This window comes from Convolutriloba macropyga, chromosome 9 (assembly GCF_964194025.1).
Source record: "Convolutriloba macropyga chromosome 9, txConMacr16.3, whole genome shotgun sequence".
Taxonomy (NCBI): domain Eukaryota; kingdom Metazoa; phylum Xenacoelomorpha; order Acoela; family Convolutidae; genus Convolutriloba; species Convolutriloba macropyga.
In genome coordinates, this window is record NC_134476.1 from 35,150,553 (window position 1) to 35,276,319 (window position 125,767).

The 125,767-nt window shown below is 35.3% G+C and overlaps 1 protein-coding gene across 2 annotated transcripts; it reads right to left on the bottom strand.

Annotated features, from left to right (window-relative positions):
• Positions 1–43,911: 43,911 nt before the first annotated feature.
• On the bottom strand, positions 43,912–116,747 carry LOC142345362 (uncharacterized). Of its 2 annotated transcripts, XM_075397393.1 has the most exons (12): positions 115,961–116,747; positions 83,414–83,503; positions 82,939–83,059; positions 78,599–78,762; positions 77,812–77,922; positions 70,278–70,401; positions 66,283–66,413; positions 65,772–65,964; positions 53,363–53,511; positions 52,634–52,883; positions 49,376–49,535; positions 44,659–45,103 (listed from the first exon to the last, which is right to left on the bottom strand). In XM_075397393.1, the coding sequence occupies exons 1-12, from the start codon at positions 116,019–116,021 to the stop codon at positions 44,795–44,797; spliced, it is 1,863 nt and encodes a 620-aa protein (XP_075253508.1). In that variant the 5' UTR covers positions 116,022–116,747; the 3' UTR covers positions 44,659–44,794. The 2 variants fall into 2 exon arrangements, with proteins under 2 accessions (XP_075253507.1, XP_075253508.1); XM_075397392.1 differs by lacking the exon at positions 49,376–49,535 and having other exon boundaries at positions 43,912–45,103; positions 115,961–116,746.
• Between the last annotated feature and the right edge of the window lie 9,020 nt (positions 116,748–125,767).

Consider the following 125,767-nt stretch of genomic DNA (forward strand, 5'->3'; position numbering starts at 1 on the left):
TATTATTATTATTATTATTATTATTATTATTATTATTATTATTATTATTATTATTATTATTATTATTATTATTATTATTACTATTATTAATATTATTATTATTATTATTATTATTATTATTATTATTATTTTAATTATTATTATTATTATTATTATTATTATTATTATTATTATTATTATTATTATTATTATTATTATTATCATTATTATTATTATTATTATTATTAGTATTATTATTATTATTATTATTATTATTATTATTATTATTATTATTATTATTATTATTATTATTATTATTATTATTATTATTATTATTATTATTATTATTATTATTATTATTATTATTATGATTATAATATTATTATTAAATTGAAACTGCTGAGATCCGGTTTTAAAGTAAGTTTTCTCTTAAAACCGGGGAGTACGACAGTTGTTTCTGACGCACTGATTGTTTTCATGTACCTTCTGCTGTGATGAGATGCATCCCTAGCTAATAAAAAATTTGTGTATTGTTATTAGGGCTAAAGGAGGCATTAAGCTTCCAATATTTGTTATTTTTATCTCCGGCAAGTACAATCCCCAGCGATTCTGGACTTTTTATCGCGTTGGACTTGATAAGATGCGGATCAAAAATCTTTATAATATTAGATCTTATCTCGGTTTACACAATAAAATCTCTGTCCTACGTGAACTTTAATCGCGTAAGATCTGTTCAGATCTTAAAAGATAATATTTAATTTTGCTGAATTGTTATATTATAAGATCTGATAGGTATTTTATCAGATCTCACGCGACAAAAGTCCACGTAGGGCAGAACTTTAGAACGTGTAAGATCTGATAAGACATGTTTTAATGGTTTCAATATTGCCGTATTACGTAGTCAACTTCCTATGATCGTAGTCAAGTAAAAAATAATCGGTCAACAAAACAATTATGAAACAAAAAAAATATTTGTTGATTCTATTTTGCGGAAGTTTTTTTCTGAGTCTCAACTAGGTACTATGACACAATATAGCAGACCAAAATGGTTTTGGTTTTTTAAAAAAATTCGAGTATAGTTTGATGATCACCACTTTAAAAAAACCCCTGATACTCGAATAAGTTTTTTCACTATATCTTATAAGTCTCAATAGATAATATAAGATAACTTATTATTTGTTGCGCTGACTCAAGTGTTGCATGTTGTAGTTTTTTAGCTACTGCTTGAAAGCGACGCTGAAATGTCTTCATTTTGAATAGCCTGCATTTTTATCGTATGGGATCTGATGAAAACCTTATCAAAATTATCAGTCATAGCATTTCGAATGTTTGTCTTGCAAGAACTTATAAGATTCTTATAAGATCTTACACGATAAATATATTTTGTTTCAGGCAGAAATCTTATCGTGTAAGATCTTATAAGGCAGAACAGAACTTTTATTGAGTAAGGTCTGATCAGATCTGATGAAACTTTTTTATCGTGTAAGACCTGATAAATTGTCTTACAAAGTCTTAGTCAGGCGACGCATAAACTTATAAGTACTTATAAGGCAATTTTTATAGAAATATGCGCACCTAATTAATCAGCTTCAAGACTGGCTGTTGCATTTTAGATTTGTAAGAAACCACTTATCAAGGAAATTGTTGCTGGACTTTCAGAACCATTTTTTTTGATGCACGACGCCATTAAAAGTACGTTTCTTTGCTTAGAATAGAGCTAAACCAAAAATCAAATTTGTTGAAGAAAAAATCCAAACGACATCAAAGGAGCATTTTGATTCCAAAAATTTCGATTCCAAAAAAGCCATTTCTACGTACTATAGATAACCATAAGACATTTATAAAAAAACAAGAAAACAATGCTCAAACAGTAAAAGATATGATAAGACCAGGGTCGACTCGTAAAATGAGTTTCACTCAATCCAACAAGCACGTCGGGTAAAAAGGCTAGTTAAAAGAATCAGAAACACAAAAAACTGCCCTCTCCAACACTAATCAGACTATGACTAAACTTTGGAAATCTTTGTTTTTTTTTATTACTTCCGATTTCAGACCAAAAACGCATACGATTTCTTTTATTGTTTAAATATTCATTAGAACTGCTTCTGGAGAAAAGTGTTTTATCTTTCATATGGTCACAACTAGGATTTTGAAGTGTTTAATAAATCAAAAAGTTTTCAGCATATCAATAACCTACAAATATAAGAAAATCAATTGAATCAAAAACTCACGGCATGATAGGTTGATATTGACAGAGAAAAAACAGAACATTTCCGTCACTTACATATGCATTTTTCCTCTTCATAGGAGAACATTAGCTGGCAGTCGTTTTCACATATGAGATTTGGTATATACCGACGGTCAGCATCTGTCACTAGAACAAAAGAATACCAATAAAAAGTTCTAACTCTTGATATGCAATTTTTCGGATGGAAAAGAGTGAATATAAGACTCCTGATTTTCGACAAATCGAGTTAAGTTTGATTAAAAAGAGACCGCAGACCGAACGAAAGCATTGATAAAGAGTGTCGAAAGCAGTAGTCTAATAAGCTTAAACTAAAATTGTGTGTGTTAATATAGCCGTTAAACGAACAGAATTGATCATTGATACTGAAGGTTGTCCAGCTGACTGATACTGGTATTTATTAATGGAATGTTTAGGTATTAGCTGGACATTCGAAGTCACAGGCAACCGCATTGGTAGAATTTTGACGTAAAATTCAAGGTATATGACCAATTTTGCTCGTAGTGTTATTGCATAAACGGTAACAAAATCAGGCTTATCTGTAAAATATGATTTATGGCAGTTATTAATTGTAGTTCCTGCTTAATAGCAGCGGAACAATATTACCTGTTCTCAGCTGCCCTTTTTTCTTATTATTCAACGCATTTCAGACTGATCTTTTTATGAGCAGCTTTGCTCTTTTTTGATGACTATAGCCATTTTATTGCGTCCGGATCCTTCAGGTAGTACCATCATTGTAGCCAATATTGGTGAGGCTATGGTTTAAACTGAAGCTATGGTTAGGTAAGCGCTCATCCTCACACAGTCAGCTTCAAAGAGGCAGGGGAATGAACTCTCAATCTTTGGCGTCTGAGCCACACTTTCCTCTCGGCTAACAAGCCACGGCTGTAAATCAACTTTAAATGGTATAAACCAGCTGTCATTCGAAAACGAAGAACTTCAAATAAAAAAATCTAAAAAAAATTGATTAAAAAAGCTGAAATGATGCCTCAACTTTTGGTTATGGAGTCTAAGTCGATGGAGTGAAAATTATGAAGCGGTAAGGAAACAGTCAAACAACTGTTTTCACAAACATTTCAATTTTAGTTCGCTAATCTTGGATCCTTTGCTTTCCATTTTTTATAAGTGGTCAATAACCAACAAATAAATTCCGTGAACAAAACTGAACAATTAGAGAGTCAGATTTCTTTGTTTACTAAGAAAAGCTAATGTAATGCTTGCAGTTGCGTAGGAGGGGAGCATGCGTAGGTGGGGGAAAACATCAGCATAAAACTGAGATAGAAAACTTGATTGTATTATTTGTTCCTTTAGTCCATTTCTGTTGTCATAGCAACTGTTTGGTCATAGATATAGTCCGGGTTTTTTTATAGTTACAAGTACAGTAATAGTTACGTGATATGAGGAAAACGTGTCTTGTATCTACATTTTAATTAGGCTGCAACTCAACAGTTACAAACCCTAGATTCTGATATTTCAACTAGTTAGTAGAAACATCAAAACTAACATAAGGTGTATATAATTTTGCATAAACATGTCTTATATCCTTGTTTTCGAATTGCTTCTATATTGGCTTGAACTGGTAAACATAGAGAGATCCCGTATTTTGTGATCTGCACTAAACACTATCCAATTTGATACTGAAAAGCTATATCTAGCGATTGGCTATGAACTGATTTTGTAATGCAACAGTAAGCACAAATGGATATACATTTACAAAAGCGAACTACAAAAGCAAATGATCAAGACCGATTTTGAATCCTTGGAACAAATTGGGTTGCGTAAAGCTTTCCTCGTTGCAACTGATCGGGAGAGCAGCCGTTACTTCTAATCCGTCAACCCGGACATTGGAAAATACAAACTGCTGCCCAAACCGTTTACCGGAGTGTCAGAGGGACATCTATACATCAATCGAGCAAAGCAGCAAAAAAACTGAGGACTGCGATAGAAAGATGCAATTCAGACAGAGGATTGAAGCGAAAAAAATCACTCAAACAAACAAGTAGCAATAACTGGATCGGTTGTCGTTATACAAGAATGACAAGAACATGAAAACCTTGGAACATGAGAAACTCGAATACAAAAAAATTAAAGATTCAGATCAGCCAAGTAAACGAATAAGTGTTTACAAACAAACTATTCACCTCGTAGAGAAATAACTGTCCAAGCAATTACTGCGTCGTGCGAAAGTCAAATGGTATTCAAAATCTTTGATACAAATGGGAAGTGATCGGCAGCAGCGATCAGAGAACTATAGAGTAAGATTCGCTTGATCACATAAACAAGAAAACGCAATCAAAAATGATTAAGGAATCAGTCAACGCAAATCAGAAAGCGGAGAAAAAGGAGAATTACGCAACTGAAAAATCATTCTCACAAACTCATCGATAAAAGGCAATAAAGAAAGATCGAGATACCAAGAAATCCTCTAAGGCTTCTTCAGCAGAGCAAAGAAGAGATAAAAATGGACCAATTTGACTTAGATTCCAAAACAAATTTGCTACTTGGGCGACCACAATTAAACCGGAAAAGTAAGAACTGAGGGTAAAGATCAGGAGTGTGGAACGCCACAACATCTTTTCCAATAAGAACGTAATTTTCAGAGCCAGTAAAAAAAGGCTCTAAGGAACGATTAGCTGTGTTCTCAACCGACAATTTTGCTTGAGATTATAGCTCTCAACTGGCACGCAAAAACGAATTGTGTGCGACTGAATGGAGAAAATGGCAACACTGTTACCTCATTAAGAGCAAAGTGCATTATTGAAGGCAGCCCAGAAGTGAATCATTGAGAAATTGCCTCCGGATACAATTTGAGGCAAACCAGCAGCACTCAACTCCCAACATTGAACTTGAAACGCTTCGATGGAGATTAATTGGATCGGCCAGAGTGGTCTAGCATGTTTATCGCAACACTGGATAAAAGCATGATTCCTGATTGAGAGAATGTGAGCCGTTTAAGTCGCTAAATCTTCGATCTCGAGAATGAGGTATTCTGGAAACTATTACAATGTTGCTTTTAGCCTTCCAGAAAAAAATTGAAGACTGCAATAAGTTGTAGATGCGCTTTTCAATGGTCGGCGAAAATCAAATCATTTGAAAGCTCATGAGTCAGCAGCTTGACTCAGTTTCCTGTTAATGAATCTAATTTTGTGAACATACTCAAAAGGTACATCAAATTGGTATACAGCAATCAAGTGTAAATCTTAAAATGGCACTTGACATGTTACCACATAAACTCGAGGAGAAATGGTGGCTCAGAATTGATGACAAGGACCAAAACTGGCCAGTAATTGGATATCTAACGAATATGGAAATTGGCTAAAAGGATTGGTTTTCGTACATGAACGACTCACAACGTTCATGGTAATTTTCAGGAGCAAGACAAGCGCTGTACAGAAGAAGAAAATCAATTCTTGAAGATATCAATTCTCGATGTAAATTCCAACATAAAGCAAACAAAGACAACGCTATATGATCAGTGTCCTCTAGTTGATGGTACCCATCAAGTTTGGAATTGCCCATTGTTTAAAAAAAAAAAATTTATTGATAGATATGTAGCAAGCAGACGCACAGTCTGTCTGAAAAGAAGACATGCAATCAAACACTGGAGAGTAATTGCGGTATAGCTGTACATAACAAAAGCACAAGCGGTTGCTAAACTCAGAACAGACAACAAAAAGGACGAGGGCAATCACGCAGTTAGCGTATGCGCAGCAACACTAAATCAAAGAGTGGAAGTTAGTAGTTTTCTTCGGAGAGTTCCAATCACCTCACAGCGCTGTTGCAATAGACTTAATGCACATGAGCCTAAAAACATCTTAATGGTGAGTCAACGGTGTCACTTATTGATTACAGTACTCATGAGCAGTTGCAAACCCATGCACCGATATTCCGCTAAACATAACCGGAGTACATGGGACGAAGGATCTGCAAAAATGAAGGGTCTGAAAACGTTCCTTGAAAAAAAGAGCCAACATTCAATTGCGCATTCTTTGGATTCATTTAAACAGCCATCAGTTTCATTAAGCAGAAAAAATTTTGGCAAAAACAATTTGAAACAGATTTTCAACTTTTGACTGTACCTGTAATTAGAAATTTCCTTTTGATGGAAGTTCGCATCATTCTAGGTCCAGATGCTAAAAAAACTATTGGATTACAATATAGGAAAGAGTCGCTGCCGAAAAGAAATTAGGACGGATAGTCCGTGGATTTATGAAACGCAAGAGAAAAAAATGCCTGTCATTTTGAGTGCGCAACAAACGTAAAAGTGACGAAAAATATTCAATCATGATGGGACACAGAAACCTATACATCTAAAGTGAACGTCGTCAAGCTCTCAAAGAAGGAACTGCAGGCACAAAAGAGGCTAACAAAAATGGCAACACTTTTACAGCCTGCTGTTTGAAGTAGGAATGCTGTGGAGTTAACCAAAGCCTAATCTAACAACCAAATGCAGCTCAGCCTTGGCTGATCTCTACTAATTATGACGATGATTCCAAAGAGACCCAAAAAAATAAAAAAATTTATCAGCAGTCAATAGATACAAACAATGACAAAAAGATTCGAGAAATTATTGAAGGAACTGTAATCAAAAGGCACTTTTAGACAAGAGTGGTATTTGCCACACCACCAAGTGCTAAACCTGGCAAAATCCGACGTTTTTGCACAGATGATTCAAAAAAAACAATCGAAGTGCTGAATCAACTTAAATTTCTACATGGATTAGAATTAAAGAAATGGAGAAACAACAACAAATATGTGAACGCAACGGTATTGAACAGCATAAAACAGATTGCTAAATCAAGCCACATAATGAAATATCATCTGTAATTTGGCTCTAACGAAAAAACACTAACGATAACTTTCGGTTCTGCAGGCGTACTAAAAAAGAAGCTGAGGCTCCCATAACCCATTGGAAGATCTTGCCTGTAGTGTCCTCCACATTTTACCTGAAACAATTGTTTGTTCCATTAAGCCTTCTCCTGAGACGACTCCCGAAAAACATTTGGACAGAAAATGGGCAACATTGGGAAAACGAATTTGAACCCATTGGAGAAGCAGAATTCCTAAAATTGAGCAAACAACTTTCTACTGTTATTGAAACCATTATTGATAGAAGATACAGGATAACAGGGAAGAGCAAAATTGAACTCCGGTTGTTTGTTGACGCATCTGAATACACGATTGGCCGATCTGCGTTCTCAACCGAAAGAATTTTCAGCGATTTAGCATTTCTGACTGAAAAAAACTTTCTGACTGAGTGGCACCAATAACACGTTGAGACATTTAAAATAGCCGGGTTGCATGCAGCATTCATGCCAATGAGATTAAAATATCAGATTGCAGGAACACGAGATGAAGATACACAGTTGCAGTTTATGCTCGAAATCAACTATCGCACTGCAATGAAAAATAAATCCCTCCGTAAACAACAAGTGTTTGTGGCTATTCAACTGGCTGATACACAGGAAACAATTGCTTTTTCACAATGGAATCATGTGAACGTTAATCACAACTCAGCAGATGTGGACACCAGAGCCATTAATCTTGAAGAACTCAAAAAATCGAGTGGCTCACTGGTCCGGCTTGGCTGAGGCAACCAGAAAGCAAATTGCATGAGCAAGTAAACCTGGTTTCAGACAATAAAAACATTCCCGCAACTCAGAATGTAAGACAGTAAATTTCAAAGAGATGAGGGCAAAACCACTACTTTTAATGTAAATTGTTTTCGGAAACTCTCGCTCCATGCATGGCAAAAGACAAACTTTTCTGAGAGATCTTCCACAAAACACGGAGTGCCAATCACGAAATGGATTTTAAATATAGAAACAAAGCCACACAATCAAGAATCTTAATACTCAGTAGTCTTTTAATACTCAGAAATTTCTAATACTTACCACTTTTTTTTTATTTGTTCCACATTTTAGGTTAAATATAAATGATAGTTTTTATTTTCTCTCTTTTTCTCTATTGTTTGAAATAGTAGGTCGCTGTAGCAAATACATGAGGTAAACTATCAAAATTTAAAAGGTTTCTCACTAAGTTTCTTTACGCTCAATTTGAGACTCCCTCTTCTAGAATTCACAAAAATCAAAGCAATTTTCACTTGAAAGCTGCCATCAACGAATTTCGAGTCTTGATCAATACTTCTCCAAGGAAATACACGTCTTCAATTGACAAATCAGTACTGATTACGCCCTCTCTCAAGTCTTAAGACTTGTGAAGACTTGTCAAGACTTGCTCAAGATTTGTCATGTCTACGCCTTGTCTGGGCCAAGACATTGCAAGACTTGACCAAACCTTAAAACTTTAGATAAATCCGCAGTCAGGCAAAGTGGAGTATTAACAAAAAAATACTAATGATTAAGACATTTCGAAATAAGGAACAATTGTTTTGAAAAATTTGCTAATCTGACCAAGCTATTTCTGAATTGAGCATATACCAACTTCAAATGTCCCATATATGCACCTAAAAATTAATTTTTTTCAATGGGCAGAAAAATTTGACCTTGACTGTTATCTTTGTGTGGTATCAGAATTTCTTTATTCTCTATCAAGTAAAGTTTGTATAAGTGCTCGTGTTGTCTTGTGCTTCTTTTCTCACTTCGGAGAGTTTTTGAGGTAGGCCGCTGTAAGTGGCGGCCTTCTTCTTACGTTGCCGAAAGAAAACAAACCAACAATAAAAACTGTGCTCAATGCTTGACCTAAGACCTGTCAAGTCTCGGCCAAGACTTGCTCACACTTGTCAAATCGTGGTCAAGGCTTTACCCAAGATTTGCCAAGACTTAAGAATTGATATAAGACGTGCCCTATCTTAAAAGTGACATGAACAGAGCTCTGATTTAGTACTGATCCAAGACTTGCCATTTCACTGAATAAGTACTGATGAAGACTTGATGTTCAGTCCAGTTATAAACTAACTTGCCCGGACTGAAGATTTTGATTGGTTTTTAGAAGGTAGTCTTCAGAGAGTAGTCTCCTCTCGAATATCCGTAAGGCTGGTACAAGAGTACTCATGTGTCTGCCTTAGCTCTAGCTCTATTTCGAAATGTTGATGTTTGACTTTAACCGTTGACTATCGTTGATTGATCCCTTTTTGTAAACTTACTACATAGCAATTAACAAAGCCTTAACAATTACATTCTTTTTTGTTGTGAATCTGAGCAAAAAATGAAATTATCATCCAACTTGTTTTTCAGATAATTTGCAAAAACGACAAGCAACTTATTCTGTTAATTACAACAGGGGATTAGTAATGTGTGCCCATGGATAAAATTTGGACCCCTGTATTTCAATAGTTATTGATATATTAAAAATTACTTGAAATTAGACAACAGTTAAAATTGACTCAATACTCATTAACGGCTTCTCATTTAACATATTATCAACAAACTCAATAAGCGAACTTTTGGTTTTTCAAATTTGCAAATTAGGCCTAAACATAATTAAATTATCAACAAAAGTTTGGCACCAATTTATCCTGTTTTGATTTCAAAAGTTTCTATTGTTTTCATTTGAATGGTGAACAGGGAATACAATTTCATCATAAACAGCTTAGACGAAAAACCGACGTGCCTTATTGTCGTAAAACATTTTATTGCCACATGACACTTCTTTTTTAGTTTTTTGTTGCGGCGCCCATCATTTGAAATTGATATTCGAAAATATATAGACAAAAAATTTGTAATGCAGAAAAAAATTGGGAGCATTTTTTTTAATATTTGAAACTTTTTTCATAATGTTCAATGTAGAGGTTTGAGCTCCGACTAACGAAAAAATTGTTAATATACTTAGTGCAGAACAAAGGTTATTAATGAGCAAGCCTCCTTTCAGAGCTTCTATGAGCAGAGATGATAACTGTTATTCTATTTTCTTGTATTTTACTACAAACCAGAACCTTGGTCTTTTAACTTATTTTTGTTAACAGCTTTCAGGATATCAGACCTGCACTGTTTTGCAATAAATGTTTGAAAACTTTCTTCAATCTAGAAAAGTATTACGTTGGAGACTATCAATTACACATGTTGATCGTGGCTCTTTGAAGTCCAGCAGAGTCAGAAAATGCAGGAAATATGGAGGAACAAGTGCCGCCCAGTTGTTGTCATACATTTAATTAGAGTTTAAGTGGCATAGAATCAAGATACTGTTGTTTTTCTTTTTTAAGTGCCTGTTGTGTTTTTCCTTTTAGCTCAATTTTGAAAACCCTTTTATTTAGAAAACGTCACCGTAAAAAATTTTTTTATATCATTTTCATTTGAATTCTTTATATGCTTAGAATTATGAATACTATTCAGTTTTCCTTATGTAGTAAAATTGCAGTATAATGAAGTAAAATTGCAGTAAATTTAGACAATTTGATAGAGAGAAAGAGGAAAAGTAAATTAAATTGAAATCTTTAGACTTAGTTTTTTTTTACATTAAAATATGTAATTAACTCTTCAACAATCAAGTTTTTCAATTTCATGACCTTTTTAGTGATTCTTTATTTATATATCTCCGCAAAAGATATCAATCGCCAAAAATTGCTTCAACAAAAAGACGTAGAGCTATCGTACACTTCCCATTTATCCGGAGCCTTAGGTATTTACTCATCAGACCTTTAGAGGAATGAATTCCCATCCATGAAGACTAGAGCATTAGTGCGAAGACTATCTGGGTTGTAGTTCTTTGAGGTGTAGAGTCCCGTGAGCCTCAAGTCTCCTTTAAATCATCTTTTGGGACATCGCAGAAAGACATAGAGGACAAGCGGAAAGTTTCTGACACCTATTACACTTTGGGTTGGAACAGTATAACCCTTTGATTCGGACATCATGAAATCCACACAAAACTAGAATTGATTTCAATTTAAAAAAATGAATCGATTTGCATGCTTTCTGAATGGATTATTAATTGATTCTATTGTCTCCCTACATATACCTCTATCGACTTGGACGATTTTTTGTGCATGGCATCACATACAAGTTATAAAGATAAGAGAAATTTTGCCCTCATTATTTTTTTTCTACCGATTTTTTCTTACTTCTCTACATCTCCATATCCCACTCCGCCGCCATTTCAAAAAAAGAACGTTATGCTTGCCTTTCACTTATTTCAAGACGTTTGACTTACAAATCATGTTTTTGGAAAACCAAGACGTGAGGCAGCCACGATTTTTGCCGAATCTAATCACACACGCATTATATCGGGCATTTTATTCGGGTTAACATTGTCCAGTAATTGAAAATGAATCAAACAATTTTTAGACAGTTATACTTACCAGGTTCCCGCTCCTCCTCCTTTGATTCAGATTGAGGAAAGCTCACTGAATTGTCCACGCTTACTAAACAAAAATTTACATTGCAGGAATGGCACAACAAAGGTACCCACATATATTAGATCCAGCAACTTTTGGTATTGGTCGGCCTTCCTAACAAAGGGCTTTCTTGACTAGACCATCAGCCGCGCAGACTTATGACAGAAGCTTAGCCAGGTCAAACGCTCTCATAAAGTTTTAATTCATGTTTAATTTTTCCATATGTCAGAGGAAAAATTGTAAAAAACTGTACTGAGAGGTGATACATTTGTTTTGTTTTTAACAACAAAACCACAAGTTATTATTGTGAAATGATGCAAGTTTCTACCCTCGTCAAACCAGTTCTATCTTGGAAAGATTGGAGTTTTTCCAAAAAACCACCTAGTTCATAGCACGCCAAGCAAATAGTTCAAGAATAATGAAAGAGCAGAATGCGTTATATGAAAAATGTAGTACATTGTTCACCAAAACAAACAGAGATGACCTTCAAACTGTATTAAATGAAATTTAGGGTTTATTTCAAAATTTCGATCACCAGCGACAATATTATCAAAATTATTGATCCATAAACCATTTGGAATGTTTCCGAACTGTTGTGCACAATCAAGAAATTCGTAAAGTAAATCCATCGCTGTACTGTGTCACTCTTGGTTTACCTATTAGGGCTATAAGTCTCAATTTAATAATTTATTTGGTTAAATAGTTTTATTGTTTCACCAGTTTACCTATTGAATTAAAAACCCGTTAACCAATTTAATAATATTTAGGATATAAAATTATAAATTTAATCATCAGCAAAAGGCTCTTCGTTCTTAAACAGCGAGGATAGCAGTAACTAATGAACTGTACAAAACTGTACTTCCGAGTACAGTTTCAGGACTGGGAAGTTTGAAGAATTCAAAGTTAAGTTTGAAGAAATCAAAGCTTAGCTTTAAAGCTAGTTATATGTGCAAAGCTATGTGAAATAATATTTAGCTTAGCTGAGATATTTCAAAATTTTCTGATTTCATTGAATAGTTTTGCCATCTCTTTTTTGGGATTTTCTGATGGCTCTGTTAGTTCCATTTAGAGTTATTTCTCTCTCACTCTCTCCAAATCGCTTCGAGAAAGAACCATCTGTAACAGGTCAGACGGGTTTGGGTTGATTAATTTTTATTACTGATTTTTGTTCATAACAAAAGTAACATTTATGACCTTATCTGACGAAAGCAGCGTGAAAATATTCATCATTGAAATTAATGTACCAAGGTGTTTCGTCATTTTTTCAACAATTTTACTTAGGTAACAGCAGCTGGTTCAAGTATCCGCTTTTTGTGTTTGCTGTTAAAAATTACCATGTGGCACAAAAAACATTGAGCCACGGTTTTCATCTGTGACACAATTTTAGCTCACCTTTTAGTGACCTTGAATTACTTAAAGGCGTTTCTACGACTATAAAATGTTCTTTTTCACTATTCTTTTCATATAAAAAATGTAATAGTTGTTAAATTTTTTCTATTATATCGCACTTATACGAATATCGAAAAGACAAAAAACAAGCTATCGTTTTTCGGACAGTTCAGTCTCAAAAGAAACAGGTGAACCAAGTAATGAACCTAGTTTCACTCTAAATATTTACTGTACTATTCAATACTCACTCTAATCATTTTGTTCTTTTGTTGGAGTTGTACATAAATCAGTAAATTCCGACTAATTGAAGCCAGCTGCTTTTAAACGGATATTTTTGGGACAAAAACGTCCAAAGTTTTCAATCAGTTTCAATCAGGACTGGGAAGTTTGAAGAATTCAAAGTTAAGTTTGAAGAAATCAGAGCTTAGCTTTAAAGCCAGTTATATGTTCAAAGCTATGTGAAATAATGTTTAGCTTAGCTGAGATATTTCAAAATTTTTTGATTTCATTGAATAGTTTGGCCATCTCTTTTTTGGAATTTTCTGATGGCTCTGTTAGTTCGATTTAGAGTTATTTCATTCTCACTCTCTCCAAATCGCTTCGAGAAAGAACCATCTGTAACAGGTCAGACGGGTTTGGGTTGATTAATTTTTATTAGTGATTTTTGTTCATAACAAAAGTAACATTTATGACCTTATCTGACGAAAGCAGCGTGAAAATATTCAACAAGGAAATTATTTTACTAAGGTGTTTCGTTATTTTTTCAACAATTTTAATTAGGTAACAGCAGCTGGTTCAAGTAGCCTCTTTTTGTGCTTGCTGTTAAAAATTACCATGTGGCACAAAAAACATTGAGCCACGGTTTTCATCTGAGACACAATTTTAGCTAACCTTTTAGTGACCTTGAATTACTTAAAGGCGTTTCTACGATTATAAAATATTCTTTTTCACTATTTTTTTCATGTAAAAAAATGTAATAGTTGTTAAATTTTTTCTATGTTATCGCACTTTTACGAATATCGAAAAAACAAAAAACAAGCTTTCGTTTTTCGAACAGTTCAGTCTCAAAAGAAACAGGTGAACCAAGTAATGAACCTAGTTTCACTTTAAATATTTACTGTACTATTCAATACTCACTCTAATCATTTTGTTCTTTTGTTGGAGTTGTACATAAATCAGTAAACTCCGACTAATTGAAGCCAGCTGCTTTTAAACGGATATTTTTGGGACAAAAACGTCAAAAGTTTTCAATCACTTTTGTTCAATCGAATGTATATCTTAAAAATGGCCCGTACCTTAGTCGCAGTGAGTTTCAGCGTTTACCATTGACTTTCATTTGTAAACAGTACTGTACAAGACAAATAGCAGTATAAAAACTTTTGCCAGTCTGCGCAGACTTGATTAGGAAACGTCCCAGTCTGTCCTTCATCTTCGCAGCCTCAATTACATTATTGGTCAACACTGCACAGAATGTTTCACATCACACCGTACTTACAAAGAACTAACAGACTGTACACAGCAAATTGAGAATTTCGAATAACTCGATCACATGCATGATTATTTCAACCTGACAATACCCTCACGATCCATTCTAGCTATACTTTTACTAACTACACCACAATTAACTCGCACATCGACCCCCATTGACCTCCGCCGACCTCCACCGCCCTCCGCCGACCTCCGACGACCTCCGCCGACCTCCACTGCCTCCGCCGACCTCCGACGACCTCCACCACCGACCTCCACCGACCTTTGACCACCTCCACCGTTTCCACCTGAAAGATGTGAATGCACCAATGTATATATAAGCAGTACAAGCTTCGAACTTTCGCCCGTGGGGTGTCAATCCAAATCGAAATTAGTCTATTTATGTTTATCTTTTCTAGTGTTCGAATATTAGACTCAATGATCTTCATATGTTGCGTATTTCAGATTTGATTGAAACTTGTTTTTGTTCGGCTTTGTTCCGAGACTTCGTTCACTTGATTGAATTTGTTTACTGAAATGGAAAGTATACTGGTGAGTTCCATCAATCCATCATTGAGTGCGCGAAAGTATACTGGTGAGTTCCATCAATCAATCATTGAGTGCGAGAAAGAATTGCTTTTTATTGTTGCTGATCCGAAGTATAAAACATGCCATGGCATTGTGACGTTTTGAAAAGAATTTGACATTGATAATGAAAGGGGCGATCTAATGATGAAGATGGGGGTTCATAGAGAGTGTACCAGATGGCCCAGAAAACAAATTGATCCATATAAACTGAGAAATATCAAACATTTCGGCAGAGATTGAATATCAAACAGAATCAAACCGGGATCAAACACAGAACTGTGATACCAAACTGAGAACTAATACCATTAATAATTCACTTTTTTCACTTAATAATTTATTCACTTTATCCGAGCATGTTTATAATAATTCACTTTTTTCGATTGCATGTTTTTCACTATTGTGAGCATCATTAAATTAGGACGCAAATGCACAGAAAGGGGATCAATTATATGACTAAGCAAACAATCGATGTTCGAGTGAGACCAGTTATACGCAGATGAAGGCAAGTCGATTTTTGTTCATGCAACGAATAAGTTCAGCCGCGCTTTATTGATGCCAAGAACAAAGTCAGCAGCGCTTAATTAATGCTAATTGTAAATTCAACTGCGAATTGTTCACGCCAAGAACCAACTAAGGCGTAATTATTTATGTTCCGAATAAAATCATGCTAACAAAATCATGCCCGGTTGACTCATCTTAAAAACCAGTCTAATATTTTTATTAGCTGACATGAACATAAGTAGGGTCAGACGAAAAAAGAGGATGTATTTTTTAATGATTCAGTGCTGATGGGCCAGGAAGGTACTAGGGCTGAGGTACGGGGGGTTCCATTTCCTGGCCCATCAAATATAACTGTTTACGCTATCGTCAAAAACATTGTTTAGTCCGCTAACTCAGTATGGGATTTTCCAAAACTTTCACCTTTTCAACGAAAAATTTAAAATATCCAGAACTCACTTGCTAAAAATTAGGAATGCGAATTTATTCACAGCCAGCAGGGAACCTTGAATGTCACAAAGCGAATGCAAAGCGATTCTACATTAAAAGTATCTGCCAATAACGATTTTTTGTTACTGGTTTTCTCATTTTTTGAAACTGGTTTCCATTTTTTGTCGAATAACCTGTGAAATTGGGTTGTACCTACTATTCCTAGTTCTTTCAGTTCCTCTGTAAGTCGGATCCAATTTACTTTTAGGTGAGTTTATTTCGGTACCGTCAGACTTTTGTATCTAAAAAGATGTAACGAGTTTGGCGTTTTTGCTCAGATAAAATATATAGAGATGTCATTGGTTTTCGTCGCTTTTATTTCACCAGAACCGATCAAGGTTTATTCTTCAGTTTTGTAGGCTTCGGTCGTTTTTAAACAACTGCCAGTGAAAAATAACAATGTTTGAACCGGACTACTGAAAATTCTTTGGGAAGAAATTTCCATAATATATACTCACTTGAGGCGATGAACCATATAAGAAAAAGTTTTGTTTTCGGCATCAAGATTATCTGCATTATTTTTAATCTTCTGAGTGTGAGATAACTTTTTCTTGGAACATTATTTTCCTACTAAAGCAAAAAATTCCTTTCTTCTCAGCAATCTGTGCCATTATCACGGGTCTCAGACATTGTACACGTGGTGCTCTTTTCATGTTCAGACGGGGCCTCTTTTAATCAGCCGCGACATGCAAACTAGTTGTTCATGTGCGGAGCGTCTCGCTTTTTGATGAAAGAATCAATACTATGCCGCTATTCTTTTTCGCTACTCATGCTTAAAAAAATCCATAAATCTACTAATGAAAAAGAAAAACTGACTAATTGACGAAACCTCCGGAAAACGTATTGAACAAATTCAATCAACGCCCCCTCATGATTTTGCACAAGAAAAGCAGATACAAACATTTTGTGCCTTCAAAAATGGGGTGTGTCATTTTTGAACTGTCAAACTTTGGTGAGATACCCTAGTCAAATTCAGACCATATAGCAAGATCTGGCAATCGTCTTACGAAAACTGGTTTTCTTGGAAGAAATCTTCAGATCTTGCATAAATCTTGCAAGCAATGTGCAAAATTCTTCAGTCCGCACAAATCTTACTATAAATTTTTGCAGGATGTTACAAGATCAAATTATTTTATATGTCAGCAGCAGCGATGCATTAAGCCGCAAAAGGTTTCATCAAAAATAGTTGGTGATTGGAGGAATTATTCGCATTGAACCTTTAATGTATAAATATGACACCTGTCTTAGATTTATACATTAAATGTCCAATGCGTATTTCCCACTTAGGTATATTAATCACCAACTATTTTTGATAAAGCATTTTGCAAATACCATCCCCAAATGAAGACCAAAAGTTACTACTATAGGATTTTGCGATACATCTCTACATCTCTGTACAATGAAATAATCTTGACTTTAACGCTGCCGTCACGGCTATTCATAGAACACAAGGATACAATAAATCAGTTGGAAGACAACCTCAAATGTTAACATCAAGTAGGAATTGCTAGCTACAAAAGACGCCCACTTATAACAGGTCTCATTGAACCCCATTTTTTTAAAAGTGCGCAATACTAATGCGAGGAATATTATTTGACAAAAAGTTGATACCGCCTATACTGCTATACTGTCTGCCCAGGGCGGGGAGGTGTTTGATTCTAAATTAGGCACTAAGTTAATAGTTTTCCTTACCGATATACTCTTTAAAACCGACTAGGCTACTAAATGTATAATTCAATTGTTAGCGTCCTAAGTATTGCCGAGAACTTTCACAAAAAAAAGAAAAAATCTGTTAAAATCTCTTTATGAAACTTCTCAAAATAAAAAAAAACTATTTGACGACACTTTTTAGAACAAAGAAATTTTTTACTGGAGGATTGTAGTACTCTTCTGATTTCCAATCCTAGTTTTCAACAGTTTCAATGGTAGCTTGTGTGGGAGCAAATGTTTCAGTTCCACACTAACGCTGCAAAATAAACTTAGGGAAGGAGGAAGTGAGTTTAGAAAAAAAGTTAACTTCAAAACTTTTTGTTGTCCAGCTATTTATGACTTAGAGTGCTCTTTTTTGCTCCGGGCACTAGAAAACCTTGATTATGGAAAATTTTAAGTGGAAAATAGTGAAGAACGTTAGCGTGAATGAGATGATGCAGTGTGAAACAAAATTGAGCACTGTCAAAAATTCTAACTCCAAAAACAAGAAACTCGAAAAAAAATCAATCAAATATCTCATTTATCAGTCTTATTAGCGTAACAGAGTTAATGGAAACTGAGACTTTCTCTCTCTCTTTCTGTGTGTGTGTGTGTGTGTGTGTGTGTGTGTGTGTGTGTGTGTGTGTTCGTGTTAATAAGCCCCTTCACTCAAAAGTCGAAATCAAAGCAGAAAAGAAGCTAATCGAGTAAAAAAATTGTTTCTTTTTTTTCTTTTCCGTACTTTAAACTGTTCATTTTTCAATTCTACTTTTGATTTTTTTTACTATGAGTTGAAATCCTAAAACTTCAAATTCGGTTCAATGATATCTTGATAGATTGTTTTGCGAGTCCATAAGGTCTAATGTTTTTACGAGTTAAAAAAATTAGACAATCTTAACTAATATAACTTCATATTTTAATTCTTGGTTATGAAGTATGTGACAGTTTACATAACTTTGAAAAAAATGCACTAAACTTCATGGAGTGTTTTATCTAACATAGTTTACTGTTAAATCAATTTTTGAGCCCGGAATGAAAAAACATTCATATTACTGTGGAAACGTCAATTTCAGGAAACAACAAACTTTTTAACGAAATTTTTAGCCGCAAAAATTGAAGAAACAAAAACTTAGAGCATTTTTATAGTTACGTTAAAAAATTGTTCAAAATGAAATTGCTTTCAAATTGATCTGCAAAATTTAGCTCAAGAAATTTAGCGTAAATTAAAAAATGGAAAATATTTCAATTCCTGTTTTCTACACCCATCCAGTAGAATTTTTTTGAATAAGAGGTGTCAGCTAAGCTGAAAATTGCAATTGAAAAACTTTTATTTTTTTGTCATCAAATTGTAGAGAATGGACAAATCAAGGTCATTTGATTCTCGAGACTCGCAAAAAAACAACCATGCCCCATTTAGTTTACAATTGAGTTGAGATTTAAAAAATACATATGTACCAGAACCTCACTAAGTTCATGCTATAATTATGATTATCACTAAAATGCTCCCGTCAAAATAACCCAGTGATCAAGAAAATGTACGTATCAAATTAAATAAGAACTTGATGATAAATCAATAAAAAGTCAACTTTGAATTCAGCTTCAAGGACAACTTCTATTTATTTCCGAAAATGGTTAATTGCAAGCTACAAAAGACAAGAGATAAAAACTGCCCTTTTAATAATTCTGTTCTTAGAAAACGCAAAAAATTTTAATGTGAGGTTTATTGGAAAAACAAAAAACAGCCTGGGAAAATACAGCTTGCGGGAGGATTGGGAAATGCCTGATTTCAATCAAAACAGGCTCACCTTGCCTTTTGTTATCCTAAATTTCACTTTGTTAAGACATATTTAGACACAAAGGTATTGCAGGCATAAGTATTGCCGATATCTGTTTTCAAAAACGAAGAAAAATGATGAAGTTTTTATTGTTTCTTTCTAGAAATGAAACTTTCCAATTTTTGAAAATAAATTAAAACCTCTCGAGGAATATTAAGAAACTTCTCTTTTACTTAGCCATCGTAGAACTTGTCTAATTCCCTGTTAAACTTTTTTCAATCATTGCCTATATGGGTGCAAATGCTTCAGTTTCACATCAACAGCAGAAAAAAAACTACAGCTGGTAAAATACTTGGAAAAGAACGCTAAAAAGTTCTATGTAAAACTGCATTTTAAGGTTTAGACTGCTCTTTTCATTACTGCTCGTATTCAAATCATATTGGTTGCAGAAAAACTTTTTAAGTCTCATTTAGTAACGAATTTTTACATGAAAGCGCTGAAGAGTTAAGAGAAAAAATGAGCACTGAAAAAATTTCAAGTTCCAATATGATTTTTGGCATCTGTCCATGGTAAAAGTCTAATTAACGCAACAACCTAACAAAGTGTTAAGTTGCCATGTGCTAACGCTACTCAGATTTTAAAATCAAATTAGGAATGAAGCGAAACAAGTCCTATTTTTCGATATTTTCATTATTTTAAGCTGTTCATTTTTCAACTTTTAACTTTTCAGAGTTTCTTTTTTTAAAAAAATCAATTGACGAGCCAATTTTAAGCAATCAGTTTTGATCAAATTATGCTAGAACAATTTCTGACAAAATGTGTTGTGAGTCCACAGTTTTCACTTGATAATTATTCTAAGGTCATTTATGTTCTCGGTTATGAAGTTAACAAAAATTAAATGACAAAGTAAACAAGTGAACAAGGTAAACAAACGGTATAGTAAAAAATTTAATGCAATTCATTTTATCTCCTACTGTCTACTGGTAAAATGTTGGAGCCCAAAGTGAATACAAAATCAAACAAAGCTTTGAAACGTAAAGAGTGAACTTTTTTAATTTTGACAACAAACTGCATCAGGAACTGAAAGTTTTTATTTAATTATTTTGACTTCTAAAAAGGGTTATGTGAAAACTATCTAATGACTATTCTACGATAAATTTAGCAAAAAAAGTTTAGCAATCTTTACGATAAATTTAGCAATCTTCTCGGCAGATAACTTAGGGTAACGGAAAAGATTTTGTCTAATATTGCGCATCATGGGAACTAAAAGTTACAATAATAAGTACAACAAATAAAACGTATTATTATTTCTGTAGAATTGAATTGGTTCTACATAAATAAAGTTGACAAAGTGATACATTTAAAAAAATCATCAATCATAGAGTAACAATTTTTCTGACAAATAGATCATTTTTATGCGGCAACTTTCTTAGTTGAGACACATGAATGGGTCCTTGACGTCAAACATATAGATCAAAAAAGTTGTTATAACTTTAGTTTTTCAATTTCATTTGTAACAAAAAGCTGTATAAACGAGTTCAGAAATAACAATAGGTAATATTATATCATTTTGTAATCAAAACAACATAACTACGTAGTCTAATGAAATTGAAATAAAAATATATGAAGCAAAATTTAGCAAGCACATTTTTGGCTAAATAAAAAATTTATGTGGATTAAAGTTAAAAAACATATTTAATCGCAAACAAAATACTGAGTTAATCACATTAAAGTTTCTGATTGCTTAAAGTTTTGCAAAAATAAGATAAAGATTGTAAACTGTTGTAAATTAATTTGTAAAATGGTTATCAAAAACAACAGTTGAATCTTGTAGTTATATTCTAAACCCCAAATCACGCAAACTGTGGCTGTCATTAGGATTAATTGTCAATGGGTTGATATTTTACCAGTGAGCAATATTATAGTAATCGAATATTTGATGTCATTGAAAGTTTTCATTGAAATTAAGTTTTCAAAAATTTTTGTGAATGATAATTGACAATTAATTCTGAAAAGATGTCAGATAGAAAATGAAAACCTGTAACAGAACCAACTAACAACGTTTCGTTAAATAAAGAGAAACAATCTAAATAATGAACAAAAAATTAGTCTATGCCTTGAAACTAACCCTTTAAAATCTGGAGTTTACAAGCATGGTCATGACTTGAGTCATTTCTTGGTCTTGTCTTGAGGAATTTCTTGGTCATAATCTGAAAATTATTGAGCAAGTCTTGAGTCAAGTTTTGACCACAATTTTTAGCGTTGGCTTTCTTTTGTTTCGCATAGAAAGAAAAAATTTCCATATACTATGGAACCTTACCCTTCAAATTGAACTAATTCCAATTTGTAGCCCTCCAAATTCAAACAAGAAGTAAAACCAAACCGAGCACTTCCACAAAGATCACTTCACAGAGAAGCGAAAGTTTCTCGATTTTGCCCAAATATAGCAATGATGGCCAGTCTTTTCTGCACACCGAAAAAAAATTGGTTTTTTCTGTGATATACAAATTTTAAGTCGATGAATGCTCAAAAAATTGTTTTCTCAGATTCACAAATATCTTGCAAAATTCTAAAGAAATTTAGCTAATTTTGAAATGCTTTAATTAAAAGAATGTCTTTTCAAAACACTACTTCGCTTATCGACTGCGCAATAATCAAGACTTTTCAAGTCTTGGTCACGACTTAACTAAAGACTTATCAAGTCTTGGCCATGACTTGACTCATGACTGGACAAGTCTTGGCCATGATTTTACTCAAGACTTATCAAATCTTGGCAAGTCTTAAGACTTGAGAGAGGACATGGTCAGTCCTGATTTGACAATCTAAGTGGTGTATGTAACTTGAGTATAACTGAGCAAGAACCTCGTTACAGAATGTCAGAAAAAATACAAATAAAAAAATTGAGCTAAATCTTATTTGTGTAAAATAGGATGCAAAACTAGTGTTCCATATAATGAAATAAGATTTTTGTGAGGTTCTGCACATCTTTAAGATTTCAAGACAAAAAATTTGCAGATTGAATGTCCAAGTCAACAGTGGGCAAAAAATAACGTTAATTTTTGAAAAGCAAAAATCCAATTTTTGCAATTCTAGATTTTAAATTTTTATTGACACACCGTGAAAATTTTGACGGCTGATAATCACCTTCAAAAATAATGGAATTGATTAACCCATATAAGAGGTTGCTTATTATATACATTTAGTTAATGAAGAATTCCCCAATAGTGGAATTCTATTAATTTTTACCCAGTTTACTCGTTATGTTAGTTCTTTTAATTGAAATAATTTTAGTATTCTAATACAATCTGGGTTGCCAAAAACTCTGATAGTCTTCTTTCTTGACTTGAAAAGCTTTTAGCTTTAAATTGCTTTAATTAGCTATGTATGTTGAGTTCAACTCGTTTTGTTACTGTCAGCTACTTATCAAAGCCTGTGTGCACAACTGTTTGCGTGACCCAACTTTTAAAAACTGATTGCGCAGCAAGAAAACTCATTAATTTTCATTGGTTTCATGACATATTAAAAATAAAAATCAAAAATTAGAAATAAGTTTAGGCTCGTACCACGGCATGATGCGGTAATGGTCAGAGGTCAGACAGACATCAAGCCAGATTTTTTATTTTGAAAAAGTTCGAGTAAGCAAAATGCTTAAGAGACAACTTGATTTCTTGTTACCTGTTGTGTGAGCTGTAGTTCGTTGTTGCCTTATGAGTCAAATGTGGCGCTGTCATGAAAACAGCTCCAAAGTTCGCCGATCAAATTACACAGCGTATAACCGAATTTGTTAAGATTGACGCTCCGTTGTGGTATAAATTTAGTTTAAATAATTTAATTTCTCTAGAGAAGAAAAAAAGTGATACGCAAAACTAGGTGTCTATAATTTAGTTTTTGTTGTAGCTCTTTTGACTCTTGATTTTCACTTCTAACGCATTGCAATTTGGTAACAAATATATAGTTCAGAATTTCACCAAAAAAATCATTCTCTTTATACTTGTCACGTGAAACTTTTTTTTAATTTGCTAATGGTATTCATTCTCTTAATTACAGCTCGAACAATCGCATAATCTTTCCTCGTTTAACTCAACTAACGCTGGACTTCACAAGCAGGCTCTGTAATGTGCGTACGCACATAATGTTCCCAACCCGCTCATCCACATTCTTGACTTAATTCGCTACCAAAAGACGAAGAGATAGAAAACTTTTAAAAACATACATATCGTTCGACAAAAAACCAATGAAATGCAGTAATTCCATGCTAGAGGGCCGATAAAAATTGTTCATAATAAGACTACTAGGAAGGACCATAAAAAATCAAACAACAAACATTATTTGCGATTAATAATTGATGTCTATAATAAAAAAAAATATAACAAAATGAATCTCGCATCAGATAAAAACCAGAACAAAACATTTTGACCCACTCTTCATTAGAAAAGATGTGGGACTTGTCCTCAGTGCGACTGGTCAACAAGTCGACAAAAAACAAACATATTTTCCAATTTTGAAAACATTTAATTTCACTAGATTTATTAATGTCATTAGATATCAACTGAAATTACTAAAATGTTCATTTATATCTACAAAGTAAGCAATTGAGACTTTTCATTATCCTATGTTTGATCGCACAAAATTCCAGAGCCAATTGGATCAACGATTATTGTTATAATTAAAAACAAACGAAAAATACTTTGAAATGTACAAATATATAAAAATCTCACATTTTACGAAGTCTCGTAGTAACAGTAGGAGCAAAGCCGAGAAACAAATGTTTGAAGACAAAACCATTCACAAAAAAAATTATAGCTCACTGGAAACGGGCTGGGACCTGTCTTTAGGAGACTGAGATACAATTCAACCGAAACAAAATTTTAAAAAGACGAAGTTCAGAAACCCATAATTTATTTTTGAAAACAAATATTTTCAAAAGTCAGAACTGATTTAGACAACAAAAAGCGATGGATTAAATTTGAACACCTCAAGAAGCCAGTTGGGTCTGTTAAAAATGAGATTAAGTCACGAGCCAACAAAAAACAAGTACATAAAGAATCCAAAACTTCAAACAATTTTACGACATGACAATGTTCAAGGCACTATAATTAAAAGATGCTACCTGCAGGAAAAACTCAATTAATTTGAAAGTCATTAAAACAAACAACTATAAACTCAAATCTTTAACTAGGTTGAGTTTTAAGTCTTGGGAAAGCAATAAAACAATATCTATCGTTATCGGGTATATGGCGTACAACAACGAAACGAAAGGCAAACATAAGCAAAAAATCCCACAAAGTTTTGCGAGATAAATGTGTCTCAGCCCGAAAACCATAAAATATTCAACAAAAACAATTAATATATTCAGATAGGTCTTCTCCAACGTTGTGTATTTTCTCTACAATGCATTCTTTCAATTGGACTAATCAATAATGTGATAATTCGACGAGGAAACAAAATGAACTCATAAAGTAGGCAATTATGATCAAAAACAAAAGAAAAATTAAAAACGCCTAGTAGCAAAATAGTGGAACAAATAGTGGAATTTAAAAACGTAACCCACATCAAAAAATAACCCACAGGAAGTCAGTTTCCGCCTGTTTTTTCTGAGACTGCGCCCAAATTTGCGAGGAATAAAATAAAATATTGACAAAGTTTAAATAATCAGGAATATTTTCTCAAAACAAATATATTCAAAGCATAACAGATATTAGATAACAACTGAGAAAAAATGTCTAGTTTTTTATGCCATCTAAAAACTAACTGGATCTCTGACTAGGGACACTAAGTCATTTGGCTACAAAAAGAATAACAAAGGAAAGCAAAGTTCAAGATGTCCTTAAAAATTTCACAAAAAAAATTGGTCAGAGCATAAAAAAACCATGAGCTTAACTCTGAAACCAAATTATAATCTCGTTGGGTCTCGTTTATTGTAAAGTGTATCTGCCATTAATTGAGCCCGGATTTGAGATTCTTTGGTCAACAAGTCGACAAAAAACAAACATATTTTCCAATTTTGAAAACATTTAATTTCACTAGATTTATTAATGTCATTCGATATCAACTGAAATTACTAAAATGTTCATTTATATCTACAAAGTAAGCAATTGAGACTTTTCATTATCCAATGTTTGATCGCGCAAAATTCCAGAGCCAATTGGATCAACGATTATTGTTATAATTAAAAACAAACGAAAAATACTTTGAAATGTACAAATATATAAAAATCTCACATTTTACGAAGTCTCGTAGTAACAGTAGGAGCAAAGCCGAGAAACAAATGTTTGAAGACAAAACCATTCACAAAATAAATTATAGCTCACTGGAAACGGGCTGTGACCTGTCTTTAGGAGAATGAGATACAATTCAATCGAAACAAAATTTTAAAAAGACGAAGTTCAGAAACCCATAATTTATTTTTGAAAACAAATATTTTCAAAAGTCAGAACTGATTTAGACAACAAAAAGCAATGGATTAAATTTGAACACCTCAAGAAGCCAGTTGGGTCTGTTAAAAATGAGATTAAGTCACGAGCCAACAAAAAACAAATACATAAAGAATCCAAAACTTCAAACAATTTTACGACATGACAATGTTCAGGGCACTATAATTAAAAGATGCTACCTGCAGGAAAACTCAATTTGATAGTCATTAAAACAAACAACTATAAATTCAAATCTTTAACTAGGTTGAGTTTTAAGTCTTGGGAAAGCAATAAATCAATATCTATCGTTATCGGGTATATGGCGTACAACAACGAAACGAAAGGCAAACATAAGCAAAAAATCCCACAAAGTTTTGCGAGATAAATGTGTCTCAGCCCGAAAACCATAAAATATTCAACAAAAACAATTAATATATTCAGATAGGTCTTCTCCAACGTTGTGTATTTTCTCTACAATGCATTCTTTCAATTGGAGTAATCAATAATGTGATAATTCGACGAGGAAACAAAATGAACTCATAACGTAGGCAATTATGATCAAAAACAAAAGAAAAATTAAAAACGCCTATTAGCAAAATAGTGGAACAAATAGTGGAATTTAAAAACGTAACCCACATCAAAAAATAACCCACAGGAAGTCAGTTTCCACCTGTTTTTTCTGAGACTGCGCCCGAATTTGCGAGGAATAAAATAAAATATTGGCAAAGTTTAAATAATCAGGAATATTTTCTCAAAACAAATATATTCAAAGCATAACAGATATTAGATAACAACTGAGAAAAAATGTCTAGTTTTTTATGCCATCTAAAAACTAACTGGATCTCTGACTAGGGACACTAAGTCATTTGGCTACAAAAAGAATAACAAAGGAAAGCAAAGTTCAAGATGTCCTTAAAAATTTCACAAAAAAAAATTGGTCAGAGCATAAAAAAACCATGAGCTTAACTCTGAAACCAAAATATAATCTCGTTGGGTCTCGTTTATTGTAAAGTGTATCTGCCATTAATTGAGCCCGGATTTGAGATTCTTTGTCCGTAATTTACATAAAAAACCTTTACATAGCGGAAATATTCTGAAAAAGAGTTCGCGCCCCATTAAAATCTAAACAATTTTTATCATAAGGACCCATGGTAGGATCAACATCAGTCCAGATAATTCTGCGCTTTTAAAAAAACTCAATGGTTGAAACGGATGCGAAATAGATCTTTTCTCTACAAAGTTTTTGAATTTATCAAAATTAAATAATGCATTTTGTGTATTTATAGATATTAAATTTGCAAAAAAATTGGCCAGATTATAATCACAGAAGATTCTTAAAGCCAGCAGGAGTACAACTAGCCCTCTTTCGAGCTTAGGAGGGACATGGCTGCCGTTTTAAGGTGTCTACTTCCAGCAATCTTAAAGCAAGTGGGCCGAAAAAGCCAGTTTTTTCAACGAAAAAAGTCTGAATTTTGAAAGACTTAGCATAAATTTTAACCAAAAAACTCGCATCGAACAGTTCAGCAATCCTCCTCTGTCTTTAGAGATAAAATAAAACACACCTTCAGTAACAATTTTATATATTTCAGCGAAAAATTGACAAAAATTTGGTCAAAAAATGAATAAAACAGCTGAATTACGTCTAAGGTTCACAAATATTTTAACCTCGATAACTCCCTATGAAAAGCGAAAACTGAAAAAATCTTTTTAATTCCATATTCTACGCTGGACGGGCTGCCTAATGATACCACTCACAACTCTCTATGATTATTATATCGATCGGCCAAAATTGTCTGAACAAAAAAAACCCATTTGAGTATAAAATTCCTTTCCCCTCAAGAGGGGTCGGAACAATAAAATGAAGCTCTGGTTGAGTTCACTCGCACTATCCTTCGTAACGCAATTCGAGCCAAGACTTCAATTTCTCAATTATCATTTTATTTATAAAGACATCTCCACAATAGAGCGTGAATCTTGACAATTTCTGTAATGCGCTGTGCAATTTATTCAGCGAACTTTGGGCCTGTTTTCATGACAGATCCACGTTTCACGCATAATGCACCAATGAACCAAATTTAAGACTATCAAAAACTTAAAATGCATGCTTGCTACTTGTCATCGCTGATAATTTGATGAAGCTTTTAATCTAATTTTTTCAATCAATTGTCACTACTTTGCTCGCTGGCAAATTCCGCCTCAAGAGTTTTAGAAGTCAGGATCCTAGGAGTTTAGAGAAAACTATGCTTGCGTCTGATAAGCGACCGTTGGCTAAATTTGCCTTTAACGACTAGAATAGAGTTCAAACTGTGTGGGCTGGGGTTTGAGCTGCAATGTCTTAATTATATTCTTTGACAACTTCAGACTGGCCGGACTTCAGTTTTCCTTTTTATAAATTTTCCTTCGCTTTTGGCGAGACTGGGTTAGTTTCAACCGTGGGAGGATGGTTGGAGCTCCGGTGATTGCATCGTTTAATGCCTCGGATTCTGTTATTGGAGGTGGAAATCAATAGGGTTTACTCTGTCGAGATGATCTCTTAGTTCTGGGGACCTTCCTGTTTGGCTTATGTCGAGGAAAGGGATGTCTTGCGATGCTGAAGATGTAGATTTTTTCTCACTGCGATTTTGCAGTACGATTGCTTGCAAATTTTCGGTTGTCAATGCAGGGGTGCCAAAACCTCATAAAATCCACTCAAACTTTTCTTTGCTCTGCAATTTTTAAAAATTTTTGAGGCAAGCTTGATTGAAGTGAAACTTTTGTACTAGATGTAGGTAATTCAAGGTCGTAATGAAGCATTACTTGAAAACCGACCTGCCAATTGATGTTTTGTTAGTTTTTGACATCCTTCATTTCTTGTTGCCAGTTCTCATCAAAAACTGCACCACTTCACGATTGCTACTCCCATTTGTCCTCTCGTATCAATTGAGCCTACCGTAACGTGTCCAATTCTAAATATTTATTCATAATATGTTTTACGTCGAATCTTTTCTTCTTGGCTGGGTACATGTACATGTGTTCTAATAAGATTCTGAATACAATTTTGAAACGCGTTCAAAGAAGCCTAAGAAGTAAAAATTCTTCATCTTTTTCATTATCAATAGATCCACAACAATAGATAACAACCATCTGTTTTTCCTCATTCAAGCAGGTTCGAATCCAGAACTGGTCCATTTTCACAGTAGTTGCACCTGCTTAGACCCCCTTACAGGTACTACACAAAGTTTTAATGCTGGTTGCCGTTTATTTGAGGGAATGATAAGTTTAAGATTTTTTTACCCATTCTTTGTACAGATGTTACACTTTGCTGTCTGTGCGGGGATATTTCTGCTCATTCATGGCCACCAGACATGAATGGCCATGTCCGTCTTCTCTAAACTACCTTGACGAGTAATAAGAAAGGCCTGTACGCATCCAAAAATGGGAACGATATCCGGTCATCTAAACATCAGAACTGCAGCTTCCGCCAGTAGAGTTGTTTACAAGGCGATATCGGATTGCATAGCTCCTTGTTGTCATTTAAGATGCTGTCACAAATCTCTTCAAGTTAAGTACTACATCTTTGGCACTTAAAGTGCGAAAAAAAATTCAATGAATTTTTCGGAAAACGCAAAATAAAAAAGCATCGTTGTATAGATCATCAGAAATGTTTGATATTGTTTCTGGAGCCAATGTTTTGTCCATTATTGGAGAATTGGTATCACAATGTTTGAATGAGATTGTGCCATTTTGCATTGAAAGCGTACTCTGGAATATGTCTTGTGTTTCATTTGTTGAAGTGTTTCTTCAGCGGAGCTTCAAATTGTAAAATATTCACCAATCGCAATCCAGTTTAAATTTTCATTAATATGAGCAAAGGATAAAAATTTTTTCAGCTCTTCTATTATTTTTACGGAAAAGCTTTCTCCGGGCTCAAATTTTCGGTTTGAAAAATTGTTATTTGAAGATATCGGGCAAAACATACTAACGAGTAAAAAGTGCAATAATAAATACAAAAACTGGTAATCATTTCAATACCATTGTATTTTGTGTATCAATAGTTCATTCCGCAGATATAATTTTTCTTGCAGTTAGTTAATTAGTAGCAGATTATTAAACAGTATCAGCAAAACCTCATTTACCAATGGACAATTGAGTCGAAAATTAATTTGGTTAATTCGGGCTTTAGCAAGCTACCTTTGATCTCGTGCAATTGTATAGAGTGTAGCCAATTCTGCAGCTGCTCTGATCAATAAGCCTACAACACAACAAAAGTAAAAGGAAGTGGTAAAAAGTTAAATCAATTTGTTTTTTTTTTAATGATTCATACATCACGATCAATAGTTCCGGTTTAACGGGAAAAACAACAGCCAGAAAGTTAATTTCGAGCGCAGTCAAGATTAAATATTAACTGCTTATCATAGACTAAAACAGCGCACGAGTCTCGGATTTAAAAAAAAAACAGAAAACAAAACTGAGAAAGTCTTCTGAGCAATTGTTGACAATTGATGAGCGTCAATTAAAAAGAACTGTCACGAATTGAAGTTTACACGAATATATAGATGAAAAGTCTATAGATGAAAGTATCAGGCTGCTATTTTAATACTTGTTACTCTACACGTAAAACCTCCTTTTGTTTTTGTTGATAACAATCTGTTTGTTTCATTTTATTACTCTATGAGAAATAGGTATAAAAAGATTGTAGAATCTTCAAGGGGGTTATTGATGAATTATTCTAAACTACAGATTCCGTTCATCAGAAGAGCGCACTTTCGGCAATGTTCTCATTTTCTGAGGAATTGAGAATGCTGATTTAACCAAAACTCAATTGCACGTTTCAGAGAACACATTATGGTCTTAACAAACTAGAAACCAATAACTGCAAAATGTCAAAATCTTTTTATTTTTGTCAACCAAAACTTTCAAAATCATTGGCAAAGAATAATTTAGTTATTCCTGGCCCTTTTAATGTAATCTCAAAATATTATTTCAATAAATTTCTTTTGCCTTAATTTTTGCATAAATTTTTATTGAAAATATTCCCGATTTCTATTGAATATCCAACACTTTGAAAAACGTATTAGTGTAGCCAAATAATTTACCTAAAATAGTTAAAATGTCTCTAAATTTTGATGCTCTAAATTTATCAGCCAGTTGACTTCTCAAAATAATTCAGTACTGAATCATGATATGTCAATTATAGTATTTTGATTGACTAGATTACTGATTTTGGCATTATATACACTGTTAATCATGATATTTTCATTTCTGATAAACTGAACATGCTGTCTTTTTATCATTCTCAACTTCTGATTATCATGAGCTAAAAGCTGCCTTTATTATGCACCGGATGATTAATTTACCAAAGCATGAGGTTTGCGAAATGAAGGAAGTACGAATAAAGCTATAGATTCTTTGCTTGCTTTTGCTAGTAATAATATTACCCGGCGTCATTTGCTATAAAGTTGTTACTAACTGTACCGACCCCTCTTGAGGGGGAAGGAACTATATACTCAAACGGGTTTTTTTGTTCAGTCAATTTTGGCCGATCGATATATTCATTGTAGAGAGTTGAGACTGGTATCATTAGAAAGCTTGTCCAGCGTAGAATTTGGAATTAAAAAGATTTTTTTCATTTTCGTTTTTTACAGGGAGTTATCGAGGTTTAAATTTTGAGAAAATATTGTGAATTCCGGCGAGATTTTATTCACATTTTCCGAAATTTTTGAATAAAACTTCGCCAATTTTGCCAAAATTTGTTAATTTTTTTTGAAAGTTTGATAATTTTTATTTGTAAAAACAAAAAAAAATCACAAGAATATTGTAGGCTGTTTTTATTTTTCTTTGTCAAAAATTCCAGCTAAATATTTCAAAATTAATACTTTTTCTTCAAAAACAGCATGAAATAGGTTTCTTTAGTCAATTTTGATTAAATTTAGAGGAAGTACATACCCAAACACCACTAAAACAAATTTTGTAGACTCAAAAGGGGGCTTTTTTCTTTCAAATTCCGTTGAGAGTGCTCTGTAATTAAAACTTCGCCCTTTTTTGCTAAATTTATTCGTTGATTATCAAACACGCAGCATCTATTTTTGATTTTTTAACTAACAAAAAGTCAATATCTATAATATTCGAATTTGGTTACTAATTAGCTCCACATTTTTGTATCTAGTTGATTACTTGAAAAGCTTATGGTCGTTTTGACTTTTAAAAGTATTTGATTTTCAAATAAATAATGACCTATTGAACATTTGCCTCTGTTTTTCCCTTTCTTTGGTCAACTTGTAGCTCATTGTCCGCATTGAAAGAATGCTTCTTCTTTCTATTGAAATCAAATTCAATTTTTATTGCGGTTTTCCGACTTAAGTTATGGCTACTGGCATTGATACAACTAGATTTCAAATTTTATTAATTTTCAGGTATTTGCCCATTTTTCAAGTTTTCTAGATTTGTCACATTATCACGTTATTGACAGTTCATATATCACATTAATGATTTCCAAAATAAAGCACAATTGATATTATTAAAATGCTTGAACATATAGACTATGATTTTAACGGCTTCGACACTACTTTCTCGAAAAATTTTAAATTTTAAGATTTTTTTAAATTGTCTTTTACTGCCGTTTTTACTTTGTCTTTTAAGTCGTATTAAATTTTACTGTACCATGACCCAGTTTTTTTGCTTTTTCATGGAAGAATAATTGAGACAGTATTCTGATTTTAGTAGATAGCTGATAGCTTTCGTGACTCTGAAAACATTTGTTTTCCAAATTAAAAACAAACACTTTTCAACTTCGCAATTTTGTTCCTTTTATTGTCTGGTTGTTATCTAGTCTCGTTAATTACAGGCCAATTATGACATTATTGTTGTCAAAGGAAGGTTTCAAAAGGGGATTAGTGGCACACAATCTAAACTTTTTAAGGAATTCGTTGACTTTACTGGCTTCGACACGAAAAAAAAGTAAACTTAATTTTGGTTTTTGTCATGTTTGACGTTCTTTTTGTAGACATAAGACATATTCTGGATAACTGCAATTCTCATTGACTTCTTTTGGAAGAATATACGAACCTTATTTTTTTTTATTCTGTAATTAATGGCATTCATGTCTTTGGAAATATTTTTTTTCGAAAATAATTAAAGTGTTACTTATTTTTGCATTTTGTTTTCCATTATTGTCTACTTGTTACAAAATTTCAATAATAAGAGGTCACATAATACAAAATCCGTGGTTGCCGAAAATGCAGTTGAACACATTTTGATGGCCATAGTATGGCTTTACGGTTTCGAAAGCGTTTTCTGCCGAGTTTTATTTGATTCTTTGTTTGTTGTCTAGATGTTCTTTTTGTAACCGCGTAAAAATTTCAAAACCAGCAGCTCTTAATTCCTTCTATAGAAGCATTGGTAATTGTACACCTATGGGATTTTTTATTTGATTTCTAATGGTTTTCATAATTTTGAAATTAGTTGTTTAAAAAAAAATAAGCGAAATTTTCAACTTTACTGTTTGTGTTCTTTATTGTCTAATTGTTACCAAGCCTTTTTGTTGACTACTCCCTTATCTTTGCTGGTGAATTAAAAGTTATTTTGTTTAATATCAGTTTTATCTGACGGTATTTTGACTTTAGTATTAGGTTTTCTTTTTTATAACGGACATGAAGTTTTTAATGTAATTAGTTTTTGTTGTTGCTGTTGTTTGATTTTGCTGTTCGTCTTGACTCGCTTTCTTAATACTTGCACATCTCATCAATCTAATATGCCATTTTTACTCCACCACAGTTTTTTGCTTTGGAGACTTTCTTTTCGTTCATACACCAAATTTTTTTTTTAAAAAACTTGAATTTTTGCGTTTTTCTATGTTCCTCATTTGGTAGACAATCAAGCCAAAATTGTGGATGAGTGGGGTCGGAACCTTATGTGCGATCGCACATTACCGAGTCGCCTTGTTTTAATTAAATTTACAGCAATACTTTGGTGAAACTATATTAGACACCTTTATTTAAGGGTGAAGATCTCATGTAGGCACCAAAGTTGACGTCTTCGACCATTTCGTCATCATAGCGACCAATTCTGAAGTGTCTGCGAGCCGTTTCAGGGAACCAAATAGCCGGAGGTCCATCTCTGTTGGAACTGCCACAGAGATGAACGGAAACCAACAAGATGAATTTAAGTTCTAACAAGTTCCTAGGAAAAATCTAACAAGTTCCCATTGTTCTTTCAGCTGTTAAAACAATACTTTGGTAAAAGCTATATTAGACGCAACCTGCTTAATATAAACGAGTCGTTTAAATTAATGAAGTGGTGTCGAAGTCCTTTAAATAAGGCAGCAAGTGATGCGCAGCAAATCAAAAATGCGAAAGCGCAGCAAAAAAAGAAAAAGGTTCTAAAACCATACAGAATTAATTCAATATAAAAATTCGGCTTATCTGTAAAACATATCTGCTACTCTGTGCATCATTTTTTATTGAAGATACTTGAAGTTGTCCATGTGGAAGCTACCATATAACACAAATGTTGAAGAATGGGTTTGGAATGTGCGGGAGGTGAAAGCCGATTAGACATAAGCACGAAGTATCTATAAGGGCAAAAAGACCACTATATATTAAAATTGCTCCAAAAAAAAACAATTTTTGCTGATTACAAAAAATTGCAAAAGTCGGACAACTTCTTGACGTTATATGCTTTGCTGGACACATTTTAAAAATCTAGGTTGACTATAACAAAAAATCCGCAAAAAAGCCGTTTCAACAAATAACTCAGTTTTTCAGGGCTAAAAACAATTTCAAAAAGTTTCAATCTAACTTTGTTGAAATGTTGAACCTAAATCTCTTAACAACCTCTGTCACAAGTAAGCAAGATTCAGATTTGAAAAATTTTTTACAGAAAAAGTTCAATCGACTATTTTTTCAAAAAAACTAGATCGTATAATACTAAGAGGAACGTTTAAAAATTTGCTGATTTGGCTTTAAATTATCTAATATTTCATAAAGTCAGTGCAAGAAAAGGTAGCACAAGTCTTAGAAAAAACTAGAAAAAAAAACCAAGAAAAACATTAAGAATTCGCTGTTTCGGCAGCTGAACAATTGAAGGTTACAAGCCAAGCAGAGAAATAATTTTCTGTGCAAAATTTGAAAAGAAACTGACAAACAAGCGCATTTAAATTGTACTTAACTTCGGTGGAATAGCACTAAATACCAAAGTTTCAGATTAAAAATTGGCTATATCAGGAACACGAAATTTTGCATCTGAGAGAAATTTCGCTTGAATTATAAGATACAAGCAGAGGCAGCAAACACAACAGAATGACTACAAAAGTTGAATTTAGCAAAATGCAACTAATAACTAACAGATCTAAGCGTCCATGTTACCAGAATCATCATTTTAAATCTAAAGGCAAAATTAGCAAAATTTTCAAGCCAAAAACTTATTATTATTCATAAGAGTCTAAATTACCGTTAAAGTCCACTGCTTGAAAACTAAAGCCGACGTTCTAAAACAAAAATCAATATTTGATAGGAAACAAATCAAAGTTCAAGTAAAAAAATAAGTAGCTCAAGCTAAAGAAAACTCAGAAGCGGAGTAATCTGGAAAGGAACCCGACGTTCTTCTTACAATTAAAACTCGATGCCTCTAAACTGAAACAGACCTCTAAATTTTAAAAACAAAAACTAAATTAAATAAATCTTGAATTACACCTTGAGATGAATGAAACGGAGAGGTGGTAGGATACTGCGAATTTCAGTCCTCAGGTAGGTGTGGGATGAGAACTAGTTTTGACGGGGGGAAGTGTGATTTTAACGAATTGTAACGGGCCACTTTTTCTAATTATTCACATTCGCCTTTTTACTATTAATAATACTGGTCTTGTGTCCTCAATATGAAATTTTATTTTTCGAATGAAGTAAGTCAAAAATCAGTTTGCTTAGTAAAAAGTGAAACGTCTGAACAAGTTCAATTCTTAAAAAACAATAAAAACGATAGAAAAAAATTACTTCCCTTTGGTTAGTAAAGCCTGTAGATTACCACCAATTCTCTTTGTTTTGCAAAAAAACATAGCGCCTCTATTTTCTAATTTTTTCTATTTTAATAGAGTCAGAAGAAGAGTTCAGCAAACCTGGCCGTTGACAAAATTAAGTTTAAATAAGTTTTGGATAAAACTTGGCAAAAGGAAGACAAAATTATTTTTGAACTGATTACTTGACTTCTTGACTCAAACACACTTTGTGAAGCCCTCTAATTTTTCCTATTATGCTCGTTACAACTTTTCTTGAGAAGCATATGGTGCTAAAACGAAAAACTAAAACGAAAAACGAAATATGGTGATAAAAACAAAAAACAATTTTCAGCTTATGTGTGTCCCCCAATTGAGTGGGGTATAGGGACGAGAAGTCTTAACTTGTGTGACAGTATACCCGATGCCATTATATCCAATTTGTTCCCCTTGATTTTTTCGTTCAATAATCCACTTACAAATTTGTACTCTGTATTTCATAAACGTTCTCTCACAATTGAGGTAATAATTTTATAGGTAGGATCGATAGGATTGCTCATCAGCAGCTATATAAACGTAAATAAAGGTTTATAGATTAGATGTCGAGTTTCATCGGAGGCGGGCACTTCACCAGAAAATCTTTTCTGTAAAATGCTTAAAAAAATTTTAAATTCTTTTTCAAAAGTACGATTGTTCTATCATTGTTCAAATAATCGTTCCAACAAAATTTTGAAAACAGTAGTTCCGAATAACAGTTTGTGTTTTTTGCCACAATTTCGTGCGAGTACACGAGAAGTACACTTTACTGGAAACTTTCAATGATGACGAAGCCATTGGTAAGTATTAATACGAGTTAACAAGCATAATTGTTACGAGTTGCTCATTAATCTTCAGTAATAAAAACCGCGATCATTTTCAAAGCCGAGAAGAAAAAATGTCTCATAGCATCATGTATAGTAAAATTGGCAAAGTTTAGTTAAAGTTTTTGATAACTGCATAACCTTTTTTATTGCGTTTAGCCATGCCTCTCGGGCCATAACTGTGCCTAACCGGCCCGTGGGACTTACTATGAAACTATCACAACCAAACAAATTATTTTAGGTGCCATTTGGGCTCATTTCCTAGACCGTTTTGTGATTCTTTGAGTGTTGTTGCCCAAAACTTATTAAATAGCTCTAAATGGACAAGATACAACATTGAGAATAAAAACTTGAAAAGCTTCCTGCTGACTATCTGCTATGTTTTCTGAGACTATTATAAGTTTTCAGCTTCTTCACCTCTTTTCGTTCACCCACTTATCGCTTCAACTCCGATTATTTCATACCTCTATCGCTTAACACCAATTTTCAATTAATCAAAATCCACTGTACGTTCAAGATTCAAAACAACATTTAGGAAAAAAAATTTGGGGGTTAATACTCAAAGTAAGAGTTTGAAAATGGATTTTGGAACGAAAAGTTTGCAATCTGAAGTGATATTCTGGTGAAAATATATGAGATTAAAAATTGGAGAGGGAATTAAATTGGGGTGAATAGTAGCAGAACCTATTGGAATAATCCATATTTAAGCTATCGATTCATGCTTCTTGGAATGGTCAACATTAAATGCCTCTAGACAACAGATTGCTACTCAGGTAAACTCACATTTCGGAACATCGACGAACATGAGATTCTTTAATTTAAACAAGGAGGCTCGGTAATGTGCGATTGCACATAAGGTTCTGACCCCGTTCATCCACAATTTTGGCAAAATTGTCTACCAAATGAAGAACTGATAGAAAAACACAATAATTCAAGTATTTCTAGAAAAAAAATTGGTGTATGAATGGAAAGATAGCCCCCAAAGCAAACAACACAGTGGCGTAAAATAGGATGCATTAGGTTGATGAGATATGCCAATATTAAGGAAGCGAGTCAAGACGAACAGCAAAGTCAAACAACAACAACAAACATTAATTACATCAAAAACTTTATGTCCGTTTTCAAAAACAAAACTTCATAACGAAGTCAGAAAAGCTTCAGATAAAATTGAAACTAAACAAAACCGCTTGTAACTCACTAGAAAAGATATGGAACCAGTCCATAATGAGGCTTTGTAACAATTAGACAATAAAGAAGAAAAACAGTAAAGTTGAAAATCTTGCTTATTTTCTTTAAAAAAACAATTACTTTCAAAGCAATAAGAAACATTAGAAAACAACTACATATCCCATAGCTTTACGATTAACAACACTTCTATTGAAGGGAACTAAGAACTGTCGGAAATCATTTTTTATGAGGTTACCGATGAACAACAAAGAGACAAAGAACGAAAAATCAATTAGAACGCTTTCAAAGCAGTAAAGCCATACTTTGGCTCTCAAATATCACCTTTACTGAACACTGATAATATATTCTGGGACCTCTCATTATTGAAACTGGGTTAAAATTAGACAAAAAGAAAAAGGCAAAATTAAGTAAAATTTGTTTTTTTTTCGAAAAAAAATTTATTTCTAAAGTCATTAAAGCCATTAATTACAAATCAAAAAATAATTAAATACTTTGGTTTATTCTTCTAAAGGAAGCGCTTGAGACTTGCGTTTATCCGGAATATGTCTTACGCCTACAAAGGTTGTCAAATATGAGAAAAAAATCAAAAAAAAAATTGTGAAAAACCCATGTCGAAGCCAGTAAAGTCATAACGAATCCTTTAAAATCATTAGATTTTTTGACATCAATTTTTTTATCACTTCTCCTGACACCAATTATGTCATATATGGCCTGTAATTAACGAGACTAGGTATCAAACAGACAATAATATGAACAAAATTGCGAAATTAGAACGTTTTTTTTTGTTTTGCAAAACAATTGTTTTCAATTTCTTGAAAGCCATCAGCTATCTACTAATATCAGAACATTGGCTCATATTTTTTCAATTAAAAATCACTGAAACACGGTCTTGGTACAGGAAGCTTCAAATGACTAAAAAGACAAATTTAAAACGAAAGTTAAAGACAGAATTTAAAAAATTCAATTAAATTCTTCGAGAAAGTAGTGTCGAAGCGGTGAAAACCTTAATCTTTATCTTTAAAAATTTCAATATTATCAATTTTGCTCTATGTTGGAACACCAATAATTGAATATATGAACTGTCAATAACATGATAATGTGACAAAATTAGAAAACGCGAAAAATGGGCCATTAACTAATTAAATGTGAAATCTAGTAGTATCAAAGCCAGAAAACAATTACTTAAGGCATAAAACCGCGATTGGTAATAAACCCTAAATCAGTAGAAAGAATTATTTTGTCTGTGCTGACACTAAGATACAAGTTGACAAAATTATGAAAGAAATAGGCGAAATTTAATAAACCATTATTCATTTAAAGTCAATTATTTTTAAAAGTCAAAACGACCGTAAGCTTTAAAGTTAAAAACTAGATGCATTAAATTTGAGCTAATTAGGATGGCAATTGGACCTATCGCTAATGAGAAGTGATTTGAAAGCTCTGTTCTTTACTTAATATAAGAAAGATCGACTAATTTATTTTTAAAAAAAAGACGACTGATTACAATCCTAATTATTTTTGGAATTTAACACTCCACGATTGGTCCAAATCTAGCCCTGCAAATATTGTTCGTCCATTAGGAACGCCCTTTTGGAAACGTTATAGATATAGAAAATTTGTTAGTTAAAAATTCAAAAACAGACGCTGCGTTTTTGATAATCAACGAGTAAAGTTATCAAAAAAAGGTAAAGTTTTAATTACAGAGCACTTGCAACGGAAGTTAAAGTAGAAATAACCTCCTTTTGAGTCTACAAAGATTGTGTTTGTGGTGTTTGGGTGTGTAAATTCAATCAAAGTGGATTCAAGAAATTTAATTCATGCTGTTTTTGATGAGAAAGTCTGAATTTTGGAATATTTAGCCGGAATTTTTGACAAAAAAAAATAAAAGATTGAGAATATTTTTGTGTTTAAAAATAAAAAAAACAACACTTTCTTACAAAAATTTTATCAAAATTGGAGAAATTTTAGTCAGAAATTCCGGAAAAAAAATAAACAACACTTTCTTACAACAAGTTTTAGCAAAATTGAGGAAATTTTACTCAAAAATTCCAGAAAAAGTGAATAAAATCAACCGAATTCACTCTTTTTTCTCAAAAGCTTAAACCTTGATAATTCCCTGTATAAAATGAAATTAAAAAAAATCTTTTTATTTCCATATTCAACGCTGGACGAGCTTTCTAATGATACCAGTCTCAACTCTCTACAATGAATATATCGATCGGTCAAAATTGTCTGAACAAAAAATACATTTGAGTATATAGTTCCTCCCCCCTCAAGAGGGGTCGGAACAAAAAAATGGTCAAATATCGGTAATAAAAGTCACAGTCGACAGCTGAGCATTGCCTGGTTCTCAAAAAACTATTGATGTATTTATACACATTGGTTCTATATGAATTAGCTTGGCACGCATTTTTAGAAAAAGAAAAATCAAAGAAAACAAAACAGAATTATCCAACAATCAATGAGCAATGCTAATTACTTAATCCCTTTAAAGCAATCTGGACATACTTCTAACAGATATTCGGAGTGATCAGCTTCGTGATAGATTTTATTATTGCTTTGGTAGAATGGGATACATAACAATGTTGTATTGAAAACCACAAGATCTATAGAATACCTCTAGACTGACGAAAAATGGCTATTTTTATGAAGGCAGTGCGACAAACTGATGGTTCGATCTTTACTATAACTTAAGAGCAATTTTAAGTCAAAAGACGTTGAAAATCAGGAAATAGATGTGATTTCTCTGTTCTTTTATCATTGTTCCTCCAATTCAAAAAAAAAACATTTTGTTTTTTGTCATTTTTCTCGAAAAAAATATGGAATAAACCCAAATCTACTAAAATTCGAAGTTCTAAAGAGAGATTCGCGAAATTATTCGAACTCTCAATTTAAACTATGATTTTCCTTTAAAACTGATGTTTTTTGATGTTTTTCTGTCTTCAATTTACTTAACACTCGCAATCTTGTCTCTCTTCCCTTGTTGCACATCTCTTGTTTTTCTAGGGGGATTAAAAATTCTTAGACTCATTTTCACTTAGTCCGTTGATTAACAATACCTATTAATAGTTCCACTGCTGAGTAATTACAGCATCACTAAGAACTCAAAAGCACTTTCCGAAAAAAAAGTATTTGTGCTTTAAATTTCCTTTTAAATGTACTTTTGCTGCTGGCCCCAGTCGACAAAGAATGGTTATCTTGCAAGATCTTGCAAGATTCTGGCAAAATCTTGCAAGACGATACATCGTCTTCAAGATTTTCTTCCAAAATCTTGCAAGATCTTGCAAGATAACCCTTTGTCTTGTAAGAATCTTTCAAGATAACCATTCATCTTGCAAATATGCAAATAAATGGAACCTGATCGAACAATATCAGAATGAGAGGCGAACATTGCTTCCCATCAATTTTTTTTACATTGTGATAGATAATTACAACCAAAATAGCATCAACTTTGTTTTCTTCCGCTCAAACTAAAAATTGAATCAATTCAGAAAAAGAAAGTAAATTGTTTTCCATAGTTGCAAAACAGGAAATTTTAAGCACGAATTAATGTAAATAAATGAGAGTAACCAGTGTTAAAAACCAACGGCTGTAATAAAATACAGATATCTGGTATAAATGTTGTTTCAAATGATCTCTGAAAACTCATTCCACTATATTTTGGTAACAGTTTGCGCTAAATGAAAGATAATGCGTCTAAAGCAGCCAATAATAGCAGAGCTCGACCGAAACGAACCTGCAAGAATCTTGCAAAATAACCATTCTTCTTGCAAGATCTTGCAAGATAGCCATCGTCATGCAAGATCTTGCAAGAAAACCATTTTCTTGCAAGATCGTGCAAGATAAACATTTTTTGCAAGAATCTTGGAAGATCTTGCAAGATAACCATCTGGTCTTGACTAGGGGGTATACGAGGAAGAGGCTACGCGGGAAATAACAACATTGTGGGCAAAAGAACTATTTAATAAATATCAAAAATTGCGCATCGAATTATTTATAGAGCTTCATTAGACATTTGTAACCATGGTTTTCAATTTTCAAGATTGCTCGAAAATCAGTTGGCAACAAGGTTGTACCGCGGGTACATACACGGTTGCCTATTTACCCAGGTTGAAGTCCAGAATAAAATAGTCTCTGACCAGACAAAAATGATCTCTGATCAGAACTACCCAGACAAAACCCTGCGCTTGAAAACCTGCGTGTGCTCGGAATGCGCTCGAAAGCCTCCCTGGATTAGAGATTCCTGTGGTCGAAAATCACGTCTGATCAGACTGATGTGCGTGCGAACTTACGTGGTCGAAAGTCACGTCTGATCAGACTGATGCGCGCTCGAATCCGACTAGTCTGCTCTCGGTTTTACCTCTGATTAGACTCAAGTGCCCTCGAAGTTGCCTCTGATCAGACTCAAGTCCATCGAAAATAGGCTACAAGCAATTTTGAACACAAAAGACGCTTCAATCATTGTCCCACGATTATTAAATCAATCATTGTCCCACGAAATCAATCATTGTCCCACGAAATTAACCACGATCTATTGAAGTTCTTTCAAAATTCTTTCACGCTTGAAGTTCTTTCACGCTATCAATCATTGTCCCACGAAATTAACCACGATCTATTGAAGTTCTTTCAAAATTCACAAACAAAGAAATCGCAATTAACCGTTGATTTTCCTTTTAAAATACTGAATTTTAACATTTTCTTGGCAGTGGAATTTAAGAGGTTATCCCCGAGGTTATCTTTCGAGCTATCACCTTTAATTATTTTTTCCTAAATTTAACTAATATGCCAATACCACACTTAGACTATGAATTTTATTTGAGGTAAATTTTAATTTCAGAAATATGCCACAGCTCTATATTGATATCATTTTTGATTGACATATTTTTGATTTTAGATATATCCCCTTAGCTCCATAAAACTGAGAGGATAACTTTTAAACAAAACTCTGATAAAACAATATTTACTCCTCTGTCGTAAAATTATTAGGTTTTAGAGAAGCATTCCTTATAGCCCTAGAGCACTTGTTTCACTGTGTTATTCAAAAATAAAGCAACCTCCAATACCATTTTTACATACCCGAAGTTGCGGAATTGGTTTATGTGTATCAGTGAACAAGAGTTGCAAAATGTAATCGCTTTTGTAAGACGTATGTAATTTATTTCAGTCATTTTATAAGATTTGGGTGATTAGATTCCATCGAGGAAAATTGTTGAGAAAAATTGAAAATGACAAAATATCTCTCATTTCCATAAAACGCAAAACTTTTACAATTTTGCCTTTCCGGGCATTGGTCACATAATGTAAGAAAAAAATTATCTGCAAAAAAGCGACAGAAAATTGAATTTTATAAGCAACTCTTGTAATTGAAAAATTTAATACTAGCAATTTTTGGAAAAATTTCATTTGTAAAAAAAACAGAAATTCATACAAAATGCAGGTGCAACAAAACATAACACAGCAAACGAGCCGCAAAATTTATTCTTCCATATGTTAGTATTTTCCAAAAACTTATTTCAAAATAAAATTTTTGGGCTTTTTAGGTGAAGATTGTCGGGTTCAACGGTGCTCCATGCTTTTTAAACTGTGACCAGAAGCAATCATATGAAAACAAAATAATGGTATTGTGTATGATTCCAGAAACATGGAGGTCCAACCCGGTGTGAAAATCCTATAACGAAACATTTTGCGATCTGATAATATAAGGTATTGGGGGATGGATATTGTAAGGGGTTTCGTATGTACGCTTGAATATATTCAATTTTTGGTAAGCTGGTTGGGGGTCCTAATCCTATACCCAATGTAGCATTGGATGGTACACTGAAGGGGGGATGGATTTGAATGCTATTTATAGTTCCTGGTGTTAGGTGCAATACTTTGAACTGCTACATATTCCCTATCTGATGATATTCTGTGCTCCGCACAGAGTTCTATACTGAGCTGTGGAAACTGACTGATTATGAACATAAGTTAAGATTCTATTGGTTTCCGGTGTTTGTTCATTTGCCACGTGCCAATTATCTCATTTCTGAACACCCGGGGACGAATGATATTTTTCATTCAATTGTTGGTCAGTTGAATCAACAGTTGATAAATCACCTGTAATCAGTAAAAGAAGCATGTTCTCGAGAGAGGTTTTGGGACTGGATGTAAATCTCGCAAGATTCGTGCAAAAGGATGTTAAGCGTCCAACATTTGCATTATAAACATAAGGTAATTTTTGAGGCTAATGTTTGGTGCTAGTTAAGCGACAACCACAAAACTGCCAGGCTTAAAAGATTTGAAGACAATAGATGTATTTGGATGCATCAATGTTCAAATATCAAAGATCGGCTCTGTTTCTTCTCCACGTAAACAAATTTTACATCTCAAAGCCTGTAAGAGATTTTGAACACAATTGATGGCAAATAGCATAAGAAATGTAACTAGTCATTACAATTTCACTTGAACCTTTATAATCGTGTATAGATTCTAATATATGAACGGTGGAAAGAAAACAGCTCCCTATATGATCGAAACCAAAATTAACATATCAAGTATAGTAGCAAAATTAAAAAGACAAAATAAACAAAACTTGAACAAACTTATTGCTATACATCCGAATCATTAAATAACAAACACTACACAGAGTCTAAATGGTCTGGATTTGTTCATACAAACATTTAGGACACAATAAAACATCAGAAAGAATTTTTCAAAGCTCGCCAGTATAATCAAATTCGATTGAGTAATAACATGTTTCCAGAGAACTAAGTTTAACTGCAGATGAGTTATAACCGCTGTAGTTATAACAGCTGGTTATTATATCACGCCACTTCTCGTGCTCTGTGGACTCCTGGCATGGACGGGAAGGGTGGCACTTCTGTTCATCGTCGACACAATCGAACCCCCTGATTCAAAGCCCCCCAGGTGTCCCAAGGGGTTAACGTGTTGTTGGGGGGAGAGGGGGCGTTGGTGATTGTGGCTATGGGACTGCAAGATAAGAGGCATATCCATGGGCACGATTCCGGGCGGAGCCGGGGGCGGAGGGGGTGGGGGAGGAGGGGGAGGGTTGGTGGTGACTAAATGGCTCGTACCCCCCGATAAGGGTTGCGCTATCAAGGGGGTTGTCGAATGGCTGTGGGGGATGGCGCTGATGGGGGCGTTGTTGTTGAAGCCCCCCAAAGTCTGATGTTGATGTTGTGGTAGTGGTTGTTGTTGTTGGGAATACATGTTGTTGTGGATTGGGTTGTTTGTAATGGTCGGAATTGCAGCCACGCTCCCAGATAAATTCCTAGACGAAAAAAAAAAACAATAATAGTTTTGAAGCACAACTATTGCATCCATAATAAGGAATGGCATATTTCAGTTAAAATTGTTTAATAACTTAGCTTAGCGGTCATGGTGATGCTTGATTTTATCAACACTATAATGCGACAAAATGGTGATCGTTTGCAAGTTTTTCTAGGTCTAAAAAAGTTCTAAAAAGGTTCCTGTTAGCAAAACGGGCTCGGAATCGACAACTAAATTAATCCCTGGGTATAATACGTACCCTAGCATCAAGGCTGCACCTTTGAAAATTCTGAACTCATAATTCTTCACAAAGAACAATGCCAATGAGAAACTTCGGAGAAGGAGGAAGAAGGAAAAACTAACATCATACTAAAATACAACCAAAAAATGGACTATTCAACTTAAAAATTAAGAGCTTAAAACAAACAACTAACCACGAATTGCTCTACAAGCTATCCCCAAGAGTTTGAGCTCAAGTGACCTAAAGTTATTTGGGTCTGACTAGAGGTTTCAAGTCTAAAGCGCTAAATTATTCTATTAGTTCGATTTTCAGGTGAACCTGATTTTTGTTTCCTTAACGTATATCATACGGATATGATCGCTGAAATTATCTTGTATGTTTAGTGGGTTTCGTTTCCACGTCAATTTGACCTGCTGGTAATTGAAATTTGACTTCAAATCGTTGTTTGGTCACTTACATAAAAAATAACAAAAAAAAAGACAAAAGTATTTTAAAAAATATACAACGCATCATTACAACCCGAATAATATTTGAATTATAATATTCTTGATGCTCCAGCTCCTGACGCTCGCTCATTAAAATAAAAAACTCTCCAATTGTTACAAAAATAGAAAAGTTGACCAAAAACTCAATTAATCAAAAATAAATGTTGAATTTTGCCTATTTATCGAGTTTTAAAATTAAAAAACCCTTATTTATCAACTGGAAGAATTGGATAGCTTAGCCGTATCACAATCAAAAGGAACATCAAATGCCGACAAAACTCAAGAGCTCATTAAAATTTACAAAAACAATTTGTCGATTCATAAAACCATGAGCTTTACTCAAAAAACACAATATTTCAATCATTGGCCCAAATGTTAACACATGTGGGCTACTTAAACCAAATTTTAAATTGAAAATAGACAGGCCTGTAATTGGGATCAAAAAATTTTATAAAGGACAGACCCAAAATACAAACCGAATCCTTTTCAATGCAAAAATCAACTATGAGACCAAAAATGACCTTGCTGTCGCTGTGAGGTTGCTTCAATTCTGACAACAATTCTTTCAAAAAAAAATGTTATATCTATTTTGGCTAGCAAAAATTTTTTTATATCAAAAATAAATTAATTATTTATGAAGTTCGGTTCATTTTAACGAAAGACTGCAAAATAATGTTTCCAGAAAACTTTCTTACAAACCGGAGGTATAATTAGCGCATATATGAATTGAAAAATTGATGTCAGTAGTTTTGCATTACGTCGGCCAAAAGTGCCAAAGTGAGCAGAAAAGTCATACTTAACGCCATTTTTAGTGGAATAAAATTCTGATTTTTCAAAAATATAGCTGAAAATTGGGGCAAAACAGTTGGTTCAAACTATACGACATTTTTTTGTCTTTAATCTTGAAACACATAAAACCATAGTTCACAATTTTTGTCATTTTTGAAGCAACAATTGATCAAAAGTCAAGCAAAATTTTTTTCAAAATTTAAGCAAAAAAATTTAAAAAATTCACAAAAAAAACAAACGGAAGTCAGGCTATCGTTCAAAACACTTTAGACCTTTTTAACTCCCAGGAAAAAACGGAATTCCAAAAAAAATTTGAAATTCTACGCTTCAGAAGTTTGCTAACGATACTTCTCTCAACCATGTACAATGATTATATCGATCGGCAAAAATTGACTGAACAAAAAAACTAGTTGAGCCTATAGTTCCCACATCACTAAATTTGGGCGGAAAATAAGATCTCAAATTTCAAAAGCTGCCAAAATTTTATTATCCATTAGTATATACAAGGCTCAGGTAGACATTCCAAGAAGCTTTATGTTTATTGGCTTTTGTATCCATGCAAGTTTTACCTATTAGAAAGGGAAAATTAAATTGAAATCTTTGTTTGGTCACTTACTTAAAAACAACAAAAGTCAAATTTATTTCAGAAAAATTAAATGCGCACAATTGCAATCCGAATAATATTTGAATAATGCACCAGCTCTTGATGCTCGTTCATTAAAACGAAAAATGTTCCAATTCTTAACGAAATAGCAAATTTGACCAAAAGACAATTTATCAATAAATGATGTATTTGAGATACTTAACGAGTAATTTTACCATAAAGTCATTATGTATCAACTGAAGCCATTAGGTATTTTCTTCATCAACTCGCTAGATATGGAATTAGACATCTGAATAATTAGACTCAGCCCTAATGCCACAAAAAGAAGCATCAAATGCTAACAAAACTCAAAAATTCATTGAAACGCTTAAAAAAACAATTTTGTAAAACCCTGAGCTTTACCCAAAAAAACAAAAGTTTTTCATTGGTCCTTAATTGAACGTAAACTTTCATCAATTAAATTTCAAATGAAAATAGTCTTGTCTTTTATTGGGATGAAAAAATTGCAAAAAAATGTCTTAGAAAGGGCTGACTCAAAATACAATCCGAGTCTTTTTTCTTTGCAAAAATCAACTATGAGCCAAAACTGATCTTGCTGTCGCTGCGCGGCTACTTAAAAAAAACGATTCCCTTAAAAATTGCGTTTTCTATATTTCGGCCAACAGAAACTTTTTTCTTATCAGCAAATAACAAATAAATTTTTATTTATTTATAAAGTTCGGTTTAAATTAGCGAAATACCGCAAAATTTTATTTCCGGAAAACTTTCATAGGAACCGGAGGTACAATTAGCCCATATCGGAGTAAACGAAGACTGTTTCAGTAGTTTCTAAGTCCACACTACCGGTCAAACTGGACAAGGTGGGCAAAGTAGCCATATTTGATGCTATTTGTAGCGAAAAAAAAGAAAAAAAATCTGAATTTTCAAAAGATTTTGCTGAAAATTTAGCCAAAACAATTGGTTCAAACTATTTGCCAACTCGTTTTTGTTTTTAAACATAAAACCAATGGAACCGTGGTTAACAATTTTAACATATTTCTAACAAAAAATGATCGAAATTCAAGCAAAAAGTACTGAAATATAAGAACAAGACAACGGAAGTTAGGTCAACGTTCACAAAATTTTAAACCCTTAACTCCTCAGAAAATCCGAAATTCCAAAAAAAATCTCTGTAATTTGAAAATTTACGCTTGACAAACTTTACAATGATACCACTATCAACCCTGAACAATGAATATATCGATCGGCGAAAATTGACCGAAAAAAAACCAGTCGAGCATATAGTTCCTGCCTCACTAAACTGAGTCGGAACAAAAATCAACCAAAAATGAAAATTTCAGCAGTCTGTCTTTACTTACTGCTCGCGGAACTTGAAATCATAAGTTCTTTGCTACGAGAATTAATTATTCCAATGACTAATAAGTCACTAACTCGGAAACCATTTTGAGAACAACAATTTCTCTCAAATTCGAGATTTTGAAAAACTGTGAAATAATTAGTTTGATTGTTTTGCATTCTTAATTATGTTGCATTATTCGAAATAAATTTTTACGTTGCAGGTAGAAATAACCATTATGGGGTAATAATATTTTTTAGCCATAAAATGATAGTTTTCTTCATCATTTACCAAATTTTGATATGTGATCTTCAATAGTTAATTTAAGCGAAGCACAAGGGTAAATAGCAATGCAAATATAAGTTTTCGTCAGTACATTCCACTACATTAATTATTTTAAGAAACTATTTTTGAAGCTAACGAACATGTACCCATAACCAAAAGCCGAGAAAACAATTGGTTTAGTTCACAAACAAAACCTTTCACTGGCCATAGAAAAACTGAAAACTGATTATTACAGAACCCAAACCCGATATTTCGCACAAAAACCGTACCACCGCTATTTTTTGATCCAACGACAACCACTTGACTTGTCTGAGAAAATTGACGTTTAAAATGGCATGACGTAACAGGGCAAATCGGTGATGACGTATGACGTAATGTAAGGTGACGCAACATGGTGATATAATTGGTTAGATGATGTAATAATCGTCAGTAACACGACACAGGGTTATGATTGTTAAAGCTTTGTGCTGTCATGACTTCTCGGACTGGAAAGTTTCCGGGTTTTTGGAGCCTGTGATGACTCATGACTCTACCTGAAGGTTTGGGTTGTTCACGTGTTTGGAGAGAGTGGTGGGTAGGGTGTTACTATTATTAATAGCGGAGGAGTGTTGATAGTTTGGCTTGTAATGTCGATTGTGCGTGGCTGCTTTGCGTGAGCCTCCGGACGATGAGAGATTTGGCGAATGTGAAGAGCTGTACATTAATATACGCACATTTGAAACTACAAAAGTGTGAAACTACAAAAATAGGAAAATTTTGAGTCAAGTTCAACTTTTTTGCATTCATCGCGATCCCTGTCTCTTTGAAAACTGATTTAAAAGCAAGCTGAAAATTGAATTGTAACATATAAGAGCAATGTTTTTCATATTAGCTATTCCGGTTGCCACAAGGAAAAAACTTGGACAAAAATTGCAATTTTAGCAACCGTAGCAATTTCTGATCGTATCGACTCATTAAATATTTTGAACTGCTTTTGGTCTATACCGAACCTCGCAATATTAAGATCGGTTCATTGACATAAGACGAAAAGGCACCAACAGAATTAAAAATTGCATATGCGAAAAAAGGAAAGAAAAAATTTAACTGTATTGATTCAAAGGCATATACGAACCGATCTTCGTTTTCACATTAAAAAATGTAGATAAAAAACACACCTTGCAAAACTAATTTTTGGACGGTTAATAAAGAATGACCTAACTAAACACACACATGTGAGTATCAGAGAACACCATGAAATGCAACACAATGCAATGCTCAAAGTGAGGTCAAAAGCCAGGAGGGAAAAAATAGACATTAACAGAAAGGTGAGAAAAAATGAATTATTTGGCCAAAATAGTGAATTAATTCTAACAGGGTGTCATTAGCTTCAAAGTCATCCATAATCTTAAATATTTTATTTGAAAAAAGAATGAACTTTCCCCAAAACAACACATTTCTTCAGATCACATATTTCAATTGCATGATTATTCTCTTATAAGTAGTCTCACTTGAAAACAATGGGTGGTTGCGCTCCAAAATCCCACCAGGTCAAAATTTTTGAAGCTACCATTTAAATGCATGAGAAAAACAACCTCCATCCAATGCAAACAAAAGTTCAAATCTGACGATGAAAACAACAATCAAAACAATTTAAACTTATGAGGGAGAAGGCTATAACCAAAACAATAGTTGAGATAGTTTCATGGACGTTTAGACTCAAGATACCAATAAAAAGAAAGAAACCGAAAAAAAATAGTTTTTCAAATAATTGCTTTGATGGTTTAATTGATTGAAACTTTAATAGGGAAGGCTGCTTGCAAATAACCATCAAACAGATTACTATATCCTCAGTTGAGCTCAATTACTCGAGTTAAAGAAAACAAAAGTCATTAACAGAAAAAATTCTCCAAATCACAGGTGACTAAAAATAATTTTCACGCAAATGAACAAAAACAAAGAAATTGGTGCAATAAAACGAAAATACCAGCGCAATCCAACCAAAACACTGCAAGAATTAATGCACAAAACCCATACTTGAAGTCATCGTGACGTCATATGATCATAACACAAAATCTTGAAGATAAAATAAAAAAACAAAGACAAGGCCAATAATAGCTCCGCACAGCTATAAAAATTTGATAGTCGAAAGACAAAAGATTTCAATTGAGTGTGCAAAATATTGCAACCAACACGGGCTTGGAATTTCAACAAAACAGGGCAAAGAAAAAGATGATACAAAGTTAAAACCTGAATGAATGAAAAATATTGAAAAAAAACTGTTCTCTCCAAAGTTTGGCACAAATGTAAAAAGCTTCTGATAACATCCAAAAAACTGTATGAGTTAATTCAAATTATTCTTTCTGCATTGAAAACAGCAAAGAAAACTAAAAAGTTACTCTGACACAAGAGCGAAGGAATCTGATTCAAATCATGCTTCTTGAAGTTTAAAAACGAACTAACAAAAAAAATTTAACCATCAGCGCTTAGTGAATTATACACATAACTTTTCTGAAGGTTCCTACAAAACTACATATTGTAAAAAATTAAAACTAAATAAACACTAAAGTTGCATTTAATTTTCTCCAAAGATTGTCGCGTATCTGCTGAACTCAAGAAAATACCGAATTTTTAAGTAGCATTTAAGTCAAGTGGGATAAGAATCAACAAATTTGGTTAATCAAAAACTACCCCGCTATTTTCGCGGAAACAAGAAAGGGTCATTTTTTCGAGAACAAGAAAAGTAATTTCTTAAATTAATTCACATTAATTACCAACAAAATGGTAAAGTATTCGTAATTATAATGCATATACATAAGCAATAACTGTCTGCTCCATTCCTAATTAATGCAAACATAGTCAGCAGATTGCCGTAAAGTAGCCGCCATTGATTGCAATGCACATGATTGGAATTTTCAAAAAAACTAGAAAAAAATAATGTTTTACAAAAAAATATATCAAAAGTTCATGTTATTTTGTTTGGCATTTGTATTCATGCTGTTTCTCAATGACAGGGAATAAGATCACTTTTAATAAACATTAGATCTGGTAAGTCGTTAGATTGATATTTTAATAAACAGCATCAGAAGCTGAGCTTTGCGTTTTCGTCGCGTTCCTGTTGTTGATTTCGTTTTCGATATTAACACTTTTTGGCTCTCTAGACTGCTTTGCAGAATAACCACTGCTTTAAAAAATTTTTTTGAGCAGAATGAATAAAAAGTGAAACTAGCCTAGAGAAGTTTTACGCAAAATGTCTGATAAATAGCAAACAAAGCTAAAACGAAACAAATTTGTTCAGAGTAGTACATAAAGGCAGGACGTCTAATAGCTGAAACTTTTAAGCAAAAAAAACATAAATCCAAACCATTCACTTCTTAAAAAAGTTAAATGATAACAAAACTTTGGTTCACTTAGAAATTTTATCCACACCATTATTTTTCGTTCTCTCAAGAAAACTGTAGTTAATTAGCTGTCCATAAATACGTATAAGCTTGAAAGAAAATTGATTACCTTCAATAATTAAATATAATTGATTTTAATTCTTAACCTCGAGAGAAACGAAAAGGATCTATTCAATTTTAAAAAATGATGACGTAAAGCCGTTATTATATTAAGTTAATATGCTAAACCTACTGGACATCGTGATTAAGTTTTCATTTTTTCATTTTATCAATAAAATGGAGTCTGAAAAGAATAAATTTTGCTGCCAAAAAATTTAAGTATTTTTCAATAACCTAAAACCCAAACACAGAGGATTAGCTTGTCAATAATTTTTAGATGAACCAACAGCTATTAGATTTGAGGAAAGTACTTACATGACTCGATTTCGAATAGTTCCTCCCGTGTTCACATCCAATCCTCCTCCTGCACCAACTCCATTATTTCCAGCAGCGCCGTCCAGGTGCATGTGGGATGTGGTCCTGCTCTGTTGATGGTTATGATGGTGGTGATGGTGATGGTCGTGACCCTTCTTAGAGTAGACTTTCTCTGCCCCGAATATGAGGGTGAAAATGAGCACCATCTGAGTTATGATCACACCCAGGGGAAAGAAGGCCGAGTATTTGTCTGAAAAACACAGATTATTAATAGTTATAACTAATACAAAATTCGCTCTTCAACAAAAACTCATATTCTCGTCTGTAAGCTTTATTCAATTTTTTCTCCTGGAAACCATTTTGTAAATATTCGAATCCATTTTGAAACTTTCTCTGGTCGCCCTAATCTGCTTGTTTCCTACAAACTTTTCCGATCACTTTTGGAATAAGCAAAAAAAGTCATATAATCTCAAGGGTTTAAAACTTATTCAAAAATTCTTTCAGAAAACGCTTAAGCATAATCTAAGAAAAGGTTTCTTAAAATATAAATCAAACCTTCTTATTTTTTTCTGTGCCTTTGGTGCATACAAAAACTCTATTTAAACAACTTATACACTCGTTGTGTATCTACATCATTTAATACCTCACAGAGTTACGTGAATTCAATTTGAGGCACGTAATTTGAAAATATCGGCAAAATAATGCTGAGTTTGTTCTAAGACAACTGACCTTTGACCTTGAGGAGAGTGGACCATGATGCACGGATGCCGAAAGCAGTGACATTGCAGACATACTCATCCCTGTCCTGGTACTGGAGATTGCTCATCCTCAATATCGTCGGCATCTTATTGTCATCAAGCATCAATTTGTAGTAGTACCTATCAAAGAACTTGTTCTCATCATTAAAGAACTTGTTCATACCAACATCCACGCACTTTGATAAGACTAGCAAGCGCATACAAGTCTTCTGCTTTTGGATGCTTCCATTTTAGTATATTTATTGATGAAAGAGCATCTTATACAAAATTCCAGCGTTTTCGGGTTTTATCGTCAGCTTTCCAAAGAAGCCAGAAAATGGCATATTGGTCAATTTCTAAAACTCTTCAAAAAATATTCCAATACTTGATAAATGTCTCTTGCATAAAAAAATTCTGCGGTTGCAGAAATTCAGTTCGGCTATCAATTTAATGGGATAGACTAAAGACTTTAACGACTGTTCACGAGATCAAAAATGATGATTGTTCTTTCTTATGTAACTCAAAAAACTAACATGGGGCGAATTGCTCTCAAACGTCTGGAGAATGGTTGGCTACGTCAGTAGCTTGCTACGGTTTTGAGGAGGCTAGCTTTAGCTTAGCGTCAGGGTCGTGAGTTCAGCGGGAAGGGGCACGGGGGGATGGGGCGCTCGGTTACGGGTGGAGCAATGAGCCAGGGAAGTGGTCTGAGGAGCAAATGTGTTGGAGGTGAGAAATGCGAGGGGACGTCAAGTGGAAGGGGGAGATGAAATGGGGTGTGGAGGTCAAACTCCAAGAACCGCTCACCACACCTTGATTTTATCTGTCCAAAACAATTTTGGTGAATCTGAATCGCATACGAAAAGTCTATTAAGATGAGAGGCTCTAAGAGAAATGCATGTTCTCCACGAGTTACCTGTTTATCCTGTTTTTGAGGACAGAAAATTAAAAGTGTGAGACGAAAAATCAGTCAGGCCAAAAAAATACCGTAGGACAAAAAGACCGCAAGACTAATATAAATTGCTTCAAACGTCCTTCAGACGTTTTCTTACCCAAAAAAAACCATGATTACCGAAAATCACCAATTCTAATATAAGCTGAAGTGCATTGAAATAAAATACTTCGAGCTCTCAAAACGTGGCAATCACAAATCTATTTATAAAAAAAATTTAATCAATTGAAGTATTCACTTATAACAGTCACAATCTCATGTAAATAAAAAAAAAGATCTTATGGAAGCCAACATTTTTGCGCATTCAATTTTTGTTCAATTCTGACAAAAATATTTATAGGCAGAAAACGTTAAAATTATCATTCAAGAATTTTCACAGATTAAAGTTTAATAGCAAATCGTTTTCTTCAAAACTTTCCTCAAAATGGGTATGAAAATTTTCTACCGAGGAATTCGTTTTGATATATAAATTTTACAGATGCTCATAGATATTAACAGCTCCTAGGTAAGGCACACAGTTTTTAAAACACAACAAACTATCAGTCATTTTAGATTGGACTCTTAACTTTAAAACGAATTGTAAAGTCAACAAGCAACTAAGTACTCGCAAACTATTCGGAGGGTTCAAATTGGTCCTAAAGAAATCAAACGATTCATGGCTATATGAGTCCTCTAATACGTGATTACAAAAAGTTACTTGTCGTAAAACTAATACGAGAAGCAGCTTTGGATGACTAAATTTATGTGAAAAACATTTTTTTTTTAGAAAACAAAAAATTGTGGCAACAGTCTGGCAGATTAAGTCACAAACTTTGCTGGATTTTGGATATTTTACGCACAGTTGTGTTCAAATAGCTGCTACTGATATTAATCCCCGTGATTCTAAACATTCACTTACGTTCAAAATACTAGTTCAACAATAGCTTCTCTGAGATTAGGCGGTATAGTATTTTTTCAGTACTCTCGACCGAGAAAAATTAAACAGAACCACTTATTGGGTAGAAATTTATGTTTACTTTTATTAACTCAGTAAAAAATATATAACTGAAGTTCGGAAAGTTTCAATTCAGCAACGTATAAGTATTGGTCTATACAAAGCAACGTATTAAGCATTAATGTGATCAAGACAACGTATTAGTATTCGTAACGTTCATAGCAACAAGTGAAAGCTTAGACGGCAAGGTTTTTTCGATGCTCTTTTACTGGTTTTTTGTCTGATGTCATTGACGTCAAAATCAGTTCGTATTCAATCGGCAATTGTCTAGAAAACCTAAAAATATTAAGCCGAAAACCAGCTTAATCGATACATATCATGGTTATATTTACTTAAAATTAGGTTAAATGAACTTTTTCGGAACTTTCTATGTATATTAGAACGTTTTACACGCATTTAAATTCAAATCTAAATACTCAATTCTGATTGGTTAATATTCTTTCATTTACTACGTAACATCCTCCGGCCCGGAAGAAGATGTTGGGAAAACTGGTACAAGTTTTACAAGCGGACGGACGAGTGAACCGGTCGACGTACGTAAAACGGCAGAGCGCGCGACGCTATCGGAGCCGTAACGGAGTTCCACAATCCGAGCGGTTGGGTAGTAACCCCTAGGGTTGGTTTCCTCAACTATCCAAACCAAGTCACCGGTCTTAAGGTGTTGCTCGGCAGGCGTCTGCCACTTAGAGCGTCGGTTCAGCGTCGGTACGTACTCTCTGATCCAACGGGACCAGAGCGCATTAGCGTACGACTGCGCACGGGCGTAACGTTTACGATGGTCGAACTCATTGTTGCCGACAACAGACGGAATACCGGTAGAGTGTTCTCCTAAAAGAAAATGGTTGGGCATTAAAGCGTTCAAATCGCACGAATCGGCGCTTACGGGTGTTAAAGGACGCGAATTGAGAGCATTCTCCACGAGACAAAAGGTAGTATGCAGTACCTCATCCGTGAGGCGACGCGTGCCAAGAATAGTATACAACACGCGTTTGAAGCTGCGTACCAACCTCTCCCAGATACCACCTTGATGTGGTGCGCTGGGTGGATTGAACCTCCACTTTATACCTTTGTGAGCGAGCTCAGCTGCAATGTTGACAACCTTCCACTTTTCAATACTTTCTCGGAGTTCTTTCTCCGCTCCAATAAAGTTAGTGCCATTGTCCGACCAAATCATGGCAGGTGTACCCCTGCGTGACACAAACCGCTCAACTCCCATAACACAAGAACTGGTGTCCATGGATGTAACTATCTCGACATGGACAGCGCGAGTAGTGAGACAGGTGAAGAGGAAGCCCCACCTTTTCTCGGTAGTACGGCGGACAGTAACATAGAATGGCCCAAAGTAGTCAACGCCAGTGTTCGTGAAGGGAGGAGACTGGTAAGCAAGTCTCTCCTTAGGTAAGTCAGACATGATTGGTTGCATAGTTACAGCTTGGAATTCTCGGCATCTCAGGCAGTGTGCTTTGATGGAACGCAAGGATGATCTTAGTTTCAGTACTGTGTAGTGTTCCTGAACAATTGATCTTAGGTATTCAACGCCCTGATGATAATGCTTTACGTGCGTGTGTTCAAGGAACAGTTTTACGAACGGATGACGTGCATCTAAGATGATTGGGTACTTTACGTTAAACCCAACTTCAATTAACCGCTTGATGCGGCCCGAGGAACGAATTAGCCCATTTGGACTAATAAACGGTGAATGTGGAGCAATTCGGCTACTCCGTTTAACGAATTTAATGTCAAGAAGATCTTTTCTTTCGGCTTCAAAAGACTCTCCTTGCACCAAATACTGTAGATGACGCTCGGCTTCGTCAAGCTCAGTAGGGTCGGTAATGCTACCATCGGGGTTACGGTAGCCGGCATGTTTCGGCAAAAGCCGGAGAACGTATGCGGCAATGCGCAAGTACTTTTGATAAGATCTAAATTTATCAAATGGGAATAACGACGGAACGGGAGTTGTCTGTTTTTTAACAGATGTAGCGAGAGAGACAGTGTCTTCTATGATGGCTGCTTGGTTGACGCCAAGTTTGATGTTATTAATGACGTCTTTGTTCGGTACGAAAGGAAAACTTGAGTTAGATAAGAAATGTGGACCATTGACCCAACTGCTTAGTTGCAAAACCTCAGCGGACATTCCACGCGTGCCAGCGTCAGCTGGATTATCCTTAGTTGCGACGTGGTTCCATTGGTCAACGCTGGTATACTCCAAAATTTCACAAACGCGGTTTGCAACGAAGATTGGTTGCTTTTCATTAGAGTTTATCCACTGAAGAACGGTCGTGCTGTCTGTCCACATGAATACTTGGTTAACAGTTACAGTAAGTGCCTGAATAATTTCGTTCTTCAGCCGAGCGGCAAGTAGAGCTGCTTGCAATTCCAGTTTAGGGACAGTCAATACTTTCATTGGCGCCACGCGCGCTTTCCCCAAAACAAACGCAAGCTCTGTTTTTATCTTGCCCGTAGGGGTTGTTACTCGGGCTCGAAGAAATGCAACGGCACTAAAAATATCCTGAGAACTGTCACCGAACATATGCAACTCTGTATTATCAAAGGGTCCACTAAAGTAACTTCGAGGAATTTTGATGTTTTCAAGCTTTGGTAAGTCCGCACTCCAGACCAAAAATCTTTGAACGATGTCTTGTGGGAGCTCGTCATCCCATTGTTGTCCTGTGACACGCCAGATGTCTTTTAAGAGCAGTCGCGCACCGACGGTAAACGGTGCGACAAGACCAATGGGGTCAAAGACTTTCGAGACAAGACTTAAGACCAAGCGTTGCGTGAGGGACTTGGTGATAGCGCAGCTTGTACCCCGACTCACAACTAAAGTGTCATTAGTGTGATCCCACTTTAACCCTAGCACATGCGATGAATCCTCCTGACATGAAACAATAACCTTGGGCTCAGTAGATTGAGGGGAACCATCAATTTGGTCAGCCAGATTTGGTACATTGCTTACGAATTTTGTAAGCTTGAACCCACCGAGATGGAGAAGATGTACCAATTCCTTCGATCTATTGATGGCTTTCTCGGGAGACTCCACTGAGTCAAGGTAATCGTCCATGTAGAAGTTTTCAAGGACGGCTTTTGCAGCTTCGGGGTAAAACTTGGCATTGTCTCTCGCAGTGCGTTGTAATGCATAGTTGGCGCATGTGGGCGAGTCTTTAGCCCCGAATATATGGCGCGTATATTGATACACTACAACGTTAGTTGTGGGGTCCTCCCGCCACAGAAAGCGAAGAGATGGTTGATCTGATGGTAATACACCAACCTGTAGAAACATTCCCTCGATGTCGGCAGAGACGGCATATCGATGTTGTCGGAAGCGAAGAAGTACATAAATAAGGTTTTGGAGCAGATCAGGGCCAGTTAGCAACGATTTATTCAGTGAGGCGCCATGAAATTTTGCTGCTCCATTGAGCACCCTACGCACCTTACCTGGTTTGTTCGGGTTTAAAACCGGATGGTGGGGTAGGTACCACTCTTTATCAGACCGGCTCTCAACCTTGTGAGCGTCCGGAACCTCAATTACATACCCCTTATTTAGGTCTTCCTTGATGGTACTAGTATACTTCTCTCTGAGGTCTTCATCCTTGGCCAAACGTTTTTCGAGAGATTTCAGCCGCACAAGGGAGGAGAAGTAATTATTTGGGAGCTTGGTGTTATCTGCTGCCCACAGCATTCCGACATCGTATCTCAGGCCATTGTGTATGGTGGTACTCTCAAGGATCTCGTGAGCCCTTGCGTCTGCTGCAGATCTGGAGTCGACCTGCTTGTTTGCCCCGAATGATTCAATGTCGTACCATGACTTTACTTGACTTGCTAACTCATTGTCATGTTCGATATTCACTTTAAAGCACGTTGAGGTTAAACAAGAACTTGATGGTAACGGACCGCTTAAGACCCAACCTATGGGTAAGCGTACGGCAACGGGTGAACGCTTCTCATCGGCAGAGAAGTATTCTAACGGGCGGATGGCATGGTAGACATCTTGTCCGAGTATCATCTCAATGTCTTTATAGGAATATGTCACGGGATCAAGGACTGCTAAGTGTGGGTAAGTCTCTTGCAGGGCCTGTACATTAATTATATCTGAGCCGACGTTCAGACTCTCCTTAACGAAAGGGTTGACGGTGAATGGTTCGAAATCTTGTTGTTCTCTTGGTTTCACAGTGACTTCAACAACCCTAGTATCAACTACTTCTTCGGTATTAATACCCTTGACAGTTAGCTTTAGTGCTTTACCGTGCAAACCGAGTCTATCTGCGAGACTACCGGCCACCCAAGAGTTACTGCAGGCGGTATCACACAAAACTAAAGCCTTGGTATCTAAACCGGACGAATTGACCAACTGCAATTCAGTCACCTGAAGGAGCCCCTTAACATCAGTAACAGATGACATTGTTGTAGTCTTATTAGGCTGGAGTTGACTAGAAGTTGCTTTACTTTGACCTGTGTTGCCTGAAGACTGGATAGTATTGGGATTTGTTGACTGTTTCGTTGGGAAAACCCTATCTGCTCCATGCAATAGTGAGTTATGCGAACTATTACACCCTTCTGCTCGGCACTTTCTTGGTTGAGGACACTGGCGGAATGTGTGCTTATCACGTAAGCACGAAAAGCAAAGTTTATTATCGGCCACCAACTTAGCTCTCTGGGTTGGGGTCTTTTCTTTGAAAACTCGACACTCCCATAGCCGGTGGTTACCTTTGCATACAATGCACCGAGAGTAATTGTTTGTGAAAGAAGGTGGCATTTGCTTCTTTGTTTCCCTTTGTTGCGAATTTGATGCAAACACTTTTGAGGCTGTTTTGGTCTTTGTTACTGAAGTGATGTTCTCTTCAGGTTTGGCCTTGGTTGCGCTTTGTTTCATAAGATCATGGGCCTCAGCCTTTTCTTTAAGCCAATCGTTAAAGTCAAGGAGGGTAGGCTTAACCCAGTGCTTCTTAACCGTAAAGAGTGACCATGACTCTTTCATGTTTGGTGGTAACTTCTGTACCGCTTGGTTAAGTAGGGAAGCGCTCTTCAAATCAGCATCATATGATAGTGACTTGAAAACCCCAACGAGGCTGGATATTGCTGCAGAATAGTTAATGATGTTATCACTATTGTGCATTTTGAGAGGCGGAAAATTGCTTAGTTTATCCAAGTGTGCACTTACGACTGCCTGTGGCTGGCCAAATTTACGTTCTAAAGTCCTTAGTGCATCCTTGTACATTAAACCACAGTAAGCAAACTCGTTGATTGCAATCTTTGCTTTACCGGTGACGAGGGTTTTGAGGTATGTCAATTTAACGTCATCAGTTAGCGATTGCGAGTCAATCGCGCTTTTGAATTGACCATACCACTCGTGCCATTGTAATGGATCGCCATTATACTGAGCAAGTTTCCGTTCTGGCAAGGGGTCATTTTTCTTGCTGGTTATTGCATCAGCTAATTCCCTAATCAATGACGCGTTGTCCGGTATCGGAGGGGCAGGTGCAGACACCTGCGGACCACTCCAACTCAACGGAGTGGGCCCAACATAAGGGTATGTTGGCTGAAAGACCGGAGTGGCCAGACCAGGTACAATATTTTTTGTAGTTGCAATCAGGTTTTCCTGATGTGTGCCGGATGGTGATTGCATATCAATCAAAAGGGGTGAATTTGAACATATTTGTTGTGGAAAAGTAGTAATTGATGGTGCAATGTGTGCCTGTACATTTGGAGCAACATTATTTACGGTAGTAATGTCTTGGTTGACTAATGACGGTCTGTGCTGCGGAAAACGCCAATGACTCATATTTGGCACAAAACTTTGGCCGAGAGGGATATTGGGCATATTTGGGAAAGGAGGAGCAACAGAACGTACAACTTTGTGTACTCGGTTATTACTATTCTGAAAATTTTTGTTGACGAGAGGCTGGTTAATCAAAGGGGCGTGTGGGATGGGAGCGGTGAGGTTAGGTGCGAAGATTGGGTTCGGAATGGGAAGGACGTTAGGATGAGCGGGTTCGGAGTTGTGCTGTTGAATATTTGGACTTGGTGGGGCGCTTGGGTGCAGGGGAACGTTTATTGCGGGGGCTGGATGATTTGTTGTCGGAAAAGGAGGAAGAGTGGCGTTTGGTGCTCGGGGGACAAAATTAATTTGTTGTCGGGAGCATATTTGCTGGGCCAAATTATTCTTCGGCAGACTTGATGTTTCAGGTCCCCTGGATTGTGCGTGTGGAAAAAACTCGGATGCATTATTTTGATTTTCTTGTGGTGCGAACGTCTGTGGTGGAATGGGCTGTTGAATGGGCGGTGAAGAAGCCCCTGGGCCGTGTACAGAAGGCGGCTGACTATCCACGGTTCCTTGGTTAGTTATGCTTGGGAGCGCCGTGCCTTGCTGGCCTGTTTGATTCATTTGCGCCCTCAGGTGCGCCTGGTACAACGCCTGTGTGTTAGCAGCAGCCAAAAAATTTTCAGGTGGAGTATAATAGGGGTCGAGTTGCTGCAAGGTCTCATTGCTTAAAATGTAATTGCCTCGACAATTTTTTGGAATGGAATGCCTTGAAATTTCAGTGTTCTGATCTTCCACTGTTTTGCCGTTGTTGTGGCTAGGACATTCTGGAGGGTCAATCATAACCTGTGGTTCGCGAGTTTTCTCCTCATTGTGAAAACTTAAAGCAAGTGAGGTGTTGATCCAATCTTGGACAGCCTTTTCACTTCTCATTGAGCTCCTGGCACTTGCAGTTGTTTCAGATTGGCTACCTTTAGAAACGGCGTCCAGCAATTCAAATTCTTGCAGAGTTGCCTCTGCCAAACGTTTCCTGTTGTTTTCCTCCAGTTCATCTATTTCCATTTGTTTTTTCTGTTTAGCAAGGCGAATGGCTGCCTCATTCTGTTTTTCAATTTCTTCGCGCTTCATTTTAGCAATTACGTAATCATGTTTACGCTGACTAGATGTTTTTGACGAGGTCATAATTGAGGGAAGTCTAGAAAGAATGGGAGCCCTTGGTTCCTGGAACTCACTCACTTTATCATCAGCAAAATTGATGTAGTTTCTTGCTGAAGCGAGTATCTTGTCGTTCTTAGTTGTCATTGCCTCCAAGTAAGACTCTAAAGAAGGAACAAGTGCACTTGGATCCTCTGTTTTTCCAGCAAATGCAATTAGGTCCTCATTTTTGTCTACAACAGTCATAAATGCTTCGTTGCATTTTGTTACTAGGCGTTCAACTTTCACTCGCCTACTTTGATTATTTAAACAATGAAGGATATCTTCATGTATAGCATGCAATTCAGCTTCACGCTTTGACCTGGCAGCGTACAACTTTTTGACTCTTTGATCAAGACTATTAGACATCACGATGTTATTAATTCCAAATACCAGCAAAAGTACCACTGCACACGGTTATCTTTTATAAGCACACGCCAAACAAATCAAACCCACGCAAATTAAACCCAACGGAAAAGACAACAAACACAGCAAACTGTAGACAGTCTGTAAAACAAACCGCCCGAAGAGCAGAAAATGTCGTCGAGCACCCAGTGCCCGACAAAAACAGAAGTGGAGCGCTGAACGCTATGCGCTCAACGCAGAGGGAGACTAAAGACACACGGGGAGTCGAGCGAGCAACGCGCGACGAAACGGAGACGTTACGGACGGGAAGTCGAGCGAGCGACGCGCGACGCAACGGAAACGGGACATACGAGAAGTCGAGCGTGCAGTGCGCGACGGAACAGAAATGGGACGTGCGGGAAGGCGAACGAAAATTGCGCAACGCCACGAAACGGGACGGTGGGAAAGAACGGGCGGGAAATGAGTTCGGAGAGAACTATGTTAGCAAACCACAGCAAAAACTCAAGCAAACAACCTAGCCGTAACTCGAGAACAAACTTAAGTCACACCCTAGGAAGAAAGAGAGAGGCTACAGCAAGACAATCTAATATAGTTCATAATGGGTCTATAACGACAAATATAACAACAAATTATTTTACGGCAATGCAGTAGTACACTAAAAGGATGAAAAGGTCGAGAAATTTACTAGCCGTAACTCCAGAATAAACTTAAGTCACATCCTAGCAAAACCCAAACCAAAACAAACAATCAGCATACTAACGGTATTAAACAAACTACAGCAAAATTGCATGAAATAGTGTATTTGTAGACTAAGACAGTTGGAAAAGTCAAGAAACAATCCAGCCGTAACTCGAGAATAAACTTAAGCCACACTCTAGAAGGTAACAAGACCAAACCAACTAGCAATCTTACAGGTACACAAACATAGAGCAGCAAAATCAAAATACTACAACAGGAGGGCTAGTAAATTAGTAAAGTTGAAAAATCAAAGGACAATCCAGCCGTAACTCGAGAACAAACTTAAGTCACATCCTAGAAAGCTGTAGGATCTAAACAACAAACCAGCATACTAGCATACTCAACATACTACAGCAAAAACGACAACATACTTCACCGCATATGACGTAAAAAGTAGACGGAGAAAACGAAGAGCAAAGTTTTGGGAGAGCGACTTTTTGGAGAAAAAGGCAACACGGAGAATTGAAAAGTTAAAGGACGGAAAGGACGCGGACAAAACGGTACATAAACGAGCGACAAGGAATAGCGATTCGATAATTTTTATTTTGTAGGCCAGAGGTTGTGAAAATTTTCACAACCTTTTCTTTATATTGAGTTTCACTCAATTAACGAACATTCTTGTATGAGAAGTTGATTTTTTTTTTGACAACTTTGTCAAAGTTTTATGCTTTTGTCCAATTTTTTCTGTATTTTTTTTGGTCAATTTTTTGCAAATTCTTGATTACGGAACGGCAATCCAGTAAACTGCACACTTTTATGCTCGAAAACACGGTTTATAAATATTCGGTAATAATTTTCTAATTCTTTTTTTTTGAATTGCCTCACAATTGACCAAAAATTATCAAAATTGGACAATTTAGCATAATTTTCTCTCAAACTTCTTTATATCAGAGGTTATTTTTGATATACCAACCGACTGTATCAATTTTTTCTAATTTTTGGTAAATCTACCAAAAATTTTCAAAATCGATGTATTTTTGTCTCAAAATTGTTTTTTGTGGCCCCTTTACCAATTTTTTCTACAAAGATTAGTTTAATTTTTTTACACCAATGTCAAAAAATTCACGGGTTGGGTTTCTTGCCGTCTAAATTTAAATTAAGATAAAATAAATTAGGATATATAAAGGATTTAGAGTTTCTGTCTTACAATTTTTTTTGTAGAATGCACGAAATAACAGGGCAATATTGATTGTAAAACCTCCAACACTGGCAAAAACTTCCAGAACAGCGAAAATAGTTCCAACTCCCAACGTCTGAAGTTAGGGTTCCAACTCCCAACGTCTGCGATAGGGTGCCTATTGTATTGCCTCAAGAAATTTCCACGACATTTGATAGATAGAAACTCAAAACAACCATCTTTGTTGCCATTCTGTTCATTAAATGTCCATCAATCAATCTAGGTGGAAATTTTCGGTCAGTTTCAGGAAGCAAATTTGGTCCTTTTCTGGTAAATTCTGGATTTGGGGATAAATGTTTCCCAGTTCTTCACTATCTAGATGATTATTTTAGAATAGGCCAATCACGGGGTGGGGTAATGGGGTGGTTTGGGTTTAAATTCAATTCAATTTAGTTGATGTGCACATAAGACGAGTTAGCGAGAATGCCTTCATTATAAATGAGCGGAGAAGGAAGAGAGTGAATCGTTTTTCTTCGAAAGCTGGCTCGATTCTTGAGCGGCACCAATATTAACTCAGTAAAAAATATATAACTGAAGTTCGGAAAGTTTCAATTCAGCAACGTATAAGTATTGGTCTATACAAAGCAACGTATTAAGCATTAATGTGATCAAGACAACGTATTAGTATTCGTAACGTTCATAGCAACAAGTGAAAGCTTAGACGGCAAGGTTTTTTCGATGCTCTTTTACATGTTTTTTGTCTGATGTCATTGACGTCAAAATCAGTTCGTATTCAATCGGCAATTGTCTAGAAAACCTAAAAATATTAAGCCGAAAACCAGCTTAATCGATACATATCATGGTTATATTTACTTAAAATTAGGTTAAATGAACTTTTTCGGAACTTTCTATGTATATTAGAACGTTTTACACGCATTTAAATTCAAATCTAAATACTCAATTCTGATTGGTTAATATTCTTTCATTTACTACGTAACAACTTTCTTCAGCCGGGGGTAGTAGCGTATAGAGGTACAATTACTGATTGCCATCTAAAATACGCAACAAACGTGAAAAGTGAGAAAAAAAAAACAGAAAACACTAACTATAAAGCGTTTCATATAAATTTCTTTACTCTTGGCAAGTTTAGCACATTGGATTTTATTAGCCTGTGCAAAAAATTTATTAAAGCAAAAAATTGCATAAAATGTCGACAACAAGAACTTTCTAGAAAAGCGAAGATTTATTTACAAGAACCCAGTTCGTTCTAGTTCTTTAAACCTACCTCCTTCCGTTGAGTGAGTTTTCATGTCGCATCGTGTCTCCTATGATTGGTTTATTGTTCTTGAACCACTCTATCTGAGCAAAAGGGAGAGACACTATATTACAGTACAACTCCACTGTACTGCCCACGAATGCCTTCACTGTGCGTGTTGTGTTGGTCTGATTGAACTGGTTCAGTTTGTACGTTGGGCCATCTGAAATATTTTCAATTGTGAACAAAGTTGTCACACAAGAAGAGCTTTTATTAAAATGTTAAATTTGGAACTCAGCCTTTGATCTTGGATGCATAGTCACTCTACACAACCAGAACTTCGATATAACTGAATTTTACATTAAAAAAAATTACATAAAAACTTAGTTGTCACGCATTTATAATTTGACTGGAATTACCAGAAGATGATGTGTAAAAATTAAACGAACTGTTCAGCGGTTAGCTATAGAATAGCGATTATAAATTAGAATGGCGATATCTGGGTATGAGAGTATATGAAATGGTCTGAAGATGTACTTACACCTGACGATTGCCCTTTCGTGGACCCTGCCCTGGAATGTTCCAGACTGTGCCTCATAGGTGCACCAGTAGTAGCCAGCATGTTCTATCCTGGCTCGCCTCACGCTCAAAATACTGCCATCCGCAGACACACTGAAAGAACACATACAAGCAGTTGTATATTCAAGTTTGTTATGTTTAAATTCACTCTCGATAAAAATTTGTCCGAAAAACAACAAAAAACTTCGACAAACACTGGAACCTGCTTCACTTTGACATACAGCTGATAACTCTTGAAATACACATAATATCTCATTTAGCATCATATAGCTGCACAAAAATTCATTAACAACAGGGCAAAGCTCTTCAGAATTTTTTAGATACAAAAGGAAAATCAGTAGACTTGTACCAAATTTTGTATTTTTACGATGCCACCCACAATTTAATACATTCAACCCAACGCGTGTTGCATTCATTAGTGCTTTTACACAAGTCTGGATCTTGGATTAAACCGGTCTATTTCTGAGAATTCAATAAACATTAACAGCCAAATCAGAAAAGTTATGGAATTTTAACCCTACTAATTCATATAAACGACTTTCGTACCTAAAAAAGTTACCCAATCCAGACTTTCTTCTACCTCCAACGAACTGTGGAGATAATTTTCACTCCAATAAATCTACCCAAAACAGACTTAACGCCCTGAATTTCAAAGGCGACCATTAAAAACATTAGTCTGGCATTGATTTCCAATAAATCTCACTCATGTGCGGGTATTTTGGCTTTATCCGGAGGCATTACCAGCCAACAGAGGCGGGCAAACATCAGGTCCAGTGGGTTTTGACCCGGATTTCCATGGCCCGGAGTTTGATTTAAGCGGTTCAGGACTTGAGGAGGGGGCAATTTAGACTGACACGTAATTGATTAAGGCTCCCCGGGGCACTTGCTTCACAACCAGTTGTATTTATCCCCGGGCTGTTCACACTTAGAGAGTGAATTGGGTGGTTGCTGGCTGAGCGGGGATAAATAATATAGCTTAGGGCGGGTGTTGGAACATATTAACTGGATTCCACGCGTATTTTGTAGTATTGAACTATACCCGGAATAGCCATGTTTAAAACATGACCGATATACAGATTAAGAAAGCAAAAGAAAACTCTTTGGAGCCTCAGAACCATTAACCAGATCTCTCGAAATATGAACAGAACCTGAAGCCGAACTGTGTAAATACTGTAATGCGACACAAGCTGATGTCGGAGATTTTACTCCGACAGTTAGCAGATCTCGAATTATTTTTACACAAGGTGGTATAACTTTAACTATTCTATAAAGTGACTGAACCTTGCCTTTAAAATGCATGTTTAAAAAGAGGGAAGGATCAGAAGGACCTCCTAATCATGAGGAAGATATATCCTGTTAGATTTCCATGTTTCATTACGTCAACAAAATTTGACATCTTGGTTATTAAATGAAAATATGTCAAATTACTCAGAACTACTCGACTGCAAATCCAACTAGCATTAATAGTTTCCTCTGAAACTTTTACAACACAACACTTCTCTATCTGGTTTCGAAATTTTTGGTCAAATAAAAACATTTCGGGAAATGGAAATCTGCGTCACGTTAATTATCGGGGAGCACTGATAACTGACGGGATGGTAAAAATAAAGAAAATACGCCCTTTGAAGTAGATAAACATCAAACTGTCAACCTTTAAGTACAATATTTCATGCACGCTGCCGATAATTTTCTCAGATAAACTTCAAAACGTTTTTAAGTCATTCCATGAATTATGAAGACAAGGAGGCTCGGTAATGTGCGTTCGCACATGATGTTCCGACCCGCGCTCATCTACATCTTTGACATAACTGTCAGCCAAATGAAGAGATAATCAAAAATAGATCTTTGAGTTTAAAAAAATCATTACACAAACTACTGAATTACATAATTCTTTGCCTGATTATAGCGCTCACGAGATCTCACACCATAAAGAAGACTACGGAGAAAAAACTAAAAAAACAAAAATGAGCAAAAAGAAAAAAAAAACCTTTTTTACGGCAAAAGTTTAACATCTAAGCTTAAAAGCACCTAGTAACAACGTCAAAATACAATCAGAGAAAACCTTAACTACACAAAATTACTTTTCCTTTACTACAAAGCAGATGGGACTTTATTTTAATGAGACTAGGAAAGTTGACAAAAAGAAGCAATAAAAAGTCGAAATTCAAAAATCGACCAATATTTTTCAAACCAAATTTTTACAAACGTCCATAGAACCATTAGCTTTTAGCTTAAAAATTCTTGATAATTTTTTTAAAACAATCGATAGGAAACCAATAGAATCTGTCTTTGCTTATACTAAGCCGCAAATTAAGACTAAAGATACAGAAATATTGAAAAAATTATAAACAGTTTGCGAAAACACAAATTATTGATGCCATTAAAATCTTTCGCTTATAATCTGAATATTATGTTTTTATTCAAAAAGTTACTAAAATTATTTCAGCTGAAATTTTACTGAAAGATTAAGTATGTTCACTTGGGCTGCAATTGAAAATCATTGGGGTCTGTTATTACGGGAATGTGCTTAGAGAAGAGAAAAATGAACACAAATTTTGACCACTGACAAAACTTTTATGAAGAGGCATATTCTTCAAGAAACCAAACATCCGTTACGACTTCATATTAATGGCCACTTTAATGATCAGACTACAGGGAAAGTGTTGGGGCCTCTCAATGATGACAATTACATACAAGTTGACAAATATAACATTAAAAACTAAAAATTTTAAGAAAACGTCTGAAAACAAATAAAATCATACAGTTTGAGGCTGTTTGCCATAAACTTACTGCATTGAGTAACTTTATTCGCTCAACATTGTTAGAGCCTTATGAGATCTTTCAGCTCTCTATGATTACATTAAGATTAAAAAACAGGAAAAAACAGCAAATTGAGAGAGAACGGTCGAAGCCATTACAAAATTAATTATTGATCAAAAAAATTTCATTTTGGAAAGACAATGAGATTCTTTCTTGTAATAAAATGACTCCAAAAAAACCAACAAACACGAAAAATACTTTAAAACCACCAATATTTTTGAGAAAACCCGTAGTAACAAAACCCTTAAAGTCAGTCGCTTTCAACGGATTTCAATAAATATTAATTTATAAGTTATGCTTCGATGAGAAGGCAATATTTTTGTTTCATTCTAAAATCATCAAAATCCATCACAAAAAGCCGTTTGACTGTAAAAACGACAACAAATACAGAAGATGCCAGTAAAATCAGAAATCAAAAAATCAGTAGAAAGGTGCGAGAAGACAGTGTCGAGGCCTTTAAAACCCTAAGTTTTTCAGTGCAAACTTTATTTATGATCTTTTAAAAGTCTTCAACATGCCAATGGGAATTGGCAATAATAGGATAATGCGATAAGATTACAAAAGGATCTAAAATTATGAAAAAAAAATAACAAAATTTTTTTTAGAAATTTATTAAAAGTTGTGGCATACAAGTCATAAAGACAATATTTAAAAGACAAGACCTTTAACCAGACTAATTTTGGTTGCAATTGAAAAAAATGGGGATCCTGTTAATAGTGAGACAGATTACAGTTCACAGAAACAACTTTAATATCCGATAATCTTAAAAAAACATTCAAAAAACTATTTTAAAGTCTCAACAGCCATTAGCAAATTACAAACATCACTTGTTCACACGAAACTATAAACCTCGATAACTCCTCAAAAAACACGAAATTAAAAAAAAATCTTTTTAATTCCGATTTCTACGCTGGATGAGCTTTTCAATGATACCCCTCACATTTCTTTACGATGAATATATCGGTCGGCCAAAATTGTCTGAACAAAAGAAACCCATTTGAGTATATAGTTCCTCCCCCCCCCACAGGAACAACAAGACAAGAAAATTTAAAAGCCATAATTACTGGCCATAAATTTGTAGTATCAGAAGAATATGAATTAAATAAATTGAGATGACAAATTTAAAATGAAGCTAACTCGAAATCCATATTTGGAAGGGAAGCTACGTCAGTGGAATCCTCCATGAGTCGCTGCATTATAATAGGATCATCAGGATCTGTCAACTGGCCAATGGCGTAGCTCCATGTTACTCTATTACCACCTGAAATAGATACAATTTATACACAAAACTGAGGCGACAAACCGAAGTGGCCTTCGATATTACTCACTGCTGTGATCATTTGAGCACTTTTGCACTGAAAATTACTGACTGGGCCGGTTGTATATAAAAACGCAGGACAGTCAAAACAGATGCTGATTCATACGCAAAAAACTTCTTAAAAATTTTAAAATATATGTCAAGTCTATTATCAGGGGATGTGCTCAACTGTAGCAAAATAATCCAACCTTTTGACATAATTGAGGTGTGCTGATTCAACATACTGCTAGAGCAATTAAAAACGAATAATTAGCTTTAGGGACTAAATAAGACAGCCACCTTCTTAATTTTCAACTGAATAAATGAATGAAACTTAAAGCCAAACAATTACGGCATAACGCGATCATTACGCAGAATTCAATAATTCTATTTTTAAAAACACTTCGCAACAAAGTCAAAAAACCATCAGATAAAACCTAAAGTACGCAAACCCACTTGACCTTCCCTAGAAAACACATTGGACTCTTCCTTACTTAGACTAGGTAACAAGTACGTAAAAAAGGGCCGAAGTTCAAGAAGGCTTCAAAATTTTTGAAACCAATTGATCTCCAAAGTAGTAACAACCGCTGGCTTTTAACTAAAAATTATTCTCTAAAAATTATTCATAAAATTCTTTAAGAAGACAATGGGAGCGGTCATTTCAAAGACTAAGTAGAAAAAAATTATATAAAAAACAACAGATAGAGAAACAATGACAAAAAACAACTTACAAAAACTCTCAGTAATGGAGACATTAAAATCGATAGTTTCTAACTTATTACTGTGTTTTTAATTAAGTTCAAATTTTCAAAGAATCAGTTAAAATTTAACTGGAAAATTTTATATGATCACTTACTTGGTTCTCATTTGAAAAAAAATATGTCTGATTTGGGAAACGATTTCTCATTTGAGGACTGTTATTTAAGTGACTATGTGAAAGACAGCAAAAAGAACCACAAATTTCCACTCATCACACGACTTTTACTCTTAGCGTCCACGTCTAAAAACATCCGACAAAAACATCAGATAAAACAATAAGAGCGTGATTTACAAGAAGAAGTCAGAACCTGTGAATGATGATAGTGAGTTAACAAGGAATGGAACAAAAATGCCAAGTTCAAAAACACTCTAAAGTTTTTGTGGAGAAAGAAAATCAGAATTGTTAAAAACCAGTAGCTATCAATTGAAGAGATCATAAAAACTCAGAAGCAAACTAATTCGACCTGGAAATAATCAGAATAATTCTTATGGGTATAAGAAGAAAAACAAAAAGAGGCAAAAAGCAGAAAATTATAAGAAAAAATGAAGAAAACAGACAAAGCCAATGAAATCAAAGCTGTTCACTGATAACTCATACCTTCAATGGGTTACTTTTCAACGCCATTGAGACCTGTTACTATTCTGGAAAAGCGACAAAACTTGAAAAAAAAATGAAAGCAAACAACCGAAACTCTAAAATTTTTAAGAAAAAACTGTGGTCAGTCATTAAAATAATGAGCTATCAATTGAAGGCATTAAACGAGTTTATACCAACTTCAAAAAAATGTCAGTGAGACCTGCCATTAGTCAATTAAGTCTTACGACTTAAGAAACAACATACAAAGGCAAAAACGAAATATTCAATAAAAAGTGTGAGAAGAAAGTGTCGAAACCAATAACACCAGAAGCTACTTACTGAAAAGTTCAGATATAATTTCAGTTAGTCCTCTTTACAACGTCATGCGGCAATGTCGTATTGTGATATATTAACAAGTTCCAAAAGAGATTCCCAACTTAAAAAAATATCACAAAATAAAAAGTTTTTATGAAACTCAAAGTATCAAAGACATAAATCCAAAAGTAAAAATTAAAACGGCTGGAGAGAATAACATTTTTTTGTTGAGAAGACGATTGACCCAGAAATTAGTTAGACCAAGCTAAAAATAGACAAGTAATAGTAAAAAAAGGGCGAACTTCAAAATTTCTGATATTTTGATTACTTTAAGTAATAATAGCCATTACCTATCAAATCCGTGCATTAGATGGTTTCACTAAAACCCCATAAGGAAACTAATCGATTGGACGTTTGATTAATGAGAGAAGTCATAAGACTGCAAAAAATTGCAGACAAAAATTTATCAAAGTTTAAGTAAAGACAGTGTCGAAGGTACAAAAACCATGAGCGGTTCTCTGGGAACAAAATATATGTTCGTTGAGCTTCAAGTGAACGAATATGGTATCTGTCATTATTGAATATGAGATTTGACTTGCCTGCTATCAGTTGACATGAAAAAACCCGAAAAATTTGAAATGTTTAAAGACGCACATTCCAATACTGTAAGAAAATTTTTGATTGCAAAAATACTCGATGAGATCAAAACTAGCCTTTCTATCGCTCCCCGTCTAACACGAACAAATAAATGCCCTAAACCTTACCGAAATAAAAATTGAAAATACAATGATACAAAAAAACCCAACTGGAACAAAAATGGCGAAAAAATGACAGGTGAACAAAACAAAACCATGAGGGGTTTTCTAATGATACCACTCAAAATTCTCTGCGGTGACTTTATGGTTCGGTCAAAATTGACCGAACAAAAAGCCTCCGTGTTTACAGCTCCTCCCTTGCAAAATGTGGCCATAAAAAATTTATTAAGTGATTCTCAATTCATGAAACGAGCTCATATGACTTAACGCGATGAGTAACACTACAAACTAAATAAAAGAAAATTTTTGTCCCGAAAACAAATTTTAATTAAATTTTTGTACAGCTGATAGCCATCCCAAACACCAGTTTTAGATAGATTATTGCAAATATTTTCTGCTAAAAACTTTTGAAAGTAAATTTCATTAAAAGACTAGAAACGATAAAAACCAATGTTGACAGCAAAAAACTTCCTTGGACGCTCCTAGTAAACAATACAACTAGTAACTTTCATTGATGAATAAGAGTGATCATATTGCCGAAGGAGATCCATGAAAGCTAAATATCTATGTCTGTAGATAAGCGAATAACTTCTTGAGATGTTTCTATCAATTTTACCGACATTGTCGAACTTCTTCTGTTAAAAAGTCAATGAATGGGGTTAAAAATATTAGCATGCTTATTAATCAAAACATAATGAAATGTGCTACAGCTGAAAATTGGCACCCGGCAATTACCAAAAAATCAAAAAAAAAGATTTAGAATGTAAATTTTAAAACTACCAAATATTTTACCAGAATTGATAACTTTTTATGAATAGATTCATACGGTGCAATAGAGTCAAATATTTTAAACTTTTATGCAAATCGCCCACATAATTGATGGTACAAGCATGTCGATTCAATTATCTCAATCGTATCATCAAGAGCCATTTGTGAAAACTAGGCCGAGTAAACAGTAAAGTATTGAAATTTAGAGGCAAAAAAAGATCAAAGAAAGAAAGTTTATATATGTTCCGTCTTGGAAAAAATGCATAAACATAACCAGCAAACGTCGGTAAATTAATCCCAAGCGATTGGCGAGCGGTTGGTTACATCGTATGTATTGAGAGGTAGGGATCGGGCCTCAAGTGGAGTCGAGCGTGCAGGGTTAGGGGTAAAATGGGGGTGAAACGAAAGAAAAATAGATTTCTGAAGCTTTCTTAAGACTAATTTTGAAAGTAAAGGACGGAGTTCCTCTAATTTGTGTTCCGACCCAGTTTAGTGGGGGGAGGAACTATATACTTAAATTGTTTTTTTTTGTTCAGTCAATTTTGGCCGATCGATATATACATCGTAAAGAGATGTGAGTGGTACCATTAGAAAGCCTGTCCAGCGTAGAGTATGGAATTAAAAAGATTTTTTTATTTTAGTTTTTTTTTCATGGAGTTAACGAGGTTTAAAGTTTTCCGAAAAATAGGCGGATTTCCATTGATTTTATTCACATTTTCCGGAATTTTTGCCTATATTTTTTGTATGTTTTGCTAAAAAAAAGTTAAAACTGTTTTATAAAAGTGTTGTTGGTTTGGTTTCTAAAGATAGAAGAATGTTGATGAAATTTGTCATCTAATTTTTCGGCTCAAATTGTCGCTTCAGATTGCAAAAAAAAATCAGCTTTTTTCATGTAAAATTGCAAGAAAAAGGATTCTTTACTCAACTTTGCTTGAATCTGCCGGTAATGAACACTTAAAAACTGCCAAAAGTTTTTGTGTCACCTCAAACGAGAGCTATTTTACTTCTCCATTTTCTTTAAATGGTTTCTCGGTATGAAAATTTGTCTGCTTTTAGATAAAATAACTCGTTAATCATACAAACTGCGTCCTTTCTCTCTGATAATTGACTTTTTGTCAAAGTAACTATATCCATTACACTGGTAACCATCTTATATTCTTAATGCAAAAAAAATATAGCAGGGCTAGTTTTAGTCTGATCGTTGAGTTCTAAATTTCAAAAACAATTCGGACTGTAATCAATGGCTCTCTTTTCAAAAAAAAATTGCCTAGTTTAATTTCTTTACAAAACAGAACATTTCACATCAAGGCTCACTGGCGGGTCCAATTGATTGGCTTCAATAACAATTGCCAGGTAACGCTTTTATTTTTTTAGCAGAAAACTGATTGTCGTTTTGATTTATGAATTTTTTTTTAATATTTAATGGATTCAAGAAGGAAATGTAAAGCAATTCTTCATCTTCAGTTGTTTTTCTCTATTTCCACCAGGTTGCATTAATCACAGGACACATATCACATATTAGCATCAAAAGGAGGCGCATTTGGAGATACGTTTCTTTAGTGAAGTGATTATGGTTTTAATGGCTGCGACAATGGTTTTTCGCAAAAAAAAACAGTTGTTTTTTTTACTTTTGTCTGTATCTGTAATTCTATTTTTTAACTTGTGCCGAATTCTGCTTAGTGAAAAGTCTCAATGGCTACCTTGGGGCAATAAACAAACGCATTGGAATATTTCAATTTACAGCTGATAAATTTATATGACTTTAATTGTTTTTTATTACTTTAATTTTGAAGACCTTAATTTTTAAGACTTTAAATAAAAATAATTGTTTTCAAAAAAGTATTTTTTGCTTTGCTTCTTTTGCTTTGCTTTTTTTGCTTTTTTGTCTTTTTTTACCCTGTCGTATTTTTTACCGGTTAGATATCACGTTTTTGACAAGAAGAAGAGCGCAACTGAATAAGGTTTCATTTTAAGCGAACTTATGGTTTAAACGGCTTCCACGCCGGTTTGTTTGCCAGAAAATTTTATTTATCTTTGGATTTACCTGTGTTTGAGGTTCTTTTCTGATATATGTTGATTGAAAACATGTCTCAACAACTTCCCTTGCCGGAATGATTTGATCCTCCTTAAAGATTTCAATTGATAAATGATGGTTTTCATGACTTTGAAAAATTTTGTTTTCCAAACAATTTTGGTATTTCTGGAGTTTGCTTCTTCTGTTCATTTTTGTCTATTATTTCTAATTACCTGTTCTTGTAATTTACAGATCACACATCACATATTTGGCGTCAAACCAAGGAGTATTTGAACTAACCTGAAGTTTTCAGCGAAATGAAAATGTTTACAACGGTTACGAAACCGGTTTTTCAAATTTTTGATTTGTGTCTGTGTTTGACATGATTTTTGTTCACGTATGACATTTTCTGATTAAAAACAGGTTCCAGGGGCTTCCCTTGGAATTATCAACCTGCTTAGTAACTATACTTTACTGGTGATTGTTTCAATGAATTTGAAAACAATTGTTTTTTTTTAAAAAATATTTTTAACTGCATCTTTAACTTGTTGTCCAATTGCTTCCTAATCTCATTGTTTACAGTTTATTTATCACGCTGCTAGCAAGGAATTAGGGAGAAATGCGACACATCTAACGTTTTAAGTGAATTCTTTGTGGTTTTAAAGGTTCACAGGATTTTCGAAAAAATGTTATTTTGATATTATGTCTGTTTTTGACGTTGTTTTTGTAAACGTAGGACAAATTCCGATCAACAAAAGTCTCAATCGACTCGCCTAAAAGAATAAGCAAACCTTTTTTATTTCAATTTATAGCTAATAATTTTCATGACTCTTAAATTAATTGTTTTCGAGAAAAACAAGTATTATTTTTAACATTATTCTTTATTGTCACTTTCTTAGTCTCATTAATTATCCCATAAAACTTTATTGACGTTCTAAAAACACCCAACCACACGTTTTTATATTCCTAGGGCAAGGATTATCGTCGTAACGGCTTAGGCACCGTTTTCTACACAAAAAAAATTGAGTTTGTGTTTCTCTGTACTTGTTGTTTTTTTAGTATGAAAGATATCTATGAAATGACAGGTTTCAATGTCTCATCTAATGAGTTATAAATGTCTGTTTCACAAATATTTTTATTTATTTCAGTTCATATCTAACGGTTTTCATTACTTCGGAACCAATTGTTTTCAAAAACTATGAGCGTAATCTTTAACAGTCTAATTAAAGACTGGTCTAATTCGAGTCTAATTTCAGAGTCAAATTCTAGTCTAATTAAAGACTGGTTCCATATCTTTTTCAGTGAAGAAAGATGCAGTAGTTTAGTCTGTGTAATTAAGTTTTTCTAAAAATAGAAATTGAGTTTGGATGGTCATAATGTTTATTGTTATCTGATTTTGTTGTATTATTAATAATGGCAAGTTTCCACAGCTCTCTAAGTCGGTGTATTTTAACTTTCACTGAGTGATTTGTATTGGACGCAATTTTTTATTCATACACCAGTTACTTTCGAAAAATACTTGAAATTTTGAAAGCTTTCTATCCCTACCTCATTTGAGACAATTAAGCCGGAAATGTGGATGAGCGGGGTCGGGACATTATGTGCGAACGCACATTACTGACCCTCTTTATAACCTCTATCCTCGGTTATATATAATAATGGGTAGTAAGTAGCATATTGATTGGATAAAAGTCTGGCGATAAGCCTTTTGGGTGAAGTTATGTTCAAAATTCGTTTTGTAAATCTTGATTTAAATTATGCTAGTATTAACTGAATTCGACCGGAATTCAGCCATGAAGCAAGCTCAAAAAAATCTATTGACTACCAAAACTCTTAGGGTACAAAGAATAAAACACCCATCCCTTAAGTGAGATATCAGTGGGCTGGAAAATTAGCAGTTCGATATACAAATTTAAGCCTTTTGTTAGATTTTTAAAATAATATAGGAATAACATACAGGAATAATAATATACCGGGAAAAATAATATACAGGAATAAAGTTAGATCATAGCCACTTAATCGAATGAAAAGCAGCTTCGATAGTTCTCTTTTATGCATCTATGCAAAAAAATTAAAAAATGTGTAAAACGGAATGTTATCACCTAAAAAGAACGCACTAGGGCGAACTTCATTTTTATTAATAAAAGATGCGCTGACTTAATAAATAATGAAAGACTGAACTAAACCTCTGATGGCTGATGCTGCCCTGCGTGCAGTTGTTGTGACATTGCACGTGATTCGGAAGGGTCTGTCTTGCTCTATGCTCACCACACTCGGTTTCACAGAGAGATCAGGCACTGCAACAAACCACAGTCGTGTTCAAATTTTTTCATATTTCAAAATCTTTAAACAATCTTACAATAATCTTGTTATCTGATCATCAATCTTGCAAGACTGTTGCCAGAAAAACATCGAAATCTTGTATGCTAAAAATCCTAATCTTGCAAGATCTGCATCATAATCCTGCAAGATTAACACACAAAAACGAAAGCATACGAAGCTAAAAACTTAAGTTAACAAACTCGTTTTTAATATTGACACGTAGCACTTTGCCATTTATTGTAAAAACGACATGATGGCAAGCGTCTTAAGGCTTACTTCAAAATTTAGATCAATCTCATTATGAATAACAGTTGACTCTTTGCAATTAACGTGCACTTACATTGCCATGATCCGTTTCTTTTACGTTTTACATGATCAATGGCTTGTATATCCTATTAAGAAACAGAAATATCAATTAGAGTTTTTATGCATACCATTATAAAGAAGCAAAATTATCGTAAATAGAGGTCATCAAAAAAGCAGGGTGGAAGACGAAGGTATTCTAATAATTTTTTTTTGTTTTGAGTGTTTGAGTTCTTTTTGTAAGGCTCACTTAAGGATCAGTCTGTGCCACTTTTGTCATTCTATTTTTTCTGGTTGTGATTTGAGTATGAAATTGTTTTTAGTACACAATGATATAGAAACCAATACCTATCTGTAATTGGGCGACATTAGTCTCTGCTCCCCCGCCTGTTTTGCCCCCACTAATGATGCACTTGTAATACCCTGCGTCACTCTCGGAGATCCTCACAATCTCAAGAAAACTGGTTTTAGTCTGTCTCTGTTCGTTATACGACAGCACTCTCATCGAAACTCTGAAACCATCACTTAAAAAAAATAGGAGAAAAACGAAAAATTGGTTTTCCCTCTTCTTCATTTTTGAACCAAACGCTTGTTTTCAATGCTGTGTGATTTAAAAAAGGTGTACTCTTGTATTGATAACTATTATCACATCCGGGTACATTTTGATGAAAGTGCAAAGCTGCTTGAAACCATACAAGATCATTTTTGATCCTTTGTAATCATATATAGGGTCATATAAGAACAACAAGTTTTCTTGGTTGTCTTTGAAAAAAGTTCATTAATAATTTCTTTGTAATCAAACATTCTAAACAAAGTTCAAGAAAATTTATGCGGTCTATGTTCAAGTAATTGCAGTTTCACGTGAAATTCAGGTGTACAGATACCTGAAAAGCACTTGAACTGTTCTTCAGGTTTTTTAAACCTGAAATGTGCCAGGTGTAGTTGCCTGAAAAGAAGTTTTTGCTGATTTATGCATTGCATCAATGGAATTTTGTTGTTAATTTTTACAAAAATTTAAAAATTCTGCTTGTTGAATTCTTTTTTCAAGGTCAGTCAGGATTCGTTTGACACAGGGGAATTGTAGTTTAATTCCTTCTTCGTTCTTCTTCAAAACAACAGTACCACACGCCTTGATATATTTTTATGTTAAACATTATTTGGATTCATTTTTATGCACCTTTTCTCTTTTCTTAGGATTGCGCTAATTTTTTTTTTGTTTTAATATCAGATTCGTCATCGACCATAACACTTTTTCCCACTGAAAATATATTTTTACATTAAACTTTAGACACTTTGACAAGAAAATTAGAAGCACAATTGTAAGGAGATTTGTCCCTTAATAAAAGTAAAAACTCTTGAACAAAAAGAATTGCACCACACATTTTTTTCACGTGTTTTTCTGACAATTTTAGATTATCATGTCAAAATTTAGCCAATGAAGCTTGAAAAGTTCAGGTGAAATCCAGTTTGCTTCAAGTGTAGTTTAAGTGAGAAAAATTCGCTAGAAGGAGTCATGTTAATTCAGGTTTTTTAAAGGTAAAACAACCTGAATTTTCCTCAAATTAATAAATCGTAAAAAAATTTACTGAGAGCAAGCGCTGTCATATAAAAAACAGAGGGCGCTAACAGCTGCACTGACTCATATAAAACGGTATCCAAAAAATCATTAATGAAAAGCACAGAAAAAAATTAACCTTATATTGTTTCTCTAACTCTGTTTATAGATTTTACGGAGTAAAGTTAATGGTTCCTCGCTGAGTTTTCAAATTCGTCAATCAATTTTTAATTATCTAAATCAATGGAATTAATAGAATCTATAATAGAACGATAAGAGACTTCCGAGAAGTTTTAGCTCAAAAAAGGGTTTCTTAAATTCCAATCAAGAGTCAAAAAAATATGAGATGACTTGTTGCTATGATACTATTATGCATGATATTTTTTTACCTACAAAGAAGGATTATTGAGGATTTCTATGGGTATAATAAAAATATTAAAATTTTCAAAATTTTTTTCAGTTTTAATGAATAAACACTGCCAAACATTCCTAAAAATTGTTTCCTTTCATTCCAACAAACAACCGTTCTGGCAGAAACCAATGCTAGAAAATAAAACTGGTTTTCATTGAAATACTCAATAACCAAGCAAATAAAATAAAGAAGAGAGACCAAACAAAACAAAAATAACAAGATGAAGTAAATAGTTCACCCTATTGAATGGCAAAAGCACTCAATCAAAACTATTGTGTTAAGAAGAGAAATTGTAACTTAGTATAAATCACCCCAAAACAACTAATACTGTTGAAAACTGCCAATAGATACAACAGCACCAATAAAAATTACAGAAGCAAACAAAAACAATTACTTTCAGATCGGCACTGTCCGGCACAGTCGATGCATCAACTTTCAGCATACAAAAGTTGATACCATTTTTTTTTTTAAAAAAACAAAAATTTCAACGTTCTCTAAAAGTCGGCAAGATATTGATCAGAGAAGCTGTTGAAATTTTGATTCCAGATTACGAAACAGCTCTGAGAAAAAAAAATCCTTTAAAATAACTTAATTAATTTTTCGATACAAAGAACCTAATTAAACTAATTGTTGTCGCCCATTTTTGGTTCAAATTTAAATCTTTGGCCCAGAGAATAGTTCAAGTTGTATATCAGTATGCCCAGGAAGAACAGCTCCTCATAAGATCAAAGAGGAAATGCTGCCGACTTCAACTGAAGACAATTGACTCTACTAAAATTCATTGTTGACTAGCCTGTGAACACCAAACGATCCATTACTTTTCATTGAATTTTTCTCGCTATTTTCCCGCACTCAGAATTAGAAAATCAAAAACCCGAATGTGATGCATCGGCTAATCTAGACTATTCAACCGGTCAAAATCATTCTCTTCAAAGCTTTCTTCCTAGCATTTTATAACTAATTCAATTATTGGGAGAAAAAAGAATACAACTTAACAACAATCTGCAATTCTTTCGAGCGTTTCTAGAAGGACCATAAAAATTACTACATAATAAATTAAGAGGGAGTGGTTTAAAAGGGCCATTGAAGATTAGCTGGACGAAGGTTCCAAAGTATTAAGCAAAAAACTTTTAAAAAATCCTCAACTAACTATAGCTAGTTCCGAGCAAAATTTAGCTTAACATTCTCTTTGTTTAGTTTATTCGAAAATTTGCAAAAATACGAGAAAAATACGTTTATTCGAGAAAAATAGCAAAAATACAAAACATAACCAACTAAACTAAAGTGCATTGCTCTCAAACCACTGACGAGCAGTTGGATTTGTCAGTAGCTAGCTACAGTTTAGGGAGGCCGGCGTCGGCTTTGTTGAATGGGCTAGGGGGCTAAGCGCATCGTGAGAAGGGTGTGAAGTGGGAGCGGGTGGTAGTGAAGTGGGGGGGGTTAAATTTTGAGAACCACCCTTCCCGTCATAGTTTGCGTCTCAAAAATCGATTCGGTGAATTGCATACTCTAAGAGAGCTTAATGTCATCTGGGTGTTAATTGTATATCCCATTTTTGAGGTCGAAAGTCGAAAGGGTCAGACGAAAAATCGGTCGAACGAAAAATTGCCTAAAAACATAGCAGGTAGAATATCGGAAATGAAACGAAGAGTCAGGCTGAATAGTCTCTAAACCTACATCAACTAAATCAGTTTAACACAGAAAGAAATAACAAAAAAGATTACATCCCTAATAAATTTATGGAAAAGATATTATAAAATGATAACTCAGATTTTTCTAATTCAGGTGTTTGGGTAGCGGCAAGTAGGTTGAGGAGGCAAACATAGTTTCAGGACTGGTAGATGTGACGGGGGCGTAGCTTGGTAAGTTGTTTTTTTGGGGTAGCTGAGTTGGGGTTAGTAAATTTGAGGCATAAGTTGGTGGAGAAGGTGAGTAGGGGTACACGGGGTGAGGGTAGTGGTTGGGAGTAGTTGATAAATTGAGAGGTTTAGTCATTTGGAAAGGGACGAGGGTCTGTGTTATTATGTATTAGTAAATCAGCTCCCATTGAAGACCAATGTTCGAAAACAGAAATCAGCGCTCCAAAACAGACGTCAATGTTCGACAAAAAAGTCAAAACTTCTAGTCATAAACAAACTTGCTTCAGCTAAAAAATCATTGTTGAGAATACCAAAATTCCTCTTCGAATCGTAATTAGGCCACAGCACTAAAATGTTTGCTACAAACTTTGTTTGAGAGCAATTCAAAATCGCACAATTGTTCTTGAACAATGATTTTCTCAATAATTATCTTCATTTGTTTGAAACACGTAAAGAAGTAAAGAGAGAGATTGAAACCGACAGCTGGTTTTCTGTTAAAACTTTTCAGAATGTGTAAGCACTATTTAACTAAGTTTAACTGGTGCTACTCAACTGTTAAAAAATTGGACTTTATTTTCTACATTTAAACATCAGACGTCATTTTATTGAGTGAGCTCAGTCAGAATCTATTTACATAAGGAAAGGTAGCTTTGCATTGACAAAGTATTTAAATTGATTTATGAAAGAACCAATTTACACCTATACAACGCTTTCACTGCGTGTAGCAGATAATTGAATGATCGAAATAAAAATCAATTCAGGTGAGGAGCTTAAAAACAGTGAGGGGGTCAATAATAGCCTCAGCTATCGCTTCGTGCCTGTTAAAAAAATCCTGGAGGAAGAAAGTTAGTTGGTTACTCACGATCTGGGAAGGTACCCAGTGCCCTTAGATTCTGAGAGGGGATGAAAGTAGTTTGAATCGGGAAGTTTTTTCAGCCACTCGATCTCACTGCCAGTCTCACTCAATGGTGGACTCTGCTGACCTACACGCAAAAATATAACATAAACAATAATATCAAAATCAACATATAATCATCACATAATGGCAATGAGGGATCATATTTTCTGCTATTTGCTTCAAATCATCTTCATATCTACCTTATATGGGTTATTTTCTAAGAGTTTTATAAGAAGTTGGCAACAAAAAATTGAGCGACATAAAATGATGATGCTGAAACTCGAAAAACAACAGAAAAAGCAAACAACTTTGGATTAACAGGCCGTCTCCCTCCTCTTTCAAGTCAACACAGCAATGAAATGGATCATTGAAAATTCAGAAGAGCCTCTTTTGGACTTGTTCGTTTTTGGGCCTTTTGAAGGATTCCTATATCACTTACCCTCCTTGGCTGTGAATCTAAACTCGCAGCTCATGAACACATCCTTGTACAGTGGCACTTGCTTCGATTGTGGGTTCATGCTCACACTTACTGAAACAACAGCACACATCCAGCTAGTTATCTTAATCATTCATTTGGTGAGAGAGATATTTTTGGAGATGTAAATTCAATTTATATCAAACGTTTATAAAAAACAGCAGTTGCAACTAGTTAAACTTTTAATAATTTAGAACGTAATTTAATAATAAGAACGTAATTTAATAATAACAACAACACTTTTCATTTTTTAAAAACAATAAAACTTTATAACTTATATTATTTCTACGGTTCATTATTTTTCAATATGATAAATTATTTGACCTTAATTTAGAAGTTGTACAATTTAATTTTGAGATCACATCGTTTTAAGCAAGCAGTCATGCTGTCGCTTGATTATTCCTAAGGATACAATTAGAAAACGTCAAACATAGCGCCCTTCAAAAAAATTTTATGATTTAATTATAGAGCATCTATTTTTAAAATTTAGAATTCAATCTTGTCAGTTTCTAGTTAACTTTTTCGGTAGCAAGATTAATTTTCAAAAACAGCACAAAATCACAGCTATTCAAAAGGGCACAAAATGACACACGTATATACAAGTGAAGTTAATACCAGTACACACAGTAAGGATTTGTTAATTTCAGTTGCATGTACAAAAACCTAACAGGGCAAAACATTTGATCAAGAGAATAAAACAGCAAAAGAAGAGATCAAACCACCAAACAAGAAAAAAAATGCATGAAAGCCAAAAAATAATTCAAAAAATAACTAAGAAAAATGCATGAAAGCCAAAAAATAACTCACAAACATTCATCACATCACTTTACAGCCAATTTGGGAGAAAAAATCATGCTTCCCAGCAGCTCAGATTTTTGCCACACTCCCAATTCACCTACAACAGAGCAAATAGAAACAAAACTGCAATGTAAAATCAAAAGTGTCTAAAAACAGCTCCCAAAAACATTGGCTCAAATTTTTAAAAACAAATAATTTCCAAGTAATAAAAACCTTTAGATAGCAACTGAAAACATCCAACAAGTTTATGATCACATACACTTCTATAGGAGGGTATTAAGATCTGTCTTCGTTAAATTTTTATTTCTGTCATTGCAGCACAGAAAAGAACTTACAAAATATCTTAGAGCTAAGAAACTTAACTTATGTTAGTAAAATCAGAAAGAAGACAAACTTACTAGATTTAAAACAACAACTGCAGCTACGATTTTAGAAATTGAATGTAAATCACTTTAGGTCTGTATGTTTGTCAAATATTCATATTTATCAACTAATATTGAATGGGAAATGCAACTTTGTGAACGATCTCAAGTGAGCTAAATTTTTGCATGTAATAATGAAATGACGACCACTCATATGCCCCAAAATCGCCTGACTTTTGATATATTAACCTTTTAACAAATGTACACTGTAAACGTTATATTTATATATCAGACTATATATAACACTAATTTTTGTTAAAGTCCTCACTCTTCTCTTTTCTTCTCTTTTGAATCTCCTAAAATTAATTTATATTATTCTCTCGAACATCTTTTGAGCTTAAACAGCTTCAATCTCTATCTTGCCAAAACTCGTCCCGCCTCATCTGAATTGTTGCACTACAGTGTTCGTATTCCTGCTAGCAGGTTATGGGCCCAGCCATCAGACCGTTGATACAATATAGAGTTTTGGTTGATATTGTAGTGTCAGTGTCGGCAGTTTTTGCTCTTCTAGATTGACGAGTTTTAAGATAAAAATTTGAGATTTCTCTCGCGAATAAAAACTAACTCAGAATTTGTGATACACTTTTCATTTTTTAAAAACAATAAAACTTTATAACTTATATTATTTCTACGGTTCATTATTTTTCAATATGATAAATTATTTGACCTTAATTTAGAAGTTGTACAATTTAATTTTGAGATCACATCGTTTTAAGCAAGCAGTCATGCTGTCGCTTGATTATTCCTAAGGATACAATTAGAAAACGTCAAACATAGCGCCCTTCAAAAAAATTTTATGATTTAATTATAGAGCATCTATTTTTAAAATTTAGAATTCAATCTTGTCAGTTTCTAGTTAACTTTTTCGGTAGCAAGATTAATTTTCAAAAACAGCACAAAATCACAGCTATTCAAAAGGGCACAAAATGACACACGTATATACAAGTGAAGTTAATACCAGTACACACAGTAAGGATTTGTTAATTTCAGTTGCATGTACAAAAACCTAACAGGGCAAAACATTTGATCAAGAGAATAAAACAGCAAAAGAAGAGATCAAACCACCAAACAAGAAAAAAAATGCATGAAAGCCAAAAAATAATTCAAAAAATAACTAAGAAAAATGCATGAAAGCCAAAAAATAACTCACAAACATTCATCACATCACTTTACAGCCAATTTGGGAGAAAAAATCATGCTTCCCAGCAGCTCAGATTTTTGCCACACTCCCAATTCACCTACAACAGAGCAAATAGAAACAAAACTGCAATGTAAAATCAAAAGTGTCTAAAAACAGCTCCCAAAAACATTGGCTCAAATTTTTAAAAACAAATAATTTCCAAGTAATAAAAACCTTTAGATAGCAACTGAAAACATCCAACAAGTTTATGATCACATACACTTCTATAGGAGGGTATTAAGATCTGTCTTCGTTAAATTTTTTTTTCTGTCATTGCAGCACAGAAAAGAACTTACAAAATATCTTAGAGCTAAGAAACTTAACTTATGTTAGTAAAATCAGAAAGAAGACAAACTTACTAGATTTAAAACAACAACTGCAGCTACGATTTTAGAAATTGAATGTAAATCACTTTAGGTCTGTATGTTTGTCAAATATTCATATTTATCAACTAATATTGAATGGGAAATGCAACTTTGTGAACGATCTCAAGTGAGCTAAATTTTTGCATGTAATAATGAAATGACGACCACTCATATGCCCCAAAATCGCCTGACTTTTGATATATTAACCTTTTAACAAATGTACACTGTAAACGTTATATTTATATATCAGACTATATATAACACTAATTTTTGTTAAAGTCCTCACTCTTCTCTTTTCTTCTCTTTTGAATCTCCTAAAATTAATTTATATTATTCTCTCGAACATCTTTTGAGCTTAAACAGCTTCAATCTCTATCTTGCCAAAACTCGTCCCGCCTCATCTGAATTGTTGCACTACAGTGTTCGTATTCCTGCTAGCAGGTTATGGGCCCAGCCATCAGACCGTTGATACAATATAGAGTTTTGGTTGATATTGTAGTGTCAGTGTCGGCAGTTTTTGCTCTTCTAGATTGACGAGTTTTAAGATAAAAATTTGAGATTTCTCTCGCGAATAAAAACTAACTCAGAATTTGTGATATAAGTCGAAATTTAAACTTCATAATGGAGCCATTGAACAATAAATTGAAGTGGATGACGTTAGTGTGTTGGCAGAGGACTACCCAACATGGAGCACTCGTTTCTCTGCCTTTGCAGAAACAAAGGGCCTCATCGCAACAACCACAGACACAGTTGAGCTACCTGACAGGCCAGTTCCTTTGAGGAAAGATGCTAATGATGAGCAAACGCAAGAACACGAGGTAGAAAATCAAGCTAGAGCTACAGCTGTTCAAGAAGATGAGAGCCGCAAACATCAGATTTCGTGCTACCTGGCGATGACACAAGACACCAGCAGCCTCACGCTAATTCGGCATGACTGTGTGAACAGCAAGGGTCTCGGAGATGTTCAGAAATCGTGGCGATTTCTCCAGCAACGCTTCAGAAGCGACGAGAACAATAGTCAAAAGTCTGATGAGACAGTTGGCCAAACTACAACTGCGAGAGGACGAAGCCATCCACCCGAACTTCATCACAGCGCAAGAACTGATCAAACGCTTGAATCATTCTGGTGAGGAGCTTTCTGAGACGTTGTATAACGCAATGGTATTCAACGGCCTTCCACAACGATACGAGCAATTTGTGGTGCAGGAGAGCTTCAATCCTGCAGAGAATTTTGTGGAACTGAGGAAGCGTCTCACCAACTTCGAAGAGAGCCGCAGACATAGAGATGATGTGGAGGAGGATCAGAAAATTCCAATGTCAGCAAAAAAAGCTTCTCATCAAATTGGCAAACAATCGTCATTCAAATCATATCCCAGGAAGACTTTTTCTAAGGCCAGTAGTTCCAAAAGCCCTAATTTGTGTTTTGTATGTAACAAACCTGGACATTTAGCTGCTAGTTGTTACAAAGAAGGCAACGCTGTATATAGTTTATGCAATGCTAAAGGCCACCTAGCAAGTGCAAGTAAACATCAACAAAAAAACCCTCATAAAGGCTTGGCATCTAGTTCAAGCACTGAAAGCTCATTTGAAGTTTCAAAAACTGATTTAGTAGTAGATTCAGGCAGCACTGATCACCTGATGATAGATAAAACTTGTTTGAAAAATTATTAAAACTTGGAAACCAAAATTAACAATCCAGATGGAGGGAAAACAAAAGTTGAAGGAATAGGAGATATAGATGGGGAAGCACGAAACACTAAAGGTGTGCTACATAAATTGACTTTTGAAAAAATTCTGCATGTAAAAGAGTACAAAACAAACTTATTTTCAGTTTCGAGCTTAGTTCAAAAGCAACACAAATTATTTCACACAAAAGCTAAGTCAGTGCTAAAACTCAGAAGCAAAGAAAGCTTCAGACTGATAAGAAGAGGCAAGTTGTTCTTCTTACCATACAGAAAAGTACAAACACCACTTTTCAAACTTAAGTGGGGGCAAATGTCAAGAAAAAGTTTGGCAAAAAAGACTCGGACATTTGAACTTTAGACGTGTAGCAAATACAACAGAAGAAATTTCCCAAACTTCAGAATTTTAAGAAACTTTTAATTTCGGAAAACTTTCGAAAAAACCTATTACAAAGGTGAGCCCAGGCTAGAACTGTTTGTTCTAACCTGGGTTGAAGACTTAGTCGTAGCAGGTTATAGTCAAACAGAGAATACGAAAATGAAGAAAAAACTAGAATCAAAGTTTAAAATGGACGACAGAGGAGATCTTGAATGGTTTCTTGGAATGCGAATTCTAAAAACAGAAAAAACAATAACTTTAGATCGACAAAAGTACACTCAAAACATTTTAGAACAGTTCAATATGCGAGACTGCAAACCAAGCAAAACACCAGCAGGAAATAATTTGATACTTGAAGTAGCTCAAAAAGATTCAGTAAGAGTAAGTTCACATGAGTTTAGAAGTCTAGTAGACTCAGTAGAAATCACACTGCTTTAACGAGCTAAGCAAACTAGACCAGATATCATGTGGATCACAAATTTCTTATCACGCTTCATGAATGACCCAACTGTTGAGCCTTTCATTGCTGGCAAGCAAGTGTTGATGTACCCACAACATACTAAATCTCTTAGATGTCTTATCAACCAGCAACAGCACTCTAGTTGGCGAAACAGATGCAGACTGGAGTGGAGACGTAAATAATAGACGATCGACAACAGGATACTATTGCAAGCTGGGAGACAGTGGGAGATCTGTCATTTGGCACGTCAAGAAGCAACCGACAGTGACACTCTCATCTTGTGAGGCAGAATACCATGGTTTAGCTGCCGCGGTTCAAGAAGCCATCTTTTCGCTTGGTCTTCTTAGAGAACTGGGGTAAGAACAGTGTGAGCCCACAAACATAGGAGAGGACAAAGCTTGCAACTTACCCGGTGCTTCACAAACAATCAAAACACATCAATACGAAATATCATTTCATCCGAGAACGAGTTGATGACAACTCAATCAAATTGATCTTCATGCCAACAGATGAAATGGCAGCAGATCTTATGACAAAATCTTTGTCACAGCAGAAAGTAGAACAACATCGAGAACAACTATTGGGCGAGTCCACAATCTTACCTAGCGGCAATAATCTGAGTGTGGATATTGGAGCAGAGAAAAGAACTTAGAGCTCAGAGCTAAGAAACCTAACTTATGTTAGTAAACTCAGAAAGAAAACAAACTTACTAGATTTATAACAACAACTGCAGCTAAGATTTTACAAAAAGAAAATAAATCAGTTTGGATATGAATGTTTGTCAAATATTGACATTTATCTACTAATATTGAATGAGAAAAGCTACTTTGTGAACGATCTCATGTGAACTAAATTTTTGCATGTAATATTGAAATGACAACCACTCATACGCCCCAAATTCGCCTGATTGTTGATATATTAACCTTTTAACAAATGTACACTGTTAATGTTATATTTATATATCAGACAATATATACCACAGATTTTTGTTAAAATCTTCACTCTTATCTTCTCCACTCTTCTCTTTTGAATCTGCTAAAACTAATTTATCTTATTCTCTCTAACATCTTTTCAGCTTAAACAGCTTCAGTCTCTATCTTGTCAAAACTCGTCCCGCCTCATCGGGAATGTTGCGCTAGGTTGTTCGTATTTCTAATAACTTCTGACTCAACTCTTTATGCGGCTACAAAAGAACAACAAAAAGAGACAACAAACAAATATTCAATTAAAACTTGCGACAAAACGATTACGAAATCGTAAAGGCATATTTTGGTCCCCAAAATATGTTCAATTGCGACTCCCTCGAACGCCAAATTTGAGATATGTGAGCTCTCTTTAACGAGAATAGCTAATAAGTAGAAAAGAAAAAACAAAAAAAGGCATTATTAAGTAACAATTTTGTACTTTTCGAAAACGATCATTTTCAAAGTCATGAAAGCCATAGGCTACAAAATGAAATAATCAAATGGGTTTGCTTAATCGTACAAAGGAAACGCTTGAGACCTGTAATTATTCAGAGTACGCCTTACATCTACAAAAACAGCGTCCAATTTAGATAAAAATCAAAAAATTAAAAATTAGTTTTCTTTTTTTAGCGTTTGCGAATAACCTGTGTAATAAGCCATTGAATTCAGAACAAAGTCCTTATAGACGTTAGAATGTTTCTTCTTGCACCTTTCCCCGAGGACGATGATATCATTTGTGACCTATACTAAAAAAAACTAGGTAACAAATAGACAACAAAGGAACAAATAATTTTTTTTTATTTTCGAAAACAATTGTGCCCAAAGTCATGAAAGCTATCGACTATCTACTCAGATCAAAATAAAGGCTCTTTTTGTTCTTCTATAACAATCCAATGAGACCTTTCGAAATCCACGAAATGTTATGAGACTAAAACACAAAGCAAAAACGACAGTTAAATCTAAATGCCAAAAACTCAATTAAACTCTTCCAGAAAGGGGCGTCGAAGCCGTTATAATCATACACATGACCTTAAAAATTTTTATATGTTCGATTGTGTCTTTTTTAGAACGCCATGAGCGTAATATATGAACATTCATTAAATTGATATTGTGACAAAACGAAAAAAAACGAGAAAAATGTGCCAATGCCTTAAAATAAAAAAAATATGAAATCTAGTAGTGTCAAAGCCAGAAAAAAACAGAACTTAAAACTCAAAAAAAAAATTCAATTCATTATAAAAGAGAGGAAGAAAAAGCTTTCTTTCTTTGCTGATATAAAGCCACAATTTGAGCAAAAAAAGAGAAAACTTATGGCTAAGTTTGATAAGCCAATGCTTATTTCAAAATCAAACAATTTTAGAAGTCAAAACGCCCAAAATCTTCCAACTACAAAAATTAGATACCTTAATTTGGAACTGCTCATGTAGCCAATTGGACCTATCAACACTGAGCTTTGATATGAATTGTTTTTTCTTTAATTAACATAAAAAGGTCGAAATTTTTTTTAAAAAAAAGACCGACTGATTATAATCTGAATTAGTTTTGAATTTCAAGGGTCCAACGTTGGACCAAAAACAGTCCAGCAATTTTTTGCGTCCATTAAGAACACTAAATTGTTTAGAATGTTATAGGTCAAGATACTTTTTTAGTTAAAAGATCAAAAAAGCTGCTTTTTTGATAATCATAGAGTAAAATTAGCAAAGAACGGCAAAAATTTAATTCCAGGCTACTCTCAATGAAAGTGGAAGCAAGAATAGCTACCCCTGTAGTTTAAAAAGATTGTGTAAGTTGTTTTGGGTGTGTACTTCCGGCAAATTTAATCAGAGTGCACTAAAATGCTTATTTCGTGCAATTTTTGGTGAAAAAATGCCTAATTTTGAAATATTTGAAAGTTTTATCCAAAAATTAGATCAAAATAGTCGGCAACACTTATTTCTCTTTAAAAATTAGATCAATACTACTATTGTTAACAATTTTCACATACTTATAGCGAAATTGACAAAATTTTATGAAAAAATAACGGAAAATGTGAATAAAAATAACGCAAATCGATATAATGTTCACAAAAATTTAAACCACGATAACTCGCTCCAGAAAAAAATTCAAAAACTGTTTTTGTTTGTATATTCTATGATGGACGGGCTTTTTAAGGATACCACTCACAACTCTCTACGATGAATATATCGATGGGTCAAAATTTTCTGAACAAAAAAGACCCAGTTGAGTATATAGTTCCTGCCCTCTTAAGAGGGGTCGTAACAATGATACAGTAGCAAATTATAAATTGTTTACAACTTCCCAAATTTGCCGTACAAAAAATGAGCGCGCCGAACATCAGTTTAATTGACTTCCATTGAAGCTTTCATTTGATACTAGTCAAAGACGTTTTCAAAATTTCAAGCTTTTATTCAAGTTTTTATTCAAAATTCCAGGGACGTTTTCAAGCTTTTATGTTTCAATAATCAATCATTCGAACAAATGCAAAATGAGCGGAGCCATCAAAAACAATGTTTGCCCTTATTGCAAATTTGGATTCCCAGCGAGATCAAACACATCGGTATGAAATGGATTGGGATACCAAAGTTAACCAACCAAGTAATACAGAGGTGTAACGATAGTTTGCTAAGAGATCGTGTTTGAACAATTATGCCTGAAAACAATTAGAACATAAACAAATCTTGCATAGAAATTTATTCAAAAATGGAGAACAACTTTAAAAAAAAACGGCATTAGTCAAAATTGCAATTGGAGTTCAAAGCATTTCAGAATTTTAAAAAAAATAGTCGCTTTCATACTTTTGCAGAGTGCGGTGGAAGAACACTGAATTTATGGTCGACAAAATCTTCAGCGTTTTGAGACTACCATCAGAGACCATCATCAGTTGTATTTGACGTTATTAAAATTCGTCAGTATCTACAGTACTTCTCTAATTTTTGCTGCACAATTCTATTGATCAAAGTTTCTCCCTATTTTTGCGTCTATCAAAAATCTACCCGAAAAAAAATTAAATTGTCAACGGGATTGAACTTGAATACAGAGCGCCGAATTACACCAAAACTTTCATTTAATCTCAATTTACTCGTTTTAAAAATTTTTGATTTTAGTAAACTTTTTTGTGTTATATTTGGTTGCCCTACCTACGAAGCCAAAATCTAACACATTTCAATTTTCCGTGAACTAATGGTTTTAAAAGACACATCATAGAAGACTATATTTGCAACCCATTTTATGCTGTTTTTTTGCTCAATAACTTTTCGCCTATCAATATATTCATCGGGCAGAGTTGTGAATGGTCTCATTGGAAATCTTGTCCAGCTTAGAATTTCAAAATAAGAAGAATTATTTGAATTTCTTTTTTTCCCGAGGAGTAACAGAGGTCGAAAATTTGAGAACGTGAGGGTCAATTTCGTTGTTTTGTTCGAAATTTTCGTCCTTTTTGCGAGCTGCTTGAACATTTTGATCTATTTTGCTAATAACACGATAAAACTGTAAATGATAGTCTCATTCGATTAAAGTTTAAAGATGAAAAAGAGTTGCTGAATTGTTTTGAACCAACTCTTTTTTTAAAAAATTTTAGCTAAACTTTTGAAAATTTAGCATGTTTTTCATTTTTCATGAAAAATAGCGCCAGATGTGTATCTTTAGCTCTCTGAGTCCAATTTGACTAGTAGTGCAGACAAAAACAGCCGACACTATCACTGTTTACACTATATTTACCTATGGTTCCGTATAAAATGTTCTGGATATAACAAATTGTTGGCCTTTCTCTAATTTGCAACAATTTTTTATCAAAAAAACATCAAGTATTTTTTGATATATATATATATATATATATATATATATATATATATAGATTTTCTTCGCGAACTTTTTTATTAAAAAATAATTTGTAACAATGACATTTTATTTCAGCCAGCAGTGATATCAAGGTCAGTGTTTTGGCGTTAATAACAGACCTGATTAATTTCAAATCAGAGATCGATTATTGACAGATCAGATTTTTGTAAAATAGATGGCCAGGGAACATACACTATATTTTCAGCGAAATGCTTATTTTTTTTCAAATTCAACACAGTTCGCGTAAAACTATTTGTGAAAATTTGAGTTTTGACTTCACGTTGGTATTTTATATTCTTTTGATTTAGCATCTGCAATGACAGGTCAAATAGGCAGTAACAATTTAATCTATTTACTGCGTTTTAATTGAAAAATTATGGTTAATATTACTTATAGGTTCGAAAAATTGTTTTAAAAAATTGGTTTTTCAGAATTGCAATCTTTTTTCCCTCATTTCTGTCATCTTGTAACGTAGTTGCAGCAAACCAGTGGCAGCTTTTTTCAAATGAATTAGAATCTTGTCTTCATTGCTGCCTTATTTTTAAAAAATGGCCATTTGGCTTTGAAACTCCAAATTATCATAAATTTTTGGAGTTTTGCACATTTTCTAGTTTTTAAGATGAAAGAAGGCGCAATTGATTATATTCAACATTATTAGTGAATTGATTTTGAATTTAAAAATTACGACACGTACTGTCGCAATTTTTGACATTTTGATTTTTCCTGTATTTTTGTTTTTGTATTCCAAAAACATTCTAAATAACCACTGTTCTTAATGGCTTCATAAGGAGGTATAAATGAGCCCATTTAATGATTTCAATTGATAGCTAAAAATTCTTTGACCTAATTATGATGAGTCATTTAAAAATTCTATGAACGTATTTCTTAATTTGAAATTTCAGATTTGTCCACATTTTAAATATTTTCAATAAAGGCAGGTCCCATATAGTTTCTAGTGAAATTCAAGTAAATTTGATAAGTTTAATTTTTATCTGATGCAATTTTGGCTTTGTTATCAGGTTTTTGTTTAAATAGATAGACATTGAAATTTGGTCGTAAATAAGTCTTGTTGTTTTAATTGATTTTGTTGCCTGCTTTGTCTGCTGGTCTCCATAATAACAGGTATCATCGGCCCTCTTATGAGACCTGAATTAATTTGTTTTGCGGTTTGAGTATAAAGCAATTTTTTTGGATACAGCAAATATTTTCAAACAAAAGATGAAAACAAAAGATGAAGATCTCTTTCTCATTTGGTAGAAATTTAAGTAAAAACTGTGGTTGAGTGGGGTCGAAAAATAATGAGCAAACGTACATTACCAAGCCTCCCTGTTTCTATTTTGATTATCATAAAAAATCAACTTAATGATTTACGCCGTTGTGATTTTTATAAAGTACAGGCTATATCTATGCAACGAAATGGGGAATCTAGTTTTAGGTTGAGGTCGTCTTCACAGCGTCAGGAAATACGATACGAAAAGTTTGGACAGACTAGAGGATGTTACCGTTAATTTGTTAGGATGTTTTTTTTTTCATTACAGACCCTGACAAAAATTTTACCCTCCACTTTGGCTATTTGGCCCATTTGTGTTATCTAGACGCTTGCGCCCTACCAATCTGGTGTCTATAACGGGACTACTGAGAAAACTGAAACACTTAACAATAGACCTTGAATTTAGAATTCCTCATGATGGCGAACATTCCTGATTTCAAAGAAAAAAGCGAAACCATGTAGCCAATGAGAACAATAATTTCTCCAACAGAGAGCCTCTCAATTTGAGTTTTTACATGTGAGCCCGACAATATATGAAATGAAGCACATTTTTCGGCTGCAGAAAATGTCACAAATGTCTTTCCTCATTAGAAATTCCCAAAGTAAAGCGATTATCCAAATGCAGTATGGCAACTCAATTATCTCAGACTCATTTGGTCAATTAAGGGAGAAGTCTTTCCCATGGGACACTTTTAGTATCCAATTTTCCCAAAAATTGGGCAAAATCTCTAATTTCTCAGTTTCACATTTATGCAGAATTCATCTATCTTGTGACATATTCATATGGAAGCCACAAGTTCAATGCGTGAGATATGCAATGTCTATACTTTATAGTGTCAGAAACTAATATCCCGGCCTAATATAATCCAGGTGGAGTCTTTGTAACAACCCCAACCCAACTCCCATTCCCCCCTCCCCCACCCCGGAATGATAGTGATTGAATGAAGGCTGTCAATTAGGGCACCTTTGGTTAACTTCACTCTCACTGTGATTCCCACGTGAATTCATCCCCCCATATACCCGTCAGAGGGGACAAATAAGTCACGGAGAATAACAAGAGACAGATTATAGCCTCTTGGACAATAGAGGGGTTGAATGCTAATGGTACATAGCCGAAGGAATGTTCACGTTGTAAACCCAGATATAACTAGTTATAACTAGCCTGGTCAAATAACCGGTCAAGCAGGGAAAAATTAGATACAATAGGCTGAACAGCATTTTCAAGCTTTCTTGTGAAAAGAATTAGGAAAATAAACTGAAAATCGCGACTGGTAAGGAAGGCATAAAGGTTTCAAAATTTGTTGCACCCAAATTATTGAGATTGTTACCTTTGTATTGTTTACTTCCATACCGTCTGAAGACCCCTCTCAAAACTGTGATTTATGAATAGTTTTGCAATAAACTCAACACGAGTTTACTTTATTAATAAAACAGATACTCTAATATGAAAAGCTAACTTGAAAAGGATTAAACATGTAACTGTGAAAAACTTGTTGCCAAATTTGAACCTCTATTGCAAATAATTGCGTAAATGATGATAACCTAACACAAATTTCACGCAAAAGAGGTTATTTTGTAACCGCTTATAATAAGATGGATTATCATCTGAGGCTTCTGCAACTTATCCCTAGTATTTTAAGTTATAAGTTGCTTAAAAAATCTTGCAAACTTGTAAAATAACAATATTAAAATTCAAATGCTTGAAGAGATAATTAGGCTTTTTACTCGAATATTTGCATGTACATAAGCGATAACCGATTCAATAATGAATTTTTCTTGTCAAAAAACTTTGTTTTCTTTGCACAGAACTTTGAATGATGCTAATTGGCAACAGATTTTTCAAATAGAATTTTCTGTTCAAACCTCAATTATTGAGAGGAAGTAGTATCAGCCATTGTACGTGTTTTTGTCCAATCAAACTTGGCCGATCAATATATTAACAAGAGAAAAACTGAAACATCATTCGCAAGCCCTGTAATTCTAGATTAACTTAATTGGAGGAATTCTGAAAATCTCACTCATTCAATGATTTCTCAAGAGTCAAAATTTGTTGGACTGTCCTCATTTTAGCGCCCAAATTCATCAATATTGTCTGTTTTGCAATAGTATTCCACGATTGCTTGAACAAGTTTGAGAATAGAAAAAAAACAACCAGAATAGAGAACCGTAAATGTGAGGTTTTGTCATCAACATTGATGCCCAGTGGATTATTTGACATATGTGCACTATTCACTGATTCGACTTGTTTAAGAAAAGTCATGCAAGCATTCAGCCATAACAACATCAGAAATCATGTAGAACAGTCGATTAAAATAAAATTGAAAACTGATTAATTTATACTTCTGTTTAATTTAGCCTAACTTCTTCAAACTCCTAACAAAGGCTAAAATAATTTCGAAGCTCTAGCTCACCTCGAAAAAACAGACTTAAGGGTTCTTAATCGAACCGGAAAATCAACAAGAGTTAAACATCAGATAAATTCTACAAGATCGCAAACACACTAGCAATGGATGATAACAAAGAATCCTCTGTTGATCCTCATTTGAAGCACATTAAAAACCAAAAGCTAATGTTTGAAAGCGAAATTGAATTTCGCATCAAATTAGTTGTATAAGGAATGGATTCCGGGGAGGACACTGAAATTGTAGAAGAAACCTTGATGGAAACTAAAGAGCTGCAGGGGAAACTCGACAGCTCTGTTCAACAGCTTTTGGACATCTCGCCATCAGAAGACGCAGATACGCTCTGTTCTCAACTAAAAAACAGCTGCACTCCGCAAGCACGAGAAAGAAACTCAAAGTGCAAAACTAAGCAATGTTTCATCAGTCAATTTGAGGGTAACATTTGAGAGTAGCAGCAGTAACCCAACAATTCTCAACACTAACAGGACCTCCACATTTTTCTCAGCATCCGCTGGGATCGAAGTGTTGGCTCAACTTGTTTCGTCGGATTCTGCAGCACCCGCTAGCTCAGTTCAATCCAATTGCATTTCGCCACAGGCTAATATGGAATCCCAAATTGGTTTCTCAACGGCTACTTCATCCGGAAATCGTGTTCACCGTGCCTTGCCTTCGCAGCCGTTTCTCGCTAATTCAAACAATAGTTCACTCAACCAGGACACATCATTTCATATTTCGAACAGCAATCCATCATGGAGATTCCTTCCAAATCAACAAATCTTAGATCCGTCGGCGTCCGCTACACTTGGCTCTGCTTCATATCAGAAGCCCATTTCCATGTCCACTTGTTTCCAGAAATCTGTGCCTAAGTTGCAGGCAACAAAACTTGATGGCAATACGCTTGAATGGATGAAGTGGCTCAGCATTTGTCAAGCCACAATAGATCGTTTGCCTATGTCATTATCAGAAAAGATGATACATCTTCAATCGCTATTAAGTGGAGAGGCAACGTCTTTAATAGATGGATACGGCTGCAACGGCAGTCTGTATGTCCCAGTGTTGAATCGTCTTGAGAAACACTTCGGAAACCCAAAACGGATAGTAAATGCTTTTCTTGAAAAACTCTCGCAGTTCAAACCACCTAATCTGACTGTCCCTGAAAGTTATACCCAATTTTCAGCCTTTCTCATAACCCTAGTTGACACATTTCAACAACTTGGATTCAATCACGACATCCATTCTACTACAAATCTCAATCAGGCGTTAAATAAATTTTCGACACCAGTCCGCTTGGACTGGAACAAGTATATCCTCGAAAATTGTTCAGTCCAGCCGTCTCTTAAAGACCTTTCTGATTGGTTATCAATCTACGCAAAGGCTTGCAGAGATTTGCCAGCGCCAATATCTGTAACGCGACCCAGTCATGGAAGATCAAAATTTGCTCATAAACTACGGATTCAGAAAACTCAAAGTCCTTTGCCCTCATCTACGAGAACGACACGCAATGGTCAACAAGAAGGCTCATTTTCCGACGGTAACAAACAAGGCCCCTCCAAAACTGTTGTTTGCCCCAGTAATGAGACGTGTCAATATCTCTACAAATGTTCTTTTTTCCAGACCCTCTCTCCTTTCGATCGGAGAGAACATGTCAAAAACTTAAAACTTTGCTTCAACTGCTTTGGCAGTCATCATGTTCAACATTGCAATTCAAAAAATGTCTGTCGAACTGGCAATTGTGGCCAAAAGCATCATAATGTACTCCATGAGAGCTTTGGAGACAATAATCAGAGAGTGAAGCCGCCATCGGTCGCTAAATGCGTTCAATTACATGGAACAGGACAAGTAGCCATTGTTCCGGTTGAATTTTCCAATGGTAAAAAAACTCCCGATACTTATGCGTATCTAGAGAACGGAAGTTGTCAAAGCTTACTGCTTACATCTGCAGCATCAGAATAGGAGATTGACATGAACACAGTCGCAAAAATGACCATCAGAGGCTACCATACAACTAATGAAATAGACCATTCTCAAGTTTTTGTCCAAATCAAGCCATAGAGACCTCAGAATAGCTCAGTAGTTTCAATCGATGTACTCGCAGTACCAGATTTCAATATGACGCCAGTTAAAACCAGTGAGCTGAACAAACTTTGTAGTAAGTTTGATCATCTTTAACACATCACGTTTCCAAATGTCAAACAACATCAAGTGTGCATGATCATTGAAATTGACAACCATGAACTAATCCACTACAGTGAGATAGTTAAAGGCCCGAAAATCACACCTTGGGCTGTCAAGACACCATTAGGCTGAACTGGTGCCGGAAAGACCAACATAATTGCAGATGAGCAATTTCCAGTTCCCAAAACCCAAATTTGTTCCCATGGCCAATTGCACAACGAACTTTCCACCAATATTCAGGATTGGATGAAGATCGAAAATTATGGCATGGCATCAAAGGAAAAAACACTGTCCAAGAACGATGAAAAGGCTTTGAAAATTTTGCAATCCACAACCAGATTCAAGGATGGTCATTACGAAGTTGGCCTCTTGTGGAGAGAGAACGCAAAATTGCCCAATAACAAATGGCTCGCTGAGAAACAGTTGAAGCAGCTAAAAGCAAAGCTTTCCACAAAGCCACTATTAAGAGAAAAATATGAAGAGACTTTGCCAAAAGACCTGCAAAACGGATATGTTGTAAAAATTGATCCTTGTACCGACAACACAAAGTCAGTTTCTTATCTACCTCATCATCCGGTCTCAAAAAAACGCCCGGAAAAATTCGACGGGTGGTTAACGCATCCAGCATCTTTCAAGGCCAATCTCCTAACTCAAATCTGTTGAAAGGCCCGGAATTGCTCAGCAATCTTGTTGGTATTATTTTGCGTTTCAGAGAAAGTCATATCGCAATATCCGCCGACATTGAGCAAATGTTTATGCAAGTCAAAGTTGTTCTTTCAGACCGTTCAAATCTTTGTTTCTTGTGAGATCACAACGACAAAATAGAAGAATATGTATACATTAGACACATATTTGGTGCAACGTCAGAAAACTTCTGCGTTTTGTTGCATCCATTTTTGACCCTCTAGGTTTTATAGCACCACTCACCAATCGGGTTCGTAAAAATCTACAGGCCGCCTGGAATCATGGACCAAAGTGGAACAAACCACTGAACCTCAATGAATTTGCAGATCTAACTCAACTGCAAAATGAACTACGAGACTTCCGCGAAGTTTCAATAATTCGCTGTTTATTCAATAACAAAGCAAAACAAGAAACAGTTCTCCATACATTCTCAGACGCGTCGGAGTATGCACTCTCAGCAGTTTCGTATCTTAGGAATGAAAATTTGGATGAAACTGTTCAAGTGAAATTCATCATGAGAAAAGCCCGCGTATCTCCAATCAAAAGAATGACAATTCCAAATCTCGAGTTGCAAGCCGCCGTCTATGCAGCTCAGCTCGCACAATTCGTGAGAGAAGAGAACGCCATTCATATAAATGAAACAGTTTTCTGGTCCGATAGTACAACAGTTCGTTATTGGCTCAGAACCCCAGAGATACGTCATCGCTTATTTGCTGCTAACAGCTGGCGAAGATACTTGATGTATCAGCTGCACATGACTGGAATTACATCACCTCGGCTGACAATCCAGCCGATGTTGGCTCAAGAGTTTATGAGGTTAAACAGATGAACAGCAGTTCTCGATGGCTCAACGGTTCTTCATTTCTACAGTTAGAAAAAAGTGACTGGACAAGTCAGGACATCTTGAAAGCACGAAACTCGAACGTTCTCATTGTTCATGCGTTGCAAACCAATCTTCACTCAGCAAATAAATGTCCCATTGAAATTGCACGCTTCAGCAAATGGAATCACAACGGCAAAATAGAAATATATGTATACACTAGACACATATTTGTTGCAACGTCATCTTCCTTGCATTGCATCGTACGCTCTGCGTCGTTCTGCGAAAAATAATCAGAAATATTTTCTTGAGGTCTCCCATATTGTTAAACGCAATATCTACATGGACGATTTGTATATTTCCACCGACGACGTTGAAAAGGCTGTAGATATAATGAGCAGCACTAAAGCTTGCTTGTCTCTTTGGGATTTTAACTTCACCAAGTGGAATTCTAATTCGGCTGCATTTTTGCAACAAGTTGGTAGGGATCAACTTTTTAACACAAACCAATCTTCACCTCAAATTCAAAAACTCCTCAAATTACCGTGGAATGCAAAAACAGATACTTATGTAATCGAGAAAAAACTGTTCAAGAAGTTTCCCATGGATAAGACTATGGTAACGCAAAGAAAACTTCTGCGTTTTGTTGCATCCATTTTTGACCCTATAGGCTTTATAGCACCACTCACCATTCGGGTTCGTAAAAATCTACAGGCCACCTGGCATCATGGACCAAAGTGGAACAAACCGTTGAACCTCAATGAATTTGCAGATCTAACTCAACTGCAAAATGAGCTACGAGACTTCCGCGAAGTTTCAATAACTCGCTGTTTATTCACTAACAAAGCAAAACAAGAAACAGTTCTCCATACATTCTCAGACGCGTCGGAGTATGCACTCTCAGCAGTTTCGCATCTTAGTATTGAAAATTTGGATGAACCTGTTCAAGTGAAATTCATCATGGGAAAAGCCCTCGTATCTCCCTTCAAAAGAATGACAATTCCAAATCTCGAGTTGCAAGCCGCCATCTATGCAGCTCAGCTGGCACAATTCGTGAGAGAAGAGGACGACATTCGTATAAATGAAACAGTTTTCTGGTCCGATAGTACAACAGTTCGTTATTGGCTCAGAACCCCAGAGATACGTCATCGCTTATTTGCTGCTAACAGCTGGCGAAGATACTTGATGTATCAGCTGCACATGACTGGAATTACATCACCTCGGCTGACAATCCAGCCGATGTTGGCTCAAGAGTTTATGAAGTTAAACAGATGAACAGCAGTTCTCGATGGCTCAACGGATCTTCATTTCTACAGTTAGAAAAAAGTGACTGGCCAACTTAGGACATCTTGAAAGCACGAAACTCGAACGTTCTCATTGTTCATGCGTTGCAGACCAATCTTCACTCAGCAAATAAATGTCCCATCGTCATTGCACGCTTCAGCAAATAGAATCGTCTGGTTAGAGTTGCAGCATATGGCTCCTTCTTCCTCGATCCTTTGAAAAAACAGAGCAATTGATTATCACTTGCACATCACACACTGGTTTACAAGTACCTCATCGGCTTTGCTCAAAGTGAGATCTTTGGAGACGAGATTTTGCCTTTACAAAAACGCAAGGCGATATTTCTGTCAAGCCCTCTAAAGACAATCTGTCCTTTTGTTAACGGAAAGAATGAACTCCAAAGGTTGGCTGTCTAAGGCAATGGTCTTAAAAACCACTCGCCATCCTTTAATTTTAGACGATGTTAACCCAAGCGTTAAGCTCCCCATCAGAAACACTCATGTAGTGAATAGTCCTTCTGGTGTTGAACAAACACGTTCTTTTCTAATGGAATACTATTTGATTCTGAAATGCCGAGCTGTTGTTAGACAAACAATACGTCACTGCATTCCTTGTCGAAGAATAGCTCAAGAAAATAATCCACCTCAGATGTCAGATCTGCCCAGTGAACGATTACCGCTCCAAAATCACATTGCGTTTGCAACAACAGGTTTGGACTTCATAGGTTCTTTTCCTATGAAATAGTCTGGTAAATTTGCTACCCTTTTATCCTTCTATTTTCGTGCTTAGTCCTACGAGCCGTTCAATTGGAAAATTCTGAATGTTTCTCTACAGATTCTACAATGAGTTGCATCCGCAGATTCATTAGCCGCCGCGGAAAACCAAAAATATTTTATTCCGATAACGGAAAATTTTTCGTCAGCTCTTGTTCCGAATTGAGAGAAGGAAGAGAAGCTCTCAGATCCTCGCGAGAATTTGCATCTAAGCTCCACATCTTAGACGTAGATATCAATTGGAAATTTAACCCCCCTCTGGTTCCGCATTTTGGCGGCAGCAGGGAAAGGATAGTTCAAGTTTTCAAACACTCCCTCTACAAAGTCACTGGCTCAAGAACGCTAACAGACAAAACGCTGTCGACATTCGCTTGTGAAATTGAGTCCAACATGAAGTCGTGACCATTGACAAATGTTTCTAGCGATATAAACGATCCACTCACTTTAACGCCTAATCATTTCCTTTTGGGTAGACCCTCAATCAATCTCCCTTCAGGATTCTTCTCTAAAAGCAAAGTAGCAGTTACTAAATCTTGGAAAACATCACAAATTCTAGCCCAACATTTTTCAAACCGATTTATCAGAGAGCATCTCCCTAACCAGCAGAAACGCTCAAAATGGCATAAAGTAAATCAGAACTTAAAAGTTCACGACTTAGTCTGGATTCTGGAAGATTTTACACCTCTAGCAAAGGTAATAGAAGTGTATCCAGTCTCGGATAAAGTTGTTCGATCGGTCAAAATAAAGACTGCATACGGTGAAAAGATCCGCCACGTTCTCAAGCTAAGTAAGACTTCTGTAGAGTAAACTACATTCACCTTCAACGGACAAATTCGCATCATTTTACCACTCAGCTTCCATAAATTCATCCTGCAGAAAGCTACACTATCGTTATTGTGAAGTCACATCACTTACTTGTCGATCAGCATACGACTTGAAAAATCCAATACATTAGAAGGTCCGTCACTCTGAAGTGGTAATTTCAGGTATAGGTAGGTACGGTTAGGTACAGGTATATACAGGCCGCAACACGTAGGAATCTCGTTTTCGCGCTGTCTAGAAAGTTGCTACACCGCAGCAACCTCCGCTTTAGCATTTTTTAGCTTGTGTCGCTTGGGTATTACATTTTTTGCCCTTACCCGCTTCATCAGTTAGAAACGCCAATTTTAAAATGATTTGCTTTGTTATCTCTTGTAACCATCTTTTTCTCCGCTCAGTTATTTTCTTTAGAATTATTTATTGGCAAAAACGTTTTTACCTAACAAAGCATCGTCCTTACGGAAGCCGACTATTCTTTGCAACCCTGCAAATGGGGCCGGCGATGTCATCAACATTGATGCCATGTGGATTATTTGCCATATGTGCACCTTTTACCATCGGTGCCCGATACTGCTTCGACATGTTTAAGAAAATTTATGCAATTATTCAGCCATAAAAATATCACAAGTCATGAAGAACAGTCGATTTAACAAAAACTGAAAACGGATTAATTTATACTAAACCATTGTACTCTTTTATTAATTCAATAATCAAACCATTCTCACAAAGTTCCTAAGTCGGCCAAAGTAACAGAGGCTAACTTAATCAATGCAGGTTTAGCCTCTGAACTTCTTCGAATGGTCCAGAAGTTCAGTTCAGTCTACCGACAGCTTCAGTTAATTTTGGCTAATTTGTATGTACCGTTACAAATAAATAACACAAAAAATCGCGGAGGGCTCGTTTCCTGTCCAAATAATCGAATTTTTTTCCTTGGCAATTTTAGAGATATTGTCTCACTTCTCAGCCTACAAAATTGGTTTTTAATTAAACTGTCTCGTTTTTGATTTGTCCGATTTGGAGAGTTGAAGTACTCCAATCGCTCGGTGAGTTGTGCAATATATTCATTTTTTCTCGAACTCATATAAAAAAACACTAATGTTGCTTTAAAGCATTAGTAGCAAATTAATCAACTTTGGTGGCATTATACTGTAAAAACGTTGGGACAATCAATACATTAAAGCTGTTTCGAAACCAGAAAAAACATATTCGATAATCTCAAGTACTTATAACTCAATTTTTCAGCGTTGTTTGACGAGGTCATTTCTGTAGTCATCAAATTATGGCTGATGAGTACTATCATGTTTTTTCAAAGGCCAGAAGCTTCAAAACGAGCAAAAAACGTTTCAAAAAAAGATCACCTAGTTTACTTAATAACCGTCGTTTTTTCAACTATTCACGCATAATTCCAGATCTTTAAGGACTTTTGCACCAGTAAATCTTTAGTTTCTGCGATATTTATTCACAGATATAAACAAACTTTTGATAATAATTTAACGATTAATTAAATAATTTAAACGTACCCGGCAGATTGCCGGAAAATAGCCGCCGTTGATTCCAATAAGCATGATTGGGATTGAAAGAATAGAAGATATTGAAAAAAGGATTTTTGTTCAAAAACATTTATTAAGTCCAATTTATTTTGATGGCATTTCGTAGTTGAACATATTTCTGTTTCTTAGTTGAACATATTTCTGAGAGGCTACAGGGGCTACTATCAATACCAATAAGCATTGGAGATGGTAACTATGACTTAAAGGAACGATGTTCAAATAAAAGGCATCTAAAATTGGGCTTTATGGGTTTATCCCGTTTCTTTTTCTGACTTCAATTTTTTATACCGACTCTGTTCATTTTGAATTGCTTTGCTGAGCAACTGATGTTCAAAATCACTTTTAGCAGAATGAGAGAAGAGAGAAACTAGCCTAGAGATGTCAACAAGATTTCACGCAAAATGTTGAAAAAGCGGCGAAATGAGATAAATCGAAACGTTTTTTTGTTCGACGAAGTTAAAAACATAGCAGGACAAGTCCTAACATACAATTCACAGAATTTTCATTGACTAAACAAAAAACTAGACCTAGAGCGGACTAAGAGTGGATTGGGAAAACCATTTAGAAAAAAATCCGATCCAATAAACCGAAAAAAAAACAGTAAAAATCAAAGTGAAACTGCCGCATGTGAACAAAAAAACCACTAGCCAGAAAGCGAATTTTTGTTCTAACACAGTTTTCTGACCCTGCTTTAAATTTTGAGCGAAAAAAAATTCACGCACAAAAACCACTCGCTTTTTCGCTCCACTTCCTGTTTCGGCGTGACCAAAATTACTACTCCAGTTTGACTTCAAAAAACATTTAAATGTGTGAACAGATCTTAAAAAAAAGACAGCGCCCAATACAATTCAAATTCTTTGAATTGTAAAAAAAAATAGGAGCGCTATAATAGCCGGCTGAGAAGATGAGGGCGAAGAAGAAGAAAGCAATGTATGCAGTGTTGGGGAACAGATCAGTCACCGAGGACGTTCTTTCAACAACGATGTGCATCGTTGAGCAGACTTTGAATGCGAGACCTTTGACTCCAGTCAGTTCAGATGTTAATGACTTGGAGGCATTGACCCCCAATCACTTCTTGCTTGGCAACAAGAACGTTTGCTTACCCTACCTACCATGCGCGGAAGAATTTGTTGATCATCGAAAGCTCTTTCGACAAACTCAAGCATATGCAAATCTCATATGGGACAGATTTCGTAAAGAATATCTGCCAACTCTGAATAATCGGCAAAAATGGCGATCTACGGCGAATGAAACCCTTAAAGAAGGCGATCTCGTTTGGTTGATCGAAGACAGCGATAAGCGTGGATATTACAACCTAGGTCGAGTTACGGAGACCATCGACGGGTCTGACGGTGTGATTCAATCAGCGATAGTGCGAACGAACGACGGTGTGTACAAGAGACCAGTAGTGAAGCTCGCCCCAGTACTACCTGGAAAAGATGTTTTCGCGATGGAAAACAGGGCCGGCGATATTGCGGCTGAGCTTAACAACTCAGAAATTAAATTGAATAGCGCACCAAGGTCATTTCAAGCAGTTCAATTTAGAATAGCATGACAAGCGAATTTCATGCTACATCCTACTGAAGCCATACAGATTTGTTCAACATTTATATTTAGCAACTATTATTCGTACGCAATCGTCATTCATGAATCCAAACTACAACTCAAACTCGAACTACCTCAACCACCAGCAAAACAATACTACGACTTAACAGTATTGCATCAGATTCTTTGCGATTGGATTGCGAATCAACCCGTTATTGATACAGAATATTCGACAAAACTTCTACATGGTTAACAAATTTCCCATGACATCAAATTTACACTGAAAAAGTGACGTTATGGAAAAGTGTTCACATTCTGTCGACATTATTATCTACAACCAATCAACAGTTGAATTTGACATGTAAATCCACGTGACTAGCAGCATAAAAGGAGCTTGAAAAACTACCAAAAATCAGAAGAAACTCGTTAATTTTGTCTTACTAAACTGACATACAGTGCGTATTGAAGCACACTTTCTTGAGCGGTAAATTACTTGTTATCGTGTCTTGTCTCTGTAGATCATATTAGTGATTGTACAGTTTTAACTTTACTTTGACTTGTGAAAAGAGAATTAACTTTGATATTCTCAAACTTTCTTTCTGAGGAACAAAGTTCCTAAGTAAGAGAAACTTTGTGCAAAGCATAAAGTCAGTTTCTTTTACTGGCTTTAACGAAGCCTAGCATAGTTCCCAAATTGCGTTATTGAGCAATTGAATGCGCTGAAAAGCACAAAGTGCGAATTTCGTTACATTTGTTAACTTTGATTAACGTGCGAATTTGGTTACATTTGTTAACTTCGATTATCGGGAAAAGGTCGCCGAGAACATTAAAACATTGCGAGATAGAAATTGTTTACCCTAACCAGTCGCTAGGACAGTTACCTAGAGCTGCACATAAGGGGTTTTGCATTTTCGAATCATATTTTGAGTTATTAACCAAAACTCAAACAACATTTAATTGTTTGAAACAAGTTTGTTATTCAGCAAAGCTGAGCGATTAGTTAGCCGGAGTAATTGAGCAACAAGTAATGCAACGGTATTTCACAGTATAGCGGATAATACAGTTCACAAAAGTTAACTGCAAAAACACAATATCCGGACAGATTTGAAACCGCTGAAACGAACTGGGCGGTGTAAAGTTTTCCTTGACTTCGATAGGAGAGCAGCCGTTACATTTTGGTCCGCCGACCCGGACAGTGGAAGGCAAACTGCTGTCCAACCTGATGAAGAGATTGCCGAAGGCAACCCCAAAAGAGAATCAAACAAATCAACAGCAACAGGCTAGTGAGGCGAACAGAAGAGTGCAATTCACAAAACACGTTGAAGAATTGACCTCTTTTAAACGGAACAAGCAAAGCAAACAGCAACCAGGCAACTCGAGCACAACCAGCAGAGAGGAGCTTCAATCAACAGCTCACAGGTACGACAAGAGATTCCGAGACTTAGTGGAAGAAGTCAACACTAAAAGAAGTCTTGGCTACAAAATAATTGAAGATTCAGATCGACCCAACAAATTAAAGGTCCTCTATCAACAGACTGTCCACCTCCTAGAGGAAGAAATACCCAAGCAACTGCAGCGTCGAAACAAGCTTGTGCCCTACCAAAAAAATTTCGTTGAAGAACATCTGAAAGAAGCAAGGAAGTGCAAAGCAAGTTTGGACTATCATTGGCTTTCATATATAAGCAAAGGCACGCAACCAGAAATGAATGCAGAGCAAAACAACGCAACCCGAGCTGTGGATGACAGCGAGAGCCACAACAACTACCCAACGGACAGCCCAGTTGCTCAAACAGTGCAAAATGGAGCAACAGCAAGTGGCCAAGAGACAGAGAATGTTTCGGAAACATCTTCAGCAAAGCAAAGGCGCGAGGAAAGGATGAAGAAATTCGATATCGAATTCGACACCAAGATGCGACTGGAACAGGCACAGTTCGAGCGGAGGAAGCTAGAGCTAGAAATGCAAATGAAGGAATTGGAAACCAAGCATCAACTGCTGGAGGAAGAGCGTGAGCTAGAGCGCAAAGTGAAGAGAACAGCATTAGAGAACGATGATGCTCGTTCCCAATCCACTAGTGTTCGAGACAAATCACCCTTCAACTGGACACCCAAGAAGAGAGATGTCTCTGACTGGGCCAGCAGAATTGACAACCTTCTAACACCAGATCGATCAACAGCTCGCTTCGAAGTGACCCCTGAATTGAACAGGCAAAGTCACTTTTCACGATATCGCAGTTCACGAGACCGATCCTCAAGTGTTGAAGACCGAGACGTTTCCCCCAGAGCTGGTCTATTACGATACAACACTGGCTATTCAGGTAGTAGTAACTTACCAAAGCTGAATTTGAACAACTTCGACGGAAACCCTCTCGAATGGCCGGAGTGGTCTAGTATGTTCATTGCTACAGTGGATCAACGACCAATACCAGACTCAGAGAAGATGAGCCATCTGAAGACTCTACTGACAGGCAAGGCAAGGTCAGCAATTTCTGGAATGGGCTATTCTGGACAGTTCTATGGTGCTGCATGGAGCATTCTGGAGAGGAAATTTGGAAGGCCTCATGTGATCATTGATGCACAACTGGAGAGTCTTCGCAAAGCAAGTCAGGTGAAACCACACGACTCAACAGGTCTGATCAGTTTCTCAGTTATTGTTTCGAACTTTGTGAATGTGCTCAAAGAGTACAAGCAGATTGGTGATCTGCAATCAAGCTCGACACTCTATATGGCAGTAGATAAACTACCCCAAGTTCTCAAAGAGAAGTGGTGGTTCTATGTTGATGATAAAGATGAAGATTGGCCTGATCTGATTATGTTTGAAAAGTGGCTATCTAGGATAGCTTTCGTGCACGAAGGGTTTTCAGCTTTCAAGGGAGAGCGAAGAGAAGAAGACCGAAGAAGCACAAATAGAGACAAACGGTTCTCGAAAACATCGAACTTTAGTGCAAGTTCCAACGTGAAAGAAACGAAGCAAACGCAAAGTGATCACTGTCCGCTAGCTGATGGCACTCACAAAAAATGGAACTGTCCACTATTCAGGAACATGAGTGTGAATGATCGGTACGCAGCAGTGAGAAAGCAACGCTTATGTTACGGATGTCTAGGCAAAGGACATGCAATCAAAGATTGTAAAGTCAATGCGTGCGGCATCAATGGATGCATCAAGAAGCACAACCGATTGCTACACTCAGAAAATCAAATGGACGAGGGCAATCAAGCAGTCAACATAAGCGCAGCAACAATCAACCAGAGTAACGAAGTTACTAGCTTTCTTCAAATAGTTCCTGTCTCAATACAGTGCGGTGGCAACAGGCTGAACACATATGCTTTCCTCGATAGTGGATCAACGGTTTCATTCATCGATCAAAGTGTGCAAGAGAAGTTACGGGCCCAAGGCACCGATGTGACGCTCAACATAGCTGGCATACACGGAACGAAGGATCTGAAGACAGAAAAGGTTCCTCTAAAAATAAAGGGAGTACATTCAAAGGTGCATTCAATCGAAGCGTTTGCACACCCTTCAATCTCCTTGGGAAACACAAACTACAACTACAACAAGCTGAAGCAAAGCTTCATTCACTTGAGTGTTTTACCCAACAAAAGCTTCAACTTGATGGAAGTTGGCATCATCCTTGATCAAGATGCTTATGAGCTACAACGCCCATTGGACTATAAGATAGGAACACGAAGTGAACCTTTCGCCGTTCTAACAGAGCTAGGATGGGTAGTCAGTGGACCCATGACGGGCAAAAGAAGACAAAATGTTTGTCATTTCGCCTTCACAGAAGATGTGAAAGTGGCTGAGAATATCCAAACCTGGTGGGACATAGAAACCTATGCTTCAAAAATCAACGTTGTCAGTCAGTCAAAGAAGGAACTGCAGGCACAGAAGATGCTAGAGAGTACGACGAAGTTCACAGGCGAGCGATACGAAGTGGAAATGCTGTGGAGTGAACCAGAGCCAAACCTACCGAACAACTAGAGCTCAGCCCTGGGTCAGCTTTACTCACTGGAGCGAAGATTCCAAAGGGACCCCAACTTGAAGAGTTTGTATCGACAGTCAATAGATACAGATGTAGAAAAAGGATTCGTAAAGATATTGGACGAGTCCGAAGTGAAAGGCACCTTCGGGAAAGACTGGTATTTGCCCCACCATCCAGTGCTAAACCCGAACAAGCCTGGCAAAGTAAGACGTGTTTGCAATGCCGCATCAAAGTACAAAGACATATGCCTAAATGATAAGCTACTAGCAGGACCTGATCTGCTACATGGGTTGATTGGAACAATATTCAGTTTCCGTGAAGGACCAATAGCCCTAACAGCCGACATCGAATCGATGTTTCTGCAAGTGCAAGTTCCTGAACAGGATAGAAGTTGCTTGAGGTTTTTATGGCGTCCAAGAACTAACGAACCTGTTCAGATATACGAATATCAGCGTCACGTATTTGGAGCTAAGAGTTCTCCAACTTGCGCGAACTATGCTCTCAAGCGAGTGGGACTGGACAACGAAAAAGAGTATCCAATAGCAACCAAGGCAATACAAAACAACTTCTACATGGACGATTTCATCAAATCAGTAGAAACCCCGGAAGAAGCAATTGAAGTTTTCAACCAACTACAACCTCTTCTCTCACAACACGGATTCGAGCTGAAGAAGTGGATAAGCAACAACGATGAGGTTACCGATGCAATCCCAGAGGACTTGAAGTCAATCAGCAACACAAAGCAAGTCGAAGTGGAACCCAGTACGGAGGGATCCTCAGTGCTAGGACTACAATGGACCGTTACTGATGATAGTCTTCAAGTATGCAGAGGTACAAACAAGGAAGTTGAAGCACCTATAACCCAGAGGAAGATTCTGTCACTGGTATCTTCAGTATTCGACCCGATCGGATTGTTTGCTCCGTTCAGTGTTCATATGAGACGACTTCTGAAAGGCATCTGGACTAAGAATGGACAACATTGGGACAACGAAGTGGAGCCCAGTGAAGAGGAAGAGTTCCTGAGATGGAAAGAACAACTTCCAATAGTGGCTGAGACAAGCATCGATAGAAGGTACTTCAACAGAGAGAGGGATAAAGCCGAACTTCATGTGTTTGCTGACGCATCTGAAGACACGATGTGTGCAGTGGCCTATCTACGTTCACAACCAAAAGAATACTCAGCTGACTTAGCATTTGTCAATGGAAAATGCAGAGTGGCACCGATGAGGCATCTTTCAATACCATGATTGGAGTTGCAAGCGGCAGTCATGGCAGTGAGGTTGAAAGAACAGATAGTCAAGGAACATGAAATGAGGATAAATAGTTGCAGTTTTTGGTCAGACTCAACTACGGTATTGCAGTGGATACACAGTTCCCATCGCAAACAACAAGTGTTTGTGGCCAATCGAGTAGCTGAGATACTAGATACAACTGATGTTTCACAGTGGAAACATGTGAGCGGTATCAACAACCCAGCGGACATTGGCACCAGAGCAATCAACATTGAAGAACTCAAGAGAAGTGAGTGGCTCACTGGGCCGGCCTGGTTGAAGCGACCAGAAAGTGAATGGCCAGAGCAAGTGAACCTAATCTTTGCGTCAGATGAAGAGAATATACCCTCATCAGTCTTCATGATACAGGCTGAAGAAAAGAAAGCCGTTATTCAGTGGGAACGATTCAGTAATTTTAACAGACCAGTAAATACAGTGGCATACGTACAGCGAGCATTGAACAAACACAAACCAGCAACACTCGTAGTCAGCATTGAAGAAAGTGAAAAATCAAAAGCAACAATCTTCAAGTTACTACAGCAAGAACAGTTTGGTGAAGAGATGAAATCTCTCAAAGCTGGAAAGGAAATTCCAAAAGGCAGCGAAATCATCCAATTCTCCCCTTTCCTAGATGAGGAAAGACTTATTCGAGCCAAAGGCAGAATAGGCAAGAGTCAATTGGACTTCAATGCAAAGCATCCAATTTTGCTACATTGGAAACATCATGCGGTTGAATTATTCTTGCGAAACGAGCACAAGGAAAATCAACACGAGGGCACTGAGCATGTAAGAAACATTGTTCAGCGGAAGATGTGGATCCTAGGCATACGGAACGCCTTAAGATCAATCAAGAACAAGTGCATTACCTGCAGAAAAGGCAGAGCGCAAACGATAGCACCAGTAATTGCAGATCTACCCGAAGAGCGGTTGGATGCTTCAACAGCCTTTACAAATGTTGGAGTTGACTACTTTGGCCCTTTCATTGTAAAGATTGGGCGAAGAAACGAAAAGCGATGGTGTTGTCTCTTTACTTGTCTAACTATGAGAGCGGTGCATATAGAAGTGGTACCTAAGTTGGACACAGACAGTTGTCTCAATGCAATAATGAGATTTGTTGCTCGAAGAGGCAAACCAAGTACAATCATCAGTGACAACGGAACAAACTTTGTTGGAGCTGAAAGAGAGTTTGCAGAGTACGTTGCGGCATGGAACAAAGAAGGGATCGAAGAACATCTAATTCAACGAGGGATCAGATGGAAGTTCAACCCACCCGCAGCACCTCACTTTGGAGGAGTATGGGAGCGGTTGGTGAGGAGTTGCAAGAAAGCAATGTATGCAGTGTTGGGGAACAGATCAGTCAACGAGGACGTTCTTTCAACAACGATGTGCATCGTTGAGCAGACTTTGAATGCGAGACCTTTGACTCCAGTCAGTTCAGATGTTAATGACTTGGAGGCATTGACCCCCAATCACTTCTTGCTTGGCAACAAGAACGTTTGCTTACCCTACCTACCATGCGCGGAAGAATTTGTTGATCATCGAAAGCTCTTTCGACAAACTCAAGCATATGCAAATCTCATATGGGACAGATTTCGTAAAGAATATCTGCCAACTCTGAATAATCGGCAAAAATGGCGATCTACGGCGAATGAAACCCTTAAAGAAGGCGATCTCGTTTGGTTGATCGAAGACAGCGATAAGCGTGGATATTACAACCTAGGTCGAGTTACGGAGACCATCGACGGGTCTGACGGTGTGATTCAATCAGCGATAGTGCGAACGAACGACGGTGTGTACAAGAGACCAGTAGTGAAGCTCGCCCCAGTACTACCTGGAAAAGATGTTTTCGCGATGGAAAACAGGGCCGGCGATATTGCGGCTGAGCTTAACAACTCAGAAATTAAATTGAATAGCGCACCAAGGTCATTTCAAGCAGTTCAATTTAGAATAGCATGACAAGCGAATTTAATGCTACATCCTACTGAAGCCATACAGATTTGTTCAACATTTATATTTAGCAACTATTATTCGTACGCAATCGTCATTCATGAATCCAAACTATAACTCAAACTCGAACTACCTCAACCACCAGCAAAACAATACTACGACTTAACAGTATTGCATCAGATTCGTTGCGATTGGATTGCGAATCAACCTGTTATTGATACAGAATATTCGACAAAACTTCTACATGGTTAACAAATTTCCCATGACATCAAATTTACACTGAAAAAGTGACGTTATGGAAAAGTGTTCACATTCTGTCGACATTATTATCTACAACCAATCAACAGTTGAATTTGACATGTAAATCCACGTGACTAGCAGCATAAAAGGAGCTTGAAAAACTACCAAAAATCAGAAGAAACTCGTTAATTTTGTCTTACTAAACTGACATACAGTGCGTATTGAAGCACAATTTCTTGAGCGGTAAATTACTTGTTATCGTGTCTTGTCTCTGTAGATCATATTAGTGATTGTACAGTTTTAACTTTACTTTGACTTGTGAAAAGAGAATTAACTTTGATATTCTCAAACTTTCTTTCTGAGGAACAAAGTTCCTAAGTAAGAGAAACTTTGTGCAAAGCATAAAGTCAGTTTCTCTTACTGGCTTTAACGAAGCCTAGCATAGTTCCCAAATTGCGTTATTGAGCAATTGAATGCGCTGAAAAGCACAAAGTGCGAATTTCGTTACATTTGTTAACTTTGATTAACGTGCAAATTTGGTTGCATTTGTTAACTTCGATTATCGGGAAAAGGTCGCCGAGAACATTAAAACATTGCGAGATAGAAATTGTTTACCCTAACCAGTCGCTAGGACAGTTACCTAGAGCTGCACATAAGGGGTTTTGCATTTTCGAATCATATTTTGAGTTATTAACCAAAACTCAAACAACATTTAATTGTTTGAAACAAGTTTGTTATTCAGCAAAGCTGAGCGATTAGTTAGCAGGAGTAATTGAGCAACAAGTAATGCAACGGTATTTGACAGTATAGCGGATAATACAGTTCACAAAAGTTAACTGCAAAAACACAATATCCGGACAGATTTGAAACCGCTGAAACGAACTGGGCGGTGTAAAGTTTTCCTTGACTTTGATAGGAGAGCAGCCGTTACATTCTTTGAATTGTAAAAAATTAGGAGCGCTATAATAGCCGGCTGTGAAGATGAGGGCGATTATTATTTAATTTAGACACACCCCCACATCGACATGCACTCTAACCTATACATCTAATAACATATACTTTGCCCCTAATGTACTCACATACACAGGTAAACAAAAACACAATATAATGACACGGCGAAGTTTGAAATTATCGGATACGTAAGAAATTACAATTTGCATATAACGTAAGCGGCAGTTGAAAAATGTGTGTTTTGATCAATTAGATATTTATCTCGTCCAAGCATTTACCTCTGATGACGACATATTACCGTTATCAAAAACAATTATCGATAAGTAATAAAAATTGAATTTCTGTGGGGTTCAAACAGATTGGCTATATAAGGCTTGGGGGTGGGACAAAGAAAGAAAAGAGCCTGCTCCTTGTATCACCACCAAGACCTTACCAGGGTTATACCACAAAAATTTTTACAAAAAAACTTAACTTTCTCAAAATAGTTTCAGACATTTATGTCATATTTGCTCACTTTATTGAGATCGAAATTAAATTTTCAAGAATTCACTCAGTGTAGTGAACTAAAATGCTTTAGTTATTCATCGATAAGACGACAAGCTTCTGCATTAGTCGTTATACTTATCGGCGAAAAACTGTTGACAAAAAATTCACCAATATTCTAACATCAAATTAGGAAAGAAAGAAAAAGAAAGTGAACTAAATTACTTACTGTCTGCAGAAACTTGAAGTAGTTGGAAAAGCACAAATATGGTAATATGAAGAGATATCATCTTTGCATTAAATAAATTCAAATAATTATAAAAAATGGTAATACAGCTTTTGCAGCCAATTGGTTGGATTGTAAGATCAATAAAAGTTTCAAGATTTGTAATAATTTAACGTGATTCTGATCTGTATTGATCACTGAAAGAAGTAGTAATAACAGAACTTAATTTGACAAAAATATGTTAATTCTTGGTGATACAGAATTTGGTTCATGCTACAGTGTCGCCAGCCGCGGCAATTCTTAATAGCTCAGAGAGGGAGCGCTTTGAACTGTTCGGAAACCTTCAAAAGAGAATTGAGTTAATTCAGATTATTTTTGTTGTATTTGTTGCAAGTGTTTGGCTCTTCCAAAGAGGAAATAAAAATAATCAAGACGTGATTTAGCTTCTAAGATTTGGCGTCTTCGCGTGACCTCTAATAGTTTGAAAGCTCTCGAGTAATAAGAGATAAATTATAGGAAAACGAAATATGAAATGACAAAAAAGGCGATATGGGAATTGGAGTTTTGAGAAATACAGGAAATTAAAGAGGTGTAAATAAAGAAGTTAATGTGGAATAAGTAGTACAGGGAAAAGTAGGATGAGCTCCTCGTCTATTGTATTCCTCGTTCGTCCGTTTGTTTATTTGTTTATTTTGCAAAACAAATGGTACGTCGCTCTTGAATTGTTTACTCTCAATCTAAACAGAAACAGGATAAATTATCAACACACTCCAAATGGTTGTCAGAGAAAGGAGAGTGAAAAGAGACTTATAAATGCAGGGAAAGAATGGATAGAAAACGAACGCTCCTGGGGGGAGGGGGGTTAGTGGGGGTTGGAAATGGTTATTTGGAGTGAGGTTAATGTTTAGCTAATGAGTAACGGAAGTGGTAGGCGTTTCGAATAATGGATCATGTATCCGTTTTCTATCATCTCTCAACGAAATTTGTGTCGATCTAATTGGAAATAATAGCACAGAAAGAAAGATGCTATCCGTAACGAATGATCAGCCTATATAAGTGTTACTCTATCTTTTAGATTCCTGAAAATGAAAACGGTGTAATATAAATGTAAGCGCAAGGTCTCACTGATACCATAACACCATTTTTTCTCCTTAACCATCAAGCATAAAATTGCTTTTAGATCAACATAAAATCTAAATTTCTTCACGCTGACTTACATCAGCTTTCGTGATTCGACCCAACTTTGGTTGTAGGCGGATTCTTCATACCATTTCAAGTAGAGCATTTTTAAGGAAAACATTTGTTGTTCATCAGTTGATCATCAGAACAGCTTAGATATGAAGCACGCTCCTGGATTTGCTTGACAGCAGTTAGTGTGTTCTAGGCATATGGAATATTTATCTATTCAAAAACCTATATTTTTGATGAGTTACAAAATTTTGAAAAAGCTTGCTTTTTGGCGAAAAATTGTTCGAAACTATTATCATTCCAATTGCCAGAAATGGTAATGGAAACGATAATTCTCTTGAACAGCAGGTTCCCTGGAAGGTTAGAATGGAGAAAAAGGGAAACAGTTTTGAGTGCCCAAGCCAAGACAAAAATAAGTTTTTGTAATTTTTGGCTAACAAACCGATCATAAACAACCTGTAGAAAAAGCGACAGCGCTTAGAACAATACACAGAAATAGTCCAATCACATGATACAAAATCGTTCTTTCGTCATTAAGTCCGGCACTTTGTCACTAAAATCGGAGAACCAAATTAAAAACTTTCTGGATGCAAATAAACCAACAAGTTTTTCGTTTGGAAAAGACGGAACAATTTCGACAAAAAATTGTGATGCGATGGCTTTGCAAGAACACTGAAATGCATTTAAATTCAATGATAAAATTAACAATAAATGAATGAATATTAAAAATCAACAATAACTTTATAAAGAAAAAATGAACAACATTGTTTTCAAGTAGATTATGAGCACTACTGTAATTAACCAAGTTTTAATAGAAAAACAATCAACTTGCAAGTTACTCAAAAAGTCCTCAACGTCCTAGTCAAATGATACCAATAGCAGTACCAAGGCACATAGAAGAATTAGAGTGCGAAAAAAGGTGAGGAAACAAAATCAAGCTGGATCAGTACAATAGATTGGAGATATCTTTGCACTTGACAAAATAGTTATCTCTAAAATCATTCTGGAAAAATTTTACCTCGATTGCCCTATATTTCTGCACATTTTTGAAAAAATCATTTTCGACTCTTAGTACGGAATTTAATAGCTTTCGAAATCTAAAAACTATTCTATTCTTTTAGGAATAAGACCAATTATACTGTTTAATATTTTTAGCGTTCGCCATTTTGTTTTTTTGTCCGACCATTTTCAACTTCTTTTTCGGTTATCGATCTATCAACGAATTCATATCACGCTTTTTAAGAAATTCAATCAGTTTTTTTAATAACCCTAAAACACGCAATGTTTCAATAGAATAGATATTTTGTTCTTCTCCAACTACTGAGGCCATCTTAGCGGCTGATGTTAACTGTAATAGAACAATGCAGTTCAAAATTGATTGCACCCAAATTCTGTTTGTTGATGGTTGTTTGATTATTAGTATAGATTTCAATGGATAGAAAAGTCCAAAAAATATGGGCAAATGCTCGTAAATATGACTGTTAACGCTTGTTTACATTAACTTTTCCATCTACTTGAATACCAAAATCACGGTGCTCTTGAATTAATATTTTGCTTTTCATTGATGTTTGATGGTGAAAAATTTGTTCTCTGGACATCAGGATTTAAAAAAATCTTTTTTCGTGATTCTGATCTGTATTGATCACTGAAAGAAGTAGTAATAACAGAACTTAATTTGACAAAAATATGTTAATTCTTGGTGATACAGAATTTGGTTCATGCTACAGTGTCGCCAGCCGCGGCAGTTCTTAATAGCTCAGAGAGGGAGCGCTTTGAACTGTTCGGAAACCTTCAAAAGAGAATTGAGTTAATTCAGATTATTTTTGTTGTATTTGTTGCAAGTGTTTGGCTCTTCCAAAGAAGAAATAAAAATAATCAAGACGTGATTTAGCTTCTAAGATTTGGCGTCTTCGCGTGACCTCTAATAGCTTGAAAGCTCTCGAGTAATAAGAGATAAATTATAGGAAAACGAAATATGAAATGACAAAAAAGGCGATATGGGAATTGGAGTTTTGAGAAATACAGGAAATTAAAGAGGTGTAAATAAAGAAGTTAATGTGGAATAAGTAGTACAGGGAAAAGTAGGATGAGCTCCTCGTCTATTGTATTCCTCGTTCGTCCGTTTGTTTATTTGTTTATTTTGCAAAACAAATGGTACGTCGCTCTTGAATTGTTTACTCTCAATCTAAACAGAAACAGGATAAATTATCAACACACTCCAAATGGTTGTCAGAGAAAGGAGAGTGAAAAGAGACTTATAAATGCAGGGAAAGAATGGATAGAAAACGAACGCTCCTGGGGGGAGGGGGGTTAGTGGGGGTTGGAAATGGTTATTTGGAGTGAGGTTAATGTTTAGCTAATGAGTAACGGAAGTGGTAGGCGTTTCGAATAATGGACCATGTATCCGTTTTCTATCATCTCTCAACGAAATTTGTGTCGATCTAATTGGAAATAATAGCACAGAAAGAAAGATGCTATCCGTAACGAATGATCAGCCTATATAAGTGTTACTCTATCTTTTAGATTCCTGAAAATGAAAACGGTGTAATATAAATGTAAGCGCAAGGTCTCACTGATACCATAACACCATTTTTTCTCCTTAACCATCAAGCATAAAATTGCTTTTAGATCAACATAAAATCTAAATTTCTTCACGCTGACTTACATCAGCTTTCGTGATTCGACCCAACTTTGGTTGTAGGCGGATTCTTCATACCATTTCAAGTAGAGCATTTTTAAGGAAAACATTTGTTGTTCAACAGTTGATCATCAGAACAGCTTAGATATGAAGCACGCTCCTGGATTTGCTTGACAGCAGTTAGTGTGTTCTAGGCATATGGAATATTTATCTATTCAAAAACCTATATTTTTGATGAGTTACAAAATTTTGAAAAAGCTTGCTTTTTGGCGAAAAATTGTTCGAAACTATTATCATTTTAATTGCCAGAAATGGTAATGGAAACGATAATTCTCTTGAACAGCAGGTTCCCTGGAAGGTTAGAATGGAGAAAAAGGGAAACAGTTTTGAGTGCTCAAGCCAAGACAAAAATAAGTTTTTGTAATTTTTGGCTAACAAACCGATCATAAACAACCTGTAGAAAAAGCGACAGCGCTTAGAACAATACACAGAAATAGTCCAATCACATGATACAAAATCGTTCTTTCGTCATTAAGTCCGGCACTTTGTCACTAAAATCGGAGAACCAAATTAAAAACTTTCTGGATGCAAATAAACCAACAAGTTTTTCGTTTGGAAAAGACGGAACAATTTCGACAAAAATTGTGATGCGATGGCTTTGCAAGAACACTGAAATGCATTTAAATTCAATGATAAAATTAACAATAAATGAATGAATATTAAAAATCAACAATAACTTTATAAAGAAAAAATGAACAACATTGTTTTCAAGTAGATTATGAGCACTACTGTAATTAACCAAGTTTTAATAGAAAAACAATCAACTTGCAAGTTACTCAAAAAGTCCTCAACGTCCTAGTCAAATGATACCAATAGCAGTACCAAGGCACATAGAAGAATTAGAGTGCGAAAAAAGGTGAGGAAACAAAATCAAGCTGGATCAGTACAATAGATTGGAGATATCTTTGCACTTGACAAAATAGTTATCTCTAAAATCATTCTGGAAAAATTTTACCTCGATTGCCCTATATTTCTGCACATTTTTGAAAAAAATCAATTTCGACTCTTAGTACGGAATTTAATAGCTTTCGAAATCTAAAAACTATTCTATTCTTTTAGGAATAAGACCACTTATACGGTTTAATATTTTTAGCGTTCGCCATTTTGTTTTTTTGTCCGACCATTTTCAACTTCTTTTTCGGTTATCGATCTATCAACGAATTCATATCACGCTTTTTAAGAAATTCGATCAGTTTTTTTAATAACCCTAAAACACGCAATGTTTCAATAGAATAGATATTTTGTTCTTCTCCAACTACTGAGGCCATCTTAGCGGCTGATGTTAACTGTAATAGAACAATGCAGTTCAAAATTGATTGCACCCAAATTCTGTTTGTTGATGGTTGTTTGATTATTAGTATAGATTTCAATGGATAGAAAAGTCCAAAAAATATGGGCAAATGCTCGTAAATATGACTGTTAACGCTTGTTTACATTAACTTTTCCATCTACTTGAATACCAAAATCACGGTGCTCTTGAATTAATATTTTGCTTTTCATTGATGTTTGATGGTGAAAAATTTGTTCTCTGGACATCAGGATTTAAAAAAATTTTTTCCGCAGTTGCATGCCAGTTTCTCGTCAACAAATCTTTTCCGATTATTTCCAGTGACGCATTCAAGTTGTCAAAACATCTATCTGCTTTATGGCTCAGAAAAATTTAATGGACGCACATTGATGCGGTGTCGCGAAAAAATCTTGTAAGATCCTTTTGTAAAACAAGAAGAAAATGAGACCAGCCCGAGAAAAAGAACTAAATTGAGTATGTCAAATTTTTTGCAAAAAAGATAACACTCATCCGTTGATTATTTTTTCTTGAACGTCTCTTATTACTGGTAGCAGACTGAGAGGTCTGGATTTTTTCTTTTTGTTGAAACTTTAAATCTGATGAAGATTTGATGGCAAAGCGGGGAAGATCTCTGTTTTCGAAACATTTGTAAATTAGGATTGAAACTGTACGAACAGTGGCCTACTTTATTTTCTTGATTACGAAACCCTTAATTCCGCAAAATTCAGTGCTTCATTTTTTCACAAAGTGTCGTTTGTTGGCTAATTTTCCCTATTGTTTGTTTCCATCATAAACAGACTGTGCATTTTTTTTATATTAAAACTTTTAGCAGATGTGTATAAGTTGTCTGCTAAAACTTTCGCAATGGAGGCAAAAAATCTTTTATTTTTTTCCCTGAAAAAAAATCTCCTCTGGTTTGTTTATTTTCTCCGTTCACGTTCATCAAGTTGCTAAAGATGTTGGTCTGTTCTATTTCGGCCCCATAGTAGTTTTGGTGCCCCTCAATTACAATTTGTGGTTATATAGCACATTACTAAGTAAAAATAGCACGTGCATCTGGCGTAAAAGTTATACGTTCAGTAAGCTGGGGCCAAAACAGAACAAATCCAAGAGGTTCATTGAGTAGTCTCTTGCATTTGATGTAATTATTCTTTGATAAACATCCTTTTGGTCTTTGATGACTTTGAAATTTTTTCTCGAGATTATGGTCTAGTATCCACTTGTGACACAACCGCTCATTTTCATGCTAATGGGTGAGTTGTCTATGGCTGCTGTCTATCCACCTTTTTTATGTCAATTTTGCTGTACCTCTTTGATCAGTACATAGTTCATATTTCTTCGGTGACAATTTGAGGGAATCTTTCAAAAACCGATTCACAATCCATATACTTACTCTATTTGTTACTCAAAAAATTCAGTTGCAATTGCATGCTGAAAATTATTGATTGCAACAGTAATTCGTCTTCAAGTGCTGAGGCCAGATGAGTTCTCAGGTACTTCAATGAAATGTTTCAATTCGATTTGAACAATATAGTGGTCAGCTATATAAATTTTTTGAAGTCCTAATTTTGAAGAATTGTATGAAACATTTATCCTGGTTTCGGATTCTGCTGTCTCCTAACCATCACTCGACATTTTTGATAATGATGCAAAAAGTAAAACAAGCATCTACACTTAATTCTTTTTACTAAGTTTACGCCAACAGTAAAAACATGGATCAATGAATGCAGAAATGGTTAGTGACTTGGTTGCTTAACCTAGCTTTATTATTGCGCTTAGGAAAATTTATGCCTACAACATTTGACTTTTTCGGCTCCGTGTTAGCATACGGTTCAAATTTTATGTGAAAAGAAAAATAAAAAGCTGTTAAAGCAATCAAAGCTTGACTCAATTTCCACATACTGTTAATGAGTACAGTCCTTTTGTTTTCAGAGAGAGCGTAATAGTGGGAGATTATGAGGGAAAGGGTGAAACGTCATTAGGGAAATGAAGCCACAATGAGGCGAAAAGTAATCTTTTATTGTCTCTAAGGAGAGTTAATTTCGATAATGGCCTTTAATATCGATTCAGTATTATAAATATCCCTTCACAATATATACACTTTCAGCTCCTGCACGAACATATAAACCATTTTTCAAACTGAACTTAATTGCCGCTTTAGCAGTTACAATACCAATAGGATAAACTTGTCCATAAGAAAATTAAGACAAATGAATTTTGCTCAGAAGTTTTCGTCAGGAATTCAAATGAAATCGGGCGAAATGTTTAACAATGCAAAGTAAAGCTTCGCCAAAACTAAATGTTATTCAGCAAAAATATGGTAGCTCACGTGCGGCGTATACGCGTTATATAATACTATGCGAATTGAATTTGCAACCAGTAGTACAGTCCTGAAGAGCATAGTCGTAAACAGTCCGCTGTTGTCAAACGTTGGCTTTACTATCGAATGATAAACGACGGCACAAATTGAAATTAATAGACATCGCTCTCAAGCAGCATGGTTGCTATAAAGTCTTCATTGCTCTTCAGTGCGCTATCAATGAGCGATTGATTTATGAACATTCATAAATATGGACGGAGGCATTCATAAATATATGGACAAAGTTCCATTCTCAACAAATGATAAAAATATGATGATTATTGAAAACAACTGATAAAAATATTTTGATAATTGAAAACAACTGATAAAAATAAGGTCAGTTATTTGTTTAAAAAAATAGTGTAATATGTTGTCAAGTGCGTTTTTTTTTCATTTTTAGTCAAGCGCAGATAATAACAATTTTTTCCTACAACAGAAATTGCTCTAAATTGTATGCTTATGCAATTTTCGAGTAAGAGAAGAACACAATTTAGATTAATCAAACTTAGAATTAAACTCAGCTAAATAATTATATTAATCAATCACAACCTAGTGCGCAAATCGCAACCAATTATTTCAAAATGCGTGCCAAAAACTAGACCTTTTTAAACAGACCCTCCATTTACTAATGGGGATATTCCTGAATAGAACTGAAGCGAGCCAATCATTCCCATTCAGAGACAAGAATTACGTTTCCATCTGTTCGCTTAATAATAATAACGCTGAAAATTAAGTTGACCACGCGATGGTATGTAGCTCAAAAGGAACCTAAAACTAACGGGTCGCCTTTGCATTGTGTGACACAGATTCTTTTCTTTGGTATTCATTGAACAGAAATATATTAAATCTAAAAAAGGATTTAAAAATGTTTTTACGATTCTTACAACACACCACAAAAAACCTCTCAAGAGCAAAAGTTGGGAAAAAAGAAATTTTCAATAGCATTGGTAAATTCGAAAAAGAAGTAGCCAATGGCAAAAAGGAAATTTTTCAATCTCTTCAATGAAACATCGGACAACATTCGACCGGCTCACCACAATAAACAAATAGTAAAAAACATAGAATTATTTAACAGTTTTTTCGCAAACAATGGAGTAGAGCTAGCAGAAACATTCCATACAAAGTAGAAGTATAAAATCGGAAATAACACGAACACCATGTTCATTTTTCCAATAACCAGTACCGAAATCATAGCACACTGCGGTTGCTTTCATCGAAATTTAGTTTAGACTGCCATAACATAAACTTCCTTTTTCTCAAAAAAAAAGTATCTCGGACAGTTAGCCCACTACTTGAAACATTATATAATGAGTGTCTGAAAACTGGCTTATTTCCAGAAAACCTGAAAGTGACCAAAATAGTGCCATTTTCAAAAGAGTGATCGTATCGAACACACAAACTACAGACCAATCTCAAAACTTCCAGCCATTGAAAAATTGTTTGAAAAAGTATTATATAAAGGAATTTTATTACACGTTTTTGAGGAAAAACATATTTTAAAAAATCTTTCTTTTTTTCGAAAGAAATTAAGTAGCTTCACTGACGGAAGAATACAGGAAAAATTGGCTGAAATGAAAAAACTAACTAAATGCACTTTCATTGATCTAAAAAAGTTATCGATTCCAATACAATAAAATAGGCAACATAAATCTGCAAAGAAAAGCGTTAAATACAATAAAATAGGCAAAATAAATCTGCAAAGAAAAGCGTTAAATGCGAAGTCCCACAAGGATCAATTCTTGGTCCACTGTTTTTCATTATCTACCTAAATGACGTTCCATCCTAAAAATCAAACGAAAGCAAGATTATACAATATGCTAATGATACAGTTGTTTTGAAAAAAGGTAGTGCCGAGATGGTAGGAATAAAGAACAATGCCAAACCAGCCGCAGTTCCGAACTGGTTTCATAAAAAAAATTAACAATTAACACAACAAAAGCAAAAACACATGATTTTTGGAAAGGGCCGCAATCTAAATCAGCACAAACCAACAAGTGATCGAGCTGAAATTGAACAGCTTTTTTAAGTATCTGGGATTAATATTAGGCTACCAGTTGAAATTCAAAAGATCATATTAACTACGTCAAGGAGAAGCTTTTAAAAATCTGTTCCATTTTTTTACCCATTACGCCTTATTTTTACGAGAACAGAACGATTTTTTTAATCTTATGTCAAACCAATAGTACAATACGGAGCTACTATTGAAGTTTTCTTAAAACCAATCAACATGTTGTTTAAAAGAATTTTGAAGTAACTTCCTGGAAATGCAAACCCGAG

Coding starts and splice junctions, on each gene's coding strand:
- LOC142345362 (XM_075397392.1), bottom strand. CDS start 116,021: ATGATATCTCTTCATATTACCATATTTGTGCTTTTCCAACTACTTCAA. Junction 83,060..83,413: donor TAGATTCACAGCCAAGGAGG/GTAAGTGATATA, acceptor TTTTGCGTGTAG/GTCAGCAGAGTCCACCATTG. Junction 53,512..65,771: donor AACTCACTCAACGGAAGGAG/GTAGGTTTAAAG, acceptor GTTCTTTGATAG/GTACTACTACAAATTGATGC.